This window comes from Dermacentor silvarum, chromosome 4 (genome assembly GCF_013339745.2).
Source record: "Dermacentor silvarum isolate Dsil-2018 chromosome 4, BIME_Dsil_1.4, whole genome shotgun sequence".
Classification (NCBI taxonomy): Eukaryota; Metazoa; Arthropoda; class Arachnida; order Ixodida; family Ixodidae; genus Dermacentor; species Dermacentor silvarum.
Window position 1 is genome coordinate 37,322,415 of NC_051157.2, and position 105,281 is coordinate 37,427,695.

Sequence of the window (105,281 nt, forward strand, 5' to 3'; positions counted from 1 at the left end):
CGTCGACAACAGTTTCTGCGTGTTGCCGGTGCTGCTGCATGTCCAAGTTTATCAGCTGATAAAGCTACTATCATTACTCCGTATAGCTCTCTACAAATTTGCTATCGCAATTGATGCTTCGCCTTCAGGTGAAACTGCGACAACTTTTTTTTAATAGGTAAACAAGATGTTTTGTGCATTAGCCTGCATCCTTTGTACCATATCCTTGCACCGTTAATAGAGTTACATATGATTTGAAATAAATCGCATGAGTTTTTCTTCACCAAACTTTTTTGTTATTCACCACTCCGTGTTTGCTATGTGTTAAAGGAAGGACATCAGTGAGGAGTTATAACACCATGCACTGTAAACTGGCTATATCAGTCACGAGCATACATAAACTCCGTCTGAAAACAGCAAAGCGGAATTTAGAGCACATATCCAATATGGAAAATGTTTTCCTTGCTGGCGCATAAGTAGCCGAGCATATTCGATCGCGTTCAAGCGTGATCGGGAACGAATTTCTCGAATGTGGTTGGCCGTTTTGCGCGAGCCCAATCGCGATCGATCCTGAGACATCCCTACTGCAATTGAAAGTTCCTGATGTGATGCCATGTTTCACGTAATTCTATGCAGCTGCTTTCCAAAGCTGGAATCCCGCGCCGATCGCGTCGCTATTGTGAATGATGGACACTCGAACGCTGGTCATCAATATTATTGTTTTAAGTAAATAAAATTACAAGAATACAGGCTCAGACTGGCAAAAAGGCATGTTCCTGACAGAAAAAAAAAAGAATAACTGTTATTGCGCAAAAAAGAACGAAAAAAAAAACATTCTAACGCAGCTTGATCCCCTTAAAACGCGCACTGGTAAAGGCAGCAGACACCTCCTTCCGGGACAAGCCGCCGGGCGTCTCCTAACTTCCGGTGACTTCACTTGCGCCCGCCGCGGTGAGCGGCGATGCGGCATCCAGCAAATTATAGTGGAGATCAGTGGACGGGATATGTGTCTGCGAGGCTTGTGTTGGCTGGTTTTGTACGAGGCTTCGTCTAAAACGTGGATATGGCTACACAAATAACGCGTTCTTAAAATAAAATCTACATAAAAGGCTTTCATTTACCCATATTACATCTCTCAATAAAGTTTACTCACATACAATGCAGCATCAAGCGAAGAAAAGCAAGAACAGATGACAAGTTGTTTCAAAGCGAGCGAGAATCTTGTCGTCTGCCCTCCAACTTTAGCGGCCAGCTGATACTTTTTATGTTTCATAGAATTTTGCATCCAATAGTATGTCCTCAAAATTAAACAAAACATGTTTTTGTGTAATAATAAGGCTAAAGCAGTTTTTACGTCCTGTTTAAGCAGGAAATGAATCATTGTGACAGACGGAACGGTGCTTGCCAGGCGCGTTTTCAAGGCTTTCTGGCTCTCCAAGAACGATGCCAATCCGAATCCACAATATACCGGCATTCCCATGCATACCACAGCGCAGCAGCGCCACATTTCCCTCTAGGTTTTTGTAGTGTGAAACTTTATGGCGCGCACCAATCCCTTGTAAATATTCTACTTGATATTTACTTGCGTTTCGATTGACTACATGCTGAACGAAACAGAAAGACAGCATAATTTTTACAACGAATTTTGTAAGGGTTTATATCTGTTCCTCTATATTTAGGAGTGCGCCGTGTGCAGCGACGCTTTGCTATCTTGAGGAATCAAAATAAATAAATAAATAAATAAATAAATAAATAAATAAATAAATAAATAAATAAATAAATAAATAAATAAATAAATAAATAAATAAATAATACTTTTGGCTCCATCCGCGGTTTTGTGAATTTTGTTATATGCGTGTCTTTTCCGCCGTTTCTTTCCACGTTGTTCGATGAATTCGTCTTGTCTTGAAGAAGCAACCAGCTGAGACGCGTTCTCAAAAAAGCAATTCCTGCTTCGTGCCTCCGCGCACAACGCGCCAAGCCCTTCCCGACGGGATGTACTATATACGGCTCCGAGCAAACAGCGCAGAGCGCTAACTGCACTTGAACGATAGCGGATCCAACCAACCATGACTGCCAGCGCGCATATCGAAAACATTTGGCTCTCCACGCTGGCACATGCAAGTCATAAATCTTGCAGCGCACCAGCCGAGCTGCTACTTTTTTTTTTCTTCTTCCATGCACCAAAGCTTCAAGTAAAGCTGAGTTGCGCGGTGCAAGGCCGTCGCAGGACCTGTTTATTGTTCCTGCCTGTGTTTCGTCTGTTCATCGGTATAAACACTTGTCATTTGGTAAAGACAAACTATAGACCAATAATACGTTCTTCTGAAGTATATTTCTCATACAGTAGGCACTTCTTCTTGTGTTTCTCTCCCACACTACCTTTACTAAAAAAAGACATGGTATAGTCATTCACACCAGGACTACAACATTTCGTGCAAGATATACCGGCTTCTGTTTCAAGAAAGGTCTGATCCCTCCAAAAGTTAGTGCGCTGTTTGGGCACGTGGTTCCGTCGGGGGGGGACACGATAAACACTTGCGCAAAATTCCTCGTTCCGAACTCCGGTATCAGTAAGTTCGGTTATTCAAGGATTTGCTTCGCATCGTATATTTCTCAAAAGTTCAGAGTTACCGCCCCGTCGCCATCCTTGTTTAGTCTGTTTAGCGGTATACACATTTCCCTTAAGTAAGCACACACTTGTAGGTCCAGAACAAGTTCTCCTATAGATGAAGGTTCGTGTCGGCGATGCTCATCTCCAAGAGCGCATTCGTTCGTCGAAGTGCACTACACAGCCCCTTGAAGGGGGCCGTGCTGGGGATTTGACGGCGGGCAGGTCGCCTGCCTCATGTTGAAAGGAAACAGGCGCCAATGTTTCTGCCCACGAGAAACGTTAGAGCTTCAACGTACGACCACATCAACCTTTAGCCCAAACAAATCAAGTGAAGTTTGAAACCACTGCGAGTACTGTACTGTACTTGCCGCTTTAGTCTCAACATTCGATCGTTGGCTGTCACTCCGCGTCGGTTGTCCAGATGCGTCGATGATAGTATAGCATATTGTGGGAATCCGCAATGTTTGAAGTGCAGGTATTTTTCAACAGACCACTGTACACGCCGATACATACGCAGCGTGGAGAAACCAAGACGAACGTGACGAAAGAGTTGTGCCGTATACAAGACACTTGCGACCCTCGCTTACGTTTTTGAGAGAGTTTATACGGGCAGCGGGACGACCTTGGTGTCAACGTACTTGGATTCTTTAAATAACATCGAATGATTCGCTCACCTTAAGCCAAACCGTTAAGATTCGCCCCTGTATTCACAGGTGCCTGTCGTTCACGAAACATTAATTTGTCTGTCAATGCAACACGCACATCTATCACCGGCACTGCATGCTGCGGGGCAGCTGCGACCGGCTCCTTGTTCCAGCTGCGTTCACGCGTTTCCTCGTCTCTTCGACAACTGCCGTCATACGCTATTTCGTGCATCAAAGCGTGTTATTGTGGCGTCGAGTCAGTGCACGTACGCGAAGCATTCAAGCGTCAAAAGATCCCAAGAAACGCGCGAGCGCACTTGGCCGGCCGGAGAAGTATGCGCCGGAGAAAACATCCTTGCGCGTGACGGCTCTTCTTCTTCGTGATTCCCTTTCCCATCCTTTGCAAACAAACCGTTTAGCAGTGAAAGCGTATAATACGCAATCGCGAAGAAGACGCGCGAGGCAGAACACGCGCCACGCAATCGGCCAAACGCGAGGAAAACCTCGACGTGCGAGAGAAAGACCTCTCTGCATGGGAGAGGCGGCGTCGTTCCGTCGGGGTAGAGGAAAGAAGAACGCCGGCTGCACGCGCTTGAATGTCGTGAGATGCGCGCGAGCGCGCGCACTGCGAAAGCCGCTGCCGCTAGCAAACGCGCGTGCCAGTTGCGTGAGGCAAGCACGCGCTCACCTTTGCCGGTGCACGGCTCGGTGGCACACGCCTCCGTCGCGGCCCTCCGCGTCCGACGACCACGGGAATCCTCCGCCGCCTGCGCCTGCCTGCCGTACCAGCGCTAAAGCGTGCGCGCCCCAGCTCTCTCTCTCTCTTTCTCGCCCACCTCTCTTTTTCTCTTGCCCACGTCGTCTCCCCCTTTCGTTATAGCCTTCCGCGTGTAGCAGCCGCTCGTTTCTCCCTTTCCGTCCGGGCCACCTATTTATTTTTCGCGGTCTCCTTTTCTCTTTCTTTCTTTCCTTTTTTTTTTTTTACTTTTCCTTGTTCCTTTATTTATTTTTTTAGACGTAACGAGGCGCTTCCCCCGGGGCGAGCCTTCCGGCCCCGACAGATAGAGCTCTCCACTTGAGCGTCGTGCGGCCGCCCGAATTGAAGCGAGCGCGCGCGCGAGCAAAAGAAACAGCGCTAGAAGCGGCGAAGCAAAAAAGATCGAAGGCACAGAGGGAGAGCCCTCCTGGCAACGATGAACCCCCCTCTCGCTTTCAGCGGCCACGTTCTCGCTGCCGCATCGGTGCGCCGGTACCTTGAGCACGACCGGTGAGAAAGTTTTCGCTGCCGAGCACGAGCGGAAGAAAGAAGCTGCGAGGCAATCGTTCTTGGGGCAGCCCCCTCCCGGCTTCCTCCCTTTTCTCCCTCCAAGGAAGCGACATGTTACGATCGATCCACGCCCCGCTCATCCCTTCTCCTCCTTCTCTCATTCCGGCCGTGTTCTTATCCGCGGAACTGTTTCCGATGGGCTGACCACGGTGCAGTAATGACGCGCCGTCGGCGGCAAGGATTAGCCGGTATGATTGAGCGGCAGCCGAGTACGCGGCCTTGCCTCTTTTTATTTTCTCTCTATCGCTCCTTTTTTTTTATCTTACTCGCTTCCCGTTCATTCCTCCGCCCTGTTCGGCAGCATTGGCACCGCGTAGCGCGCATTTTATTTATGAGGTCATAGCTGCTACCCAGGTGCTGGGCTTAGCGAGACACGAATGGCGAGTCTCTGACATGGACCGGACATCAAGTAAGCCCTCCATTTCGAAGGCATGCTAAAGAGACGCACTAAACCAACATGAAGATTACTCCTTCAGAACTTTCTGTGAGGGGAAAGGAGCACTGATTAATTGAGGAAATGAAGGCCAAAATTTTCTGCTTCTAATTTCGCGCGCGAAAAACGGGGCATGTGGCGTCATGGTGACGTTGCGGACTTCGCTGTCTTTTCGCGTATTTTGGTTATTTTTTTAACTATAGACTCAGCCAGAGCCATGGCAACGATAAACTATCTCATGGATAAACTATCTCACGATAATTTCAAAGTGGCGTCGTCAACTGTTTCTCGTGTTTGCCAATCCTCCGTTCACGGTAAGTTCACGTCCACGTTCGCTATTTGTTATCTTTGCACGAGTCTGAGCTAACGTAAAATATTTTAGAGGTCTATTGAGGTCCGAGTAGTCGGCCATGTCCTTTCGAAATTGCACCGAACAGCTATTGCTGTACAACCATCATAAGGAGTGTGCAACAGCTATCGCTGCGTAACCTTCCGAAACAATGGGGAAAAGCTATCATTGTGCAAGATTCAGGAACAATAGGCAAAACCTGTCGTTTTGCAGCCTTGGGAAACAATATGCAACAGCTATCGCTGTACAAGCTTCGGAAACAATATGCAACAGCTGTCGCTGTGCAACATCCACAAAATGCGCAACAGCTATCGAACCTCTAGAAACAATCCAAACGAGACGGCTTCACAGGAAGATGGAGAATTGAAGTGACCATTTGACAGTGGTAGAATAAAACATTAACTCCAGCGTGATTAACCATTGTTGATCACCTTAGGAAAGCTATCGCTGTACCGAACGTTTAGACACCAGCGCAACCAACGTTGAGACCAACGACAAACCTGCGCAACCAGAAATAATGTGCAAGATCTCTCGCTGTGCATTCTTCAGAAACATTTGCAACCTCCAGTAATAATGTGCTACCGGGCGCCATCGCTGCGCAGCCTCCTGAAGCATTGAACAATAGCTCTCGCTGTTCAATCTTCAGAAACAATGTGCAACAGCTATCGCTGCGCAACCTGCCGAAACACAGGCGCACTAAGCCGAACTAGCCGGAGGACAAGGTAGAGCGGGCTGGACGGTCACAGCTCGTCTTCTGCGCCGCTTGTATAACGCTTCAGAAACAATCCGTCGCGTGCATTGAAATTTGTCATGACCATCACGATTAAACCGAGCCTTCACGGTGCTATGTCACTTCACTCTTCGGTCAATTCGGGGGGCATTTTCAGCGAGTATCTGGTGGAAAGAAAGATCAGCTTGCGCATACGCACGAGCGGATACACGAAGTGGAGGAAAAGGGGGCGCGGGCAGATGGGCTTCGTCGGCGCGCTCTCTCTCCCCCGAGCGTCGCGACAGTTGGGGTCATCGAGCCAAGGACGTGTCGGGAGGGTCGCGCGCCTTCTCGGAGCGGGATGCGCGCTCTGCTCTGTCGAAATCGGGACAATCGTCGCGGAACCAAACGCTCAAGGTTTACGGCTGCGTAGGCGCTCCCGGCTGCGCATTTTCCTTTCTTTCTTTGTTTCTTTCTTTCTTCCTTCCTTTCTTTCTTTCTTTCTTTCTTTTTTGCGTGCCTTTGCCACAGTTCTCCCGACGAAGCTCTGTTGTCGTCAGACATTATCATAATCTTGGCGGAGGGCACCGAAATTTACGGTCCCCTTCACCTGTAAAAGGTTGTCGTTTCTTGAGAGCGAAATGAACGCAAAGAACGATGGTCTCTATACTGCTAACCAGATCGTTCGAAGAGAAATCTTGCGGCTTCTGCTCGTGTTCCTTCGTGGCAGTGAACTTTCAGACATGTGATGGCAAACTATATACATACCCTGAAAGAAGCGCTACTGTGCAGGTGGAGCAATTGCCGGCCTCGACTTCCAGGCTAAACCCGCATGTCCCACCAGAACCACCACCTGCTAACTACAGTTTAGTTGGCTAAATTTTTAATGATCTTAATTCTTATTCCTCTCGCGCACACGCATACATAGATACATACATACATACATACATAACATACATAGATAAATATGTATGTATGTATGTATGTATGTATGTATGTATGTATGTATGTATGTATGTATGTATGTATGTATGTATGTATGTATGTATGTATGTATGTATGTATGTATGATGTATGTATGTATGTATGTATGTATGTATGTATGCATGCATGTATGTATGTATGTATGTATGTATGTATGTATGTATGTATGTATGTATGTATGTATGTATGTATGTATGTATGTATGTATGTATGTATGTAATGTATGCACACATACGTACGATAACCCTGTAACAGAGGTTAGGCCGTAAAGAATAGTCACCGGAAGATAAACAATGTATGTACGTGTGTCACTATGGAAATAAAGGTGCTATTACTCGGCTTCGTTTGTGCAATGTAAACGTGTTCTCTAAGGAGAATAATGAAAAAAAAATATTTTATAGCTCTGTTAGAAAACCGTACATTGCTGTTTGTCGAGCATTTAAAAAAAAGGTAGAAAATAAAAAGAGTCATTATACTTGCTGATTTACTGATGTTGCCGTTCTCTAATTAATGTTTCAACTATCATGCTTAATCTTCCGGTGACCCGATTATTGGCGTCGCTGTGCAAAAAAAAAAAAAAAAAAAACCTGTGTGATAATCACTGATTATTTCATACATTAACCAAGTTTACTGATTAACTTTTTAATGACTCTAGGGCCTATGTTGCGACTTCAGAACTGACGCTGGTCAGTGCTTGACGCATGTCCACTTAACAGATAACCTGATATTACAACCAGTATAGAGATATTCGTCCACAAAATTACCGGAATGCATTGGCGTCCCACGTAGTTTTGCAACACAGTGCGCAAGGACGGATTTCTAGGGGAATAACAATTGGAATGCCAATGTATTCCACCCAAAGCTTATGGACGAATGTCTCGAAACTGACGGTGTATAGAGAGGACATCTGCTGTCGTGAATAAGATGTCAAGAACAAACTACCACAAGGAGTTATTGCTTGAGACGTCATTTTGCAGTTTTCATATGGTTCTATAATGCATAATAATAATAATATTGACATGAATTTGTTTTGTTATTATTATTATTCATGCTGTCCTTCCTCCTTATTAATTTTGTATATCTCGTTATCACCCTCTGCTGTAGTGCCTTAATGACGCTGCAGATATTGCAAATAAATAAGTAAGCAAGTCTTTGTTATAGGGCACGAGCGCGCTTCTGTGACCACGTGACGTGTCGCAATCAGGCACGCACTAGGCACACCTATAGTTATCGGGAACCGAGAAGTAGCCGTAGCTTCAGAGAAGCGTGCTCGTCTGGAGGCCCGGGTTCGATTCCCACCCAGACCGAAATGTACCCAATCTTCTTTTCAAAGCCACTAATTTACAGGAACCTCCCTGAGAAATGTGACGTCAATCCGAACATCTTTAGACTTGTTTTTACTCTTTGCGGCGTCGGCCATTTTTCGTCACGGCGCAGTTTCGCCAAGGTCACCGCCAACATAGACACCTTTAATAAATGAATGAATTAATGAAAAATATTAATAAATGAAAAAAATTAGCGTATCTTGCACTGGAGGCGCAATGCTAAAGCACCTAGCTAGTCCTGGCTTTTGGCTAGACTAAGCACTACCAAGTCACCCGCAGCATTTTCCGGAATTTATTGATTATTGATCGGTTATCGATTAGCTATTGATTGGCTATCGCAAGGACCACGTATTTGAGCTAGGCTAAGCACTACCAAATCATCCCCAGCATTTCCCGGAATTTATTAATTATTGATTGATTATGGATTAGCTATTGACCGGCTATCGGTGACTGACTAAGCTTAAGTAGTCCGAACCATGCTTAGCCAGACTTAGCCAGGCTCAGCTTCGCTAGTTCACATGGGTATGTGCCATTGCGCTTGGACCCTTTCTGCACTACAGCCAGGATCGGCCCACATTTCTTGTCCACGACGGACGGATTAACGGCCGGCCGCTGTTAAAGAACGTAACATGTGTAGTTAAGCTTGCGAATCTCGTCCTATAGTCTCCATCTCCCTCCTGATCCTTTGCAACATCACTGTCTTTTCGCTCAGGCGCTTCCTTGTCGTGCACATTCGTACCTTGCCGTCCCTGCATAGATGCATAGATGACGTCAAGCACCATATGCGTAGCATTCGTCGAAGTTGGCTTCGCCACAATAACAGGTTTCGCGGGGAGAAGCCCACTTGTTTTGAAGACACCCCCTCCCCCACTTCTCAATGGGGAAGGGAGGGGGGGTGTTGGCGAAGAGGTCCTTTGAACAGGAAATCAGGAAAGTTCCTTCACTTATCCACTATGCAAACGACCCCATTGTGCCGTGAGCTGTGTTCTTCGTCTTCACACTCACGCCGTGCACTGCTTAATCGATGGCCAAGGCGTCGATTATAAAGCTGTATAATGCCGCGGTGGCCGGGAGGGCTATGACATTGTCCTGCCAAGCATGAGGTTTTTGCGGGCGCAATTACCGGCCGGCTGCGGCCACGTTCAGATGAAGGCGGAATGCAAAAACGTTCGTTGCTTTGAGTGCGCGTTATAGAGAACCCCGAATGTTCGAAATTGATCCGAAGCCCCGACTACGGCTTCTCGAAAAGCCCGCCGGTTGTTTTAAGACGTTAAACAGCATAATTTGCTGAGAAATGTGTTCAGGAAGTACAACTAAAGAGCTAACTTTGCCGATGTTTGTGCTTTAGGACGATAAGATTTTTATTTTCTTTGATTCCTGGATCGAGTCGCACTACACTGTCGGCAGCCATCTTGATCGGGGCATGCACGCCGGTCGCGCTCGTCCACACGTTCGACCGTGAAAGCCCTTCCTATAGCGTGCACGAATCAAAGTGATGTCTTTGCTGCCCGTTTCCTTGAGTGGTCTCTTTTGGCCCAAACATCGCACTGCGCCAGGGAGCAGTACGCTGATCAAGCGCAGACTTGCTCTGTGATGCGACAGATGGCCATTTCGGATGTCACAAAAGGCTTTATTTTATGACACACAAACACAACATGAATGCAAGTTTCTTTTTTTTTTTCAGAAGCCTTCCAAGCAAATATGTGAGAAACGTACGAAAAAAGAACAACGAGCACGAACCCACACCAGTGATTTCTGCTTCGAACTCGAGCAGTTGGTCAAAGCTATACTCTTGTTTTTATATTTGTACATTTTTATCACCCTGTCACCAAACGCTTAGAAAAAAAAAAAAAAGGCACACACGTACGTTCAAGAGGCAGGCTTATGTGTCGTAAAAAAGTATTAAAATATGGCGGAATGACCACGAAGTTGGCTCACCGAGACCGAGCGTCAAAGTTTCGTATGTTTTACTTTTAAGTGCGACATCGTTGCACGCGTCCTACGCATACAACGCACGAGTCGCAGCAGACTGCAAATCCCGTAAGCGGCACGGATGTTGCGCTACTGCGTATGCGTAGACGAGAGGGCAGGTTTCTATCATGCGCTAGCGCCAATTCCTGTTGCAACGCTTGGTAGTAGCCCAGTACGCCATTCCATTGTAATCTGCACTATGTTCTTACAGGTTTCATGATTATTCCGCGTAATTCTCGCCTCCTCGACTTATTGAACTGCACATTACAATTTCAACGGAGATGTAGCGCTTCCTATATACAGCCTGGACCCGATTAACGCTCTACACCCTACAGCAACAACAAGGCTACAAGGAATCGAGAAATCTATATTTTCTTCAGCAATGTGCATGTTCGTAATTTGTATAACTGCATACCGACCAAAACGTTCCGCATGCAGTCAAATAATTCCATTCGTTTTCTGTGCAATCCATATCACTTCTATCACTTCCATAAGAGCACTCTACACAAAGATCGCACAAAGAACATTATTCGACTGCACATGAAAACATTTCGGCATACAAACGGTCTAAATTTTACAGCGCAGGAATAGAGACAAAAATTTTGCGACACACACACACGCCCGACATCCGCAACAGAGTATAGGCCGTAGCAGAAGCCACCATGACAGCCAATCACGAGCGGTACACACGCAACGGACGACGAGAGGGTCGTAGCCAGATGCATTGAATTAAGGTGTCGACGTGCCACAAAACATATGGCACTGCCCCGCGAATGCACAGCTCCGGAGAAAGTGCACTGCATCCATTACTTCAATATTGCACAAGTCCATTCCTCCAATATTGCACACGTTATATATATAAAAAAGGGTAGCAAGGTCACATATGTGCAAGAACAGCATCTTTCACGGCTGCTGTCCGGCGGCGGGTTGGAGGAACCTGGCGAACCCGGCGACACCCTGGGCGAACGGCGTGTGGCGGGCGATGCCGAGCTGCTGAAGCCTGGAGTGCTCGAGCCGGCAGTCTCGGGGCCTCGGGGCGCCGCTGCTCGGCTCGGCGTCCGGCGACACGTGGTCGGTGCTGAGCCCGTGTGCTTGGCCGATGGCGCGCACCATGGCGTACTTGGTGAGTGGCTCCAGGCCACACCATTGGTACACGCCGCTTACGCTCCGGTCCTGCAAATGAGCGCGCACATGAAGGGGGCGAGAGGGGGGGGGGGGGGGGTATTCTGCTGAAACAGCCACGCTTCTACGTGATTGCAGTGAGCGCGAGGAAAAAAAAAAAAAAAAAAGCAGCAGCAGCCGGGAGTCAGCAGATCGGACGATGAAGATGACGGCGTCAACACCGAAGACGGCACAGCGGCTCGAATACTGAGCTGAGACCATGGTGAGGACAGCGTTCCCTTCTCTGGCGACCGTTTGCCCCAGAGAAACATACTAATACCAACCACAAAAGGAGGATGTCGCTAAGAAGCTATCCCGTATTTTACAGTGGTAACTGATACGTATACTTCCCTCGTTCGAAATGGTACCCACAGGGTGTAGGTCTTCACCGAAATCAGACGCGGAGTGAACAAATATGCGGAAAATAAAATCCTTTTAGCTAGGTCTCCCTCAGAATTCGATCCTTAATTCGCCGTTGTGCGAGACGACTGCACTGCCGCCGACGCGCTAGACGTAGAGACACAGTTGGCGGTGTATCGCATCCGCGACCGGTGGTGGCGGATTACGGAACGTGTTAATATAATCTAAAATAAATATAAGTTACTGCTATATCATCCAGGTCGCCATCTGCGCAAGCGCTGCGCTGATTAGCTAGCGCGCACAGCTATAGCACGGATGAAATTAGTGAATTAAGCTTCTCCACACAGAACGTAGTATTGTAGAGAAGTCAACTTTAACGAATGCTTTCTGGTCAATGCAAGAACAGCTTCTGAATCATGTCGAAAGTATAGCGCATACATGTGAAGTAATAATAATCAAAATTTCGCCGCAGCTCTCTGTGCAGCCTGGTAGCGAGCGTATCACAACTTAAGCGATGCGTCCATTACAAGCCTGCGGTCGTATGCAAATCGGAGACGCCTGCGAGGACTTCGAGATCGTGGCCGACAGCTTTTTTCTCATAGCACAAACAACCACGTGTGAGCGATTCCGTGAGAAAGAAACTAACATAAGAAACGCGCGAAAACTTGACTACTCGACGAATATGACGTGCCTCTGCCACATTTACCGTAAAGCGACGGGTAAATTCGAAAGTGATTTCAGTGTTACTGAAAACCGAATGACAGTTGCAAACATTCCAGCGTAGAACCACGACAGAAGAGAACACGTACCCCTGTCCACGGTAGCCCTCAAGAGCATCGACACACCTTTCCGTTCTTCGTATACGTACGCCTTCCCGCAGGACAGCGGTAAACGGTGAAGGGGCACTGATGGAGGTTTTTCGAACGCAGGTGCATCATGAAAATTATAAATGTACCGACGCCCGTTCATGAACGAGCAACGGAAGACACACGCTGCTCTAGTTTGTCGGATATACGTATACGCTGTGCATTTGCTAGCCCATTTTCAGCCTTCCAGGTTTTTCAACGAGAAATGTCACATGTACAGTAACTTATGTACTTTGGAGCCAAACGATTGAAAAGCTATTCTTGCCACGGCCTCTCGATGAAACGCACGAGGTTTCATCGAGCGGCCGTGTCCTTGCGTACATTCGTAGCTTGCCGCAGAGCGTTCGTCAAAGCTGGCTTCGCCACAACAAGGAGGCTTGTGAGGAGAAGCCTAGCTGTATCGCTTATTTTGGTCGACTTATTGATAACAGCCTGGCTATGCTCCGTTTAGGCGTCGCTATAGAAAATAAGCTAACGCTTCTTTTCTATATGGAGGGAGAACTTGCGAATGAACGCAGCCGTACGCGTCAAAGTGGCTTCTTTGTTCAGCTTCTCTGTTGCGGAAACTACGAAAATAAAGAAAATGCATTCCATAACCACGCGTCGGCGCATAATCAGTGCACATCTAAGCACCCGTGTCACACGATGGCCAAGCGCTCCCAATTAATCGCTCTGTGTGCAATAATGAGTTCATGAAAAGCATGTGGTGTGTGTGCTTCGCTATGCGGGATCGCCTCCCGGATTCTGTGCACTACCATCACAGACAAATGCAAATAAGATTGCACTCGCCCTGTATGTGTTTCCTGTGTGGGTTTGACAGACGCAGCGGTCTTTCTTTGTGAAAACTACAGTTACGAATGAATTAAATGCAGCGGGGAAAGAGAAAATAAGTGCAGCAGGACCCTGCCCTGTTAAAGCAAGTCCCCGAACAAATATTAAGCAGTCGTCATTTCTTTGGAACGCTTTCAAAAAAGACGGCGCAACACTTGTACCGATGTTCCTGAAAAGTCGAAGCTGCCCAGAACCCCTTCGTTGCCTCCGTGCATGCAATATAATACCTTAAGTCGACGCTCGGCAAGCTGGACAACGATGAACGCAATGTCCTCAGTGTGGGACGGGTAGCGGATCTCGTAATCCGACACCTTCACGTGCTTCGTGCGGTCGTTCAGCAGCTGGCACAAGACCGACACGGCGCTCTCGGCGACGTACTCCTCCCCTCCGTACAGCACGGGAACGCGCAGCACGATTGCGTCTGCACGTTGAATGGAAATTGCGAATACGCTCTTTTGTAGCTTGCTAAACTTGCGTATAATATGCACGGCTAGGTCAAGAACCGACCTGGTTTCGCAGAGAGCACTGCTCGCTCAGCCTCTGCTTTCGTCGTGCCGTACTTGTTTAAAGGGTTGGGCTTGGCGCTTTCGGAGTAGGGCGGATCCCGTCCATCAAACACATAATCTGTACTTATGAAGATGAACGCTGCTCCTACGGCATCTGTAAGTCAAATTTGCCCGCTGCATCGACTTTCCGCCTTTTTTACAACGCGCGCGTGCTCGTGCACGGCAAACTTACCGGCTAAAGCTGCTAGATTTTTGGATGCAGTGACGTTAAGTGCGTAGCTGGCGTCGTAATCCTTCTCAACCTTGTCAGGAAACCGCTGAGCAGCTGAATGCACGATGACATGTGGCTGGAAGCGAATGCAATCACTCGAGTTGATTTTACGAACACAGCCCGACACAGCCGCTACTGCGTGGATGATGCACGTGATGTGGCACCACTGTTACCTTTTTCTCCTTCACAATTTTTCCGTCAGCTGAGCGTCAGTGAGGTCCACGCTAAGCAATTCTCCAGATGCTCTGCTGTGAGCGAGGCCGGTGACGTTCCAAGACGCGGCCTGGAATACTTTAACCAGGGGCCTTCCGAGCAGACCTGAGGCTCCTGTGATAAGCACAGTGTTCATCCTAGAGAAGAATAAAACACAGGTACATGTAAATTTTCCTTCAGAATTTGGAAAAAAAGCTGAAGAGATAAGAGCGACGGGGGCGGTCGCGAAACCAACAGCTAGCACAGTCCGCCGCGTCGTGTTCGGCCAGACCCAGCCCCGCTATTTGCCTGCGTACTTACGCCACAACGAAATCGCACCGGCACAAAATAACTGGGCGGAAACAAAAGCATAGCACACAACATCGTACTACCTGCAGTCGCGAAACAAATGAGCACCTTGAACACCACCGCCGGCTCCGAGAAAGTGTAACAGGAAGTTGTTACGTTTACTTCGAGGAATTTCCGTTTTCTGAGAGAGTGCAAGGAGGCCAGCGTCTCCTCCGTCTCCTCCACCAGTCAGACGGGCTAAGCTGGCTAGCCACAGGCAGGGTGATGGCTGCTACTGCAAGTTCCTTGTAACAATCTGCGGACTCGGACTATGTGCCCAGTGCTTCGTATGCAGGATATTGTGTGTCTTTGTGTGAGTGCATCCGCTATGCAAGGCGTGGGATTTACATCGGCACCAGCGCACGAAACAGCTGTGAGTAGCGGCTCTAGCGTCGCTTCGCTATTCGAGTGATTCCCGAGGGGACATCCTTCATTCGGGATTTCGTATATTTGTTCTGACTGGTTTTGTCATACCACTGTGCCGAAATTGCTGTTTTTGTGTCTCCCGTGCGCATGGTTGTTGACCAGCGAATATGTCAAAACAGCGGCTCACTTTATTTAGAAATTAGGGTAATCGGATTTGTTTTGGTCTGTCGCGATGTCGTGACATCACCGACGGTTTCGGTAACGTCGGAGGGTTCTGGCACACTGGAATTACCTGTCGTGCTGGCAGAACGCGAAAATGTAGTAATCACGACGCGTTTTGTTGTCTTGTCTGGCGCAGTGTCTATTGTGTAGCAGGCCTCGGTGAAAACCGTAAACTTCACGACTACTGAGAACGGACTGTTCGAGCGCGCGCCTGGACACCGTGCTTCCGGTTGTTTGTTTGATGTCTGTCGCGTCATCTGCCGCACCACGTAGCGGCTGTTCTGCCGGACATGCCGGCGTCGAAACTTGCAGTGAAAGTGGAAGACAAAGCGCATTCCACGAGGCGGGCGAAATCTAGAAACGCCCATAAACCGCTTGTCGGGCAGGGACGAGCATCTAGCTCAAAAGAAAGGGGGCGTTCTTATGCGGACAGGAAATATGCTTCAGGGAACCCAAACCAACTGGTCAAAGAACCGGTCATAACCTCACAATCGCAGATTAAACTCACCACCTGAGAAATATGCTATGCAAATGAGGTATGGTAGCTTTTATCAAAAAGGGAATTCTCAGCTTTCTTGCAATACTAGCAACTTTGTAAACTGCGCTGTTCGTTCACATCTGATTCCACGATACTTTCACATTACCAGTGCTTTAGCTTAATTTTTGAACACGTGCTCATTAGAGAAACTTGTAATTGTAGTGTGCTTAATGAAGTCCCCCTTAACTGCTTAACCTCGTGTAACTATTGCTTCCAGTTTGCAGGGTCTTTATACTTATGATGAAAATGGCGTCCCTGAACGAAGAAGCGGTGCTGCAGGCACCCATGCTCAAGCGCTCTCAAAGCAATAGTCGCCTCAAATCTATCAACTACAAGTCACGTTGGTTTGTGCTCACCAAGACCTGCCTGCGGTATCACGACGGAAAGCCAGATGCAAGTATTCTTTACTTCTTTACATTTATTAGCCTTTCATGCTGCCATGCTGAGCCTTAATGCATATGCTGCTTAGTTATATTTATTGTATTCATTATGGCATGCGCATGTTTAACAGGCAATAGATGTACCACAAGCGGTAGCGCATCCTCTAAACTCCTAACGTGTGATATGCATTGTTAGCATTACTGGTCTGCAGTTTCCGACATTGCTGCCTGCATTGCAAGTCAAAGAAGCACTGTTCCTATCCCATATGTCACAATTCCCTTTGTTCTGTGGCAGGGCAAAGAAAAAGGGCGCTTGGATCTGCGTACAGTGCGACTTGTGGAGCGTGTTGATGACGGAGCACTTGAACGAGAGAAAGCATTTCAGGCATGTCTTCTGTTTCTACCAAATATTTGTTACTCATAATTTACAGTACAGCTATGATCTGGAATAATGACTCAATTTATTTTTGCTCTTTTGTCTCCTCTTTAGATTGGCTACAAAGATCGCCTTATGTACATTGTGGCATCATCAGAAGCACAACGAGAAGAATGGATAGGTGCTTTGAGGAAATGTAAGAATGTTGTTTTGTGCTTGTATGAAAGAACTACTTTGCTTTTGTTCCATCAGTATATGCTTTTGCCTAAATTCATGTATCGAAAAAGTCAGTACCACCCAGACAAGAAAATAGAAAAAAATTGTATCAAGCTTGGCGTGGTGACTTTGTTGTGGTCTTTATATCTTAATGAAGGTACAAGTGTTGTTGTTCTCTGTTGACATGTTGAAGGGATGCATAATGTGAAAGTGCCATGGTCACGACTCACTAACAGTGATATTGCAGAGTATTGAAGAGAGTGTAAAGCAAAGTATGTGCTGACCCGCATAGGGAAGGAAAGAGCATGTGAAAAATTTCAGTACTGGTTGAATGTGTTGGACTCCTGTACCACTTCAGTAATATTTTTTCTTCATTCAGTGCGTTTCCAAATGCTAGTAGTTGCATGACCATCAGTATGTTACTTTATGTAATTTGGTCGTTCTGAAAATTAAATGCTTCTATTAGTCATTTCTTGGTGAAAATTATGCACTTCAACTGCAAGTGGATACCGGCCTAAACACAGCGAAATGTTGGAAACTGAGTGTAGTATGTTCATAGAATTTCACAGGAAACAATCAAGACCTGCTGTCGAACTGGCATTTTGCAAAATTTTGTTCAGAACTTGGCTCTAGCCAAATGCATTCTATAGATGCCACTCTTGCACTTGTATTGAAGTAGACAAGATAAATGCGTTCTGGTTCATAGGCAGGCATCCTGTTTCCAACCATGTGAGCTTGAAATGGTTGCTGGTTTTCTTGCTGTTTATGTCACACTCCATGCAGTGCTTTTCCTTTCACACTTTAAAACTTTAAAATAAGCTATCTGGTGGGAGAAATTCTCTTATGTAGTACTGCAGCTATACCATGTTCAGTACAAGTACTATGAAAAAATAAAATGTATGTAAACATCAATTGTTCTTCTATTCATATCCTTATTTGAGTAAGGGACACAAAATTTTTTAGTGTTACTCTCAGTGGCGCACCGACGGGGGGCGTTCGGGGGTTGTAACCCCCCCCTGAGGCCGAGTTAACCCCCCCTTTGTTTGACCTCTTTTCTTTCCTTGCGCCTTTGAGTACTGCAACTAAGATATACGACGCGCAACCGTCTGCACACTCGCAAACTTGCGCAAAAAGCACATTTTTTGACAATTTCCCGTGAAGAAATTGAAATTAGTGCTGTTTAGATGGTATTGGCAAACTAAGGCAAACTGTCAACCCCCCCCCCCCCCCCCCCCTGGCAGAGATCCTGGGTGCGCTACTGGTTACTCTTGTTAAAGTTGAGTCTTGTAGAGTGTGACTGACCTTACTTGAATGGATGCATGACAGGCACAAGTGGTACTATATAATGCATCAACAATGGTGGTGTGCTGATCTGTCAGGTGTGGGCATTTGCAGAATAAGTATCTTTTGATTACAGTTCATTTGTGAATCAATCCTATAGCTGTCAAACTTGCTTGATTCTCTGACTTGTTTCTTGTGGGGTATTTAACCGGTGACTTATCTTGCCAACACGTACATTCATAGTACAAGTTCTTATTTCTGATGTTTGTGTTGTATGGAATAGTACTCCAGGCGTTCCAAAGTAGTCGCATAGTATCGAGTCTCTCACTGCTGCTTTTTCAGTGTGCGTAAACAATGATCAGCTGGCTGACAAATTCCACTCGGGTGTCTGGTCTGGCGGTCGCTGGGGCTGCTGTGGTCGTGGATCTCGTGGTGCCCCAGGATGCCGAAGCACTTTGGTCACCGCCCCACACAGCGCGGAGTCCCTCAGTTCCAGGGGTGAGCTTTGCATCAGATCATTCATTGATTGCATTCATTCACTAATTTACATTATCATTCTGTCACTGTGGTGATATCGTTACTTGACTGTGATGTAACCTTTAACATGATTCTTCATGGTTGCAGTGATTGTTAACCCTTCCCGTGTCAAAGATGAGCCTCACTCATCCAGGTGTTTCCTCCAAAATGTCACGTGCTAGTGACAAGTCTCACTTGTCCAATGATTTCCTTTCGTCTACTAAGCAACAGACAAGTGATGCTAGTTTTATAATTTTGGTGTGAATGCTGCACTTGCTTTTTCAAAAAACAAAATATTTAGGGCACAGTTGGCAAAAACGAAGTGTAAGTCTGGCTCTCCTGGGTTTTAAGAGTGGTGGTTACCACATGAAGTGAGGTGGCTGTAGGCATGAGGGCCACCATTTCAATGCCGGATTTGTGCTATTTCTGGATGTTTCTTCACCTCAAGTAAACAATAAGACTAGGAAAGCTCTAGCAAGTCCTCTTTGGAGCTTCAACATAGTACTAATGATTGCAAGGAAGATTTAGAGCCTCCGGTGACCTATCTTGCGTGGACATCGGCTTGACAGAAATGCTTCGCCACCAGCTCCTGCAATTTCTTTCCAAACTAAGCCACCAAAAACGCATCACATGGAGGATAACAAAAACACGCTCGACTTCTGTTCCAAAAAATATCACGCTTTTTATATATAGACTGCTTTTGTGGCCTTGCCTATGTAACTAAAAAACATTAAAAAATAAATGACAGTAAAAGACAACAGAAAGTGACAAATGAACTGCTGATATTGCAATGTTGAAATCTGTTCACAATAAATCGGTCATCTTGCTGAAAAAAAAAAAAAATGGTGCGGGGAAGAGTTAAATGCAACTGTCAGTGCTTGTGTTGTATGGTTCTCTCTTTAGTCCTTGTGTAGATTTTTCGCGCTAAAAAGTTTACGAACTGCCATTCATTGACATCATATTGTTTCTGTTGAGTTTCTCCTTCCCCTTCACTTGGCATTTGTGTGACATGAAAATAACACTGATAGAAAGTGTGCACAGTCACAATTTGTTATTTATCATGTCTGCTTGCACTGAGCTAGCTAACTAGCATGCTTGGAAGGTGATATCCTTGGAGGTGATGGTTTCTTTGCATCAAGTCAATGGACAATAAAGGGGGCGAGGCACCTGCTTATGGATCAGGCATCCTGTGTTCATGTATTACATATACATGCACAGTGCTCACAAGCTGCATGCACAGTGCTCACAAGCCTGATTTCAGGGGACACTGTGTCACGTAAATTACTTCATGCTTTCCTGCATTATTGTTTACTGTTGTGGAAACTTGCAAACTTGCACGAGCTCTGTTGCTTAGAATTATATGAAGTTCGCATCTCTGTTCTTGTAGACTAGTCGCACAAATTATTGTTGGAAGCACAAACTAGCACAAAGTAGCTCTTGGAAGCAGTTCTTGCACTGCAAACTAGTGTGCACTGTCACAAAAGTTTTTTCATGAATATGGGTTGATTTCTTGAAACAAATGAATTTGTTTGTAGTTCTTAATAATAGCATTTTACATGTTTGTGCAGGTAGCATCACATGTGGTGACCCTGTACCTGCAAGGACCAAGGACATATTGCCTATCAAGGTTTGGATGCTGTGCTGTTTGAACGTATGGCAGATTGCTTTAACCCCTTAACTGTTTCGGACGAGCACAGCTCGTCTTTGCCGAACTGTTCCAAAACCTTTTTGGACGAGTGCAGCTCGTCCGCTCGAGATAATATCTCCTTTTGAGCGTTTTGAACGAGACACGCTCGTTTGCAGGCTAGTTGGTGTGTTGCTTCGCGGATGGCAGCACTGGGCAGGTAATTTTTGTTTTTTTAAACCCCGTTTCACATTTATTCAGGGGGAAACCCGTGTTCAAAAAAATGGCGTCTGGTAGAGGCAATGCATGTATTTCTGGTCTGCAAAAAAGAAGAATTTCGCCGTCGTCCAGCTCTTTGGACGATAGTGACTCAGAAACCGAAGTTTACTTCGTTTCTGGAAGCAAACAATAGCAATGACTTCGAAATTAGCAGTTCATCAGATGAAGAAGACTGCTCAGAAGACACTATTGCGAGTGCGTGTCATTGCCGGCGCTTTGATGTGAAGGACATTCGCACGAAGGCTCCTCAGCTTCCGTTTTGGGGGGTCCCTGGTAAGGCAGTTCAATATATATTGCCTGATGACTTGATAAAACTTTCCGAATAGCGCTCTTGCTTCTGTTTTCTATTGTTCATTGACAGCAGGTAGCTGGCCTCCTTTATCATGAGCAATAATAAACTTTAATATGCTAATTTGATTTAGTATGTGCTTGAATTTTTTTTTCAACACCGATAAGTTGCTTTTTAGAAGGAAAATATTCAATATCACATTTAAAAACATAAGCAGTTTGGGCACAGAAATTGTCAAAATAATAAAACGGTTAAGGGGTTAAACATTGTGCTACATTTTTGAAGTTGCCTGTGTGCTTCTAATTTCTTTGTTTCAAGAGATGGTGCAGTGTGAACAAGTGTATAATTACCTAATGCTGTTCTCTCCTTTTTTGTCAGGGTACTGTTGCTACAAAATTGGTGACAGCACTGTATTCATTCCAAGCCATAGAAAAAGGAGATCTCTCATTAGAAGCTGTAAGTGACCAGTTACATTCTTTAAACTATTATGCATCTAAATTATGTAGTGTTGTTAAAAAGGACAGGTTCAGCATGTCTAGTTGTATACCCTTAAAACGACTTGGTGAGACTTTTTAAATGATAGAATAGACACAGTCCACGTACACACGTATACTGCAATTTTTTTGGGGGTGGAATTTTTGCCTGAACTAACCGAAAATGTCTTCCAGGGCAAAGAATACATTGTACTAGATGATACTGGAGAGCACTGGTGGCAGGTTAAAGACAAGAATGGGTAAGATGGCCCTTTTTTTTTTCTGCGCTTTCTTGTGATGCTTAGCACCTTTTCTTTTCATTAATGCTTGCCTCTCATGTGCCTGCTTTTGCTCTCTTTTTGATTTTTTTTCCTCTGCTCCATGCAGAAAAAGGATCCGTAAGTGTGAGGCTGAATTTTATTTTCCTTCATAGAAAGCATTTGCATGCTTTATGGTCCTTTAGATTATGACTTATTGTTGCCGTTAAAAAAAAAAAAAAATGTGACTGATTCACGTATATGTGATTTAGTCAGGGGAGAAAAGCTACTTAAACTCCCCGTTTTTCTCTATTATTAGGTAAATCTGCAGTGTTGAAGCCAAGCCAGAAGTCGGCTTCTCTGTGCTCTTTCTAAAGCTATAGTGCATTTTTTCGTAGCTTTATAGTTTTGTTTTATATGGCATGTAAACACAAATTTTAAATATTTGGAAACACACTTTGATTTCCTAAATGTTTTGCAGAAGGCATCATGAAATAGCTTATCTAGTTTTTTTAGTTCTGTAATAGTGTAATAAAGAAAAGATTATGGAAGTTCTTGTTTCAAATTTTAGAACAGTTGATAATGCTGATTGCTCCTGTTTTAGACACGCTGCGCAGCATGTGTTAATGTTTTAGCATAAATACTATATGCTTCAGAAATAGCAAACCTAATTTAATGATTTGATTGCATGCACTTACTTAAAAGAGCGCCAGTGCAAACTTATGTAATGGCACCACAACTTTAAGCAGACTAAGACTGTAAGAAACTTAAAGCATCAGAAAAAAATTGCAAAGTTAGAAAAATGCACCACAAGTTAGTTTCGGACACTCATAGGCCATGACAAGGGCATATTGGCTATTTTGTGCTAGTATATGAAAGTGATAGATGCTTCATGCAAGAGCATTAGGATTCATTTTCATTTTAAGGTTGGCAGTGGCAGGCATTTATGGATACCAGCATGGTAGCCAAATATGTAGATTTTCGAGCTACTTCATTGCTTTTTTAGTTATTTTTCACTGTATTTTCTGTCAATTATTGTGTTAAGGGGAGACCCTGCTTTGACAAACTTTTGTCTTATTTCCGAGTCGATTTTGATGAAACTTGTGGAGTTTATGTATTTCCATCTGCAAATTTAAGATATACATTCAGCTTTCTTACATAATAAATATATCTCTAGAAATTTAGAAAATTCATAATGTGCTTGGAGGTGGGCTATTTACTAAACTATATACGGTGTAATATATGTCGACATATAAAAATGATCTCGTGTAATCGGAGTAATGAGCGATACAAGAATGGAATGCTCCAGACTGATTGGAACCAAAGTTACAGCATGTCAAACTCATAGTAATACCCAGGACAAATTATTAGTTTTTTAATATTTCTGTCATAATATTTGTCTATGTTACATGCCCACTGCAATCTCTATTTGTCTACCTTTCTGACAAACTAATAATTATTGTGATAGGATAAGCAGAACCAGAGATAACTCCACAACGGTGACACCATCAGAAATGCTGTTTTGAGAAAACAAGTAAGAACATTCCACAACCTGTTTATGATGATTATAACAGAAGGCTAAATCAATCAAGGATGATACAGGGATCCAATCAAGCAAGAATAAGTGATCTACACCAATCTGGAGCAATGGGATGCATAAAGATATTTAGGCCAATTTTCAGCTCCAAGAAGCTGGGTCTCCCCTTAAAGTTTTTGCTTGTGTAAATGTAATAGTATTCAAACATTATTCTTTAAGCAAATATTCAGAAACAATATTTCTGAAAAAAGAAATCTGATCTCAACGATCAAAAAACAAAAAACTGGAACAAAAAACTGGGGAGAGACCCTGACATCACTCTCTGCGAAGCCTGCCTGCATGGAATCTCCAACTTATGTGGCAGCTTCTCCTTCTTTATGTACCTTCCTGTCATCATCTTGAAGCTGAGCGCACTTTCTATGCACTTTTTTTGCGCCATGCCGGCCAGGATCATGTCAGCTGCAGAGAGAAACCAGCCTCCCCTAGCACTCGGTGCTATCTGCCTCATAGATGAGACTGGAGCCTAAAATGACACATAGTGACTTCTGCCGCACTTTTTGCAATGCGTCTGAGATTGTTAGAGCCCTCTCCTCAGTTTTTTCTTCCTTCTTCACGACCTCAGCTTCATCTCTCATAAGCAGTTGTATGTTATTTTTCATGTGCAAGCATTTCCCCCCGCTCTTTTAATGAAACAAGTGTTGTTTCTCCTGGCTTGTTACTTTCAACATTCAGGGCTGTGGGCTTTATTCCGAGCAACTATGTGGAAGAGAAGGCCGGCCTGTGGCAGCATGAGTGAGTGGTGCAACCCTGTCTTTATTTTGCATGACGTAACTTCAAAAAGAATACCAGTCTATTTTTTTAGGGGTCAGTTCTTGTAATTAATTATAATAAGGCTTTCAAGTGTCCAGAAGGCTGCATGCGGTAGCTGAAATGTCAAATGTGCCTTTCTTGAGTGAATTCATCTCATCTCTTCATCTCATCTCTGGCAGGTGGTACGCAGGAGACATGTCCAGGCAGCGGGCCGAACAAATTTTGCGCCAGGAAACTAAGGAAGGAGCCTTTGTGATTCGCAACTCATCCACCCAAGGCCTTTTCACACTGTCGCTTCTAGCAAACAGGTAAGCGGAACTAATAAAAAAATATTAAAGATAGATGCTTCATTCACTATGCAGTAACTATGGGCATACTAAAAGCAACATTTTCAGTTAGGCTGAAAAACTGAATATTTTTCAGTTTCTGGAAGGTGAAAAATAAGAGGAACAAGTTTGGAGGGTGAACAAGACTGCCTAGTTATACTTACATTAGAATAGCGCCATCTACATGTGCAAGTTTGGTCATCTGTCCATCTTATGAAACAGCAACGAGTGAATGTTCACCGCAGTTTCTGGGATCACGACAGCGACAGTAATTGCCCAGCGGGAATGTGCACTACTAGATATACATGTACTGGAAAGTTTGATTTATAGTTCTATTACAATTTTGTAGTGACAGTAATGAATTAAACCCTGCCAAAAGTGTGGGCCGAGAATTCAGCTCTTTTTTGGGCTAACTTGTGCCCAGAAATACAAGCAACATTCGAATCACAGCGATAATCGCAATCAGACGTTGAATCTAAAATGTATGGCTCAAGTTTGTCTGCTATTTGTACATCTCTAGCCATACATTCCAGAGTAATCGCTAGTGCTCACGTGCATTCAACATGTCACACTTGAAACCTGATTAGTCAAGACTCTTTTGCTATAGAATAGGCAACAACATTCAAGAAATTTTAGATACTATACCAATGTCTTGTGCTGAATGCTAACTTGAGATTCTGGTGAGAAATGGTCACTGGCAAGAAAGCAAAACAATGGAAAAAAGTAAATGACCGAATATTGCTAATAAAGGGCACTAATTAGTATAACCCTTGACACCTAACATGTTTCTGATTCAGAGGTGCCAAATTCTACAAAGAGAACTAAACTTAGCCTCGCATAAGTTAAGCCTATAAATTACGTAATTGTACTGAAGAAGGACTAGCAGTATGCACTGCTTCGAGAAAGACGAGGACAACGACGAGTTGGTCGAAGCCGTGTGCCTGTGTTGCCTGAGCTGTGTAACCTCTCGCTGCTAGTGCTCTACGCTCTAATTAATTAAAGTAGAGTGCCTCTCTACATATTAGATATTGACAATAGTGGCACACTCTCTGCCCCTGCAGTCCCAATGGCGTGTTCCAAGTGAAGCACTACCACGTCAAGAGCAGGCCTGGCGGCCAGCTATACCTCTCCGAGCGACGCAGTTTCCCCTCGCTCCAGGATCTGGTGCGATACCACCGCCATGACAGTGGAGGTCTGGCCACCAGGCTGCGCCACTGGCCCGCGCAGCTGCGCCGCACAGCTCCCACTGCTGGCCTCGGCCACGGTTGGTCATCCTTTCTTATTTGTTGTCTATTTCTGTTGCACATTATTGACAGCTGCATTGTTGTATAAAAATGGCTGCCCAGGCTATATATAACGCCCTTGCTGGTGTTGTTGAAAAGCCTTTGACACCCTGCAGCTCAAAGGAACAGATATTCTTTTGTCTATGTGTAGGACTCCTTTCACAAGTAACACCGTTTGCAGCTGACACTGTTCTCTGCACTGTGAATTGCAGGGCTTTAGCACTGTCTGCACATTCTGTCTTATAGGGACATGAGAAATACATTGCCATCACATTGGGAGTGCTTTGAACTGGGAACGTAGTCCAAAGTTTGTGTAAATAATTACTTGTCCAACAGTGCACTACTTTTCCAGCATGTATAGAGGAGAGATTGAGTTTAGAAAATGCAAGTGCCACAACCTACCAGAAGTGCATTAACAAAAATACACAATAAGAACATTTTATCCTTATGCTTCCTTCTCTTGCTTACATTGACAATTGCTCGCATTTTTTGTTTGTCCAATGCATGGGTCCCTTGATGCTGTTATGATGTTCATATCAAGACCGAGAATCACAGTGTGAATTGATTTAGCATGTGGTTTGTAACACCATTGTTGTAAAGGTCAAGTTCAAGAAAACTCTTGTTAGAGTTGTGTGTGGAACTAGTATGGAAAACTTGTGCTTCTTGTTGTCTGCAGACAAATGGGAAATCGACCCGTCCGAGCTGACTCTTCTGGAAGAGCTTGGAAGTGGGCAGTTTGGTGTAAGGAGTCCTTTTGCTTTCTTTTTAGTGTTGTATGCTTTCGAGGATGGGCTTAAATATTCATAGTTATTACTGAAAGCCTAAAAACTCTGTTTTAGGCTGTTGCAGGCTGTTTTACTGTTGTGGAAAAAAGCATCTAGTGCAAGACCCATTTTTTTTAACCTTTCTTTGCCCGTGCACTTTTCATGTTATAATATTTATTCTCTAAGTACTGGGTAAATGCACTAATTTTGAAAGAAAAATAAAAAAAAGCCGGCAGATCCCACGCTCCGTGGGAATCGATGTTAGGCGAAGCAGTGTGCTGCGTGGAGCCTACTATGTCAAGGAAACGACCATGAGAGCACCAAGATGTAGGCTGCTCTTTCGTGACCTGCATGACACGCATGTCATGACATTCGTGTTGTGAGTCCTCAGGAGTCCCTTTCGCTAGTCCGAAGAGACCTTAAGGTGAAAGCCTTAGTCATGCTCATGGCTGACTTCGATCATCAACCTTTAGCCTTTTCCTTCACTTAGTACCACGTCCGAACCCATTCCAGTGGTTTTTGAGTGTTAATCTTTTTTTCGCTGAGTCATTGTCATTTTTGCTGAGTCATGCTCATGACTATGACTTCTACCAGCATCCTTTAGTGTTTCCTTCACTTACTACCCACGTCCGAACCCATTCCAGTGGTTTTTGAGTGTTACCGTAAAATTCCGAGCAAGCGCCCCCCTAACTTCACTGCTAATTTCAAATTTCCGCCGCCGTTCCGGGAAAGCGCCCCCCCCCCCCCCCCCCTCTCGCTCTGCACCAAAACTGGCCTGCCACATCCAGTACACGAAAATAATGGCAAATTCGGCAAATCGCACCAGTGCGCATCAGGGTGCCCCAATGAGCCATTTCATCGAATCATGGGCACACCCTGGCGCCCCAGTGGGCACACATGTGCTTCGGGGCGAACTGCGGCTGGTGGTCTGCACTTCACGGACTGAGATCTGCCTCGCACACGGCACAGAGGAGTTATCTGCGGCGCAGCGACGTGACCACTCGGCGACAGAGGAGTGGTCGCGGCTACGCTCTGGCGTCGCCGGCAGCTTCACCGCTGCTAATCACTCGCCACCGATATTGTCGCTAGGCCTTTTCCAGTTCACTTCCAATCTGTAGCAGATGGCGCTTCAGAACGAACTGCCGACGCTCCCAAGCAGCAATGTTTTGTTACCGTCATTGCCGGCAAGCTTTACCCTCTCCTCGCAATAATTTCACACGATGAAGAAAACATGCTGATATTTACGGCACCACCAGTTGCGATGCGAGCATGGCCAAGCCGCGGTTCGCTGTCCGCCGTCGGTAGTCCATGTACTGCAGCTGAACTTGACTTGTATCGGAACTCTCATTAGTGCTTAATGTTTCACCGTGGACATGGTTTTTAATAAAGTGAACATTACGTGTCACTTTACTCTAGCGGACATAATTTTGCCTGGAATAGAAGCTGCATAACCAATGTTCGTGTCGCCGGTTGCGGCGACGCGTCGGTGCAGCGTCGATGGGCTCTTTCTGTAGTTCTTTCGGTGGTTTTGAGAGTGATAAACACCACTAACAAATCTTTGGCTTAATAAAGGTCATGTTCAATAAAATTTTAATGCCATTCCCGCTGCGTTTTCTCGTTGCCATCTTGAATTTTAGTGCCGTTCCGGGATAGCGCCCCCCCTAACTTTGCCGGTAATTTCGACTTGCTTGAGGTGGGGGGGGGGGGGCGCTTGCTCGGAATTTTACGGTAATCTTTTTTTCGCTGAGTCATTGTCATTCTTGCTCAGTCATGGTCATGACTATGACTTCTACCATCATCCTTTAGTGTTTCCTTCACTTAGTACACACGTCAGAACCCATTTCAGTAGCTTCTGAGTGTTAATCTATTTTGATGGGTCGTTGTCATGACCTGCATGACACGCATGTCATGACATTTATGTCATGACCTATCACTTATGTTCCTCATACACTCCTGTCACACTATGCCAATTTTGGTACCTACGAAGTTAACGAAACGACCATGAGAGCACCAAGACGTAGGCAACTGCTTCATGACACGCATGTCATGACATTCATAACATGACATCATTTATGTTTGTCATATACTCTTGTCGTAGTTTGCCAATTTTCGTACATACCAAGTTAACGAAACGACCATGAGAGCACATAGACGACGTAGGCAGCTAGATAGATAGATCGGTAGATACTGTCAAAGTAGCAAATGTTCACCAAGAAATGCTTCGCATTTAAAAAAGAGTGCACTAATGTAGAATTAGCTGCTTTGAGACATGTACATGCTTGCTAGTAGAATGCTTTATTCTTTGGCCTGTTCTCATAATGAAAGGAGGCATCTAATAAATTGCAACACCACAGAGGCTTGCGCTAGTCGGTACATACTCAATAGGGGAACAGCGCAAAAAGACAAAGACATGAAGGGAAACACACACCAACGCTGGTGTGTGTTCCCCTTCCTGTCTTTCGTCTTTTCGCGCTGTTCCCCTGTCGAGGCATCTAGTATTTTGAGTTCTGTGGCAACTTGATATTGTCACTTTGTTGCAAAACTAAACCAGGCAGACATGCATTTCTTAATTGTGTAAGGCATAGTTAAAAAGAACTTCCTGTTGGACAAATTACCATGTTAAGTTTCTGCAAACTCGTGTGTATGTGCAAACAGGTGGTGCGCCGAGGAAAGTGGAGGGGATGTCGGGATGTGGCTGTGAAAATGATGAAGGAAGGCACCATGTCTGAGGATGACTTTATCGAAGAGGCAAAGCTTATGACGTAAGTATCTAGTGGCATGTGCTTATGTCTGGGTTAGTTAGGAGTTGGTCTCTGTCCTGATTAATTAGAAGCGCATGCACCTGGCATGAAGACACAGATTTAATCTTCTGTAACTGGTCCCCCTCCTTCCTTGAGCTGTGACTTTAGGATGTTTCAGCTGTAGTGTCTGAAGACTGTTTTAAAGGGGTGCATGAGAGATGCAGACATGAATGATCTCGTTAAGTTTAATGTAACCGCAGTGACGTGTTGCAATAATGTAAGGGAGAAATTATCTGCATGAGAGTAGCGTGAAGCTACAAAGGAAACCTGTGTGGGTTTCTTAGAAAGAAAGCTTTGCAGTTGAAAAAAAAAATTGTCCATGTCTGGCATATTGAACCATGGTTCAACGCCTTTCCAGGGTGGTTGTTGTACCATCTGAGGTAACCAAGACGATAGCAAATGGCAGAATGAGATTGAATTAATTGACAATTCAAAGTGCAGTAGCAGTCAATGAGCAGATCAGTTTACTAAAATATGTGACATGGAGAAAGCTTGATTTGCTTATTCAGTGTGCATAGGTTGTGCGCAGGTCACTGCTTACTTGCTGGTGTTGTTCACCTCGGCCATTTCAGTGCATTTGTAAAGTTAAAAGCTAAAAGGTCTCTCGACTGGCAATTGTGGGAGTTGTTTGTGAATACAAATGAAGGAGCTTTCATGAAAAAAAATCTCCAGCCTGTGATTTTACGTGTGTATAGCTGCACTGCGACCTTTTAAAAAATCTTTTACTATAGTCTGTAATGTTTAGTAATCAGACAACTTTTGGAACACCTCTTAATGGTGACTTGGCTGCAGTAAATTTGCATCATTCACTGTTTGTTGCGGATGTTCCAGCAAGCTGTTTTCATTGCACCAATGTTTTTCTCATTTAGGAAGCTACAACACCCCAACTTGGTTCAGCTGTATGGTGTCTGCAGCAAGCACCGTCCTATATTTATTGTAGCGGAGTATATGAAACATGGTATGTCTGTTTGCATCAAACCTGATCTTTGATGTACAATTACATTCTTTTGATCCTAAGAAATGCTTACAAATGCTTGCTTGAAGAACTCCAGGTGGCCAAAATTAATGTAAAGCCCCTCGCTATGGCGTCTATCACAGCCTGGGTATTGCTTAACAACTTTACCACCCACCAATCCTCTTCAATAAGCTTGAGAAAACTTTGCTTTGTATAGCTTTTTAAATAGATGCCCAGGGTTTCTTGTAAATATAGTCCCAAATATTCTCCCTGGTGCGTCAAAGTGTGGGACATTTATTATCATAAAATAAGCCGAGATTTACACTTTTCATGTCATGTTTGACACTCAAAATTTGCAACGTGGTCATATGGGGTTCTTAAATGTGAAACTACTGGTGACTGGCCGTGTTAACTGTTAGATAACTTCAATAATTTGTCGTTTGAGTGCTAAGCATTTGACAGCTAAATTGACTGATTCAACCACTTAAATGTTCAATAAGATACGGAGCTGGAGCGTTTGGGCAACAGTAGTAGATATTTTATATACATTTATGGCAGATCAAGGTTTTTTACATCACGCATGTTTGTCATTTTGTGTGAAATACAAGAAAGAAATATCTTCTGAAGAAGATCTTCAGTTGCTGTCCTCTAGCAGTGGAAGCACTGATCAGCCCGCATATGATTTCACTTCAGTCGCTGTTCATTACATTGTTTTAATGACTGAGCAAACTGAGTTTTTGCAGCTTTCCTATGTAGAATGTAGATTTCACATGTTATTGGCCAAATGCTCACTCAGAGGAGTGTCGGTACTGTATATTTAGCATGTCTACAAAATGTTATCCCACTCTTGTGTACGGGCTGGCCAGTGTGGATGTAAGCGAGGGTTTATTTTTTGCTTTCTCCCAGCTAAGTGTTCTTCACATGTGCCACTGTGATCTTGCTTAGCAATTGATCTCAGCCAAGCCATTTTGATTTTTGATAGATCAAGCCACTGAACACTTTCACAGAGCATCCTTTCTACATCGTATTGATGCTACCTTTTTGGACACTTGGCAATAAAGCGCCAGCTCAGATGCAGGGTAATCAATACTGCATTAGCACCCTTCATTCAGTTATGAGGTTTTTTAACATTCTGTGATGAAGTGTTTTGCTTCTTTGTTGGCTCATCTATTTTTTACTCACTCACTCTCTGTTATGGCTGCAATCGCAGGCTCCTTGTTGCAGTTCCTGCGCCGTCACGAGCGTGCTTTGTCCGAGAAAGGCCCTGTGCTGCTTCTTGACATATGCTTGCAAGTGGCTAGCGGCATGGCCTACCTTGAGCTACACAACTACATTCATCGTGACCTGGCTGCACGGAACTGCCTTGTTGGCGAGAACTATGTGGTCAAGGTGGCCGATTTCGGGCTGGCAAGGTAATTACTGATTATCCAATTCTCGACCCTGTAAACGAACTCTGGAGGAAGACCTACCTAGTGATGAACAAAAATATTCCAGTTAATCTACCTAGAATACCTCAAAGCCGAGGGGTTTCAGATTTGGACTCGTGCGACAGATTGAATTGCAGATTTCTGCATACTGAGTGAGCATGTCACTGCTGAATGGTGCCAAATTCTGCCATGCCTAAGGATGCTGCAGGCTGGCTGTTTGCGGCGGGATTCAGTGCTCCTGAGCCACATCACGCTTCATCTGTGAAATGGATCGGCCAATTCAGTCCCATTTGTAGATTTATTTCTCTCTGCTTGGTGCTTCCCAAACAATCCTTGTGCTTACAGCAGCTCATGTTTCTAGCATGAAATTATGTGACTATGTAGTTAAATAAGTGTGTATTCTGGGACATGTGATAGCTTTTCACAGCACTCAAGTCTTTTCGTAGCACTCGAGGCATCGTTACACTCTAGCCAGTGATGCCATGTGCAGGACAAGTTGGATATTGCCAGCAGTACACATGCTGAACATTTCAGGGAATATCCTCTTGTTTCTTGTGGTTATGGGTTGCTCATTTATAGATCTCCGGGCTTATTGGGCACATTGTGTAATAATAGTACTTCTGTGCACATTAGCTTAAGGGGGACGTGGCAATTGAAGTGGTCAAATTGGTCAAAATTTTCAATTATCAGATTTATTTTCTTCGCGATCCTCGGGCATTCATTTACCTCGTGATGAAATATTATAACAAAACACGCAATAGAAATCGAGAATAGAGCACTTTCCTAGAGTGCTGTCATCAAAAATTGCAAAAAATTTGGGCTTCGAGCTTCGTTTTCTCAGCTTTCATTTTTTGTGCAGTTGCTTTCAGTCATCCCAGTGCAATTTCACAACGAATGAAAACAAAATCATTCTGCCTTTTGCACTTAGATCCTGAAACATTGATGAGTGCAACAAAGCTGTCCATTTTTACCTGCACCTCATCAAAAATTTATTTTTTTGCAAAGGTCGTTAGTAAGACAATATGCACAGGAAAGTTCAAAAAAACAATTTGGTGCTCATTTCGGCATTTAAAAAATAAACCAATAGCTTCATTGCACAGAATGGGCCTTTGTGAACATGCTGATGTAAAAATCTTGGCGTACATTTGTGTAATTAATTAATTAATTAATTTGGGGATGACCATTAGATGCTATCAAGTGTTGTAACTCGAAAACTATAATAGATAGCACAAAATTAAAAATTGTGGGGTTTTACATGCCAAAACCATGATCTGATTGAGGCGCGCCGTAGTGGGGGACTCCGGAAGTTTGCACCACCTGGGTTTCTTTAACGTGCACCTAAATCTAAGTACATGGGTGTTTTCGCATTTCGCCTCCATCGAAATGCGGACAAAACTGATTTCAGTATGATATCACAAATCACACCGACATGCCAAATTTCATAAATTTATTCCAATAAATAAAAAAAATGTTTTCATTGCCACATTCCCCTTTAATTTAGTTAAACCTCGACATAACGAAGTCAGTAAAATTGCCAATTATTTTCTTTATATCAAAATTTTGTTATATTGAAGTTTGACCTTTTATGAAAATAACTACACTCGCCGATGAGTACTACTTACACTGAAGCGGCCACAACATTCCGAATTATCGGGCAATCGAGAAAATGAATATTTAAATGGGAAAAAAATCATTTTGTGAAGTAGTTGATCTTTATGCTAATAACTACACTCGCCGATGAGTACTACTTACACTGAAGCGGGCCACAATTTTCCGAATTATCGGGCAATTGAGAAAATGAATATTTAAATGGAAAAAAATCATTTTGTTGAATTTGAGAGTCAGCGACATAACATACGATTTCATGTAGTGTCGATATCTTCACATCAGCTGTACGAAGCGAAGCCAACCATGCTTTCGCATTCATTTCACTCCCGCAGCTGATAGTGTCGCCTGCCGTGGGACGATGCTATCATGAAAAGCGCCGGCAGTGGGGAGCAAAGGCTTCGTCTGCCTCTCGCTTCAACATTTCTCCGAATCTTGAGATTACGTAATCTCCAGTACTAAACGAGTGGGGCAATAGCGTGCATGGCACCAAATCTTTGCACACGTGGCTGAGTGCATGCATGTCGACTTCGTATGTGCTCAGCCGCGCTGACAGGATGTGAAGCCATGGTTGCGCTAGAAACGGAGACGCAGCAACCTGCTCCTCTCTCCCGGTCTCTTGTGCGCTTGATCGCATTACTGCGAGCTTGCTTCCTTTCCCCCTATCCCCTTTGCTCATGCGGGAAGACAGCGCTCATCAAGCCGGCAGCCTTCTTGGCTTACCCTCGCATGCTTTCACTTGCATTCAAAGCATACAGGACGCAGGGCGTGATAGGATCTTATTGCACTTCGACTTTATACGGAACATGACGCTGCTCCGCTTTGACGGTCACACCTCTCAAATCGTGCGGCACATTATTTAAGAGAGGTGCGTTCCCTAGCAGCCTCTTGTAATTCAACCATTTGACCATCTACATGTGTGGAAGATTTCCTTTGTCTCTGTATTCCATCGCGGCGGCAGTGAAATTTTGTTATATTGAAATCGTGTACAGTCTACTTCCAGTCAATTTGACCCTGTAGGAACTGGCAAAATTGATCAAATTATCCAGCAAATTAAACAAGATGCAGAGAAAACATATAAATACGCGCTTATTCATTTAGCAGTATTTGCCCTATTCTAGTATGCCCCCAAATGTGTCCCAAGTAGAAAACTAACGTAGGAATGACATTAAATTTCCTACACAAAGTAGAAATCTAACACTCATCTGATCTTTTACGAAGAAAAAGATTGTTGCACAAAGGCGGACGGTTCCCAAAGGGAGCTCTGCCGCAATACATTTGTATTATGCGGTAAAGCATACGATCATTGCGAAGGCGGTTTTGGTTCTGTGTCTGGCTGCACCATGCAGGCAACATTCGACCCAATTTTCTTTAAGAAAAATAAAGGCACGCATTAGAATCTGGTAAATACCGTAATTAGACATTATGAGCTCCGGTTGTTGCTTGAAAATCTTCGTAGGGCGAGCTGAAAATAGGCGTTTTCGACGAGAGATCACGTGTGTTCAACGCATTCACTGTCACCTGAGCTCTGCAGGGAGATGCTACCACTAAGGAGGTCACTATAGGGGTCAGGCGCGTGCGTGCTGACTGGTCAAGTTCGAATTATACAGCGAAAGCCAATTTTAGGATCGAACTAACAGAAGTTTTGGCCCATAGATAAACATGGGTGCCAGTCGGGACCTTCATTCAGGATCGAATTAACCAAAAAAACGAATTAATGGGAGTCAAATTAACGGAAGTCTACTGTGTAACACACTTCGTTATATTGAGGTTCTAAATACATGGTGTTTTATGGAAAAGAAGTTATAAAAAGATAAGTACTTCATTATAGCGAGAATTTCATTATATTGAAGTTCGTTATATTGAGGTTTAACTGTATTACTAAACCTACTTTCACAGCATGTAGTTTATGCATGAGAAAGTCCTACCCATCGTACTTATTGGATGAATCTCTGGTACTATCTTTATGTGTGTGAAATGTTTAATGTCACCAACAAATACAGTAGAATGTCACCAACAAATACAGTAGAACCTCGTTGATACGATCCCGTTTCGTATGATTTCCCGGTGCCAACGTTCGCGATCGCTAACGCAAAAATTACCCAATATACAGTTACGCTTCTTTTGTACTAGTTAATACATTCCCAGAAATCACAATGTTTAGGCACCAACATTCATTATATCGCCAGACTGCAATCGTACTGTATGTTTTCCGGCCGCTAGACCCCATGTAAAGAAGAAAATGTGCGGGGCAGGCATGATTGAGAGCACCAGGTGCCCACAATGGCAGCTTCCCCGCAGTACTACCTCGCCTGTGTCACGCAAAAATGTTGCCACGTACTCGCTTTCTTATTCCAGTACCAGCAAATCTCCTCATGGGTTGTCGCACATTGCCATTCACAGTTATCGCCACCAACCCTATTGCGATAAGCGTCTTCACTTATCTGTTTCACAGAGTGTCTGGCCTAGGAAGCACTTGCAAAGTGAGTGTCATGTTTCGCTCTGGTGGCATTGTGGCATCGCATTCCGGCATTGCCCACCAGCTCGATTTCGTTTCCGTTTCCCTTCGCCAGTCTTAAAGTGACAAAGTGCGTCTCGTGTCGCTGGTACTTCATGAACTCGACGCACGTCAGAGTCTCGTGCCACAATGATTCTCGCCGAGAGGGTACGTCAAACTTTTCTGCCAAAATGCTTCACCTGAAGAAGCTGCTGACTTAGGCTGCATTCGAGGAGTGTGAACATAAGCTTGCCAAAGCCACAAGAGTGACAAAGTGGGCCCGCTTGGGCACAGCCATAACAGCGTGTGTCGGTGTCTTGTGCTGCAGCGATTTGCTCAATGCTTCACATTACGTAGATGTCTACTAGAATTTAGTCTGTCGAATTTTTTAGGTACTTCAGATTGTACATTTTTCCCAGTTAGTACATCTTCTCTTGCATCGTTTTCCAAAATGTATGAACGAGGTTCTACTGTACTCGTGTTCAAATAGTATTTCCTTGTACAAATCATAACTGATCGCAATAACCTATCTCTGGAAGTTTTGACTGATGCTGACTGTTCAACATCCTTTGAACGTCACCTTGAATTGTATTTCGCGTGATTTGTCTGTGTTTGTGTAATTGCCACACTGTAATATGCCGTGAGGGCTTACAGTATTGTAAAAAAAAAAATGAAATAATGGCAGTGATGTAGTCATTGTGATGAGTGCCACATTTGCAGATAAAAGTGGTGTTTGTGAAACTGCTGTATTCTAAACCTACAGCTTGCAGTTTTTCACATGCCATAAATCATTTGCTGTATTTCCTTTGTCTTCTTGTGGTGTTGCAGATATGTCATTGATGACGAGTACACCAGCTCTGGAGGAGCGAAGTTTCCCATCAAATGGGCTCCACCCGAAGTACTAGGCTACACTCGCTTCAGTAGCAAGTCCGATGTATGGGCATATGGTGGGTATTGTTTGCATGTGAAAATTTGCTGTCGTGCGATGTTTTTTTATTTTCGTTGCTATAGGGACTCATGCAGACAGTAAGCTATGATATAGTCCAACCTCATTATAATGAAGTAGCATGCGGCCCAAATATGCTTTCATTATATTCGATATTCATTATAAGCATACAAGCTGATATTGGCAAAAGAAAATCACAATTAGGTCTGTGTGAAAAAAAAGAAAGAAAATGCAAGCATGATGCATCCAACAGGCAGCAAACAGTCTCCTGTTGATTTTGACTATCTATTGACATCTTGCTATGCCGATGCATGGCATGTGAATTATGCTAAATTAACATGCACTCTTCACGCCATTGTTAATATGCAACGGTGCAATCTGTGTGATCACACAGGATCGGCACATTGGCTTGCTGGCTGTGGGCCAGTAAAGCCAAACTGCTGGCCAAAACATGTATGTGTGTGTCTAGAATGTGCCGTTTCAAGTTTTATTTGCTGAATATTTCACATTTTTGCTAATACTAGGATACATATTTCGAGCTGTCAGTAGACAAATATTCGCTTCCCTGCAACTGGTAATGTCTCAGATCTTGCATTTGGTGTTTTATTATGGCAGAAGCATTGAAATAAGGTGTGACCAACCAAGTTTTAGATTTACTTAGATGTTATATCCTGATAATTTGTTATACTATCTGGGTTCGTTATATTGTTTGACTGCAAGTGGGCGTCTTCCACTATGGTGTGAAAAAGCTGTGTGCACTGCAATGAAACATGTCCGCAGGTGTGCTCATGTGGGAAGTGTTCACGTGTGGCAAGATCCCTTACGGCCGGGCGGCCAATGCGGAAGTGGTGGAGCAGGTGCAACATGGCCAGCGGTTAGCCAAGCCTCCAGCATGCCCTTCTGATGTGTACCAGGTCATGCGGTCCTGCTGGGAAAAGGTGCGTCCAGGACGCGTACCCATTAGCTTCCCGAACTTCTCTGCTGTGGCTCTCACACATGGGCTTAAGAGGAAGATTTAGCTCGGCCCCAAGTCCAGTTTTCTTATTCAAATATAGATGTAAAATGCAGATATGCTTTTATGAAACAACCGCTGAACTGATTTGAATGAAATGTATTTGTTGCACTTGAGAGGGAAAGTTAAATTCTGTGACCCTAGGAAGCAGAATTTTGATTTAGGCCCTGGAACATTTTCAGAAATTTTGTAAAATCGGTAAGTTTCAGAAAAATAGAAGCACGAAGTTTACAAATCTCTAACTTCGCGCCAAGAACAGATATCGCAGTTCTGTAAACTGGATCTGGTAGAGCATCTTATGCAGACAAATATTGTATATGAATTTACAGCTTTGGTAAAACTGTTATGTTTGTGGGCATTCTAGGTAAAGTTCTACTCTCAAACTAGTGGTAGCATTTGAAAGCGGTATATAATACATCAATTTTGTTCACTTTAGATGCATCATTAGGTGCAGTTTACGGATTTTTAATATAGTTCTTTATTGTTGAGTTACACTGTTGCTAACTTGAAACTTTAGTTTTTCTAAATTTGCCATATTCAGGAATTCTTGTTAAATATTGACGGCCTAAATGAGAAATCTGCTTCCTGCAGTCACTAGATTTTACTTTTCCTTTTTAAATGCAACAAACCTCATCAAAATTGGTGCAGTGGTTGCAGAGAAAAAAGATATCTGCATTCCAATGTATTTAGATAGGAGCTCCTAGTTAAAGCTTCTTCTTAAAGGAACGCTAAAGGCAAATATTAAGTCAAGCTAAAGTGATAGATTAATGCTTGAGAATGCCTAAGGCATCAATATTATCGCGAACAAAGTTCTAGTAATCGAGAAATTAAAGTAAATGCAGGACGCGATATGCGACCCATCCAGGACATTTAAGTACTTGCCAGATGACGTAGGCGCTCCTCGCTAGTACTCAATCTCTCCTAATAAAAAGATCATTGCATTGCATCTGAGACAGAAGAAAATGCTTCTTGTCCACTTTTACTCAATGTTTAGGAAAATGAACTCATTGGTGTTTCCCTTGACAATGACGCAAGCATTCGAACGGTTTCGTTTTCGCTTGACTCTGCGACACCTGTGCTTTCGCTTTCGTTATTGCATGGTGCTGTGCTGGTTTTGCTGGCGTGTGAAACTTGCACAAACTGCAAATAGCAGAAAATCCCACGTCCATGTGATTTTGTGGGATGCCTGAATGGTCCACACCACTTGACCAAAAGCAACTGCAGTGGCAAATCCAATGCTCTGTCTTGGCTTGGTTTCTCCTTGACCACACAGTTGCGTTCTGCGCAAAAAAAAAAAAAAAAAGTAGTGTTGTCGGTCGGGCACTGTTTTACTCACTGATGGCATTAAAGGGTGGTGATGGAGTATGCAATGTCACCACTCCCCTGCTCGGTGGTGGGTGATTTGAATTACGCTAAAGGTATGCGGACTCTTCAGATGCGATTTTCTCTTAAACTAAGTATTTTCTTGGCACGAAACAAGCGATGCAAGGTTTCTGGAATGGTATTTTAATAGTCCATGTTGACTTAATATGTGCCTTTAATGTCCCTTTGATGCATAATTGAGTTCAGTTCCAATTTTATTGCCATAGTTAGTTGCAATGCTTATAAACAGAACTTTCAAACTAGTGCAATATCAATTTTATTATCATTGCTAATTGTTTCATATAGATTCCAATATGTGCATTGGATGTGCATAATTTTTATTTATTTAACGAGTTATTTTTTATTGTCATCTTTAATTGTAATGGCCACAACCAGCACTTTTCCAAAGCCAGAACTTCCACATTGTGCTGGTTCTGAATGGTTCCCACAGGTCCAGAAAGTGTCCATAGATATAACAGGAATTTGAACAAGAAAGATGACGACAATAGTTGACGAGTCCACTCTAGTAATGCACATTTGTATCTGTGTGTTCTCATCGTAAGTTTACGTCCTTCTTTCATTTTGAATCTCTACCTTATGTATAAAATATGGACCCTTTATTTCTTTATTTCAGAAACCAGATGCAAGACCATCTTTTCGTTCTATCAAAAGTCAGCTGGAAAAAGTCATGGATAAGGACCACTGAAGAAGGAAATCTTTTGGCTTGAGCAGAAAATCATGTGAAACGGAATGCACAATCATTTCCAGATACGAACATGAAATCTGGTGGCCTGCAATAGGTTGACATCAAATTGAAGCCAAGATTGTTTGCATGCAACATCAGGTTATATTGTTTTTATTGATAGCACATTTTTGTTAGTTGTTTAAGTTGACGAGCTTGTGCATGCTCTCTCTATTAAGTCTCGGTTGTTACTAGTACTTATGTATAGGCAGTCTTGAAATATTGTTTTGAATCTCTCATTTTTCTTCCCACCTGCATGTTTGGTATTTACACGTACAACCACAACTGCCAACTGGATGTAACCAGTTTTGTTGTTTGTTGTTATCCATGACTTTGCTGTTGCTTTTTTATGGACAGTCATTTGTATGTGCCGGCAGCAGTTAACATGAGCTGTGAGTGGCTCATCCTGTGTGCAATTTTAGTTGCAAGTACGGAAGTATGCAAGGTCGAGTTTACACTTTTGTTGCACTTGTCTCACTAAAGATTTGCTTGAGTGCAGCAGCTGTTGTTTCTAAGCTGAACGTGCAGTGTTTTCCTGCAAATTGGTATTGTGGATAATGTTTACGATTGTAGAGTGGCACAGTTAGAGGCATTTATTTGGTTTGTTTCTCGTACCCGTTTGTGTGTGTGCATGTGTGTGTGTGTGTCTGGGTATGCAGCATGCCAGTCTAGATACTTGTACTCAAGTCATTGTTTTAAAAGCTTGCGTTTGACCTAGAACTCATTCAATTCTGTCTACTCACCAGCGAATGTTGCGTTGGCTACATCTATGCTCTCTTGCAAAATACTTTTTTTTTTTCTCTGTGCCATATATCATTCTCTCTTGAGACATACGCTTGTGTTCATGCTGTTGGATTTGTCTGTTGACTTATTTTTTTGTGTTTTTTTACTATTGTTGTCTTCAGCATATGCTGTGTTTTTAGAAACACGGGATCATTTTTGTTATATAAGTTGCTGCTTGACATTGAACCACTGAAGTGAAAGGAACAAGTCAGTTTAGAATTTTTTTTACAGTGTGGTGGAGATGTGTGTGAGAAGAACATACTTTTTATGAAAATAAATGAACAATGTGTGAAAATAATCGGTTGTTCCAGTCAGTGTACTTTTCTAAAGTTTTCGAAGTTCACTGCTTTCCTAATCCAGAATTTTTGGAAGATGTTCAACTTGTGCTCTTTTGCTTTGATACCCCCCTCCTTCTTCTTTACTTTTGCTGGCAAAAATTTGTGCAAGGTCAGAAACAGGTGTTGGGTGAGGCTTTGGAGACGCTCAGCTGCTTGCATTGCATATGACAAAATTAAGGAATAATGTATAACATTCACAAACAAGTTACCAAAAAGCCAAATTCTAATCAGACGAGCTTACAGTGGGTTTACCACCTCTGAGTGGAAGGCGGATAAGGATAAAGAATATTTTGGGACATTGTTACCTTTATGTTGTAGACACGTTAACCAGACATGAACTAGCCATATTGTGCTGTGCATACATAGATGGTGCCTGTCAGGGCCAGCAGAGTGGCATAACTATTGTTCAAAGATGCTGCCGCAATATCATGCATGGTATTATGGTATAATATTGCACAGAAGGTGATCTCAGCTGTGCCACAAATCAAGTCTGTGCCTGCAAGGGTCTGAAACTCGAGCATGCTTGGCGGCTAGTATTGTGAGGCACCACTGAAACAACCAGATGATCCCAGTGGGGAAAAAATGTTTGGCACTACACTGGCCAAGCACTGACCCTACATTCTTGGCCAGTCTTGTCAAGGTCGGCTGCAATGTTCCTTCAGGGGTGATACGCTTGTAAAAGGAGCCTGCGCCTTAAATTTCCGTTGAAACCTTCGTGAGCCCCCACCCTAAAAAAGTGATGTTTCAGCTGCTCCCATGGTGGCCATTTCACATGTGGTGCCCCAAATGCACCTATTGAGGTGGGGACACCTTCGGATTGGAGACAAACACCCCTTTCCAAGCTCCCATAATGGCCGAGCACCAGCCTGGGAGGGCACTTGTACCTATGTTACAGGTAGGTACTCGACGGCAGCACTTGCCTCCCACAGCTGCGGCAGATGCTCTTCAACAGGTATGCTTCAATGAAATCACCAAAAAGTTGTTAGAAACAATCTCGCTATGACTATGGACGTTAATGCGATTCGCATTGAAGCAATGTAGCAACACACCATATTGCTACCGACGAAAGGCGTCATGCTTGATGCGTGTACTGTAGCCGGGCTCTTTGCTTGCAGTTCCCTTGGAACACTATGTCATCTAGCGACGCCGCCGCGAAGACCACCCGTGCGTGACAAGATTCAGACAAGATTGTTTGAATACATAAGACGCGGATTCGATTCTGCCCAGCATCGAAGTAATTGTAAGGGGTTTAGTTTTTTTTTCATCTGTTTTGAAGAGCGCCGCATACTCAGTGTGACCCAAGTTGGCGTCAGACGGTCGGAGAGGTTCGTTGAAGAGCACGGCACATGCCCAGTGACCCAAGTTGGCGCAAAATAGGTTCATTGAAGAACGGCACGTGATACCCAATGTCAGATACTCAAGTCGGCGTGAAAGAGGGGGGTTTTGAATGTTGAATTCAGTTCCCCCAGTGCAGCAGCCCGATGCTCTACCCAATAAACCACGGACTACCCAGTAACGAAAGTTAGCGCGAGATCAGTGGGCAGAGATCAGTGGGCAGGCACACCAAAAACTGGGTGATTTTCACAAAGAATGCTAATCGCTCTTAAAAAAAAAGTTTTTAGAAGAAGAGAAGAACGTAAAATTAATTTTCAAATTTATTTATTTTTTATTTATTTATTTCAATACTCTCAATGCCACGTGGGGCGTTACAGAGAGGAGTGGGTCTCAATACAATAATTGGAAATCGCGGTTTTGAAAGATGATGGAACGGGGATGCTGACAATGGAGGCGGGGAGGCGGTTCCAGCTGGTCGATGTCCTTGGAATGACGGAATAAGCGTGTAGGTTTGTGCGTGAACTTGGGACGTGGACCTTGAAGTTGTGATCGGTGCGTGCTGAAATATGAGGAGGAGCAGCGAGTAGTGTATTCTTGAGGTGATGATTGGTATAGTATATTTTGTGGAATAGCCCAAGCCGCGCCATTTTTCTTCGTGTCGCAAGGTCAGGGAGGTCCAGGAAAATTTTCATAGCAGTAACACTTGCGGTGCGAGAGTAATTAGAAAGGATGAAACGGGCGGCTCGGTTTTTAATAGCTTCAAGAGAGGAGGTAAGCGAGGCAGAGTGAAGATCCCAGATACAGGCGGCATATTCGAGTTTCGACCTTACAAGTGTTTTATACAATAACTGTTTTAAAAAGATAGGAGCCAATGAAAAGTTTCGGCGAAGGAAACCTAACATGCGATTAGCATTGTTAGCCACGAAATCTATGCGAGTTTGCCATGTCAAGGTACTGGATATATGAACGCCAAAGTATTTATATGAGCTAACGGTTTCAAAGATAGCATTATTGAGAAAGTAAGGATAAAGGGTAGGAGCGTTACTGTTACGACATACTCTCATTACTTTGCATTTATTTACGTTGAGTTTCATTAGCCATTCGGTACACCATACTTGAACTTCGTTCAGATCAGCTTGAAGCAGCAGTGCGTCGCCTGGTTTAGTTATCTCCCGGTAAATTCAATCAGATTCGAGTCCGGCGTCTTTTTAGTGGGTCTGGGCACCCGCCGCGGATGCGGTTCCGAGACCTTGTCTCGAAGCGGCTTCCCCGGTTCGCTGGACGGCCCAGAGTTGTGCTGTCAGGTTCGAGCTGAGCAGCGCGGTCTTCCAGCGCGAGCGGAGGCTGGCGGTGGAACAGACGGAGGGGTCGGCACTGTCCGAATTGTTTGTTAAATCCTGACACTCCCATAACATGTGATTAAGTGTGGCAACCTCGCCACTAAAAGATCGGAATTAACGTCTTGTCGCTCATGCTACTCACGTGTTAGCAAGTGCACCACAGAATAAAGAATGCACTTGGTAACGGTAGCGTTAGCAACATTTAGTAACTAGAAGAGGTAAGGAACCCATGTAGGAACCATTAGGAACCGCTCAGCTCGTGCGTCTGTCAAAGACCTGAAAGTGTATGGGTGTTCTGTGGTTTGGTTCAGGTCTGTGGTCAAAGTTGCGGTTTTGTTTATATCATCACCATCACCAAACTGTTTGACAACATTAATTTACTTCGTTGCGCATGTGTTAAGAATTTACATTAAATGTTTATAGTTTAGAAAATGTGGAAATAAATAGATCATTTATTGCTTTTTATTGCATTAATTAGTATGAACGTATTATGTGTAGCTTGGTGTAGCTATGCACCTTTGGCATAACCTAGCTTTGCGCTCTTGGCAACAGCACCAAAGATGGCACCTCAGTGCGCGTTGTTGTGCGATGGTTATATGGCATCAATGTGTGATGTGTTTGTCTGTGGGTGGCGAAATGATGAAAACAAAGAACTCCCCTATTGTCTCAGCGTTTAGGAGAAGCTGCAAGCTTCGCTAGCGTCGCTAAGTACCCTTCCTATACAATCATCAAAACAGTACTGAGAGCTAAAGCCCAGAATATGATCATTCCGTGGGCGTCCATCTGTGCTCCCCGGAGTCCTTGCTGCTTCAAAGGGACAGGACACATGTCCAGGCTTTCAAGACAAATTAGATTTCTTCACGTTCGACCAAGCTTTGCTGGAAGTGGTACGCGTCCATACCAGTCAACTACTATGCCCGCCTGTTGACGGGATGTCTGCGATGGTTGTGGTCGTAGATCAGCTGATGTGTTGCGGAGAAAGCTAAAGTGACCAAAAGTAGTCTGAAAGCGTCATTAGATCAACACCAAACGGTGACAACGCACTGCGCCTAAACTGAAAATACGATAGATAACTTTTGAGTGCTCGGGAAGAGACTCGCATAGCTGCGCGTACACTACCACCGCGAAGCTACTTGTACGTACAGCCTCCCGCATTTTGAGCTATGTCGCGCGAGAACGCTATAATATGGTCGTACGTCGTCCACAAGGGAACATCGAATTAGACGACTCTTGCACAGGAGCCTGCTTAGTGCACTTGAGAGTACTTCTGCCGGTCTCGCTGATTATCGCCGCTTAAAAGGCGCTAAAATTACGCGTGATGGACGCTCGCGCAATATAGCTAAAAATGTGGGGGGCTGTACATGATGCGTCAGCGCTTTCCAACGCGCTCCAGCGCTGACCATGAGAAGAAAAATAGTACAGTAGCTGTTTCGTTATAGATTTAATTGGTCATACTTCATGATGGAAATAAACCTGCGTGTGGCAAAGCAAGACGTAAAACACCGCAAGTGCCGAAATTTTTCTGACGGAATAACACATGCATGCAGAAATACAAATGCCATGACTACCCCGTCAGTAGCTTGCAGTGTGCTATAAGAACATCAACCCAAAGAATCTTCATTTTTCTTTTTTCATTTTGCCTGATGTGCACGTGGCTGACGTATATTTTTCATTATCTTTATATACTGTATGTGAAGTGCCTTGACCAGTGCCAGGATACTTGATCATCAGCCTAAACATTATCACCACTTCCGCAAAAGAAACTGCGCAACAGCATACTCTACAATGTGAGGCTAAATTCATAAAAGCTGCATGATTTTTTATGGGTGAGCTGTGTTCTCATGATGGTATGTTATTAAGGCACCAGCTCAACTTAACATGTGCCCCAAGCACACAAGCATATTGTGGTCAGCACAGGACACAAACTTGTGCTTGATGCCGCAGTTAACTTTAGACACACCTTGCGGCTCACTGAAGCTTCGCCTTCCAACCAGTCACCTGCTTAGATCCTGTTCATCGTACTTCCTGCCGACCACACCCTACTTTCATGGACATAACGCCGTACATTTGGACCATGTTCCTGCAGCTAATTTCTCATGGAACAATTTTGTTTGTGTTTTTGCTTGTATGTTGCCACAAGTATGGAAAAAGAGCTGCTGTGCCAACTTCTCCGTACATTGAAATAATTTTGAAATATTCCCTGCAAAACTGTTCATGGTGTGATTTGACCAGCTACCAAAAGCATGACTTTTCAAACTTTTCAAATGTGTCATGATGGCCCGCCTACTTAATTCAGTTCAATTTATTGTTTCGAGCTTAAGGAAGTTAAGGAAGCGATTCAAAAATTGTATTAATTACCTCAGTTTTTTGGCAGGAAGTTGAATTATATATGCTATGTAAGTGCGATTGACTTTTCTAGGTGCTCTGAAAATAAAAGAAAATTGTAGCGGCTGTGATTTAGTTATGTAAAACAGAAAGTCATAATCCGCATGTGAAGTTATCACGGCTCTAAAAATCACAGTAGGAAATCTCAATGCGAAATGAGCTTGCTGCCACACTTAATTTTCTTCGTTCTTGTAGCTAAAAAGTAAGGTGGATAGTCTTTGAAAATTTTGCTATCTTGCTCGTAAACAGCACGAAAGTGTTGAATGATTTCTCTTGTCCGCTTTTTTCCTATTCGCTTCCAGTAATCACAACTCCAAAAATCATTGCAGGTGTTCTGTTCTTCTGGGATGGACGGAAGCCACGGACCAGTAGACGGATGTGCGATCTTCACATCAGGCCGCTGCTTGCTCAGCAAGTACGCAATGTCGGAGGCACCAGCAACGATGGAAAAGAACCACCTGTCATGTCTGATGTTCAGGCGACCATAGTAAAGGGTATGCCAATTTATTTCTACACAATTTATCTTTGGAAGATTGTTAAAAAATGGGAAACACAACTACATTTTCTGCAGCTCTTTCGGTCTTGTCTCATTTTTGGTGACAATAGATCAACTGGCACAGCATTGAATGTTTAGTTTATGCTATGCGATACTTAGTTTATGGTTAGTATAGCTTTGAATCAGCAGTGCTGTTTAACAGAAAAAGAGAGATTCCTGTTGCGGGGGGGGGGGGGGGGGGGGGCGTAGCCCAGGGGTTATAGTGCTGCACTGCTTCGTGTGAGGTCGCGGGTTTGATCCAGGCCGCTGTGGCCACATTTTAATGGCGGCGAAATGAAAAAAAAAGCTCGTGTACTTAAATTTAGGCGCACATTAAAGAATGTGTGGGTTCACGCTATATGTTTCTAGCACGTGTGCCATCAAGTAACTACAAAATATTCTTTTCGTATGTTATAGTGATTTGAAATTATGCTTAAGGAATTGCTTTAATGATGTTTATTCAATTCTCCTACATCCAGCTGTCACTGGCCATCGTCGGAAACTGGATGTGACCAAGGACTACACAGAACGAAACTTTGTGACGCCAGTCCGGGCAATGAGTGACTATCTGTTGAAACCAAGGTAATACTGTAAAATAGTACCATTCTTCGGGCCTAAACACATTGGTCAAACAGCTTTTGCCTTTCTGTTAAGGATACCGAGGTTTCTTTCACAAAGGCTGTACATGAGCCAAGGTTGCCACGAACATGCTACTAAAGGCTACCGTTGTTATTGCTGAATTTAGAGCTGTGCTTATGCATGCTGAGTGGAATTAAGTCGATGGGCACTTTACATGCATAATTCAGTGCCCATCTCATTTCCACCTTAACTCGTGACCGTGATGCTTTGTGCTGATTTTTATTTTAAGTGCTGCATCTACACTTGCTTCAGTGTGCCTTTGTTTGACATGCAGTGATCTGGATGGATTGCGCATGGTTCATCGGCGGAGCCCTTACGAAGATGCACCACCAATCACCGTGCACTTGCGCCGAGATGTCGAAGCCAAGTGAGGAGCACTTCTTGCATGTCAAATTTATTCGTGCAAGGCTTGCCTTTGTGTAATGCCTGCACCACCACTTTGTGTGTGTGAAAATTTGAAAGAAAAAGTTTACCAAGAGTATGTGCATACCCGTGTGATGTTTCATTTCTGAAAGCTGCTTTGCGACCAGCTTTGCAAGGGCGCCAATGAGGCGAGCATGTCAAATGGCGAGGGCAGTGGAAATGACGAGGATGACTGAATAAAAATGTTAATAGTCAGCCATCTGGGGTTGCATTATTAGCAATAGCAGTCCGAGTGCAGTTCGAGGCTTCATTGAGTAGCCATAAGGCTGCCTCATGTAAGGCACACACCCTGTAAAAAATCCCCCCCCCCCCCCCCCCCTTGTATAATTAGGGCTTACACAAGCAAATGTGGTAGTTGTCTTATTTTGGAGGCTTTGTGCACATTTATATGATGAAGTGTTAAAGAGGGTGGTGGAAAATTTGAGTCCTAATTTGTCAGTCAAACATTATTAGTACTGCTTAATTAGTAACTTCATGACTAGGTTGACTGCACATGTGTTTCTGGAACTACTCCTTTTAAACTATGCCTTCACTCAGATATTCCTTAAATGTGTCACAGCACTTTCTATAATTCTTTCCCGCCTTGCTCTCTCTATTTCTGATTGCACACAGGGTGTTTCATTTTAGCTGCACCAAATTTTTAAAAATTGCCTGTGGCAGATGGCATAATTCTAATCTTTGATCTAAACTACTTGATAAGGCAAGGCGGCCATTACTTCCACGAGAAATCCAAATGCCTAATTGAGTACTTAACATAATTATGATAATTAACTTTCTAATTAATTATTTTACGGCATATATTTCAATCTATGAATTATAACCAGTGAGTTCGCAAGGCGTATCCACTTGGAACGAATTCTCAGGACTGAACCAGTTTCAAGGTATAAATTTTCAAAGTGTGTGACGAAATGCATTGGCGTTCCAGTTAACTTTTTGGAGAAAACGCTGTTTATGCATTGAAGCACCAAAGTAACTGGAACACCAATGCATTTCGTCGGACACTTTGAAAATTAATGTCTCGAAACTAGCGCAGCCCAGAAAATTCATTTGAAGTGGATACACCTTGGAAACTCACAAGCTACAGTTTGTAGATTAAGATATGTGCTGTAAAATAATTAATTAGGAATTTAATTAGCATAATTATGTTAAGTATTCAATTAAGCATTTGTATTTCTTGTGGAAGTAATGGCCGCCTCATCAAATAGTTTAGATCAAGGATTAAAAATGATCAAGGATTATCTGCCACAAGCAATTTTAAAAAATTTGGTGCAGCTAAAATGAAACATGCTGTATATTTAAGCAACTTGAGAGCCAAAGATATTTCTGGATAGTCACAAGGGTGACAAGTGCACCCTTTTGTGGTGTTCGAATGCCACAGGATTGCTACTTTTTGTGCAACTTTGATTTTATCCACCACAGAACATGTTTTCGGCAGTCTTCTTACTCAAGTGTCTTTTGGTTTCATGACTGTTACTGAGCTCACCCGCAGTGATGGCGTAGTGGCTTTGGTGTTGCGCTGCTAAGCCCGATGTCATGGGATCAAATCTCTGATGCCGCGGCTGCATTTTGAAGGGGGTGAAATGTGAAAACACCCATATATCGTGCATTGGGTGCACTTGAACTCCAGGTAGTCAAAAATAATTGTAAGTCTTCACTATAGCATGCCTCGTAATCATATCGTGGTTTTAGCACATAAAACCCTACAATTTAATAATAAATTGTTACTGAGCTCGTCAGTAAAATGTGAACTTCATGCAAAATTCTGTTTTTAAAGCGCTGTTTGCAAGCTTGAGCAGCACGTACTATAATAAATACTGCCTGCACCTTGCATACTGTTAGTACTTATTGCTTGTCATCAGGAGTGTAGGAAGCAGAAACAGCCGTTCTTCGATTCATATTTTTTTAGAAATACACGTTTAATAATTGTGAAACACATAAAACATAGTGTAGAAAGTCTGCATCAGAATCTTCAGAAACGAGCAAATGAAGCAAAAAATTGTCTTACGTGTCACTTTGATTGCTTTACTGACGAATTATAGTTACAACTACTCATTGGTGCTAGCTGCAAGCAGGGGAAATTTCATTTTTGTATTTTACTCGGGAAGTTGTACAAGGGGGGAGGGGGGGGGGGGTGAGGCGGAGGAGGGCTGTGGCTATAATGATTGTTAAAATCACTTTCTACTGCATAGTCTGGGTTATATCTTAGGTTCTATAAAGCATTGGTGCCTGATGTGCTTAAGGTGTGCTTTGCCTCTGTTTTTTCAGGGCACTGGAAGTGTGGGGTTCATACGACGCATTGCAAAAAGAGCATGAGAGGAGGCGCAGGGAAGAGCAAAAGTACCGAGAGAGTGAGTACCAACACCTTTACTTGGTATCTGTTGAACAGCAGCACTGAACACTGAACTAACTTATTTAGGAAATTATTTCAGGCATGTCCAATGTCAAGAGCATTCTGAAAGAGTACCAACGTGCTGAAAGAGCCAGTCAGGAGGCTAAGGTAAATGCACTATTTGTTGCCTAATAAGGACCTCTTTGTTGTCTTGAATGGGAGTGCTTCAAGTAGGCATGTTTGGTTTTGGTGTGTTAGCTGTATTTGAGGTGTTGTTGATGGTGTCCAGAAGAATGCCGAGCTGGTGGACTTTAAATAAATCATTTCTTGAAAGATAGCTTTTAGAGCTAACACCACAGAGGTGAAGGGTTTTATTCATTTATCTGTATAAGTCCTAAGGGTTCCTGAAAGATTGAAGTGTTTCTAGCGCTTTTAGTGGTCTCGCTTACTGTGAATTGACAAGCAGAGCATTGTTTGAGCAAGATATATCTCAGTATTTCACTTCAGCAATCATTTCACCTTGCTGCTGCTGTGTGTGTTAACTTTTGCACTGTTAACCAGGGTAAATTAGACCACTAGCTGCTTTTTCAGGTGTCTCAGAAGAGCATGCTATAGCAAGGAATTATTGTACAGTTAAACCTGCTTATAACGAACCTCCATAACGAATTCCTGGATATAACAAAGTTTTTCTATTCCCCGCCGTTACTCCATAGAAGCACATGTATTTGAAACCTCTACGTAACGAAGTGGCAGCGGGAGACCCCCTCTAAATAACAAATTTTCCCCGCCGACAACCTAGAGATTTCGCTCCAAATTTTGTCATTTTTGCGCGAGCAGCAACCGGAAGCACCTTCTCCGCCGCGACGGAATGCGAAGCGGCGGCGTCGCGTTTGGCACGCTCGAATTCACGGCGACTGCGAGGTGAGAGCGAGCGCTCGTGTGCGTGCATGCGATCGTGCGCGAGGCCGGCCTGCATCCCTCGACCCGGCGATCTTGCCGCCGCGGGCGTGACCTTTCCCCCTGCCTTCATTCAAACCTGATCCCGCCGCTTGCTGCAGCTGGCCTAGCCCGCCAAGCTGGCACTCTCCTTTTCCAGTTGATGTTGCCGAAGAAAAAAAAAAATGTTCTTTTTTTTTCAACGCTTTGGCAGCCCTACTCTTTGCTTACTGCGCAAGTCTCTGCGCTTTACTTCACTAACCTGTCGCTATATAAGGGCCGTTTATAGTCCGCCGTAACGCGAGCGCGCGCGCACGCTACGTCAGCACTGGCGCAGCCAACGTAACGGGTGGCTTCCGACGCGCCCCTACGGACCCGGCGCCGAATTGGCTCCTGACCCATTCACGCATTGGTCGCGCCGACCGCACCGACCCACAATGCCATTTCGCGCGGAGAAATAAAGGCGCCCATGCCACTTCGCCGACGGTCGCAGACAGCCATTCAAAGCAGCGCGCGGGCTTGGGATCGTTCTGCACATGCTCTGAAGATAACAGACGACGGCGCGCACGTCGGAGTATAGAGGATGGCGTTTCGGCTGGCGCAGCGCAACCGGCGTAGCGTGACTGGCCGCAAACGACGCTGGCCCGTGTGCTGATAACGTCGGACTATAAATGGGCCTTATACGACGCCATTGGTAAGCGGTAAGAATCGAGTAAATACGGTAAGCGTTTGTTTTTCGAATTTTTGTGCCTAACCTGCATATAACGAAATCCTCTTTATAACGAAGTTTTTCAGGAATTTGTCAATTTCGTTATATCCAGGTTTAACTGTATACCAAGTTTGGTCCCATCATTGTTTTTAGGTGTGCTATGCAACATACCATATAAATAGCAGTGTGTGAATAGTGGAACTCCCAAATTTAGTTGAATACAAATATTAGGAAAAATTTGATGCCCTACGTTAGTTCGAATATTCACATATTTCTTGTGGGCTAAGGCTGACTGCTTATTGTCCTTAGCTGAAAGCCAGACATTGGCCACATATAAAATGAACGAAGATTTGACAAATGGCATTGCTTACAAGTAGTTGGCCAGCAGCTGCTTCAACTGTGTGTAGTGGGAACTCGTGTTTATTGAAGTGAGGGCTGCATTAATATACAAAATGCGCATGTGCACATTGCACATTGATGTACTATCGGCCAAAAAAGTTTACGGACCAAGGGATCTGAGAAAAGGCTGAATTTCTCCGCAGCCTCAAAACGCAGCCTGGTATTCCCATTTACAGCCTCTACTGGTATATGCGAACAACATTGTGATGTACGGTTTTACTGGCTGCTTTTAAAGGCTGCTCGGATATTTAGCGTTTTCTGAGATCCCGTGGTCCGTAAACTGTTTTGGTCGATAGTACATAATGCACACGCACATTATTTGCTGTAGCGTATATGTAATGAATCCAAGAAATGAGATTAAAACCTTGAGCAGTTGGTTGCCCTTGTATTTTCTATTTCTGAATATACACAGAAGTGTCGGATTGGCTTATATTGACAGACAGCTTTATTTTATTTTAAACATGGGTTCCCATTTAAATTGAAGGTAAATGAAAGTGCGTACCATTAGTGAGTATGTGAATGAGGAACAATTCAAAGTGTACCACAATTTCTGCAGTAGTGGTAACGAAAGCAGCGAAAGAAATGAATTTTGGGCATTGCAGATGACGGACTGCACATAGAAAGTTAGGTTTGTTGTGCAGTTATGAAAAATTTAATTGGTGCTGCTAGAATGCCTAAAGAATGCACTGCATGTAATTTCAAGACACCGTACTGCTCAATTAACAGTGCGAACACTGTGAACTATGAGATTTATTTCATTGCTTAAAATCTCAAAGAGTATATTTGAACAGTCCTACTTCAAAGTGATGGTTTACCAATGTTGACTCAAATATAATGTAGGCTAAGTATTGATAATAAAGAAAAAAAGTTGCTATGGAATTTTTTTGACATCAATTGATGCTGTTTAGCACTGGTTGTATAGTTTCGGTTGGGGTATGTGGTCTCCATATCAGATAAGATGTGTCTGATATCAAATTGCATAACTGTCATCAGTGAACCACTGCAGTATGAAAATGGTGCAATCGTCAAGGTGAAAGACAGACTGTAAATGTTGGAAAAATCTCCTCATGTACTGTTTGGTTGGAGTTGTGTTTCTGTTTGCAAAGTTTTACCTGAACAGATGAACTTCCTTGACAGTTCTGATTGGACTGTTCTGCGAGCTTGTTCAATCACAAATCAATAAATCAGGACACTTCTGTCCTTTTAGGCAATGGTTTGACCCACGGGTGTTCAGTGTGTAATATTTTTCACCTTTTGAACCTCAAAACGCTATACTTGCAATAGTGTGTATCGATATGCACAAGATGATATTCATGTGTTGTCGTTGTAGCCATGAGTGAGAAGAACAAGAGGAACCGAGAGCTCAATTTCGTAACGCGATAGCGTTAAGGGCCCTGTGTTGCAGAAAATCCGGCGTTGGCGCCGGCGTCCGTGGCTGCGAAAATAATCCCGAGCCAGCCCGACCACGCAGGCCATCCACGTTGCACAGACTTGTTATTGAACTAATTGAATTTCTCAAAGTAAAATCCGTCAGAAAAATTGTAAAGTATGACTTAACCACAACCTACAGACATGATAGCGTCGGATTGTAATTTGAATGTACGAGAAAACATAATTTTGTTACGAGAAAATTCAAACACAAGCCTTGTTCCCAGCATTTCTACCATACAACAGCGGCACGCCCGGGTAGATTACTTGCAAAAACACCATCCAAATGGCGCTCGCCTCCTCGGCAGGTCAAACTTAAGATGGCTTATATTGCCCCTGTGTATTGTCTTCCCAGCAATGCATTTGTGTTTAAAAGTGAAGCCGACTTTAGGGGACTGGTGTAAGCTTGGTCTTCGTAAGCTGGCTTTCCCACGTTGTCTATTGCTGTGAAGCCTACTCATAAAGAAAAATGCATTGCGAACGGGGCCCTATAAAGCTATAGCGTTCCACTCTTAAAGACGAAGTTTAAGCGTCCTCCAATTTTTTTTTCGTACAATCACATGACGTCAACAGACAATGAAGCCATCTGCTGCCACGGCCATGACCACTGCAGGCTAATACTCCCAGGGGTAGATCTAGTGCACATCTACAAATACCCCTGAAAATAGGTAGGGGAACGGCTGCTGCTGTAGTTCAGTGGTAGACTGTCGCTTGCGTCATGCAGGAGATGTTGGTTCCACTCCCACTGGTGGCACGTTGCCTTTTTGTCCACTTTCATTTACATTTTTCTTATTATTTATATGTTTATTTATTTATTTAAAATACTCTCAATGCTTGATGGCATTACAGAGAGGAGTGGTTACACATTATACATTGTTAGATACAGCAGTCTGAAAAGATGAATGATCGGGATTGCTGGCGACCAAGGCAGGGAAGGGAGGTGGTTCTATTCGGATGCTGTTTTGGGCAAGAATGAATTGAAGAAAAGGTTTGTACGGCATTGCCATTAAAAAAGTCACAGTTTCGCCTGAAAGGTGAAGCATTGATTGCGATACGAAATTATTAGACAGCTGTACGAATGATTAAGCATATTGGCATTATCGGCCGTATAAACTGCTTTAAGATTCGCCTACTAGCTTAACAAGCTTGGTGCGATGCTCGCACTGGCAAACATGAGCACATCTCACTTGATGACCACGGACACTGACTATCAGGATACTGACATGATGAAGAGTGGCAGGAGCGGCGAGCGAATTGCCCTTCATGCTGCCTCTCACTTCAACGTGAACTAGGCGCATGAGAACACACTGCGCGTGAAGCCATCAGCTATCTCAGGCTGCCTACTCTTTGCACCCCCCCACAGATTACCTCCAAGATAGGGCATGCACAGCTGTGCTTAGCTGCGCCATGCGCAGTTGCGGTGGGAGTTGAAGAGGAGAAGCTCATTAACCTGCTCCCCTCCCCTTCACTCAAGCGTGGCAAGATCAAGCCACCATCCTTCTCAGCTCACGCCTGCATGCTTTCCCTTGCACCTACAGCATACGGTGCGCGGCTGCGATCTTATTGCACTTGGGCTTTGCATAGAACATCACAGTGACGATGACGGTGGAAGTTCACCTGGAGTATCCGTATAATTGTTGTCGCAATAAAAGGGACAGTCAGTTTCCCCTAAGCTTTTTTTGGAGTCATTGTCTGTTGACATCATTTCACTGTAGCCAATAACGTTGCAGAAAACAGATTTTGTAGGTTAGACATAGTGCTTGTGTTGTTTTACTGCAAATTGATATGAAGCTATCATGTCCGTTTTAGGGGGGGGGGGGGGGGTGTTATTCTGTAACTGTGACAAGTTCATTTTGCCTGCTGCTGAAGTTCTGATTGGCTGGGCTGGGGACAGGTGCCCCCAGCCAATCATCGCTTCAGTGGCAGACGAAATGGACATGTCCGCTAGGTGGGCATTTACAGAACACCCTCCTAGTGCTGGAGATTGGTGTGACAGCATGCTGCATACAAGTGTAGGAGCTGGTATTCTGCTATTTATGGCATTAGTTCTTTTTTTTTTTTCATATTCGGAGTGGGTTTCTTAATCCAGATTTCATGTTTACGCCTTATTGAAGTGGAAATAATGAAATTGTGCTAATCTCTGATATGCATGACCTTACAGATCATTGAACTTTATTTTTGCATGAGCAGTACATTTTCTAATCATTTTGTTTGTCTCTAAATATGCTGCTATGCTGTTGCACTGTGTCACTGATTTCTTTTTTCGTACGCAGAGGAGGGAACAAATTCTTCAAGGTTCGGGACGTGTCGTGCACACAGCCGTTGTGATGTGCGTAATCCTCCAAACACATTGCCTTTTGCTGCTTTAGCATGGCCATCGATTTCCATTCCAGAAATGGCCTGAACTTTGCCTTTAAAGGAGTTGCATGGCTCTATACAGGATCGCACAGCATGTTTGCTGAAGCCATCCACTCACTGTCGGACACCTGCAACCAGGTAAGGCACATGCTTGCTGATGTGATCGCTTGGGAATGGGTATTTACTGTTCATTGCCATGTTGCATCCTGGAAACGCCTTGCATTTAAATCTTCCTTAAAAGGTAGCACATCACTCCTGCCATTTAAGTACTATTCCATACTCCCTGTAAAAATAACTAAATTCATATGAATTTTTTTGCCTTGTTCTTGGCCATTTCCTTAACTAGCTTCAGGAGCCACTATACAAGAGAATTGGTTAAGAATGCATACATTGTGGTGTCTTAGGCACCAAGCAGAACACAAGATTAGAGGACAGACAATTATGCTTTCTTTTTGGGGACCTTTTCTTCGTAAGACACCACAATAAATTTACACCAAGTGGCCCAAATCTCAGTTCTTCTCAAACCTTAAATAGACTTAAGAATGTGTAGTGAAGTATGTAAAGATTGAATAAATGTCAAGGTTATAATTTTAAAAATTACAGGCATAAAAGAAAGCAGTGGTCCAATTTTTGTAACTATTTATTTCTTTATGCTCGTTTTGTTTAATGTTTCAGAGAAAGATAAATAAGTGTGAGATGCCTTGGCTTGTGTATGGGCTATGCGCCACTGCTACGGTGGTGTTGCCAGTGATATTTATGGCTGTCTCTTGCCTCTTCTTATCTTGGCTGTCACATAATTCTTGCTGCTTTTCACTTTCAGCTGTTGCTGGCTTTTGGAATTCACAAGTCGATCCAGCAAGCTAACCCGGATCACCCGTAAGTATGATGCCTTGTTACGAACAAGTGCTCTTGGAGCCAGAAACATTTGAGCTTTTTGTGTGCTTTACCACAAGGATGCAGAAGTCCATTACATCGGAGGAGGGCTGCAATGAAGTAGCCAAGAACACATGCAACAATATACACCACAGTGTATTGAATGTAAAAACGCACAAAAACATTATGAACATTTATGGTTATGCAAAGCAGGCTAAGCTAAAGAAAATTGTAGCAAATTAACTTCACAGAGCAGTAAAGAAAAATATAGAAGCCCGAATTAATACGAGGCCACTTGTTAAGAACATATGTGATAATTTAATAAGCAACTTTTTTTTTTTAGTAATGCTCTGTCTTGTCTTAACTGACCTTGGCAACTAATTATAGGTGGAAATTTTCAAGTGAAGAAATGAAGAATGGGTTATACAGTCGAATCCCCCTACAATGACTGCCGCTACAACGAAATTTCCGGCACAACGAAGCTTTTTCGATTCCCCCGTCAGCTGCCCATAGAAAGTAATACAAAAAAAGTTTCTCCATAACGAAGGCATTTCATTCAGTATTTCCGCTTCAACGAACTTTTCGAGTACGAAACTGGGACTGAATAGAAATTGGAACTGCCGAGAAGTCAAATTATAAGGCCCTTCCAAAGCTGCGACGATCGTATGTCCGCTTGAACGAGGTTTTCGCGAACGAAATCATGTTCAAAGTACTGATTTACGCCACTGCAATCCATAGCCACGCGTGGTCATCGCACGCCTGCGTGAGACTGCATGAGATCACCACAATTTCTGCCGTTTTCTGAGGTGTGTGTCCGGTCGAAATGGCTACGCCAACAAAGAAGCGTAAATTTCTCTCTCTCGAGAAGGCACATATGATCGCCGAGGCAGAAAGCGGAAGGAAAGAAATTTTGCAGTTTTGCCCAAAAGGCGAAGCATATTGGCCGTATAAACTTGTAAACATTCGCTTACTAACTAAATTACCAAGCATGGTGTCACACGTGCTCAGGTAAACATGAACACATCTCGCTTGATGACCGCGGAAACTCGGTGTCAACACGCTGGAATGAGAAGGCGCCTGATATTGAATAGCAGCGAGTGAATTGACCTCCGTGCCGTCTCTCGCTTCAATGCGCACAGTGCATATGACTCTACCGGCACTAGTTGCACTTTGCCCACATCGCAGACCGCTTTTAAGATGAGGACTTCTTGTAAGATGAGGACCGCGCGGGCGCGCACTTCGTGCGCGGCACAGATTGCTTTCAAGATACGGCGGCCGCGCCGCAGCCGCTGTTGTTAACGTGATGCCACCGTCTCGTCGTCAAGGAAAAATGACAACCTGCTAGACACAGTGACTCCGGCGACTGCTTTGAAAGTAATGGATGCTTTTGACCTCATCTTAAAAGTTATCAGAGCCCACGACAATGACATTGCGATGGCTCTTTTAACGAACTGTGAGACTTGCATAACGCCTTTGCTTGCCGTGAAGCATAAGAAATCCCGGCTGACCCACTTCTGGGAATAAAACTTCCGGCAAGCGCAAGCTTGCCAAGTTTGCCGACTTAGTCATAAATATGCAATGAAATTGTGATAATTCAAATCGCTTCATTGCGACGGTGCATGTGCCGCAAAATGAGTGTTTCGCGATATCGACCGGGTTGGGTTAGGTGTCAGCCGCAATGTACTAAAAATGCTGTAACAGCTGCGCGAAATGCATTCTCTCGTGAAGTTGACACTTTATTGACCACCTTCGGTACATCTCAATCTTTGCCCCCACGCCATCGAAAAGATTTCCCAGATGATAGTTTTGGTTTCATTCGCAGCTTTGCCGTTTGGCCTACGTATATACATACTAATTTCGCATCAATGAAGTTCCTCCACAACGAAATTTTTCGCGTGTCTCGTGAATTTCGTTGTAGCGGGACTCGACTGTATATGAATAAGGGGAACTAACTTTTCAGTATCTCACAGTGTGCAGAAGAAGAAATGATAAATGCAGGTTTTATTTTTGTTGGTTTATGAGCATTCATGTTGTTGCTGCCACTGGTTTTAGCTTGCTCTCGCTCTGCTGCTCATGCTGCTGTCATTCCTTAGAAGTTCTAGAAGACTCCACAGGGTCAAAAAAGGGCAGTGTCGGCAGTGACTACAGTGCCGCCAAAATGCCTCGCGCTCAGTATAGTCGCCGTAATGGTCTATATTTTATTCTTTATTGAGTGGTGTATGTGCCCAGAGATCCCATTTTTTAGGATCCCTTCAGGAAACATTTTCTGTAGTTAGTAGATTTGAGAGCATCATCATGCATACCCTATAAATGGGAAGAGTACAATAAATTATTATTTTGTGTGAATTCGAAGACAATCACTGAGAAATACAAGAGAGTGATTGCTTTTATGTCAGTTTTTGTTTTGGAATTTGCTTTATTATATTGCTAAGGTGTGAACCACCTAGCACAACAGCAAAAAACCATGTGAAGAGCCAGCTTTGAAAAACTATCATGGCACCGCTCTTCTTTACTTGTCTACTCGCATGAGTGTGTCGAGGGTGCAATTACGCATGCTCTGTGTGCTTGCGCACCAGCCATGTACCATCACATACTTCGCACCAGCAATTGTCCTTGAGAGGCGCTTGGTGCGCTCACTAGTAAGGGAACAACAGCAGATTCCTTGTCATGCTGTTGTCATCAGAAATAATTATGTGATCGTCACGAAAATATAATTATGTTACGAAAGAAAAGGTAAGTTTGGAATCTATTTTTCCAGATTACTTCCAGGGAATGGGTGGTAAACAGTGCAGCGTTGTCTGACATTGTGGCTATGACATACTGCAGCTGAACACAAGGTTGCAGGTTTGAGTCCTTCCAGGGACAGCCACATTCTGATGAGGGGTGCAGATAAAAAAAAAGTTAAAAAAACGTTAGTACTTTCACATCAAAACTCGAGGGGGTCAAGAATTAATATTGAGCCCCATACTAATAACGTTTGTCATATCCAAGGTGTTGTGCTGGGATGTTAATCAATCAATCAGTACAGAGGATGAAATACCTGTCTACACATGAGCTTCCTCAACTTGATTCTGAGATGCGCTATATGTGGATAAATGTAGCTGTAACTGTTGTACTACTGCTACAGCTGAGTACAGTACAGTTGCGCTTCCAAAAAGAAACCTCACACACAATAAGAAATTTTCGTTGCATCAAAGTTTCTGTTTCTAAGCTATGCAGGTGGTCCTTTGCACTCTGAGAAACTCTCTGTGTTTATTAAAATGATCCTTTTTAGGTGAATCTTCAGTAGAAATCTTAACAATGGCTGCATGATTGAAATGTTACATCTGTCATATTGAGTTTTGGTGAGTGCAACAATTTAAATTAAATCCTGGGGTGTTACGTGCCAAAACCATGATCTGATTGTGAAGCATGCCACAGTGGAGGACTCTGGAATAATTTTGATCATCAGGGGTTCACTAATGTGCACCCAAATCTAAGTACAAGAGCGTTTTTTGATTTTGCTCCCTTCAAAATGCTGCCGTCGCTGCAGGGATCAAACTCGCGACCTCGAGCTCAGCAGTGCAAGAGTGCAACAACTTAATGGTATAAGTGAGCCTGCATTGCTGTTAGACAAACTTGAATGTAGAGCTGCAGCACTGCTAAACAACGTGTACACGAAGTTGTGACTTGGAGCATAATGTTTTTATTCTCAGAGCTTTTGTGGATACCTTGTGTTGCTGTACCAAGTCCTGTTATATGCTGCGTTTCTATCCTCATATAATGATTAAATGTTATTGGGCCAATGAAAGATGCCGTGTCACATTTCACTGCCTGCTTGTGTGCATCTTCCGAATCTGTTATTGCGAATACGCACTTAGATAATAAGACTGTGCCAGGTGACAATGTTTCTATTGTGTGCTCCTATGCCACAGAATTTCCCAGCATATGGCTAAGAAGGGCGCAAACAATTTGTTGAATTCAGGGTTTGCAGCAGTCTTGAAATCCTTAAGAACCAGTGAAAACAAGAATGCCATTTTAAGGCCATGCCAACATAGGCTTTCATTAATTGCTTAAAAATACTTGAATTAAATTTTTGAGCCCGTAAACTTTTGTTTGTTGTATGCAGCCGGGTTAACAGCTTAGGGGGATTGTTTGGTTGCTAAGCCCTTTTGGCGTCTCTTTTCATTTGTGTGCAGTAGAAGAAGGTTTCTGTGTTATTGATGACAGAATCTTGTTTTAGAGTTCTCAAACATAATGTTGTATTTAGTCCTTGAAAATGCTTTTTCTAGTAGTCTTAAAAAACCCTTTCATTTTTTTTCCACAAAAGCCATTTACAGGCTATGAACCTTGTAAACTGCTTCAAACTTATGTTCTAAATATTATTGAATGCTTTGTATTAAAGGTGAGATAGAAGTTACAAAAAGCTGTTACTTTAATAAAAAAATTTGTTAGTACGGCTGCATATGTGTTAACCATATGTCATCTCTTTCCGAGTGCAGTTATGGCTACCACAACATGCGTTATGTCTCATCGCTTATCAGCGGAGTGGGCGTGTTCTTCTTCGGGGCTGGTCTTGCCTGGTATCATGGCATCAAGGGTCTGCTGCACCCCGAAGAGCTTGAGTCGCTTTACTGGGTGCGTTGTGTCATATTGCTGCTGCAGATGTCAGGCTGTTTGTTGCTTGCGTTCAAGTTTGGACAGCGCGCCAGCTTCTTATGTGCAAATGCTCATGTATGCAGTGTGTAAACGTGAGGGCTTTTTCTCTGCGACTGAACCGCACATGAACAATAGTACACTGTGTTGCTTTTGACCAGCTTATTGTGCTGACGAGATTGAACCTATGTGTCCTTAATTAGCTTGCCTTGCATCCTTTTCCTGCAGGCCTTCTTCATTCTTGGTGGCTCACTCATCTCAGAAGGAGGTACATATTTTTTGCATTATCATTTAATGAAGGAAAATATAATAGACACAATGAAAGGCTGTAGCAGTTGTAGCAGATGTTTGGTTTTGTATTGAAGAGGCATTGTTTAGCCTGTGTCAAACTGTTTAACACATTTGTTCTTGTTTGTGAGAACTGTAGGCGAGTTGTAGGGCAACTGAATTATATGTGCTGTGCAGCTACAGATATTTATGCTAAACCAAAGACCCTTGGCAATTTCTATCTATGGTGATGGTTCAGGAACTCGAAATATGAATCTTTCTCAGACCTTTCCATCCTTAAAGGAATACTTGGTGCTGAATAAAGACCTTTCATTGCGATTTAATATTTACTTGTAAACACAAACAATGGTTTAGTCATTGCGATTTAATGTTTACTTGTAAACAGAAACAATGGTTTAGACAGCAACCTTTCTAATATATAAAGCTAGAAAAAAAGAAATAAAGAACCTACAAAATGTTAACTTTTTAAAAGGGAAGTCGAAGTTACTGATTGCACTGTAGCATTTTTTGTCATACCGTCGTCTTCTTCATAGTCTGTTGAAATTCCAGCCACTATGTGGTGCTGTTTGCTGCATCATCTGTCAGCTGCACGGTGCCTATACACATGCTGTTCTGTGTAATACCTGTACTAGTGTTTAAAAAGTTATCTTCAGCATTGGATGCAGATTAGCAGTTAAGTGCTCGAAAGCAAAAGCTGTTTCATATGTGCATGTGTGTTTATGAAACGAATGCCTTTGAGAATTCAAATTGGTGGAACTGGTCCATTTTATCCGTATGTGATACATGTGATACTTCATAAAATCTGCTGCTGGACTGGCTGCTCTGGCAGTGTACTTTGCTATGAGTTAACTTGTTTACTTCAGTACACAGAACTTATCTGTCGATGTTCTGAATTCAGTGAAATGCAGACACCATTGATGGGTTCCAATTTGCACCGTGTGATGACTAGGTTGGTGTCTTTGTCTGCGCTGTAAATGGCATATTGATCTTAGACAGTTATAGTGGAATTGGAATGTGCTAACGTATGATATGCAGCACAGGCGCAGAATCAGTGTGCATGCATATGCACAAAAGGATTTGTCTTAGTGTGTGCAAACACAGTGGCACCAAACCTGCACTGAGCACTGTGCTGAGACTTGATTCCAGGTCTGCTGTAGCTCTGTTCTGACGTAGAAAGATGAGGTTGATATAGCATCACAAACAGCACAGACGACAGGACATGAAAGAAAGATGGAAAATGTGCACTGTGTTCCAGCTTTGCAGCCATATATAATAGTAGTTATAATTCCTGTCAAGTAGCATTGTGCCTTTTCACCATCAATTGACTCCTTGTGCTTTTTTCTTGAAGTATGCTGTGTTCTTTTTTGATTACTCATTATATATATTTCACAACATTCTGAACAAAACCACCAGTTTACAGCGCATGTGTTCCGTCTTTCCTTCTTGTCCCCTTGTCTTAGCTGTTTGCCATGTTGTTCCCAAACCAACTTGCCAAATTTTGTACTCTCGTCTGGTTGTTATAATTGCACCACACATATTTATTTTTCCTCAGGAACTTTCTTGGTGGCTTTCAATGAGCTTAAAAAGGGTGCCCGCAGGGAGAAGATGACCATGTTGGAATATGGTGAGTATTGCTGAACTGCTCATCCATGACATTCAAGGTACAGTAGAAGTTCCTACTGGTAAAAAGGCACTTACAGCAGTACTTTGTGGTGTGAACTTTAATATATTGTCTGGAACAGTTTATATTAGTTTACAGCTGCTAAAATGTATAATAGTTCATATGCTCAGTAAAACTTGTGTCATGCTAGTGGCTACCACCACATCAGCACTTTCATTTCAGCTTTTGAACTGGTTAAGCAGCTGGTAAATATTGGTTTTTAGGTTTGTAGCCCTTTGAGATGAAACAAGTATTCTTAGTCAAAGGACATGCATAGCTGCTTTTTGTAGTCTCTGCTGCATCGTGTTTCTTATATGAGCCCGATACACCGTTTTCAGCTACAAGCTGACTGGTAATTCCTGCATCACAAAGGTCAAAGTGCAGAACTAGTATGGGAACTAATATCCCTGCAATTACTGTTTTTCGTTTCTTGGTGCAATTCGACTAGGCCAGTCTATCCAAAAGTAGGATCTTGTCCTTGACAATAAGTCAATTTTCCCATCATCAATTACCGCCAACACTTAAAGGATGCAAACCGGATGCTAAAACTAGGAATCGAGAAAGCGAAAGAATTATTTTTTGCCCGATTAAACACAGATCTGAAAAAAAACCCTAAAGCTTTCTGGAAATATATAAAAACAAGTAGAACAGACGACATTTCAGTTCCCGCTCTGAAATCAAATGGCATTGCTATAACGACAGACGCTGAAAAGGTTGAAGTGTTTAATCTCTATTTTCAATCAGTGTTTTCGTCGACACAAACGACTGACGCGACCACATCACTTCCTCCTAACAGTGCCTTTGACCATTCCATGCCGGAAATAAACATCGATATACATGGTATCGACTGTCTTTTGCAGGAATTGGACACCTCTAAATCTATGGGTCCTGATAGAATTCCTTCCTACGTTCTAAAGAAATGTCACGGCATTATTGCACAATATCTTTGCATTTTGTTTCAAATCTCGTACGAGACTGGGTTGGTTCCACAGGATTGGAAACTCGCGGCTGTTAATCCTATCTTTAAATCTGGGGACAAGAAACTGGTGGAAAATTACAGGCCTATATCTCTAACTTCAGTATGCTGCAAAGTTTTTGAGCATATATTGTATAGTCAATTATTTAAGTACCTTGAGTCAATTAGCTTTTTTGCTGCCTCACAGCATGGATTTCGTAACGGTTACTCATGCAACACACAGTTAGTTGAATTCCAACACTTTATAGGTAACTCCCTTGACAAGAACGAACATGTAGATGCACTATTCCTGGACTTTAAAAAAGCGTTTGACACAGTATCTCATCACTTACTAAATATTAAGTTAACGTCTTTGAACATACATAATAAAACACAGAACTGGATTTGTAATTATCTTAATGACCGTAAACAGTGTGTAGTTCTTAATGGATGTAGTTCATCACACATAACCGTATCCTCAGGAGTGCCCCAGGGCAGCGTTCTGGGGCCACTATTATTCCTCATATATATTGATGACATTGTAGATGACATACAGTCCCCCATGAAACTCTTTGCAGATGACTGTGTTCTTTACAGAAAAATAAATTCACCCTCAGATGTAACAATCTTGCAGAGGGACCTTGATAAAATAGGAAATTGGTGTCTACGCTGGGGAATGCGTCTGAATATTAATAAATGTAATCACGTCCGCTTTTCAAATAAAAAATTCGAGCCTCAAACCCAGTACAATGTTGAAAACACAACAATAAAAAGCGTCTCAGAGTGCAAGTACCTTGGCGTTTACTTCACATCGAAACTTAAATGGAACGTACACATTCAGCATTCAATATCTAAGGCAAGTAAAATGTTGTTTTTTATTCGTAGAAATTTTAAATCAGCGTCCAAAGATGTTAAAGAAACACTTTATTTTCTGCATGTAAGATCTATCCTCGAATACGCCTCTATGATTTGGGACCCATATCAGGACTATTTGATTCAAGTAATAGAAAAACTTCAAAATCAGGCTGCACACTTCGTCTCCAATAGTTACAACCCGTTCGATAGTGTCACTGAAATAAAAGCATTGCTGGGCTGGGAAACGTTAATCACCAGAAGAAAAAAATTGAGACTCAAGTTCTTCCACCGTATCTTCTATAATCAAACAGGCATTGATAGCCGCAACTACCTATCGGAGCCAACTTATGTCTCGAAACGACTCGACCACTCAAAGAAGGTGTGTGAATACCGCTGCAATACTAACCGTTTTGCTGAATCATTCTTTCCACATACGGTGAAAGACTGGAATTTGTTGCCGGAAGAATGTGTTTCAGTGTCTGATAATCATGATTTTTTTTCGCGCCTGTGTTTGTGACAATGCATTACTGCCTTAACTTTAAGTTTTCTATTTCTGTTACGCTTGAAAATGTTGACTCATTGTATGTTCCACCTTGATGTTTCTGTGCATTGTGCATTTATTCTTTATTTCTGTGAATGATTTAACATATATTTATCTACCTGCCCCCCCCCCCCTGCGATAATGCCTTCGAGGCAACGCAGGTATTCTGTAAATAAAAATAAATAAATCTTGTGTCAAAGAAACTTCGTACCCTATTTCCTTCCAAGTTTTCTGATATTGTACCGATTCCATTGAGATATCCCAACACTGGGCAGCTGAAGTTCTGCTGCCCACTAGTCTAATTCATCGCCCACCTCACCGCCCACTTCTAGGGTCCGCTACCCCTCTGAAATTCCGGAGGAAAGTCGCCCTACAGGGACAAGGCATTTTGTGTTGTGCAGTATCTAAAGTAACTCTGAGAATGAAGTCCGATATTGGCATGAAACGCTTTTACTATTTACATTGCACATGGCATTTCCAAGTTGTATTGCCACCTGTTTGGTAATAACCCTTGGTACACATATGCTTGATTACAAAACATTTATCAGTACCAGAAACAGTGCCTTTGGTTCCCCCCCTTCACACACACACACGCCTGATGGATGATGTTACCCTCACAATCATTTCTGGGAAATGCCCTGTGATTCTACATTGCATTCTAAACTAGACAAACATGGAGGTTTCAATGTTCAAGCTTTAGCGAAGTTTAGCCAAGTGTCTTTGTCACAACATTTGCTCCTAGCTGGGGTTTCCCTTGTTCACCTACTGTTGATCAATACTACATGGCCATTCATTCACTGGTCAGTGTCCTGTTCCAGAGTTTTCTGTACATCTAATGGGACATGCTGTGTCTGTGTGCCTCTTCTGCTCCCTCTCCCCCACTGCACCCACCCACCTTCATTGTGTATTTATGTCCCAGTGAAGCGCAGCCGCGACCCAAGCGTCAACGTGGTGCTTCTGGAAGACATGGCCGCTGTATTGGGAGTGACCGTGGCTGCAGCCTGCATGGGTCTGGCCACACACCTAGGGGATCCCACTTACGATGCCATTGGGTCGCTTATCATAGGCACCCTGCTGGGATCAGTGGCTGCCTTCATCGTGTACTCCAACTCGGTTGCACTGGTCGGCCGCTCCATTCCTTTTGATGCCATGCAACAGATCAATAAAGAGCTCGAAAACGACGTCATGATCAGGTAGGGGTGGGGAGTGCACTCTCTACATGTGGCTGCTGCCTTCCCTACAGCAGTACTCCCAGAGATGTTTCTAACACAAAAGACTACATAAGATAGTCCTATAATTTGCTGCTACAATACTATGGGTGCTGGGAGCCATTAAAATGCTGCATAAGTATGCTGAGTCATCACCACTGATCCTTGAGCAGCACACATTTTGCTTCTCCTGCAATATATCAAGTTCTCTAAGTAAACTGAGAGGTCATCCACTGCCCCAAAAGCTCTGTGAACTGCACAATGCCACAGCTTACACAGACACATTAGTAGTAGCTTGTAGCAGCTGTAGGTGACATTTCATTGCTTACCAGTCTATGTTATTTGCAAAAACACGCATTGTTGACAGCACATGGCAGCCACAGGCCACTGGAAAACATTTATGAAGCATGCCAGTTACTGATCACTCATGGTAATTTTCCACCGTACATTTTTTTTTTTTCACTTTTACACTGAGAAGTCATCCCATACCCCCCTTTTCTGATGAATCATGTCCTCTGTGGGGTGGGAGGTGGGCAGTGATTTGGTATATTGCTGTAAGTTGCACGAGGCATTCCCTACAAATGTTGACAAAACATTGTTGTAGTTCTGGTTATGTAATGCCTTTGTTGGCAACTTTATTACCTTCAGCTTCTTTTAGTGTCGACAATTTATCTATGTGTTGTTTGCTGCAAGTATATGCAAACCTGTCTTATTGTGAGCTCTTCTCATGCTTCTTATCCTGTCAGGGCCATTCATGATGTGAAAGCAACAGATATGGGCAACTACGTTGTTCGTTACAAAGCTGAAATCGACATTGACGGTCGTGAACTCACCAAGTCCTACCTAGATACGCAAGACATGGAACTCCTCCTAGAGGTAAGTTTTGTCCAGATGAGACCCAACAGAAAAGCTTCTGTGAAGTTGAACTGATGGTGTGCATGGGCCACCATTGTCATTACAGGAAGTTATGAACATAGAAACCATTGAGCAATTGGATGCTTTCATGCTAAAGCATGGAGAGAACATTGTGGACCTCTTAGGTGCACAGGTGGACAGAATTGAAAGCAATTTGAAGGTGAGTCATGGCAGCATTACTAGTTTGCATTCTTCTACCTGTAAATAGTAACGCTACTCAAATATTAATCTAGTGTACAGGATACTCACAGGCCTTTGTTATTGTTTTTGACACAAAATAAAGGGGGTTGATCCTGGATGCCGGTACATGATATATGTCCTGAAAGGTTTTAAATGTGGTTTCCAACATGGGTCTATCCCGAGATGTAGTATATAACAAAAGGAATGCGTGGGCCAATCCTGATAGCTTTATCACATTACAGTCACTCAGGTGTAGCATGAAGATTTGCAATTTTTTCTTAATGGGGCCATGACATCAAATTTCGAGCTTGAATTATGCATTGCATGTTAAGCCATACGTGTCCCGCGACAAGCTGGCAGAATTTGGGTGCATCTGGTGTAGTAGAAAATTTATATTTTAATTTTTATATAGCAGCTGAACTGTACCAAAGTCTGGCAGCACTAATTGGTGACCCCAGCTATACTGGCCCTTCTACTGTCAGTTACAATGATAAACTGAGAATAGTTCGATGATGGTGTCATAGCCCCTTTAATATAACTTGTGGAACATAAGTTGCCTTTTAACATATTAAATTTACCCTTTATTTTTGGCAGTGACTAGCTTTGTCTGTTTCTCATTAAATTTGAAATATAGAGAGATTTTTTCAGGGTAATGTATTGTGTCTGTGTTCATCTATGTAATAGTTCTAATGCTTCACTTGTCTCTGGTTGCAGAAGCGGCACCCAGAAGTTCGCCATGTGGATTTGGAAGTGCTGTGAATAGGACGGCTAAAGTACTGGGTCGAATACCCTGTGCTGTGCAATGTTTTTGTACATAGTTTTTGCTTAAGTGTAGTTGACAAGCAAGTGAACATTAAAATCATGTGCATTAGTGACAAATTATGTCTTCGAGCTGTTCTGTATTTTCGAGACAGGACATGGGCATGAGGCATTTGGAGGGAAACGAGATGGGAAAGGCAGAGAGGTTGACAGGGAGACAGGCTTCTGGTTTGCTAGCCTACACTGGGAGAGGGGTAAGGGGGAAAGAAAGACAAAGAATATCGGAGAAAGAAACAAATGTGCGAAAATAGAGAGAAAAAGACATTTAGATGTGTATTTAAAGAAGAAGCTAGCTGTGTAGTCCTTGGAAGAGATAATCTGTTTTGACCTTGCAATTCTGTGTATGCACATGTGCCTACGCATGGGCATACTAACTTGCCATGGTGGCACTATTTCACTCATTCATTTATCTATTTCCTTTGCTTTATTTTCTTCCTTCTTTCTTTCCTCCCTCACTCGCTTCTTTGGTTGCTTCTTTCTCGGGTAGTTTTTGCTGTTGAATCTTTTTCTACTTTGTCCCTGGCAGAGGATTTTACTCCCGAATGCAATAAAATAGCAGTAATCAGAAGTAGTAGTTCAAAAGTGGCTTATAAAAACGCCTTGGCTGCCTCTGTATATGGTGCCAGCCAATGGCGGGTTTCTCTGAACGTTTCAGCGGCGTACGTTCACGGAGTGCTTAATGAAAACACCTCATGACTGTTTGATTACGAAAGGTGTCGCGCTTGCTACTCCAGCAATAAACGAACACATACACATTAACGAATAGAAGGGAACAGCATTGGCGGGGTAGGCACGTTTCCTAACCTACTCTGCTCGAAAAAACTACGCTGTATATACACAATTCGGGGTTGCATCTGCAGACATCATCTGCATCTGGTTAGCGTTAAGTGATGCCACCTTCTCGGCATTTTCTCGGCTCATGTTCGAAGCAGCTTGGAGCTGGAAAAGGAAAGGAACATGCTTGTTCCGTTTGGGCAGGAAAAAAAAAAAAAAAAAAAGATGTACGTGGGTGAGAGAACCTTTGCACGACTTGATCACAATGTCTGTAAAGGTGAAGTAGCCATAAACTTCGTGCGTTGCGATGTGATTTCGCAGCGTTGAGCTGCTCCCCACTGCAACTCGCAGCACGCGCTGGCACCGAAATGGGCCGCGCATGCAAATGCAGCCGCGCGCCTGCACTGGCGCTCGGCAATCGGCCGAAGACGCCGCCGCGGTCGACCGCGGTCCCTAACACGATTTGGAGTCCCCTAGGCGGCCTGGCCAAAAAAGAGGTTACCGCGCGGGACGCTTTCATTTTCCCATTAGGCACGCCCCATTGATTGGAAGAGCGCTCCAGATTGGCGGATTAGCGAGGGGCCTCCAGAGATTCATAGCCGCGATGCGTCGCTTTCCTGCCGGTTTGCGCGGATTGCTCGCGCTGGCGCGCGGCCGCGGGAACGGCTGTCGTCTACTGCGGAGTCCTTCCTCCAGAAGTCGGCCTGCCACTCTGCCGGGCAGTTGATTTCCAGAGAGATTGCCTCTGTGGTTTCTTTATCTCTTATTCACCACCACTGTACTCTGGTTCACGAGAATAGACTGTCGGACTAGGTGGTTCTTGATCACAGATTTTTATTTATATTATTTCGCTCCCTGTGTGTGTGACCGCGCGCGCGTGTGTGTTTTCTGATCTTCTCTAAGATACTTAGTATACGTTTATTTCTAACTACTGTTCTGTCACCTTTTGATTCTTAATAAATGCTCATTGTTACACTTCTATAGCCACACGTAAAAAGTAAAAGCAAAAAAAAAAATGTCAGTTTCGCTCTAAGGGCGAAGCAATGAATGCGATAGCAACATAGCAATGTCATACGAAGTAAGGTGAGCGGCTTTGGTAGCAATATGAATTGTAGTAAACATGAGCTGATTAAGTAAGCAGGTGTGCTGCGGCGTAAGTAGACCGACATGAAGAGAGACTCGATGACCACGAGAAGGCGCGTGTGAAACGGTGGTGTTGATGAGAAGCGCTTACCGTGGGCAGCGCGTGCGAAGGGACACACCTGTAGTGCTGCACTGCCGATCTGGGCAGCATTGCATGTGTAGCGTGCGTTGGAAAATGTGGCCCGACTATTACTAACTGAATGAACAAGCGTGGTGTGAGCGCGCACAAACATGAATAGATCACACTGAATGACTGCAGCCAACGACTCTCAAAACGCTGGCAGCGAGCCAGCGGGCGAAGGTACGTGCGGTCTATCGCTTCAACGGAAACTGAGCGGCGAATGCACGGCGCATAAAGGTCAGAGCCGTGTGGAGATAAGAGACTGTGCGGGCGAGTGAACGACGAGCGCGGTTGTTGGCAGAGTAGAAGTGCGCCCCCCCCCCCCCCCCCCCCCCGCGCTCCCTCCGGCGCTGGCTTCCCGCTTCCTTGCTTGCGCGTGGGTGATTGAGTGCGTTCGCTCTCCACGATAGCGCGCGTCCCCGCACGCTTCCGCTCGGGCATACGGCGCGCGGCGAAGATTTTATCTATGGGAACCTCACGGCGACGACGACGGCGACGGCAGAAATCCGGTTGAAGTGTCCATATAATTGCTATCGCAATAAAAAAATGCCGCCAATGCACCATATCTCGCGTACATTGTGTTGCTTTTCGACGGGGACCGTTCTTCACCGGATCATCACTGTTATCGATTTGTCACACGATGACGATTTCTCACACGGTCACGATGACGTCCATGCAAACCATCCTGACGTCGTCGTTGCGGCCACTTTAGCACGCCGAGAAGCTGCGTAAACTAGACACGGGACGGCACGACAAGCGCCTCTTGCCCCGTGTGACCAATCGATAACAGTTATAATCCGGTGAAGAACGATCACCGTCAAAAAACAAAACAATGTGCGCGTGATAGTATGGTGCACTGATGTCATCGTGGCCGCCATGTTTTGGTACTAGCACGGTGAGAATTAGCTGCATCCGTTACCTCACGTGGAAACTATTTAATGGCTGCCGCATTGTGCGCAGTATGTTGGTGATACTACAGTGTACTAGACACTGTAGTGATACTGCACGTTCGGCTTCCCGAGCCTTCCTTTGCTCCGTGGCGGTGGCGCTGCCGCTGCAACTAGCGCCGACGTTGACGTTGTTCATGGCGTTTCGCACATCGTTGCACCGAGAGAGAATGACGGAAGCACAGCGAACACGCGCTTCATACTGCGCCGCGACACTTACGCCGCCTACCGGCGTACCCTTAGAGAGAGAGAGAGAGCGAGTTATATGCAATTATTTGCTGCGCCGCACCTGTGGCGGAGAGGGGAGGAGGAGAGCGCAGACTTGCGTAGGAGAGGAGAATGAGGGAGTTGCGCATGCGCAGTATGGGTGCGGACGCCGCAGAACGGACACTGCCCCGAGCATAAGATGCTCTCGCATCTAATAAATAAACTTGCAGCCCACGAACACAGGAAAAATAAACAAACCTACGCGCAGCGTTGACGGTCAACTGAACGTTTTAATAGAAAATCGGTCTTTTACGCAACAATGACAAAACTGCTCGATTTGATGAAAGCGCCGATGATGACTTCTGTGCGAGGCTTTGGCGCCGCCGAATATTAAAGCGCAAGTTGCATTATCGCGCTTGTCCTCTCTGCCGCAAACATGCTCTCTATCATTTTTAGACTAATAATTCTGTACCGTTGAAATTGCTCTACTGTAGTCTTATTAGACAGTTTTCAAGCTACTTAATTGACTACTCTGCCTTTTTCTTCGACGGTATATCATCCTCCTGACGCGTTTTGTGGCAAAAAGAGGCGAACGATTTAGTCGACATTTTGTTATTTTGCCAAGTTCAGCGTCGCATCATCGCGGAGAAAAAATAAAGGTGAAGTGGTGCCTGCGCCGTGGCTTTCCAGTTAGCCGTGGATGTTCATGGGGACGTGTATCTGGGGAAAAAATAGAAAACACGAGAAAACAAACAAACGAACAAACAAACTGTGGTTTGGAGCGTTACCTGCTTGCTTCGCGGTAGAAGACACATATACGCGATAGCAAAATGACGCCACGTTCGCATGTGTGCACTAATGCCCCATACGCGGACAGATACGGCAGATATGGATGGCTAGATCAGACGAATTTCATTCAAGAGATAGCTTGAACCCCATTTAAAAAAGGAGGCAGGATAAGCATAGCTCAGCTATGGAAGCTTCGCACGCGAAGCCAAGTCGTGTGTTTTGGGTCAGTCCATGGCCGTATACGAAATTACGTCCTCGAAGTGCGTGACCGTGCTCTGGCGGGGCTTGTCACGGAATCTTTACATTTGCACGCTTCCATGCAAGATGATGTACAGTTGGGTTACTTCATGGGCACATTTGCAACAATTCGCCTGCGGCGATTATTGCTGTCGGTCGTGGCAGTTATTCTGCCGTCGCTATACTTTCAAATGCGGCGATGTCGTCTGTTATGGCGTATCCAACACAGGCCTTAGTGATCAGCACACCAGGCGCGTCTTGATGATCTTGGAAGAAACCTTTAATTGGGTAGATGGTTTTCGGCATCGGGGACAGCGTTTCTTGAAGAAGCTACTCTCCTCTTCGGGGCATTCCTTCAGAACGTGCGGGGGCGAGCCCGGGCTGTTCTTTAGTATGTCGTTGGCCAGTTGATAAAGTACAAACGCGTCTGAGTCGAATTGCTTGAATCTGACTTCGAGCGGAACTTTGTATTGCTTTTGACAAGGCGACATATTACTACAAAACTAAACCCTAGAAATAAACTGAAACATCGAAGTCACGTGAGAATAAATGTTAATGCGAATGCATTCTTGGCATTCTCAGACCAGTGACTGTCCGGCTATCTAGCTATGCCACCGAAAATGTGGGCCCATCTTGAAGATAGTGCAGGCTAGAAATGTGGGCCGATCACGAAGGTTGTGCAGTTTGAAAATGTGGCCGTTCACGTGGGTATTTGTCACTTGGTATGTGCCTCTCTTCAATGAACCTCTTCGACGCCAACTTGGTTCACTGTGCATGTAGCACTGGGTATGCGTGGACTTCACGGCGGCGCCGCCAGAGGGGGCAGCGTGTCCAGAGAGAAGCGCGAAAAAGGAGCCCGATTCCAGTACACGCCTCGTACATGACGCGTTTCTGTTATTCGCACACGTGGATAGTCATCGTAGAGTTTTGCCCGAATTTCTTTTTCTGTTTATACTTACTACTATGGCTATCCGCTATGGTGAATCAGCTGCTACGGTATTTTGCTGCCGATCACAAAGTCGCGGGTTCGATTTCAGTCCGCGGCGGCAGCGCTCTAAAAGGCGGCGGAAGGCGAAAAAAAAAAAAAAAAACAGCCGTGTGCTGCAATTCAAACTGTCATGCAACAGCATAGGCCTATTATTATTCGATACAGCTCAGGCATTGCTTTCTGGAATTGAAATTACTCACTCGCTCACACTCCCACACCGAATGAATGAATGATTGAATCAATGAATGGATAAATGAATCAATGAATGAATCAATAAATCTCGTCGCGGTCGATCAGTGGTTATTTCGTTGCGCTGCTGAGCTCGGGGATGCGCCTACCGCTTTGGGACAGAATGAAAAAAAAAAACGCTCGTGTTTTGTGCATCGGTGCACGTTGAAGAACTATTCCGGCTGCGGCAGCCTATGGCTCGGCCACGTGGGCCCTATCTTGAAAGCGATCTGCGATGGGGACAGAGTGCGCCCTGTGCTGCTGATGGTTTCGCGTGCGCTGTGTTCTCGCGGCTTAGTTCGCGTTGAAGCGAGAGGCAGCACGAAGGTCGATTCGCTCGCTGCTGCCGCGCTTCCTCACTCCAGCGTTCTGACAGTGAGCGTCCGCGCTCATCGAGTGAGATGTGTTCGTGTTTGCTTGTGCGCGCGTGACACGACGCTTAATTTAGTGAGCGAATGTTTACAAGTTTGTGCGGCTGATAAAACTACTATCCTTACTTCGTATAGCTGTCTAATAATTTGCTATCGCAATCGATGCTTCATCTTTCGGGCGAAATTGCGACTTTTAATCAATCAATCAATCAATCAATCAATCAAACAATCAATCAGCCAGCTAGCCAGCCAGCTAGTCCGTGCGGACAAACCGCTGGGAGCTCGTATAGGTCGTGTGCACCGAGAGAGGTGAGATTTCAAATGTGCGCATGTTGTGACGTCATTTTCATTACATTCAGTTAACCTATTTGGTAGGGTGCACATAACTTACAAAGGCATAAAGCTCTGCTGCGTTAACGCGACGATTGCGTCAAGCGTGGTTCTTGTGAATACGTCATTACTCGAGTGCGCTAACAATGCGAGATTGTCCTTGTCCTTGCCCCCACCCTCCTCCTCCTTCAACAGTACTCACCGTTTGTAAAATTCCGCTGCCGTGAAGGCTCCTTTGCTGCTTTCGGCTGTGCATTTTTATCACAACACAGCATGTACTTTAGTGGGGCGGTGTAGAAACGCTGTCAGAAAGCTAGCAGCAGACATCGCGATTAAATAATTAATTTACAAATTCCTCACAGGCTCCAAATACGAGTATTATGTGAGAGGGGACAGTACATAATAAATGTCAAAAAATAATAAAAAAAGAAATAAACAAGAAAAACGTGACAGAAAGTATGAAAAGGAACAAGAGCAAGGCATTATGCAAGTGCTAAATGTAGATAAAGTAATGTAATAATGGTTAAAGCAATATTGAAAGTACGTAATATTATACAATTTCGTTTTGTGCAGAAATAAGTAATTATACAATAGGTAAGTATGATTACAGGCAATAGTAAATTTAGCAACCACTAGACACAGTCATAGATGGTTCTTCATTATCAACATGTTATCAATATTATCAGCAAGTCAATTTATCAGCATGTTAGGCCATGTTGATAAATGTAAGTTTCGCGATTTCTCTCCCGAGTGCGTTCAGTTCCTGCGAAGCTAAAGATACACGCATCATTGACCCGATACTTAAGGTTGTCTTCACCTCACAATGCGTAGCGTTGCAGGTGTGCACGCTTTGCAGGGGCACGAAGAGAAGCTATAAAAAACTACTCGCTGTAGTGAGTAGGTGAGGAGATCTTCTACCAACACACATACTTTCGCGGAGCGCTACGCGCTGGATAGTTGCAAGCGTGTGTGAGAACCTGCTGTAAAGAAATGGGAGTGTCGGCACGGGATTTCGATCTTGAAATATTCGCCGACCCGCCACGGTGCAAAGGCGTTGCGCTGCTGACCACCAGAATCCCGGCCCCGGCGGCCGCATTTCTATGGAGGCGAAAATGCCAAAACGCCTGTGTGCTTGCGTTGTAGTGCACGTTAAATAATCAGGTGGTCAAAATTAATTCGGAGCCCCCCACTACGGCGTGCCGCATAATCAGAACTGGTTTTGGCACGTAAAACCCCCGAAAGAAGAAGAAGCAGAAGAACTATTCGCCGCATCCTCAAGAACACATGTTCTAACGCTCACTAATAATTTCGAAGTGGTGGTGATCAACTGTCCGACTCCAAAATCACCCGCGTCTACTTAAAGGGAAGCTACGAGTACTTAAAGGGAAGAACAGGAAAAGAACGCGAACTTGTCTACGAAACAGCCGTCTCAACTTGGGACAGAAACAGCACGAAAGCGGGATTTGCGCGTTCGCTCACGTTTACTTTCCAGTACAGTTCTTTTTTCTCGATGTTTTCAGTACACATACATGAGCAACGCAACTTGAGCTCTTCGCAAGTATGTGTGTGTCAAACCTTATCTTCCGTCTCCGTGCTAAGTAAATTCTACGGAAATGCAGTGTGAACGTATACCAACAAGCCTCGTATAAAGTTTCACTAGGCATATCACTGTTATTATTTTTAGTGTGATAGCAATTATATGGACACTCCTGGAGAATTTTCGGCGTTGCCGTGACGTTCCGTATATATTTAAGACTATGTATACTATGCGTTTATCTATGCCATTATCTATTGGAGATCGCAGGGAGAGGCATTCGTCCTGCAGTGGACATGAATATAGGCTGATGATGATGATGCCGTATATGCAAGATGGATGCTTTACTATTCAACCGCCAAAGTTGCTCAAACAAGATCTTAATTTCCTGACTGAGTTATTCCTCCCAACTTTTTTTGAATTTCAGCGCGCGAACAAAAGGCATAACACATTTCATTCACAGCGCATGTCTTTTATCTAAAACTTTCTCAGCCTACTAAACAATGTCGCAGTTTCGCCCGAAAGGCGAAGCATCAATTGTGATAGCAAATTAGTAGAAAGCTGTTCGGAGTAGGGATAGTAGTTTTATCGGCTGCATAAACTTGGACACATTGGCTTACTAACTGAATTAACAAGCGTGGTGTCAGCGCGCACAAGCAAACATGAATAGATCACACTCGATGACCGCAGACAACCACTGTCAAAACGCTAGCAGCAAGCGCAGCCGCCGCAGCGAGCGAAGGTTCCTGCGGTCTATCGCTTCAACGGAAACTTAGCGGCTTATGCACGGCGAATACAAAGGTCAGAGGCCGTGTGGAGATCGCTTGCAAGATACGGTGCGCGCGACAACACCGGCAACCCGTACCGGCGCAAAGTAAAAGAACGCATTTGTTGGCAGAATTACAACTCTTATACCTGGCTTGAAGTATCATGTCGTGTTACTCGAACAAGTATCGCTTGTAAACCTTCCGCGCAGAGAGACGTTATACCGCTGAAGGCTCCCACACGAATGCGCGAGACCGGTGACTCATCTCGGTCGGCAAGATTTCGTCACCGCTGTCGCGTGTTTCCGCGATATCTCCTCATTACCCACGAGTCGTACAACAGCATAGCCAAGAAGTGTAGCCCAACCTAACAAGCTAATCGGTTTCGCGAAAGCGTCGAGAAAGTTAACGCCGCCACGGCCCGGAACGGGAGAGACACGTACGTGTTTTTTTTTTTTTCTCTCTCCCGCAACGAGGCCAACCAGACCTTCCTTCCTTCCTCCGAGCAGATGGTGCGCGGTTTCCTCGGCGCGCATTGCGCACGACGTAGGCAGGCGGCCGCCGCCGCAATCACGGCGGCGTCCCCGATGACAGCGCGAGCTTTATGAGCGCTTGCTTTATCGCCGCCTTGAGGGTCGTTGCGCGGTGGCCGAGCCAGACTATCGGGCTGCCGTCGCCGACGGTGTAATGAGCTTTTCGCCTTCCCGCGACGTTCTCCTCTGCCGACCGCATCTCGTCCGTTTGTCACGGGAGCCGTGGATGGAGTTTGTTTAAACGCCTCCTTCGTGCTTTGGTTCGTTTCCTCGAGGCTCGTCGCGACCGCGCGTGGGACAGGGAGAATCCTGCCTACATTTATTCTTTTTTTTCTGTGCTCCACGGCGTTGTAATCGTGTGCGAATGAGAACAGCCGAATATAACAAGAACACCTGCTATTTCCAGGTAGCACTGATATGACGATATATTCCTATGTACCGCTGCACTCCGGAGGGCACTCACTTCGCTAAAAGGCGGTATTTTGAAGAGAGTTCACTAAACATACCTATATATAATATAATGAGAGTTGGTCCCCCTGCCCTGGTCGTGGTGCAAATCAATGCTCGCATGCATTCATTGAGAAGGGCTCTCGAACGGGGGGGCGTCCATGAGAGTTGTCATCGTCTCTGATGACCAGGATCCGGCCAAATGTTTACCGTTACCATTTTGATAAAGTCAAGAAGGAAGGATTCTCTCAGATATCTATGGCTGGCCCTGTGCTGCGTCAACCGAACGCACCCGTAAATTTCTTAACCTCATCTCTCCACGCTATTCTCGGCCGCCATTCCCTAGGCGCTGGTATCTGTTACTCTAATGGATTACCAGTTAGATCTAATGGATTACGCAATAGATGCCCCTGTCCAGCTTCATTTCTTCATATTGTGTCTCTCCTGAAATACCCCCTGCTTGCGTTGGATCCTTTATTCATATACTACTCAATTTCTACCACTTAACGCAGCGCGTATCATAGGTGTAAACGTTCCATGTAAAAGCTAGGCTACTAAATGGGATTGCCGTCTCGTCTTTCGCTCTACGTATTTCAAACATCAGCTCTACCCGTGCCATTTTGCACTCAAGCACGCAGCTTTAGTTTCCAAAGGTAGAGCGGTTTTACTTGCATCTGTCCAAAAATATTTGCTTTCTCCTTTCACAACCCTTGTGAGTCCTGCAGCGCTGCGGGGCTTGCGACAGGCGCGTTACATGTCAGGCGCGTTACATGTACCGCTAAGCCACCTCTCCTCCAAGAAGATTGTACAATGGCACAGTGCGTGCCACGCAGTGCTGTGTCTAAGGAAAAGGGAGCTGACTGATACGACAGCGGTCGCCCAACAAATCGTTGATCTCTATAGAACAGGCTAATCATTCGAGCTGGCCTTTCGCTTAACGGCGACAGAAACGCAGGTTGGAGCATGGCGCAATTTATTAATTTATCTTACGTGTTCCCATTATTACTTTACTATAAGCCGAAGCTGCTTTCCTCTAGCGATCGTCGGAGAGCACGCGCGCGTAGTCCAGAGATTAATCGATAATCGGCCTATATAGGGGCTTGCCTTTGTAAAGTTATCTGACCTCCATCTCGAGCGAACAATTGAAATTCCCAGCTGGCAGCGCTTCGTCGTCCTCTCTTATTGCCTCCATTTTGCTTCAAAAATGTTTAAGTTAGAGCTGTAAGTTTGTGTACAATACACGGCCACTCTTATATTTGCAGCCTCGCCGAGAAAAAAGAAAATCGATCGAATGCAGCATTAATATTCACAGCTGCGTCTATCAACGTTAATGAATACTCTCCATCGCGCGCGGCTTCGCTACTTAGCTGCTGTTTGCGACTGCTTCTTCGCTGCTCTTCTGGTGCCAATTCTCGCGGAGTCATTAAAGGCGAAGTCATTCGAAGCAGTCCGCGCAAGTTATCGGAGAAGCAAGACGGCTCCACACAAAATCTACAGCGCCATGCTCACGAGGAGACTGTGGTTGTAAATTGTACATGACTGCTAGGGGGGGGGGGGGGGGGGGTGCTTGGATCATCGGTGCATCAAGTGCCGCGCGCCAGCGCGCATTCATTGTCCGAGCCACGCGTGTATGTGGGCCGCGAAGTTCTGGCAATAAGGAAGGCGTGAATCATTTAGCGCAGAAATGCTTCTAGCGCCAGAAGTCGAGATGAATTTCTGAGATATCTTTTCATTCTCCAGGCATCCTCCTTTTTCTCGCTTTGTGCCTGCTGCATCGCGTAACTAAAGGAGTATCTCGCTAAACGCCTTTCTTCGCGATCGACAAGCCAGCTTCGCGTAAATTATCGCACGAGTTGGAACCATATCCACTGGGAGCGTTCGAGCCGGCGAAGACGTAGCTGTGTTGTTGGAACACGGTCAAGCTCTCGCGGCTAAATGAGCTAGGTGGAGGCGGGTGCGAGAAATGTCTCGTTTCATTTAGATGGAGCACCGCCTCGCGCTTCTCGTATCCCTCGTGTCTCTCGGAGGAAGTCTGCGAACAGCATAAAGAGGGCGTCGCGAGTGCCTGAATCGTTTGCACAAGACTAAAGCTACAGGGAGAAAGAACACACACACACAAAAAGAAGCGAGAGAAGCTGGGAGGAAGGAGCACCGCCTGCCTATAGTAAATACGCTGTCACGAGGGGAAACAACGGCTCGAGCAGTGAGCGTTCCCTAGGTGTGCTTTTCGGCGCTACGGCGAGCGACATCCATCAAAGATGCCAATTTGCATTGCAGCCAAGCCAGCAGAAGCAGCAGGAGAGGCAAGAAGCCAGCGCAAGCAGCCGCTTTTCGGCGAACGACGCTTCATATACCATATGCATGGTGTGTATAACGGACACGTGTGGAGAAGGCGTATCCACCGGGGCCACTCAGGATGCCGTGCAGCCACGGTGTTACGACGACGGGCATCGCAATGGCGTTCGACACGCACGACGCTCCCTTGCACGATGCTCGCCGTTGCGCAAAAAAGAAAAATGCGTGCGCGCTTTCCGCGAGCAGCGATTGTCCGCCCCCCTCTGGCTTGTATTCCTTTGCTGCCGCGCGATCGCCTGCACGCCGTCGCGCGTGGTCCACGTGGCGTGAGCGCGCCAGCGCTTGTATTTGAAGCCGGCCGTTCTCATTAGGCACCGATCCTCGAAGCGGTGTGCGTGTGTGTGCGTGAGTGGTCTGGAAAAAGTCGTAAATGATAGCCGCGGCTGACAGTTCGGATGAATAATGACGTCATCCTACCGCTTCCTCCTTGTGAGGGTGGCTGAGGAATAAAGTTGGAGGACTTGATGGGGAAAGGAGGAGGGGGGGGGGTGTTCCCCGCGATCTAGTGCCACGGGTCACGCGGTTGCTTGCGTTCTTCTGCGTCTGGAAACTTGTTTCCCTGCAAGGAGACAGTTATATTCACCGTGAACAGGCTCAAGTGAGTTGGCGTCATCCGCTGTCAAGGAAGCCGTGCCATTTGGAATATTTCGTGCTTCTTCGCGCCCCACTTTTGTTCGCTTTTCCCCTTAAGTTACGCAATTACCACAGCAACAAGGTATATGCCGTTCGTCTAATTTGTATGCAAGCAGAAAAGAAGGGGAACCGACTATTACGATAATCCCTAATGCGAAATTGGAGCGCACCTGTATACGTGTTTTCATTTCGCGTTATATTGAGGCAACGAATTTGAGACCGAAATCACCGCACCGACTGGCAGTGGGCCACTGCCGTCAGCGCCTTCGCAGAGAGAGGGGCAGTATGTGAACGCTGGCATGATGAGCGGTATCAGAGCCAGCTGTGGAAGAAGACGACGACGAACGTGCGAGCAGTGGCACGAGCGCGTTCGCGCGGTTACGCCAAGGGACGCCGATGCTCAACCAAGGAACGGGCGCCTAAGACTTCACTCGGACTCGGCGGATCATCAGCCGGCCTTAGCGGAGCAAGCGCAATTTTTTTTACTGGGCCTTAGTGCTGACGTTAAATAAAGTTTCTTCTTTCTCCTCCTCCTCCTCCTCCTCCTCCTCCTCCTCCTAAGAGCTGTGCTCTAAAATGCAGCAGATCCAACGAGTTGAAACCTATACACAGCGAAACTTTGTGTGAGTGCATAAAGAGTCGAAACACGAGTTTCACGCGCGGGCACACACAAATTATACCGGGCCTTTTGTTTAGCGGTGTTGCTGACTGCTGGCGAGTACGACGGACGCCTTGAACGCATCATGGTTTCAGAGGCATCATGCGCATACATACGTATCACAATTCGAATTCATTCTATCCTCAGGAAACGTTTACTTCCCCATTACCGTGTAGCCGCGGATGCGCGAAGGCGAGCTTTCTGGTTCTTTCTTTTTCGTTCCCCCGCACGGCCGGCGCCGCCACTGCCGCGGATGGATGGAAGCAATTATCGTCCCCTTTGAAACGGCGTGGTGCGTTGCGCCACCAAGCTCTTGTTATTATTTTGTCTAATGTCCTGCCTATATTTTTGAGAACACAGCCAGATACAAAGAATTCCCAGCATCAAACTTTTTGAACCATTACTGGGAACTCTGTGTTTGTACGTCTCCGTTCTTTGTGGTCGCCCTACTTTTCTGCCACCAAACCTCCAATCGCCCTTCACTAGGCTTTATTGCGGACATGTTTACCTTCCCCCATGCTATCGCTGAACCCAAAGGTTTCAAGGGGGGCAGAGGAGCTTAAACCGACCGCTGGGCAGATATCTTCACATTCTAATAAAACAAGTTCCATGTTTCCCTAGCTTTACCGCAGCAAGCACATGCTTCTTCCTTGTTGTACCTCGCTTTATAAGTACGCATTATAAGGCATCCTGACCTCGCTTCGAAAAGTAAGAGCTTAATTCCCTTTGAGTTATCATAAAATGTTTTTTCGTGATTTCGTATTTTCCTCTTAGGTAGTTACGCATAGCAGGTTTCTGTTCCATTGCCTCCACCCATGACATTGTCTCAGCCTCTCTGACTGCGCTTGACGTTCTTTGTAACCATGTTACTTATTACGCCGGTCGCATACTTGCTGGTAAGCTTCCTAGTTAATTTTGTGCTTCAATGCACAAAGCGACGTTTTGTTAAGAAACTAACTGGAACGCCAATGCATTTCTCCGCAAAGTTCGGTAATTAATATGTCGAAACTGGTGTCATCCCGAGAATTCGTTCCAAGCGGATCCGCCTTACGAACTCCACGGGTACAATTTGTAAATTGCGATATGAGTCATTAGGTAAACAGTTAAAAACTTAATTAGTCAATTTTTGTTAATTATTCGATTATGTATTTCAATTTCTTGTGTATAAGTAATGTCCGCCTCCTCGAGCAGATCACCTGATGAACTAGAATTGTGCTATCTGCCACAGGCAACCTTTAAGAATTTTTGAACGTGTTTGCTGAAACACCCTATATATATATATATAATATATATATATATATATATATATATATATATATGTAATCGCCACTAAATCTTACTCTGTAAGCATTGATAATTATGGTTTAAAACAAAGATCCTGGACTCTGGCTGTACTTTGACTGGCATCTGATACCGAGCACGCTGCCGCACGCCCGCCTTCAATGCCGCACGAAATCGGCCGTGGAGCTGGCAAAAGCTAGGACACGGATTTCATTATTTTCAGGCTTGCCGCATCGCGTGGAACTCGCGAAATTCGTTCGCGGGATCTGAGAGCACCGGGGTTAGAGCGCGTTTAGCCGCCGTGGTTTCGTAAGGATGGCACATGATGATCTAAATAATCAGGAGGAGTTCTATTTCATTTCTCCGCTCCCCGGTTCTCGTTTCGTCCCGGCGTGCCCCTTTACCAGCAGGACGATCGCTCGTAGGCCTCCGCGCGTCTACCCGGCAGAATCGTTTCGCAACCGTCAGAAGGGCTCATCGCAGCACTGCACGTCTGCGGTGGAGCGAACGTACGTTAGTGAGCACACCCCGCCGTAACAGAACCCACCGCGAGAAAAAAAAAAAAAAGGAAATGTTAAACAATGCATTACGCGACGTGCGCCGACGAAAGGCAACAATACACTGCACACCTCTGTTTTTTCTTTCTTCTTTAGTTAACGTCTTACCTGACCCCAGCTCGGCGTCTCCACCATTATACATTTTCCCGTATCACTTTCGTCGCCCTGCTCGCCCTCGGCAGACCGAATGGCTCCTCATTCTGGTCCGCAGACAGACACAGATTTCTTAGAGCGCAGGTAAGAAAATAGACGACGAGGGCTGGAAAAGAAAGAAGGAAGGAACGAGAGAGGGAAGCCTAGAGATCTTAGCGCAGCGTCGCAAGCCAGATTCGAGGATATTCCTCCCGAGACGGCAATTAACTTGTGCTTTTCAGCGTCCTCCCGCCTACCGTTGAAATGGAAACCGCTGAGAGGGAGAAAGAGGGCGTGGTACCCACGCATGCAGGCAGGGCAGGGCAGCGCCGGGTAACGGCGTTAGCGCGGCGGCGCCTCTTTGGAAATTGCCCACTAGGCGGCGGTGGGTCGAGGGCCGCTGATGCCTGCCGCTGACACGAAAGAGCGCGTGCGGGAGCAAATGGAATGCGCGGCGGGAGCGCGAGGGGCGTGATTGCGTCAGCCGAGGCGTCTTGAGCCGCTGACTGTCCCGTCGGCGAGGACGACTGTAGGAGCGGGCGCGTGCCAAAGCGCGCGCGCGCGCTCTGCGTGTGTGTGTGTGCGTCCCGGTCGCGTTCGATTACTGCGCGACGACGACCCATCCATCCCACTCCTTCCCGCGAGGAAGGGGAGAACTTCGGGGCCTAGACTTTCCCGCGCGGCGCGGGAAAAGTTGGGCGTCCCTTCCCTGGCAGGAGTTGACGTCTCCGCTTTCGCACGACCGCGAGCGAGTGTCGGAACGCTGCCATCGCTGTTGATAGATGCGTGATATACGGAGGAAACAAGGCAGGGCAGGGAGGTTAACCAGACTCGTTAAGCAGAGAGAGAGAGAGACGGAGAGAGCAAGAAGACGAAAGGCAGGGAAGTCAACCAGACGAGCGTCCGGTTTGCTACCCTACACTGGGGTTAAGGGAAAGGGGGAATAGAAAGAGGAAGAGAGCGAGAATTGAGTGCACCTGACAGGATGCACCGGAGTACTATAAGCGGCCTCTCAAACCGGTGTACTTCAAGAACTGTACTAGTGCACGAATCGCTTCTGTTAACCAGACCGGTTAGGTGGCACTGCATGCACGCTGGAACGGGGATAAGCGGTTCGCAACTGAGGTGGGATTGCTCATACATTTCGATAATTACAAAACTTATCGCGAAACAAAAGTTATCGCAAAAGTTGAACAGGGTCAGCGACGAGCGTTGCGGTCAGCGACGAGCGACGAGCGGGCTACCCAGTACCTTCCCCTGCTTGAGTTAAACAAGGAGGCAGCAGCAGCGATGTATTATTTTTCACAGCACAATGGGTAACTAAGTGTTTGTTGATGGAAGCCAAAATATAAAGCGACTGTCTGGCTGAGTAAAACGGGGCCGATCCCGGAGGCGATGTAATCTAAGCTGGACCGATTCCGGAGACGATGTAATCCAAAGTGGTGACTGGGTGTCGCTCCTAATACCAGTGCATAATATGTGTCCTCGCAATGTTTTTAATGTGGTTTGTAACGCTGGCCGATATTGGAGGTGGTGCAACGTCACCGCACCCACACGCCTCATAGCATTAATCAATAGAGTTAAAGACTAATCCCTGTGTAATAATTTAGCAATAATCTCGGTATGAACCCGGGAATGGGGTTGTCAGCATCGAATAAATAAATAAATAAACCCCCAGCCAATCACAGGCTGGGGCTGGGGGTATGGCGTGATCGCGCGCGCCAGCTGCGGGCGCCGCGTCTACTTCGTCATAAAACCCCGCTTTACAATTTGCGATGTCGATTCTCATTGGTTCCCATCAGACGTGCAGAATTAGGGGCCGATCAATTCAGACCAACATACATATCGCCCGTACACTTCTTCAATACTGTTACGGTTCCACTGAGCAGCTTGCAGTGCTCCAAGTAGACCTTGCTAAAGGTTTTGATCGAGTCAGTCATTCCTATTTCTTTTCTTTTCTGGAACACGCCAATGTTGGCTCCGTTGTGCTTAAAGGCGTTAGGATTTGCTACACCCGTTGTTATACTCGTTTAGTTATTAATGGCCAGCGGCCCGCTACGTGCTAGTACACGTTCCGAAGGACCTCAATAAAGTTTTTCCATTCCATTCCATCTCTTCAATTCAGTTGCTATCTGCTCTTCGGTAAACAAAGGATGCCCGATGTCCCCACCATTCTTCGCCCTTTACCTGCAACCGCTATGCTTAAGCGTAATTCAGTCAAGTTGCATCCATGGCTTCAACATACTGGGTAACGAGGTAAAAATGTCAGCATACGCAGATGATCTAGCGTTTTTCTGCACGGATAAGCCCAGTGTTGAAAAGGTTCTGGCTATAATATAGAAATTTCACAGCGTATCAGTAGCACGAATGAACTCTTCGAAAAGCTTAGGCTTATGGTTCGGCTCATGGTGTTATAAGCCGTATCAGTTTGCAGGCATTAAGTGGACTGATGTTCCGCCAAAGTATCTTGGCGTGCCGCTAGACGCATATAAATTAAGCGCGCACTGTTGGAAAGAATGGGTTTCGGCCTTGCAAAGTTACGCTCAGACATTCGTTCAAATCAAATCAAATGAAATCAAATGAAATCACTTTATTTTCAGGGCATATCCTGCGGAGACAGAGACTAAAGGCTGAAACAGCCTGACAGGGCCCCTACCCCAGTTCAGTTCATACATCATTTATTCGTACAATAACGTAGACAATAAGGTGCACATTATATAAAAATTGCAGTTGCACTCAATGTACAGCCGAAGAAGGAACAAAAAGTGAATTCTAATACATCAGAGAATAAGTATGAGATGCATACATATGTACACAGATCACGCAGATAGATATACATATACACAATGGTCACACAGGATTCATGTGTTAGATAGCTAGTAGGCCTTTTTATCGTGTTACAGATATGTATAGAACGATTATGCACCAGTACCCACTGTGCGTACAAAACAGAAAAAAAAAATCACAAATGCTATCAATAAAGTAGAAACTAATGTAAAACAGTCTACAGTACACATGCTTTATGACAAGAAACGTTTTGTACATTCTTTTCAGTTTAGCAGGGCTATCTGTCCAATTTATTACGTCTTTCTGTTTATTTAGAATCTGTATAGCTTGATATGTCAACGATCGTTTCCCGTAATTTGTCCTAATCTTCGGAAGCCTCCTCCATACCGTCTTTTAATTTTCGGAAAGGCTGAAGCCTGCAATAACTTTTTGGCAACTAAAATTTACTACGTATTGCAAGTTATTCGATCACTGTGCCAGGCTCTACATCAAACGCTTTCACCGAGTTTTTGCAACTTTCATGTGGTCTTCCACTTTTGAGCCCATGAGGCGAGACAATATTTTTAGACCAGTTAGTGGGGGTGGGCTGGGCTTAGTGCATCTTTACGTGCGGCAAATAGTATCTTGTTTCTTCTTTTTTCGCGATACTTCGCATCCTCTAATTCGGTCATTCATGCAAGTCACACTTGCTAATGCTTTACCTGATTTAGTAGTTTCTTCAAAATTTTCTTCGCGTTTATGCTTGTTGGGATTCATGCAAGAAGTTTATTTGGCGGTTCGTTTCCTGACAGCTCGGTTTTCCAAAGAATGCTTGAACTCCGTGTCGCGTGAAAGGTTATACAAAGGTTTACTGTCCATGCTATTTCCGCCTCCATTTTACCGATCACTATACATTGAATGGCCAGGCCACGATGTACTAACGCGAGTTCGTAAAATGTATATATCCCCATGCTGCAAAACATTCTTTTATAAACTTCATAGTGAAACTTTACTGGTAAAACACATGGCTACAGAAAAAGGGTATCTTTGTGTCTTCTGTTAATTGTCGTCTTTGTGATGTGCCAGAGACAATTGAACATTGTTTTATTGGCTACAAAGACGCCATTCTATTTTGGGATATCCTCCAATGGGCTCTAAAGAAAGAATTTGAAATCAACCCCTTCAATGCTATACTTGCTGCCGATCTCTGATGACAATGTACCTTTCGACATGTTTTTTGTCATGGGAATGCACAGTTTGTGGAAGGCGCGAATGATGGACCGCACCACCGAACCTGTTATACATACAAGGGTAAATTTCATACAGATGACTGTGCACCTAAAGCATGTTTATGATGGACTTGATGTTCAACCGGACTGGTAACCCATTTTGGTGAGGTGCTTAGCCTTGCCACCTTTTTAAAGCGGAACAGTGCCTCTTCTGTTTTTCTGTGTGTGACTCATTCTGCCCGCCATTCTATGACTATACACAATTGGTGAGTGTTTTATTGGAATACATGTGGAAAAGACAGTGGCTGCATCGGTTAGCGTGGTGGTCTCGCAACCCGGAGATCGGTGGTTCGATTCCGCAGCTCGACGAGCAATTTTTACGTATTTTCGTGCGCCAACACCGACGCCGACACAAGATTCGCTTGAATAAATAAATAAGGCACCAAATCCAACAAGTTGCAATCTACATACTTTGAAGCTTTGTGTATATGTGAGTGCATAAAGAGTTGAAACATGAATTGGTGTTTTTTCTGGTTCTTTTTTCGGTGTTCTGTGCCTCACGTTTTGCTGCGAGTCCGGCCTTACGCTGATCGGCTTTTGTAGCCGCCGTCTGGTACGCTCGGCTGCACGTTTTGCTGCGAGTCTTTATTTCCCTCGCATGGCCGCCGCCGCAGCTGCCATGGTGATGATGATGGTGATGGTGATGGTTTAATGCCATCCCCTTTGAAACGGGGTGGTGACAAATAGTCACCTAGCCTGCTTGATTTATTCAGGTATGCTATACATGTTTTTACCTAACATTTTTGTACACATCTCCTTAATCTTTATTTTTTTCCCCCTTAAAATCTATCTTGTACCGCTACCTATGACTAAGATATTCGGTCGTATCAATATCTTCCCTGCATTTTTTCCACTAATACTTTAAACGTGTCTTGCTTATCTCGACTGTTGACCGGTTGATGCTTGCGCCCACTTTAAACCCAAGCGCTTCTGGAAGGTGTTCTCACTGCGTTCCTGCGGTCCTCATGCACTGGGTGAATCCATTCACATTCCATTAGGACGTGACGAGGGGTCTCCGGATTTTCGCTGGAGCATACACATGCCCCATCTAGTTCCTCTGCGCTATTCTCCGCGGATGCGCGGAGGGGCGCGCCATCTGGTGGTGGTGCAAGGAACACGGTGGCGGTGACGTCGCGCGCGTCCTCCGCTGTGATTGGTTGGCCTATTTGGCAAGACAACGGCCACACAGCACCCACGGCCACGAAAACCCGGCGAGGTTCGCAAATAAAAGTTTCGCTTTTAATAAATAAGTTCCCCGAAGCAGCAGCCTAGAAGAATTACGAAGGGCAGAGGAAGTGTATGCTGTCGCAGATTTGGACAGCGCAGATAACGATTAGATTTCTTCAATATTCTGATGCATCAGCTTAAACTAGGCTCGGAGAAGTTTCACAAATCCCACGTTGCCGTCGTGTTTCAGCATTGGGGTAAGTATTCTCGTCTCGCGCATGGGCCATGGAAAAGACTGCGTTTGTTCGACAGCAAACATTACACTCCAGATGACACACTGGGTATTACCGCCAGGCGCCAGCACATACGTAAGCGATTGCTTCGAATAAATATGCAGGCTTGACCATTGGGTACCTTGTGGTCCACAGGAAAACATTAGGCGAATCAGTTTTTTGGAAGCACGCAAGGTGGAGGAATTAAGTTTAATGAAAGGGGTGATCATCATTATCATCATAATTGGGAATTATCGTCACCCATCCACGAGATGGTAGAGTGACCGCCCCGAAAAGGCGCTGGTCCTAAATGATAATGATGGTTTATTGGTATCCCCTTTGAAACGGGGCGGTGACAAATAGTCACCCAGTATGCTTGAGTTAATAAGATACGCTATACATGCTTTTTAATCAAGCATTTTGTATACATATCCTTGATCTTTCTTCTCTTGTACTGATATACCTATGCCTGTAACGGATCCGATAGTATCAATCTCTTCCCTGCTTTTTTATGTCACTATCAATACTACTGGGTTCAATCCCCGAATCATCACCTAGCGGATGTTCGCAGAACTGATTTGCCACATCCAGTAACCCTTAATCTTAGAGGGACCCATAAATAAATAAAGCTTCACTTTAATTGACTCGAGCTGTACCGCTCTCTCGCCATCGGTGCTGTGAAAACCTGCGGCCGGTCGGTCCATCTGTCGGCACGCAGCCGTTGGCCCGTGCGGCAGGGAGCGATGGTCTAATCGGAGGAATGGAACCGCGCTGGCCTAGTGTGGGCGCACGAACACGATTGAGACGCGCGTGCCCCGCCGACACTGCAGCCATTCTCGAAATGCTAACGGGGCAGAGTCGGGGGAGGGGGGGGGGGGGGGGGCTGCATTGCGGGGTATGCAATGACGTCATCACGACAGCCATGTTTGTTGTACAGCTAGCACGGTAAAAAGCACGGAGGACACATGCTCAAGTTATTATAGAGAGAACTCTGGCGCCGCACAGCCTTTCAACCACAGTGGGAATCGTGGACAACACTACGATGACTCTGCCATTTGTCCACGACTTCGTTATATCGCGGCTTCCATAGTATTGAAGTTCGGGCGGTTAATTCGCAAAGCTTTTAGTTCGTAAAAACGGTTTACTATTTGGCCGACCGCTTTCGGTAAAAATTGACAGTCACTTTAGCATACGCCAAAGAGGGTGAAGGCGAAAGCCTGCGCGCTCAAGAGACATTCATTAAATTACTTGACATTCTCATTCGAATGCGTTGTTGCTTCTTATTACTTGTTTTCTCCCACCAAAGGTCGTGGGGTCGTGTGCCTTAATTAACTTCGCCTTAACACCAAAGGTCGTGGATTCGAGTGCCTGAAATAACTCCATCTTAATTAACTTTGCCTTTTTTTTTTGGCATGATGTGCGGCACCTGGGCCAGCTGTGGAAGAAGACGACGACGAGCGCGCTAGCAGTGACATGAGCGCATCTCATTCGATATGACTTTCCTGATTTTACTTTAACATATAATTCTACGCTATTCAATGCTAATTCCATAGATATTAGAAAATTTATCCTCCATATTAATTTGGAATAATCCACCCATTTCTTGGCCAATCCCCCACCATGGGTAGGAGCCACATACGTGATAGACAACAACAACAACAACAACAACAACAACAACAACAACAACAACAACAACAACAACAACAACAACAACAACAACAACAACAACAACAACAACAACAACAACAACAACAACAACAACAACAACAACAACAACAACAACAATATTTCCGTGCGAGGCGAGCTCACATGACTTTCTGCGCTGCACGCCGCGTTTTCAAGGCCACCGTCTGATGAGGCGTTTAAGGCTTTCGCCTTAATAATACGCTCATCATCACAATCGGCTGGTATCGGTTTCTGCGAACAGCTATTGCATTTCCAGTTTTGTAGCCTGTCTGTATGCCTCCTCCCGTTATACTTAGTGGTACGGGAAAGCTTAATGTTCCTTTATTTTGTTTACATTCTTTTATTGCGATAGCAATTATATGGACACTCAAAAGCAGATTTCTGCCGTCGGCGTCGCCGTCGCCGTCGCCGTGAGGTTCCGTATGACGTCATTTGGAGATGAAATCGTCGCCGCGCGCCGAACGCTGTATGTGCGAGTGAAAGGGCGCGAGGGGCGCGTCTTTCACGGGGAGTGAACGCACGGCGGAGAACAAACGCGCGTTCTGCGCCGTGCTCGCTTAAGGGCTGCAGAAGTAGGCGTCTCTTTTCTCCTTTACAATCACCATATATGTAGAGCAAACGCGCCTTCTTCGGACGCGCGAGAGGCCGTGGGGGAGGGGGAGGGAAGGGAGGCGACGTTTAGCTGCGGCACCAAGTGCCTATTTATATCAGAGGCTCCAGCAACAGTCACCAACGCCGCACGCATTTTGAGCTAACGCGGGCAAAACGCCGATGGCGTCGACAACAGTTCTGCGTGTTGTTGCTACCAAAGCCGCTCACCTTACTTCGTATGACATTGCTGTGTTGCTATCGCATTCATTGCTTCGCCCTTAGGGCGAAACTGTGACATTTTTTTCTCATCTTGACCCACTTTAACGAATGTCTGCATGCCTTAGAACGTTCATTCAGAGCAGTTGAGCGTTTTACCTTCACAACGAACTCCTTTGGATTCAGTGTACTTGTATTACTAAATCCAGACAATTTGGATTTAGTGATACACATACACTTCCCTTGAGTGTTAATATTCCTGGTGGTCTAAACCATTCTTTTAGCCTTGCTGTTCTAAAAGATGAAAAAAAAGAAAAGAAAATTGCAGAGAGCGCGCGACAACATGCAAAAATTCCCTTACAACGAACTTCTGATAAAGAAACTAGTAAATATCACAAGCCGTAAGGACGTTTGAAGCCACGAGCTTCCTTCGAATGTCCTCTTAGCCGCTATACTTGAGACGGACGCAGACACTCAACCCATCTTATTGAAAAATTATATGGTAAAAAGTGCGCGCGTCCCATCTCTGTTCGCTTCTCTCCAGTATATCTCAGATGACACAGCGAAATAGCATTTAATTCTTATGGACGTGATGTCACACGTGTATAGTGTATCGATAGCGGTGAAACACTGACAGTTCGGGCAGAAGCAGTGTAACACTCGATCAGCGGTCGTTGATTCAAACTGTGTTTCGAAGGTGGATCCCGGTGCTTTCAACGACGCTATGGGTTCTCCAGATCTTTCTTTCTTTCTTTCTTTCTTTCTTTCTTTCTTTCTTTCTTTCTTTCTTTCTTTCTTTCTTTCTTTCTCTTTCTCCTGAGCTGAACTTTGTATTGATTCTCTAGTCATCACTTCTCGCACTGCTTGCGCGGGTTCGGTCTGTGGTGTGTGAGAGAATACGTTGTTATGTACGTATACAGAAATAGACGAGACAGCCGGTGCCAGCCGCGTGAAGTAAACAATTTAAGTCTGCGCGGTCCGTGGCGTGCCGACTCCAAATGTTTGGCCCAACAATTTGGTTCTCTAAGTACGAAATCGATTGCAGGAACAGACAGACGTCCTGTGGCAAACCTGCACGAGGCGTCTCCAGTATCGACATCTTCTCTGGCTATTCGAGCCTATAATAAAAGAAAAACGAACAAAAAGAACCAGATGAAGGGAAAGGTCCGGTTTAAAACAAAGGTGTAATGTGTGCTGTGACATTTTACGCCCGTCAACCACAATCATACTTCTCGAGAGTCTAGCACCCCGTGCTATAGGTAAAGAGTGAGATATTTTTCACAGACATCATGCGCCAGACGCCCCCATGTAAATTTATTATTTGCTTTCCGTAAACCTCTTCTCCCGCTGGGGCTGTTATCACAATGTTTCGTGCTAATCTCGCAAGAAGAAAATGTGTGACTGCAATCGTTTATCCATTGCTGGAACCACGAGCAGAACACCGCTTTCCCAACGTTTGCCATAAGTTCACTGTAAAAGCGCACAAGCTTCCTGGCCCTAGCTTACGTCTTACGAGTCAAAGGGGGGACGCATTTTTCGCTTGGCCAACTCGCGATTCTAGCGCCCGCATCGAGAAACCGATGGGGTCGTTTCCTTTGCTTGTTCTCTCGTTTCCTCCGCCCCGGTCTATAGCGGTAGATCGTTTCCGCCTCCAATTGACCGCGTTGACAAAGCGTGCCGCGGGTCTTGAGTTCACCACACCGGAGAAGGCGAACCAGCCTTAACCAAGAGACGACGCCTTCGACGCCGCAATTACACCGCTCACCCCTTCCTCCCCCGACTCTCATTTCACTCCTGAGTATTTACCGCTACCCGGGACTACCTTACCAGCACCCAGTAGCCCCGGAAAAGGAACTAGAAACCAGTAAACACTTTCGTCTCTCTCACCCGCATTCTTTTTTCTTGTTTTTTGTTTTGCAGCAGCTTGTGATGCTGACTAGTGCATAATATACACTGAAATTTGTTTCCGAACACTGACGTTGCGAAGCCTGTCTGAGATCTGTGCTGCTTGCTGCAGGCGCACCTGTAGACTTGTAAGAGTTCTTGGATGCCTCGTGCATCTTGCTCGTGTATCGAGAACCTAGCACGGGCCTTCTCCATTCGGGCGCCCTCGTTCGGGTTTCGCGCGGTATAAAGGGCAGCGCAGCGCACGTGCTCCAATCCCGCACGACGAGGCCGGCGAGATGCGTGCGTGACCGCTGCGTCGTCTCGCGCATGGCACGGCGCCGCGGCGACAGTATATATATGCGGGCATTACAGGGCTGCTGCTGCGCGTTGCTCACGGCAGCCCATTGATTACCGGCGCGGTGCCACGCGGACCAGCGAGGACGCAAACAACGGCTTCTTTGTGCCAAGCCCGCGTAGGAACAAAGGCCGGCTTTGTTTGGCCGGCAGGGGCAGAAGCCACAAAGGTCCTCTGCCGCACCAGCCACGCCGCACCGTCGCGGCAGTTCGCCCACAAAAGAAGCGCGCGGTCGGCGGCACAAAGCTCGGCGAGCACAAGTCGCGCGCGCGCGCACACCAGCACGCCGCCGTGGTACGCGCGTGGACGCTCGGGGAGAGTGGAAAAAGAAAAAGTGGAAATCAATGACCGATATCGGGCTGAAGCCAGCGCGTGTCGTCGCCGCCGCCGCCGCTGACTGGCCCTCCAAGGGGGACCCTAATTAGTCGTTATCTCGACGCTGATGACGCCGCCGTCGCCGAAAACGCCGCGAAAGGGCTCGGTTTCGGGGTCTCCGGTCTGCCGTTGGCCACTGTTTCGCGGTCCGCTTAGTACGGTATATATAAAGCGGCTGCTCGCCACGCCAGGTTCCCACGCCCCGGAAGGCTATAAGTCGCGGCTTGGCGCGCCCCCGCGGCGTCGTGATAGAATGCCGCGAGACCGGGAATAAAGCTTTGTCGCGATAGTGAGGGACAAGACTGACAACGGCGCGTCGACTATAGAGAGCGAAAGTACCCGTTTCGGCGGCGTCTATGTGGCGTCATGATGCTGAGCGCTAGGTCGCGAATTCGATTCGTAAACCCGGCGGCTGCATTCCGATGAGGACGGAATGCAAACGCGCCCTTGTACTGAAATTTGGTGGCACGTTGAAAAAACATCAGATGATTATTATTAATCCGGAGTGCTCCATTTCCTTTCTGCTTTGCCATCCGAAGCACTCCACTGTCTGGCTTTGCTTATTGCCTCTCTGATGCTTTCGAGTAAATAAATAAATAAATAAATAAATAAATAAATAAATAAATAAATAAATAAATAAATAAATAAATAAATAAATTAAATGTGATCAAGTCCAATCAATCAATAAACTGTAATCAGTTCCAATCAATAAAAGAAGTATAACCAAGTGTAATCAAAGAAATAAATAAGTGTAATCAAGTCCAATCAATCAATCAATTAAATGCAATTAAGGCACTTAACAGTAAATAAGTGTACTTAGGTTCAATCAATCGATCTCAATCAATTGATCGGCCAGTGAGTCGATCAATCAGTCAATCAAGTGTTATCAAATTCAATCAAATCAAAAAGTAAAAGCCTTGAACCAGGCTCCTTGAACCGGTTGGGCCAGCGCAATGGCCTGTATAGTGCGAACAGACTCAGTCCGAGGTGAAGAAAGTGATGATGCGCAGCGAAAGGAAGCAAAAGGGAGCTCAGGAGAAAAGAGGCGAGCTCAATGTGTTGTATGCAATACAGGGAATTCAGTGTATCAAGAGCTGACAGGCGGACTAGTAGGTATACATTCGCAACGATAATCTTGAGGGACGTGAACGGCACGCGAAAAAAAGAAAGAGAAAGAAGACTCGCTGGGACCAGTTTCTGTTTGTTCTTCCCGCGTTTCGCCCTGTCGAGGCGATATCAATTCGAGCTTCCTCGATGGGAAAATAACGAGGGCACTTTTGGCTGCAGACCATATTGATTTAAGTACGTCTTCTCCCTTTGCACTCTCTCCAACCCCTTTATCCCCCACCCCAGTGTAGGGTAGCAAACCGGAAACTGACTTCTAGTTAACCTCACTGCCTTTCCTCTCTCGCTTGCTCTCTCTCTCTTCCCCCGTTATCGAGTGCCTTTCTTTTTTATTTGGAAAGCTGTTGGTCTACCACAAAGATTCTTGTATTTAAATTTATTCCTTTCTGTGCTACTTTTCTTCTTCTTGAATATGGTATTGTAAAAACACACACACACCAGAGGTAGAGGTTTGGGGGGAAGTGGGGGAGAGGTGCTAAAGCCGTTGCATTTAAACGCTGCGGGTGCCCTCCTTACGCATTGAAGCCATTTGTTTTTTCCGACAGAACAACTTTGTCTTTCGTCACATATCGCTGCTTTTGCTGTGCACGGCGATTCTTTGTTCTTCGCCGTTGACCTGTGCAGAGCATTCGCGGGAACGTAAAGCTTGTTGGACGCCCATGTATCGGGAGGGTCATCAATTACGGGAACGTAACGTGGGACGAGGTGGGGAGGGGGAGGGGGGGGTGGTCGGCGACGTTTTGCGCAGTTGTTCAGCGGAGTTTTGGAGCGAGCGACGCTCGGTCGCGTTTCGATCGAGCGGCGAGTCAATCCGCCTCGTAAGTAGGAACAAAAGCGCTCAACGCAGAGGCCAAGGAGGCAGCGCGCTCTGCCCCCTCATTGGAGCCCCCCCCCCTCCCTCTTCTCCCCTCATACTTTCCCTATACCCTCTCCCTTCCTCAGTTCTTAAAGTTCGGCGGCCAAGTTATTCAGTTATCAGCGAGCGTTTAGGCCGACATTTCTCGGCGGGGTAAAAAATGGATGGTACTGGCCCGGACAGCGGCGGGCGTGTCTGACAGAATCACCTGGACGCCGTAGTCGCCCCGGAGAACATCTGCCGTCGATCGATGAGCTGGCCTGCCTGCCGATGTTTATGGCCTCTCGACTGCGCGCGATGTCCCCCGCTGGGCCTTCAATCCTTGTAGCGCAGCAGCAGCTAGCCTTCCCGCGTTGTTTACCTTGTGCTACTGTTTCCTGGAACTCTGCCATCCCGCGACCAACCGCCATAACTTTGAGAACAATTACCAGCCGACCCTGCTCAGGCAAAGAGTGTCAGTGGCGTTGCTCGAATAACAAGGAGACGACTGGTAACTCCTTTTTAGCGAGTAAAATGTGAAAAGCACACGAAAACTAGTATAGAGCGGCTTCGTAATTTCTAATGCGAATTGCTTTCTTGCATAAAAGTTTCTTGAAGCGAAAGGTTGCGTTTGGAGACTAACTTTTATTTCTCTTCTCGATGTTAAACACTGTATTTCTGTGCTCTGGATGTTAAGATTTTCCCTGTGGCCTCTTGATTTGCGTTGCCATTCATTCAAGCCATCGAGTCACTGCGCAACGCTAAGCTGTATAATGCACGCGACCCCAGTGTCGATTGAGACACGCAGTTAGGAGAACGCCGTCTTGAGGTGAAGCTAGCGACAACATTATCTTTTTTTTTAATTTTATTCAGTGCTTTCGGATGACTGGCTGATTAAAACAGCGACCGTGAGTGCCGCCAGAGATTTACAACGCGACGAGCGAGATCACTGACCTCCGCGCCATGTTAGCGCAGCCAGACAATATAATCACCGAGTCAGAATGAATTGCAGGCGGTAAATTTAACCTGGAGGTCCATGCAAACATAGCCGTACTGTAATAACTCACACGCCTGCGTACACCGGCATGCGTCATCTGTCTCCATTTATGATGACGCGGCACGCTCGCAGTGTTTTAGCCCTGACTCGACAAGCAGGTTGAGTCACTCACTCGTGCCAGCGCGGACCAGAGTGGTAGGGCGAATGAGGCGTCTGTCTCAGATGAAAGATCCCAGATAAATTATACAAATAGCAGCAAGTATAGCGGGTATGTATATCTGTCACCGAGGCCACCATAATGTTGTACACTATGATGGCCTCGATGACAGATATACATACCCGCTCAGCGTTATATCGATCAGCACGTCTCCAGCAGCACTGTGTAAGCTGTGAATAGAACGACGAGAACGTGTGTGACGTCACGTGAATGCTTCCTATATGTTAGAAACCCCGAAGGCTGGGATGCCAAGCTAGCATTAAGGGCGCACCAAAGACAGCAGTAAATCAGTCTAGTCAACGCTACATGTTTCTTTTTGCCGATTCCTGAGCGCTGGGGCGCTGTAACGTAAAGCTATTCCATTCTGTTTCTATTCCATTTCTGCCGCTAACCTTCCACGATTGCTGAAAAATATTTTCAGCCAGCCCTTCTTCTTCGCCTGTCTATCACGCGACGTCACGAAAACCGCGAGAACTCAACATCAGATATGACGTGTACAGACTGACTACACAGGATTAGGCCGAACAAAAGAAACAAATTCTTTACGATTCTACGCCTCTTTCGCCGTGAGCTCTACACTGTCGGTAAAGAGTTTTCGGGCTGCGCCCGCTTCGCCTGTCTCTCATGCGACGCCACAAAACCGCGAGACCTCACCACGTCGAAGTGACGTGTACGCGCTAAAGATGCGTGTAATATGCCGGACAATAAAAATTTTTTTTTCGGAATAACCGGAGACTGACCCCGTTCGGCGAGAATATATTTCTCTGCATATAAGCAAAATTGTGGGATGGTAGTATAATGTTTTCGAGCCCTTTCGGCACGTAATCACCTCGGTCCGCCAACTATATTTTGCCGACGTTCCGTTTTAGCGGTATTTTTAACCTTCCGTTGCGCACCACCGCAATTTTCGCCAAGCTACCACAAACTAAGCAAGGGGAAGCGGACCAACCACCCGCAGACGCTGGCACCGCCCTCTTTCATCTGGTTATCTACTTTCACAGCGCTACCTACCGAAACCCTCTCCACGTGTGCTCGCCTCCTCGCCTCTTGTGAGCCATACAAAAAGAAAAAAAAAAAAAGAAGAAAGCTGTCAAAGTAGGCAATGCTATTTGCTTTCGAAGCAGACACACGTGACCTCCTATGAATGATGAGAGCGTTTGACTGGGCTGTTCAAACAACGCTGCGTGTCAACGCCCGGTGCTTGCGTCGGCGGTTACGTAAATTTCACGACAGGGGATCGAAATAAAGTTGGAAGGGAATAGTTTTACGTCATACGGCTCCTGGTATATCTCAGTATGACGTCACGGACGTCAAATTATTTGTATTTAAGCTTTTTTTTCGGAAAAAAAAAACTTATCGAAACTTGCTAGGTTATATAGTCTTTGCTTCCTTTCGAATACAATGCAGTGTTTCTTTGCCTGTAAACAGCTAATTAGACCCGACCAGACGCTGTCAAAATACATGGCGTCACGAGGAGATGATGTGGGGACTTAAGAATGACATCGCCACTCCCATTTTGTTCTTGCATCTCTTCTTGCTTATCAGACATGTCACAATAACGATGTCCGTCTTAATGCTTGAAGGAGTATAATTTATTTAAACGACTTGACCTAACGTTACTCTTTAGTGTCCTTTTAACCCCGTAACGTCGAGCATATCATTTTTTTATACTCCGAGTTTGATTTCTCAAAATGCTGCTTTGAGCGCGTTAAAGCTTCACGCAAGACCCATAGCAACGTTTTTGACATGCTGGAGCAGAGTTTAAATTGTGGATAGCTCAGCAAACCAATTACTAATGAGGTAATATTATAGTAATAATGTTTACTCAGACAAAATTTCATCGAATTTTTTAATACGGGTGTACTTTACGTGGCCAAACATGAACGTGATTAGGTTTCGTTTTTATTTTCCTTCCGATGCGATGGTGTTTCGACTTGGTGTGGTTAAGTGTTCGAATATCACAAGCTCCATATGCGAACGGGCTCCCTGTGTCTACTGTGGCTGCTGCTGAGCGCTCTGTGGTGGCGTTGGGAGGCGAAGAGTAGAGGCGCATCAAACGATACGTGGACTTCTTGCAGAACCAGTGCTGGCCAAGGAAGGCAGTCGGCAGCTTGAGCGTGGAACTAAAGAATTCCGACGTAGTCTGGTAGGAACGCAACTGAAATGACGGAACATTTTCAAACGAAAACAGACGCGCGCCTGTATCAACGCTTACTGACGCCCGATTCGTACAGCCAAGCTCTGTTGATGACCATGCGGGTTCCGAGAAGCGCGTTCACTGCTGTGCGTTCTAGCACGCAGGTGCCCAGTCAGGTGAACGGCGATGAGCTTCAAAAAATTCGCCGGGCCTCTTATGTTATCCCTAAGACGACTTGAAGGCGAAAGCCCAAGTGTCGATGCAGTAAAGACAGACACATTGCGTACATTTTTTGCTGAGTCATTCACTTTAATCACTTAGTCATCACCTTAATTCGCTGAGTCATCCCTCTTAATGTGCTCATACATCACCTTAATTCGCTTTGATTCCTCTTAATTCACTTTGTCATCCTTCTTAATTCACTTAATCATCCATCTTAATCTGCTTTGATTACCTTTAATTCTCTTTGATTACTCTTAATTCACATTGATTCCTCTTAATTTGCTTTGATTCCTTCAATTCGCTTTGTCATGGTTCTTAGTTCGCTTTGTCATCATTCTTAATTTGCTTAGTCGTCCACTCATGCCTAGTTACGCATGATTGGACAATTATAAATGCATGAAAATGAAAGCGAACGAAAATACATTTATGTATATATATTTTAGTCGTTTATTTGCTCGAGAGAGATATAGACTAAATAAAATGGCTAGGGTTAGTCTAGATACAGGTCTGGCATGCTACCACATTTTGATACGACCAGCGCAAAAACAGACACGGAACACAAAAAGAGGCGAAGAGGACTAGCGAGGACTATTCCTCGTCGCCTCTTTTTGTGTTCCGTGTCTGTTTTTGCACTAGCCGTATCAATATGAAATACCAACTAGACTGGTCTCACACCAGGCTATTACAGGCGTGCATGATTAGAAGAAGTATTTTTAACCATCGATTCAATTAATTTTTAATTCGTTTTGCCTTTCCCCTTCTCTATCTCTCTCTCTCTCTCTCGACCGTCGTGCGGTGTTTGTGCATGCTGCATATTATTAGTAAAAGGTGTCAACTGGCTACCAGATACACGCTAAAGCCTTCATACAGTACTTTCTGCGTTATCAAGTGAGCCTGTGGTGATGTGATCGCCTGACTGGGAGTGATGTTTTCGTAGCCACTGACGCGCTGCATACAGTCGAGCGATGACTTAGATTGAAGTGTTCAATTACTTACACACACAGAGAGAGTAAAAAGCGCAGCCTAAGACGATGTCCTCGTTAGACGGTGTATTTAAAAACTATGATAAATACGTATTCTATAGACACAGACAAAAAGAAATGATAGTGCGTTGCACGAATAGAGCGCAAAAGCACTGTTGCGCTTTTCTACAAGTGATTCATGATTTTACATTGTCAGCTTTCCTAGAAGTTATTCACATTTTTATCTTGCGGTATAAAGAACGAAACACAACTGTATTCTGTGTTTCACCCGTGAAGTGTTGAAACTATAACAATCACTGGCCGTGGAGGTTTTCCTCCGCCCAATGTTTTGAGAACCACCTCACGGCCCCGCGCCCTGCGTTTGAGTCACGTGGTATCTGGTATCACTCCTCTTTTCTTTCCTTCCGAAATACAGCCAATATATTGTTACAATGCTTTTCAGCATTCCCAAGGTGTATTGTTTCTTTTTAACTACGTCTTGTACATTTTATTTTTACCGGGCATCCAAGTTATACCCGGCAGAGAAACCACCTGGTCTCTTCCGTCATGAGGCTGCTTTCTCACAATACGACCGCTAATGTGGCAAAGCACGATTTACAGGAGCGCAAACAAAACGAAAATTGCGCCCGCTTCTGTCGCAGACATAACACACAAACGGTTCCCGGTGAGAGCTCCGCGAGCTCTGTCGGCTTAGGGTCTTGCTCTTCTTTCTGTAAGATAAAGACAAAGACGTAAGTCGATGAAGACAAAGAGAAAGTTGCGTGCGAAGGAAGGAAACGAAACGTCACGTTCCAAAATAATTTCTCGGATCCGGCGAGTGTTCTGTTGTCCGTGATAGTTAACGCACTGAATAATTAAAAAAAAGAGAGCGTGCGGGACAGCTTGGTTGGGCTCGCAGCTTCGCAACAGTGGCCCGAAGAGCGTCTCGAGTTCCGCGAGCCGTCGATGCAGCGCTCAACGAACCCGTGTCCGTGACAAATTTTGCATAACTCCGCGGAAGTCTTTGTATTTGCCGGACGAGGCGCCGCTCCGTCGTGCCCTTAAATCGAGATACATTCCGCGGCAGACATCGTGCTCCGCATAATTTCCGCGCAGGTTGCCGGGGGTCAGAAGCCATGAGAGCGGAAAATGGCCGGCTAAAAGGGCCATTGCCGGAGCTCGCCGGCGATCCGGGCTCCGGCCCAAGCAACGCGTGTCCCATTCCGGTCACGGCCGGGCTGGGGAGGTCCGGCGGAGTCGCTGACAAATCAGGCCTCGCTCGACCAGGTGGCGGGCAGCCGAGGCGCCGTCGCGATTTATGGCGCGAACGGGGACACAAACACAACTCCGTGACCACGCATGAGGTCCCTAATTAATTCAGCGCGGCTGCGCGCTGACAAATGGCCGCGGCGAGAAGGCGCTGCAGAGAAGCAGCGCCGCTATGCCCATCACGGAGCAGCGCAGAAGCAGAGGCAGCAAAGCAGCGGCGGGCGGCGGCGGCGGTTCGTACAAATCGAGTTAGGATGACGCTGGCGCCCTCTAACCTCCTTAGAGCCGAGCACCTGCGCGCTTCGCGCGCTCCTGCCGCAAAAACCGCGCCGGCCGACGGCGACGAAGAGAAGGACCACTCATTCAATTTGGCGCGGTGCAAAACGCCCGCAAAACGGGAGGGTTCCTTCCTACGGGGGGTTACAAGATCCTCGCCCGTGTCTTGAGGGCGCGCGGCTCGCATCAAAGCCAACTCCTGACTCGGTTAGGACACATTTGGCTCTTCGGCGCGCTCGCGTTCCGACCTGCCGTTCGCCGCCTACCGCCACGCGTTGTTCAGCGCCAACAGGCGCGCAGCGCTCTTCGCCAAATCTCGAAGGCGTGAACGTGTATCGGCCAAGAAGGGCGCTGTCTCTCCTCGGTTTCTTCTTCGCCTACACCTCGGTCTCACGTTCGCGCAGCTGATGGACAAGGCGCCGGTGCGAGGAAAGAAGCCGAATTTTGGGCTGCTTTTGAAGTTGCTGATGCGCTTGATCTCGTTGCCTCGCAGTAGGAGGGGTACTGAATTTGTAACGGTCTCGTAAAAAGAGACCAACGGTGGAAGGTGTAATGGAGCGAAAAGTTCATTATGGCGCGCGGGTCGAATCTTAATGTTCCATTTGTGAGGATACGTCAGACTACGCGACCCTGCGCCGTTTGCTCGAAATTTGTCGGCTGCTATTTCGTGCTTATCTTGAAGAAGGAAAAAAAGACAATGCGGTGAGCGAAAGTGTGTTGTCAAAAGATTTTTATTTAACAAAATATAGACATTCTAAAAACCGTAGCGGCCACCTACCCATACGTAACGGTTTGCATACTGCAGGGTACGAAGGTGGCTTATTTCTGAGGTTGGCTATTTAATGAGTGCCAAGTGAATGCCGTATAAGAGATAATTGTCGAACAGGAAAAATTGAAGGCGAAGTGGCATAGCCGGCTGGGGACACGTGCTTAAGGAACCACCCCGTGACGCTTGCATTAGGTTCTGGACCAGTCCTCTTGATTGTTCCATACTGAAATTGCGTTCGTTGACCAAACTGCAGAGATTAGAACGATGTGTGTGTGTATGTCCACAGCTATCTCCTGTAATGTTGTTCGAGAGCCACCACGGAGACATCTTGGTGTTTTTTTTTTCAAATGAAGCGATCAAAGACGCACGTAAAGCAGGGGAGTGGTGGGATTACGAAACGCTACCGTGGCGAGGTCGACGCCCAAGTTGCACCTACATTCGACTACACGGTGCTGAGAGAGCGCATACTATAGACAGATTTTAGTTTAAGACTGCATCCACGACAGTTGCATCGGATCGTCGCATTCAGCAGGAATGCTGCTAGTTCTAAATGATTGCAGCAGATCAAACGAGTTGGAATCTATATACAGTGAAGCTTTGTGCGAGTGCATAAAGAGTTAAAACGCGAGTACACGCACGCACGCACGCACGCACCCACCCACTTACACACACACACACACACACACACACACACACACACACACACACACACACACACACACACACACACACACACACACACACACACACACACACACACACACACACACACACACACACACACACACACACACACACACACACACACACACACACACACACACACACACACACACACACACACACACACACACACACACACACACACACACACACACACACACACACACACACACACTCCACGCGCCGCTGCCGCGGATGCGTGGAGGCGAGCGCCATCTGGTGTTGCTGCAAGGAACCCAGCGGCGCGCGTGCTCCACTGTGATTGGTTCGCCTATTCGGCAAGGGAACAGCCAGGCCGCAGGCACGGTCACGAAACCCGGCGATGTTCGCAAAGAAAAGCTTCGCTTTTAATAATACATTTAAGACGGGCTCCACGATCGTTGCGCCGGGAACACCTTAGAACGTTGCTAGTTCTCGGATTAAATAAGAGCGCTTATGTAGCGAGCAGCGCCTGCAGGTGAACTTGCGTGTCGGCTGCAGCGACCACGACACGAGCACGGAGCCTCGCCTAGAGGGCTGCGCTTTTGTAGAACACAAACGCGATAGAGTAGCCTTGAAGTGTTGCACGCTTCTCTGCAGGTCATGCGTGTTTTTCATCTTCGTTTACCTTACTCACTGTCTTTTGCAGCTCCGCAGTGGTAATGCGCCTCGCTACTGAACAAACACCGGGAGAGGATTTCCTTCTTTGCGAACCGTGTATACAAGACTCTCTCGAGCCGACGACAGCGTTCTAGCGTACAGCCCTCTGGTGCAATACGCCGAGCACACACACTCGCACTGATCAGTGTGCGCGCCTCTGGAGACCTGCGCTCGTGGATCTCAGCGAGCCACTCTCACTCGGCGCAGGTAAACAACGCAGTGCAGGCGGCGTGGGAAGAAAGCAGAGCTTCGAACCACGGCCGAGACTGTTGCTGCCGCCTCGCGGGCTCAGTGTCTTGATGTTTGCTGGTCGTCCCTTTCATTCCGGTGACGAAGAAGTCTCCGGCCTTGTATTCAAGAAGCAGTTGCCTCAAATTGCTGCAGTAAGTTCTGCGAAGACGGATGTTACTCTTTTATCCGAAGAAAAATTACCAACCATCGAAACATTCGCGGCATTTGCCACTATTTAAGGCGGCAGCAGGACTGTCATGTCAAAGTAGGGAAATGTGAACCTTTGTGAGAGTTATCGTGGCAAGAATGTTCTTTTCAAACGCACCAGCTGGTGGGTATACATTCTGCAGTTGCAAACTGCCCTAAACCAAAATTCTTATTACGCTTGGCTCGGGCATTTTCGTAAGTTAATTAAAAAAAACTATGCCTTCAAGGCAGTCCACTTCAAAATAATATATATATATATATATATATATATATATACAGGGTGTTTCAGCAAACACTTTCAAAATTTATTTAAGGTTGCCTGTGGCAGATAGCCCTATTCTAGTTCATGCGCCGGTCTACTCGAAGAGGCGGACATTACTTGCACAAGAAATTGAAATGCATAATCGAATAATTACCAA

At 45.2% G+C, this 105,281-nt stretch overlaps 3 protein-coding genes across 4 annotated transcripts; 2 read left to right on the plus strand and 1 right to left on the minus strand.

Annotated features, from left to right (window-relative positions):
• Positions 1 to 10,204: 10,204 nt before the first annotated feature.
• Positions 10,205 to 14,679, minus strand: LOC119448558 (methionine adenosyltransferase 2 subunit beta). Its single transcript, XM_037711792.2, has 6 exons — positions 14,649 to 14,679; positions 14,504 to 14,532; positions 14,292 to 14,406; positions 14,061 to 14,213; positions 13,781 to 13,974; positions 10,205 to 11,508 (listed from the first exon to the last, which is right to left on the minus strand). The coding sequence occupies exons 1-6, from the start codon at positions 14,677 to 14,679 to the stop codon at positions 11,239 to 11,241; spliced, it is 792 nt and encodes a 263-aa protein (XP_037567720.1). The 3' UTR covers positions 10,205 to 11,238.
• A 292-nt stretch (positions 14,680 to 14,971) lies between these two features.
• On the plus strand, positions 14,972 to 40,835 carry LOC119449791 (tyrosine-protein kinase Btk29A-like). 2 transcript variants are annotated; one of them, XM_037713055.2, is made up of 18 exons: positions 14,972 to 15,243; positions 16,214 to 16,389; positions 16,672 to 16,761; positions 16,867 to 16,948; positions 18,592 to 18,747; positions 20,334 to 20,392; positions 21,336 to 21,413; positions 21,626 to 21,690; positions 23,957 to 24,016; positions 24,214 to 24,342; positions 25,422 to 25,624; positions 26,320 to 26,384; positions 29,063 to 29,169; positions 30,078 to 30,166; positions 31,374 to 31,575; positions 36,521 to 36,639; positions 37,419 to 37,576; positions 39,647 to 40,835. In XM_037713055.2, exons 2-18 carry the CDS (start codon positions 16,234 to 16,236, stop codon positions 39,716 to 39,718), a joined length of 1,890 nt encoding a protein of 629 aa, XP_037568983.1. In that variant the 5' UTR covers positions 14,972 to 15,243; positions 16,214 to 16,233; the 3' UTR covers positions 39,719 to 40,835. The 2 variants fall into 2 exon arrangements, with proteins under 2 accessions (XP_037568983.1, XP_049521400.1); XM_049665443.1 differs by lacking the exon at positions 14,972 to 15,243 and adding an exon at positions 15,736 to 15,994.
• A 3,260-nt stretch (positions 40,836 to 44,095) lies between these two features.
• Positions 44,096 to 68,676, plus strand: LOC119449792 (zinc transporter 9-like). Its single transcript, XM_037713056.2, has 16 exons — positions 44,096 to 44,437; positions 46,265 to 46,429; positions 46,950 to 47,052; positions 47,384 to 47,476; positions 49,798 to 49,880; positions 49,962 to 50,029; positions 55,607 to 55,662; positions 55,727 to 55,829; positions 56,512 to 56,567; positions 61,046 to 61,181; positions 61,428 to 61,467; positions 63,040 to 63,111; positions 66,418 to 66,691; positions 67,453 to 67,582; positions 67,668 to 67,781; positions 68,516 to 68,676. The coding sequence occupies exons 1-16, from the start codon at positions 44,311 to 44,313 to the stop codon at positions 68,558 to 68,560; spliced, it is 1,665 nt and encodes a 554-aa protein (XP_037568984.1). The 5' UTR covers positions 44,096 to 44,310; the 3' UTR covers positions 68,561 to 68,676.
• Positions 68,677 to 105,281: the final 36,605 nt, after the last annotated feature.

What these genes read in the sequence shown, in the direction of transcription:
- LOC119448558 (XM_037711792.2), bottom strand. Translation starts at nt 14,679, where the DNA reads ATGAACACTGTGCTTATCACAGGAGCCTCAG. An exon ending in GCTTATCACAGGAGCCTCAG is followed by an intron (nt 14,533 to 14,648) that starts GTCTGCTCGGAA and finishes ACTGACGCTCAG; the next exon opens with CTGACGGAAAAATTGTGAAG. An exon ending in AGTGCTCTCTGCGAAACCAG is followed by an intron (nt 13,975 to 14,060) that starts GTCGGTTCTTGA and finishes TTCAACGTGCAG; the next exon opens with ACGCAATCGTGCTGCGCGTT.
- LOC119449791 (XM_037713055.2), top strand. Translation starts at nt 16,234, where the DNA reads ATGATGAAAATGGCGTCCCTGAACGAAGAAGCGGTGCTGCAGGCACCC. An exon ending in GAGATCTCTCATTAGAAGCT is followed by an intron (nt 21,414 to 21,625) that starts GTAAGTGACCAG and finishes AATGTCTTCCAG; the next exon opens with GGCAAAGAATACATTGTACT. An exon ending in GCCGATTTCGGGCTGGCAAG is followed by an intron (nt 31,576 to 36,520) that starts GTAATTACTGAT and finishes GTGGTGTTGCAG; the next exon opens with ATATGTCATTGATGACGAGT.
- LOC119449792 (XM_037713056.2), top strand. Translation starts at nt 44,311, where the DNA reads ATGATCATTCCGTGGGCGTCCATCTGTGCTCCCCGGAGTCCTTGCTGC. An exon ending in GAGCCAGTCAGGAGGCTAAG is followed by an intron (nt 50,030 to 55,606) that starts GTAAATGCACTA and finishes TTTCGTACGCAG; the next exon opens with AGGAGGGAACAAATTCTTCA. An exon ending in TGTCGGACACCTGCAACCAG is followed by an intron (nt 55,830 to 56,511) that starts GTAAGGCACATG and finishes TTTCACTTTCAG; the next exon opens with CTGTTGCTGGCTTTTGGAAT.